At 41.5% G+C, this 127,230-nt stretch overlaps 6 protein-coding genes across 12 annotated transcripts; 2 read left to right on the forward strand and 4 right to left on the reverse strand.

Moving 5' to 3' along the window:
• Positions 1-27,388: 27,388 nt before the first annotated feature.
• Positions 27,389-36,125, reverse strand: LOC115050310 (progesterone receptor-like). Its single transcript, XM_029513151.1, has 9 exons — positions 34,999-36,125; positions 33,907-34,043; positions 33,555-33,671; positions 33,071-33,193; positions 32,733-32,939; positions 32,195-32,339; positions 31,073-31,203; positions 30,779-30,930; positions 27,389-28,564 (listed from the first exon to the last, which is right to left on the reverse strand). Exons 1-9 carry the CDS (start codon positions 35,754-35,756, stop codon positions 28,400-28,402), a joined length of 1,935 nt encoding a protein of 644 aa, XP_029369011.1. The 5' UTR covers positions 35,757-36,125; the 3' UTR covers positions 27,389-28,399.
• A 1,146-nt stretch (positions 36,126-37,271) lies between these two features.
• Positions 37,272-46,243, reverse strand: LOC115050311 (moesin-like). 2 transcript variants are annotated; one of them, XM_029513152.1, is made up of 14 exons: positions 46,160-46,243; positions 45,328-45,411; positions 45,153-45,248; positions 44,848-44,970; positions 42,540-42,691; positions 42,354-42,437; positions 42,108-42,254; positions 41,462-41,558; positions 40,636-40,799; positions 40,361-40,491; positions 40,012-40,172; positions 39,546-39,638; positions 38,419-38,652; positions 37,272-37,436 (listed from the first exon to the last, which is right to left on the reverse strand). In XM_029513152.1, the coding sequence occupies exons 1-14, from the start codon at positions 46,241-46,243 to the stop codon at positions 37,272-37,274; spliced, it is 1,815 nt and encodes a 604-aa protein (XP_029369012.1). The 2 variants fall into 2 exon arrangements, with proteins under 2 accessions (XP_029369012.1, XP_029369013.1); XM_029513153.1 differs by lacking the exons at positions 42,540-42,691; positions 44,848-44,970; positions 45,153-45,248; positions 46,160-46,243 and having other exon boundaries at positions 45,328-45,386.
• A 1,714-nt stretch (positions 46,244-47,957) lies between these two features.
• Positions 47,958-54,173, forward strand: zc4h2 (zinc finger, C4H2 domain containing). The gene is made up of 5 exons (XM_029513049.1): positions 47,958-48,095; positions 48,825-48,996; positions 49,525-49,697; positions 53,013-53,175; positions 53,502-54,173. Exons 1-5 carry the CDS (start codon positions 48,043-48,045, stop codon positions 53,613-53,615), a joined length of 675 nt encoding a protein of 224 aa, XP_029368909.1. The 5' UTR covers positions 47,958-48,042; the 3' UTR covers positions 53,616-54,173.
• Positions 52,711-56,261, reverse strand: LOC115050235 (uncharacterized). The gene is made up of 4 exons (XM_029513051.1): positions 56,181-56,261; positions 54,946-55,471; positions 54,696-54,862; positions 52,711-54,609 (listed from the first exon to the last, which is right to left on the reverse strand). The coding sequence occupies exons 2-4, from the start codon at positions 55,189-55,191 to the stop codon at positions 54,393-54,395; spliced, it is 630 nt and encodes a 209-aa protein (XP_029368911.1). The 5' UTR covers positions 55,192-55,471; positions 56,181-56,261; the 3' UTR covers positions 52,711-54,392.
• Positions 56,262-57,270: 1,009 nt separating this feature from the next.
• asb12a (ankyrin repeat and SOCS box-containing 12a) lies at positions 57,271-58,939 on the forward strand. Its single transcript, XM_029513012.1, has 3 exons — positions 57,271-57,555; positions 58,172-58,700; positions 58,794-58,939. The coding sequence occupies exons 1-3, from the start codon at positions 57,271-57,273 to the stop codon at positions 58,937-58,939; spliced, it is 960 nt and encodes a 319-aa protein (XP_029368872.1).
• Positions 58,940-64,128: 5,189 nt separating this feature from the next.
• Positions 64,129-100,480, reverse strand: arhgef9a (Cdc42 guanine nucleotide exchange factor (GEF) 9a). 6 transcript variants are annotated; one of them, XM_029512111.1, is made up of 15 exons: positions 100,206-100,480; positions 97,337-99,016; positions 95,803-96,141; positions 94,829-94,955; positions 94,634-94,743; positions 76,963-77,142; positions 76,180-76,269; positions 74,921-75,121; positions 71,705-71,884; positions 71,073-71,305; positions 69,963-70,092; positions 68,743-68,874; positions 66,975-67,218; positions 66,518-66,586; positions 64,129-64,576 (listed from the first exon to the last, which is right to left on the reverse strand). In XM_029512111.1, exons 2-15 carry the CDS (start codon positions 98,942-98,944, stop codon positions 64,401-64,403), a joined length of 3,819 nt encoding a protein of 1,272 aa, XP_029367971.1. In that variant the 5' UTR covers positions 98,945-99,016; positions 100,206-100,480; the 3' UTR covers positions 64,129-64,400. The 6 variants fall into 6 exon arrangements, with proteins under 6 accessions (XP_029367971.1, XP_029367972.1, XP_029367974.1 ...); XM_029512112.1 differs by lacking the exon at positions 76,180-76,269; XM_029512113.1 differs by lacking the exon at positions 76,180-76,269 and having other exon boundaries at positions 64,441-64,576; positions 66,495-66,586.
• Between the last annotated feature and the right edge of the window lie 26,750 nt (positions 100,481-127,230).

Raw genomic sequence — 127,230 nt, forward strand, 5'->3', positions numbered from 1 at the left:
ACGCGAACAGAGACGGAGTGGGCGGGCGATGAGACTGATGGCAGGAGAGAGGAAAAAGTCAGGGCAGTGAGAGACACAATGTGCCTGTGGCTTCACCGGCTATCCCTCACCCCCGCTGTTTCTCTCCGAGCCCCAGGGCAGGTTCGTTCATCTGGTTTCCTGGCTCGGTCCCGAGACGCCCCCATAGATCCATGTTACTGTGGGTTTATTAAAACCTTCCCCCCACTGAGCTACTGTGTGTGACTGCATCCTTTTTCTGTGTATATCTTGGTCTTAGTCTATTTGTGTGTGTGTGTGTGTGTGTGTGTGTGTGTGTGTGTGTGTGCGTGTGTGTGCGTCTTGCCACAGGCTTCTTCTGTTGTTCTACAGCCGTCATCATTATAAAAATAAGCAGATATTACTTCTGGAACATGTGCAACATTTTTACACTTCATTTTATCTTTTGGAAAATGCATCTGGTAGATCCTTATTACATTAAATATTATCTTCACATTCAATTGTTCAGTTTATTCAGCAGTTAAGAAATTTCCATTTTTAAGACTAGACCTTTTTAGAAGAATCTTCAGCTGCTTAGATGGTGATAAAGGGTTGTCTGTCTTCATTGCATACATTTTAACGGCCATTTGCATATGGGTGTTCAAGCATTTGCAAGCTTGTTTCATTCCCATATTTAGACTCTGATATACTTTTTTAAACAGCAGTGGAGAGAAACTCCCCCATGAGTTCTCACTTGATGTCAGCATGTGTAATTGCTCACGTTGTTTTTTTTTTTTTTTTTTGAATTTCATATAACATGTTGGCTCACATGTCTTTATAGATGAAACAAGTCACCTGGGAAAGCAACAGCTGCCAGCAGTTTGAGGTGGCTTGGGAACAATTTAACTTACACTCATTTCTATCCATGATCATGAATACCAATTAGGACGAAAAACTGTGATGAGGCTCCACCTCCTCAGCTCAGAGAAGTGGATGTTATCATTGGGCAACCTCCACTTTTCTTGATGTGAAATTACGCTGAACTTTATCTTTAAGGTGGCAAAAATGTGGCTGAAGCTGCATACACATTCATTGCATGTGGCCTCCACAGTAATTATGATTAAACTGCTGGAAACTAAATGAGCATGGCGTCTCCTAAGGTGAGAAAGCAAAGCTGAATACTTGTTTTTCTATAAATGTGGAATTCATTTCAGATTGCACTTGAGAATTTATCACCAACTGGTTGTGCTTTTGGATAGTTTACTTAATGCTGCCTCAGAGCCAAGTGGTTTTCAGGTCTAACATGGTCCCGGGGCCAAAGAGATGTAGTAAAGAAGCTATGAATGGAGGATAATTTTGTCATCAGGAGATGTGAAACGATAGATGACCGAAGGAAGGAAGGAATTTAATAAGCCCGGTACGATTCCTTTAACAGTAAAAGTTGGCACCGGATCTTCATTTCTCGTCACGTTATTTCACACTCTGCTCCTACACAAAATCTGCTGCATGTGCAGACATCACCCTTATTCTGTTGAAGCAAGCAAATTCAAACCCCTCAACTGTGACCATGCATTCAGAGGGAGAGGTCGTCAATGTGGCTCTTAAGCAACTTTGGTGTGTGCCATCTCCTAATGTTTTTTCATATGGATCGTACCGGAGACTCGTAACTCACACCAGAATCAATACGACATGCTATAGGACATGTTCTTTCTCATGTAATGTACATATACATATTTAATGAGTTAATGCATCACTCGCCGGCCATAAATAATGCAAGGCCACTAATGCCTTTCATCAAATGCTGCTCATCAAATATCAAGCAGATTTTTGGTCAGTCTTCGAGCTACAGGGGAAACCTGAGATGGCACAAAGCAACGGAAACTTGGAGAAGAAAAACCATGAAAGGAGAGTTCATTAGTCAAACAGTAACATATGGATCGCTCATGAAAGGGCTAATTAATGTGATTCAAATTCCAATCAATGTCTGGAGCTATATCTAAACAATGTTCCTCTTTAATCCCTCAGCAGGGCAGGAAATGGAAATTCCACCAAAACATCTTGGTTCCCTTCAGTTACGGTATGCTTCATTTTTATGTTTCATTACACACAACCTCTCCCTGTCTCTCTCTCTCTCTCTCACACACACACACACACACACACACACACACACACACAGGCTCAGCCGTCAGCCACATATTGATAGCATTGTTATGACCAGAACATGCCTGATCAGGCCTGGGCTATGGCAGGGATCCAGGTCTGACTGAGACTCATCAATCACACAGTGAGTGAGAGAACCTAAGAGAGTCTCTCACGCACACACACACACACACACACACACACACAGACAAACCGCTCAGGCGGCGGGCTGCTGGGTCACAGGTGTGGAGACCAAGAAAGAAAGTGGGAATTATTCCCTTTCTTTCTTTCCCTCCTCCCAGTTAAAGGGAAACAGCTCTCCTTCTCTTTCTCTCCTTTACTCCATCCCTCCCACATCTTTGAAAACATCCCATTTCCATCCACATTTCCTTCACCCAATTTAAAACCCACACTTCATTCGCCCCCCCAGCATCACCACCCCTCTCCTCCCCCATCTCCCACTCTCAATTAGGCCATGCCTCGAATCTCAGGCACTATCTCTGCTGGCCATTTATATAACATGACTCCAAAACGCATTTGCACAATTTTCCAATTACAGTATTATGCCTTGAAGCTTTGGTTCCCTCTGTCTCTCTCATTTCCCCCCTTTCACTCAAACTGCTCTTGATGTTTAACACTACAAAAGAGTCACCCCCTGCAAATACAGACAGCTATTTCTACTTTAGGGTAATGGCCTTTTTTCCTTTATACATTGCTGATATTTAAGAAACTTTTATTTTCAACCTGCTTTTAAGCTACATCAAAGATTTTTGTGCTGGTCTTGGCTGACAGACAGATTGGTGAAGGACAAGAGTGCACGTCTGGCAAACCCAAGAAGTAAATTGAAGTCATAACGTGTAAAAAGTCCAAATGCACTGTCTGACTCACTGGAATAGCAGTCTGGAAATATTACATGGCATAACTGACTAAAATTACCTGAACTTTTTAAATGATACCTGGCTATGTTAAAGCAAAGTAAGAAAAGAAAATTAAAAGATGCTGAAGAGGGTTGAAAATATTCACTTTAAAATGTGACACAAAAACCTGAAAAATTTCTGAATAGGGAATACAAAAATAATGCACACATTAAGACAATGCAACAGAATTTAAAATAGAAATTCTATTAAATGGAAACACATTTTGAGCCAAGAAACTGACCAAAGCCTGAGATCTTCGAGGGCCCTCTTACAGGTACCCAAAACTCAACTAGTCACTAAAGGGGGCCGGGTCTTTGCTGCCCCACAGCTCTTCAGCAGTGGAACGCCCTTCCAGGGATCTCAGGGCTCAGAGGCAAACTCAGTGTCTTCTTTTAAATCTCTTCTTAAAACTCTCTTTTATCGCCTGGCCTTCTTAAACTGATTCTATCTTATTATTGTTGTGACTCTTTTTTTAATTATTATTCTGTATTTCTGTATTTTAATGTTATTTCACTGTTATGTATTTTATTTGCACTAATCATTTTATTGTTAAGCACCTTGTAACCTTGTTTTGAAAGGTGCTCTACAAATAAAATAAAATGATGATGATGATTATTATTATTATTCTACATATCTGACAGGTATACATAACTGACACATGGCCAGGGAATTTAGCAAGGTCATACTCAAATAAAACCAGTTGCAATGTTCAGATTTACTTGGAAAATACCACCATTTCTGCTACTGGTGTCATCAGCAGCTCCTGTATATAGAACACTTTGTAGCAGTTGTTGCAGTGTTCTGATGACAGATGACAGAGATGACAAAAGAAGTGAAAATCACATGAGCAATCTTATTTGCACAGCTACAGTAACATTATTCAAGTGAAGACTAGATTTTCACAGCAGTCCGCATCTTGTAGCCAAAATCATTAGCTGGATCTTAATGGTCTTTGGTATCCGTAAGCAAAAACTGTCTGTTATGATTACAAAGAGCTGCACTTCCGGCCTCTCCGGGTTGGCCACTGAAAGCTGACTGGCCTATTGTATCAGTTCCTGGAAACCCAAGCTAATACGAGCGTAGCTGGCCACCCATCTGCAAACTAACTGACCTAAATACTGAGCAACATCTGTGGGGGCAGAGTTGCTGGATGCTGACAGATACAGTGAGTGTGTACATGCCGATGTGAGTCTGTTTGGCTACAACAGTGTCAGAATAATAACATCCCCCCAATGCAGCAGGGAAGGATCTCTCAATGTCACTCGCCTAGAAGAGATCAAAACAGACCTTTTCTGTTGGAGCTTCTCTGCTTAACAGACAAATTCACAGCAAACACCCCGCTGAGAAATTAAAACTAAGAAGAGCAGTCAGGAAGCATCATGAGCGGGTGCAGACATGCCTTTGTGTTCCCCACAATGCTGAGGCTGCACAGCAGATGACAGGATGCATTAGAGAATCCCTCGGTGACAGGCGACTGACCTAAACATGTGACCTGAGTGCTGCCCTAGTTTTCAGGGTGCCACATGAGATCAGAAACAATTCACTGGGCTTTGTTTTATTAGCGGCTCCAGATCAGCATGTCTTGCTGTTTAGGGAATGAACTATTACAGACATCCTATTTTCTTTTCTTTATTTATTTTTATTTTTTGCAGCAGTAACAACAGATTTCGGGCAACGTTGTTACCAGGGAAACTTGTTTTCCCACACGCAAGCTGACATCAGTGAGACATCAGTGGAACGCAGGGGGCAACTGAATATTCATGAAGGGCAGGGACCCATTTCAGACCAATGAACACTCCCTCCCTCTGCCTCACACACACACAAGCGCGAACACACTCACACACACACAGTCCAGTCACAAAATCATGCACACAAGAAGTGCAAGGACTTGTTCCATACCAGCAGCCACATACTCATCTCACGCCTCACTGCACTCATTCATATCAAAAGCGCATGCTCATTACATACAACAGCAGAACACACACACACACACACACACTCAGGGCTCAGAGAACTCATCTAACTTGACTTCTCTCATAGAGACATAGTAAACATTTGAACAATATCTCTTAGCAGCGTCTGCTTATGAATCCATTAGCTCAATAAGTGCATTTCTTGTTTCATTATAAAACGAAAACTTAAAAATGGCCTAAGGCAAAATCTGCCTTATGCAAAAGAAGATATGAGAAGAGACAGCTCTGCTTTAAGCAGATGGTTCCTAGCTGCATCTAACAGCTGGATTCATGTTTCTTGTTCATGCAGACATTGTTTGACATCCTGATTATTAAACAGGCCCATTTCAGTGCCGTCCTCCTCTGTCTTATTCTGATATTGGTATGCAGAGGCAGCCTCAAGATGAGGAGGAGTGGACGGTGCGATGAGAGGATAGACTTGGATGTGATGAGAGGCTGAGGGCAGTCAGTCAGTCTGGACGTTTGGCACAGAGACAGGAGATTCCATTTCCATGCCAATCTGCCTTGTCTCTTTCTGAATCAGACTTGACCTTCACAGGCTGATGACTCCAGAGGCCTGGGACCAAGAGACGCTTTCTGCCTCAAACCAGATACACACAAACTCACGCACACCAAGATATGTTACATTGGGAAGTATGCACGATGGGAAAAACATTCCCCCTCTGTGAGCTTGCATCTAAATTTGCACTCACGCACATGCAGTCTTAAGTATGCTCGTGCACAAAAGCTTAACCATTGGAAAAAAAAGAGCCCCTCCATTGATTTACTGTAAGGGAGTGATACAACGGATTGAAATGAGACCAGATCGTCTTCAGAGAGCCAACCCTCAGCGCAGATGGCTCTGTTTTTCATCTTCCTCTCATGAGATCTCATTTTGTGTGCTCTGTTCAACAATTTCTCTTTTTTCCACCATTTGAGTGTGTTTCCATAAAGCAACAGCAGAATCCAGTTGAAGAAAACAAATAATAAACAACAACAAATGGCTCTCCAGAGGTTCTTATGCTTCACACAGGTCTTACACCTCCCCCATCTTCTCTGTCAACAACTTCAACCACCCTCGGTCCAGGTATCCGGGCCCCATGCTGGCTGCCCCTACCCCCTCCCACCCCTGTGTTTAAAGCCAGACGAAAATAGACCTTTACAAGTCGTCTAGCGAAAGTGACTCCAGGCTCTCCTGTTAATTGACCACCTTTAATGAGTGTCAAAGTGAGGCAGTCATTAGGCCGGGGGTTGCTACGGGTCACCGCTGGGGTGAGACAGAAGGGGAAAAAAAGAGGGAGAAAAAGTAGTAAAATAGTAGGCAGTAAAATAGCTCAGATTCTTCGACTTGTCATGGGCTCTGGCGTGTTTTTGCTGTGTTTGTGTTTGTGTGTGAACAGTGTGATGAACAGTGTGCGTGGATTTGTTAATGTGCACAGCCTAAGGGCAGCACCTGTCCTGCTAAGAATCCATCACATAGAGCAGAAAGCAGCGGCCATATGGGTGGAAATTTTTGTATATATAATATTCTACATCCAGATCAGCTGTCCCTCATATCTCTACCAGGCTCATTCACTTTTCTGTCTTAGCAGCAGCTGGCCTCTTTTCCACAAACAAATCTAATAAGCAAGCCAAGGAAAATAGAAAAATGTTACTCAGTTTTTGCACAAGGCTGCTGGGCAGTCTGTCATCTCCCATCTCTCCTTATGATTTAGAAAGCCAGGGCGGTAAATGAGCACTATCATGTAGTCTGTCATAGCTGATAGGGAGGAGATCTCTGCTTTCATGTGTTTAAGATGATCATAAATACCTTTTTAAGGTGAGCATTTACTATTGATGACCTCATTTTAGAAGCATATTGCAAACAAACAAAATGTCCTTGTCCTTTATTTTGTGTGCTGCACAAACGCTCCTCAAGGGTACATGCTGACACACTCCTGTATGTGCGGGCACGTGCACACACACACACACCTAAAGCCCCTGTGTTATTGGATCAGAATGGAGTCCCACCACACATTTCCTCGGAGTATTGATTTAATCAACTGCGTATCATGTTGAGACCCGTATCATCTCATGCAACACACACCACCGGCAGCAAAAAGAAGCGATCCATCACCATTTAGCTGGACAGGCCCTTGTAGTCTAAACACAGAACCATTACGCATGGTTTAACATGGACACTTTGACCTCTGGGAGGTGACAAGGTCAATGACATCATTAGACAGAAGTCAGTCTGTGTGCCGGAGCAAGACTAATTGCTATCAGACCTCAATCACAGCTAATAAATGCTTAGATTTGTTTCGATATTCGTATTATCCACTCCTAATATCATGACAGACATGTTGTCGTTTCCACGCCAACACAGAGAGAAGCTAGTTTGCACCTCATTTTGGTTTGTTGCTACGGTAGCTCAGTAGATCCCTTTATCTGAAGACTCTGTTATTCTATTCAAAGGTAGCTAAGCTTACAAAATAGCTACAGGGTGATTTCCCACACACACCGATTCCCAGACTTGAAAATCACTTTCAAAGCAGGCTCTCCTCTTAAGATACTCTGAAGCCCCGGAGAGGAGCTTGAAAAAGTGACGCACAGGAACCTGAATTCTGAGTTCAACAGAAATATTGAGACTTTATTATCCATCTTGTAACCTGCAGTCTGTAGTTTATGTCTGCAGTGCAGGGCCTGGTGCTCGTCCTGCAGGCGCCACACACAGCCTCGCCCATTGGGCCTTTGTCAGCGACCTCACTGGACCATGAATGCATCAGACCACGCTGGAATGCCGGCAAATGGACGGTATCGACTAATCTAGGTGCTGAATGCATGCAAAGACACACACACACACACACACACACCTACACAAACACACACAAGCATAAGTAACTTGATCCAATGACACAGGAGCTGCCTCAGTGTGCGGCTAACTGCCTTATCTCCCTCTGGCCTCGCTCCGCTTTCCTCTCAACATTCTTTCAGGTATTTGGCCGAGACCTTTTCTCTTTGTCTGCCCTTTTCAAAGACCTGCTTTATGCTGGGAGCCCTCCAGCCGTCGTGCTGCAATCTACTCACTGCCTCTCTCCCTCTTGCTTTCTTTTCCTCTATCTCTTTCTTTCTGCTCACACTCCGCACTTTCTCTCTCTAACCCTCCCTCCTCACCTCCTCACCGTCTCTCACATTCTTCTGTCTTCCACTCTAATTTCCCTCCCACTATCCCCACTCGCAGATATAATGCCACCTGTGCTGCCTTCTAGAGAAGTCGGGTGAGGGTGTGTCAGGTGGGGTGGATTTGCAGTTCCCAGCCTATGACGCTCGGACTGAAGTGGACTGGGGTTAGACTAATGGGACCTGTGATCTGGTCTTTGTAATGCAGCAGAGGACAGCCTCCCTTGAGGAGACAGGTGAAGTGTTTCTGAATATATAAGGGGGAGGAATGCAATCAGTGTGCATCTGTGAAGGGCCATCCAGCATCTTCAAAAAGCACCTGACTAATCTGTCATGGGATAACTGACTGGTGATCACACTTCAGAAAGCAATTGCACCCTGCTACCTACACAGATGCTTCATCCCGAGATGCTCTATGGACTTTTTTTCCCTCATATATGAATACAAACAACACGATACCTGTGCAGCTTTTGGAAAGCTTTAGGACTAATCAGCTCTGACAAGTGGAACAAAACAATTTAATACAGGGCTGATTTCACATCTGAGCGGCTCGTCATTTACATAAGCTTTTCACAGTCTGCTCACTGAGCTGCGACAGGCATGTGGTGCACCCAGAGAGACCAGAAGGCTGCTCCAAATATTCCTTCTTTATTTGACCTCACCAAGGAGAAGGCTATACATGTGCCTCCGCATGCAACGCCTCATTAAGATACACATGTGCAGACCTTAGCCCAGTAGTCGCCTTGTTTCCATCACGCAGACACTAATACATGCACACATACACACACCCGTGCACACACACACTTTTAGTGTCCCATGGTTAGCAGAGAGTGGAAGCAGTGGCGCATCTCTGTGCTGACTTAATGTCTCTTAACAGTTTTGCTCCAGGACCTGGGCTTTGCCGGAGCTGAGCTAAAGCCAAAACTGGGCTTGATCATCTGTGACGGCAAGAAAAACCTGAGGCAAAGTGTGTGTGTGTGTGTGTGTGTGAGAGAGAGAGAGAGGGAGATGTGTCCCCTCCCTATCTCTCGCTACCCTGTCCTCTCATTTTCTCTGTTTCACTCTCCATGTTGCTGCATGTGTGTGCATGAAGTGTGTGCAGATGCGCACAAGACACTTTGCTGGTGGGAGCTACAGGGGACAGAAACACTAGGCTGAATTACCCTGGACAAAGCCACTGACAGAGGCAATAAAGTGACAATAGAATATTTACAGCCCAGAGAGCTGATTCACTCTACTGCCTAATATGCAGCACATCAATATGGAGAACGCTTGTAGCACACTGCAGTGCATTGCGATGAAATTAGCCTGGCGTACAATCTTGCAGACATACACACACACACACACACACACACACATAGAAACAACCACAAACTGGTGCTGACTTGAAAGCAAACGGGGAAGAATTGGGAGCAGAGCGGGCTGGGGGAAATAACTGCTGCTCTGCTTGAAAAGTTCCCTCTCAGCACTGAGGAGAATAGATTGCTGTGTCTCCTCGCAGAGCTCTACCTCTCAGGTGGCCTACAGGACATTAAGTCACCTTGTCATTTAATATCAGACGTAGTTGAACGGCACTACCTTACGAATGTTTATGCTCCTGGGGATTGTTGGCATAATTACCCGTGCATATGCGTGTGTGTGTGCATGCTCATGTACGTTTGGAAATGATTTGAAGTTGTACCCCAAAGGCCCCTGGGTTACCCCATTGCACCAGAGCTCCTCAGAAAAATCTGCATCAGATCACACAAACATGTCATTCAGTTTGCTAACTTTCCTCCCCAACCACTAACCGCTGGTCCGTTCCCCATATTCACAGCCAGTTAGATCATGCTCACATGCACGACAGACCTCTCTCGTCCTGTCTCAGTTTCACAGTCCAGAGCTGTCGAAATGGCCAACATATGTTTGGAAAATGAATGTGCTATGCTGAGGTCAAGCAGTAACGCAGTGCACAGCTCTGGGCTCATTTAGTTAAGTATGGACCACTGCGTATACTTAGCTTGATTATGAAACTCTCCACTGTTGCACTATGCTGCTTTTTGAATCTTTTATATCATTCATAATTCACCAGCTCAGGAAAATTAAGAGCACTTACAATGGTTGTAATTTGAGAGAATAAACAAGTCGGCAGAGTGCTGCATGTTGACAGTGATGTATTTACATAGCGCTGATTAGAAATGTACAAATTGTTATGTAAGATGCATTAGAGAGAAGTAGAGACTGATATATTGCAGGCTGGCAGTGAACACTAAAGTGTTGAAAGACACTGAGCTCTAATCCTGGAATGTAGCCTCTATGAAATTTCCCCCAATGTTTGACATTGAACATTATATTAAAAGATCTAGGGAGAGGATCGGCAGTCTTTATGTCGTGGTGCATGTGCATGTTCGAAACCTTGACTTCCTGTTGTGATTTTTCAGTTCAACATGGGGTTAATGGTTATTGCAGCAAAAATCACCCATTAAAATCGAGCACAATTCTGAACAAACTGCAAAGCAATTGGGAAAAAAATGGTCAGATTTCCTCAGAGTATTTTAAAATCACAAGAGAAGTCACCCAGAAAGCAATGTTGTCACAAAAAGTAGACTAATTACCAAATAGCTGTAGTACCTAAAGCCAGCCAGATCTCAACCATACATCAGCAGTAAAACACATGAGTCATTTGGAAAAATGATGAAAGCTATACGATGTGAGGGGGGGGCGGGGTTATATCAGGAAGCAATGGAGGGGGGTTATTTTCGATTTATCTTGAAGGGAAATTACAAAAGCTCTTGGACCTGTCAGACAAACAGAAATCAGTGATGTATGATAATGTATGCTGTATATTTAAAGTTAAAGCTTAATATTCAATGTTTTGTGCGTTGATACATATCCCTCCATGAAGCCACATATGGAGCATCATTAATGTGTGCATTTATCTGTAAAGAAACTGGGTTAAATTAGGCAAGCCCATCTCGTCTTCAGTTACAGTGACAGATGTTTGGGGTATGTGTGTGGCAAACCATGCAATGCACTTTTCAGACATCCTCCTTGACAGCAGTGGTTGAAAAATAGATAGAACATCTTAGTAAGACAAATTAAGACTGGTTGTGTCATGTTAATAATTCGCAACAAATGGTGCTTGGCGAAATTATTCATCTTGGATAAGAAATAAAATTAAAGATTTAATCATCCTGATATATCATAACTTTCTGGAACTGCCTGCGAGTTTATCATTTAGATTCATGACATATTGAGGTAAGTTTGTTCCCACGAACGGCGCAGCAAGCAAAAGTAAAAGTTGTCGGGTTTATAGCAACAACTGACGCAAACCGGTGAGTAATACCAGATCCACTGTGAGATGCTAAACTTTCTCCTCAAAGCCGACTGGGAGCAGGAGCAGAGCTGCAGAGACGTGGATATTGACCAACAACAGACAACACATGAAAGGGTCCAGCCTGTCTGCTGTCCTTCATTAGGACTTGTCCGGGATGCAGCTGGATGTACTTACCTTTAATAGTGCTGATAATTAGCCCTGCCATTCGACGTTCTCCTGACATAAACACACTGCCACTCACACATGTATGCACAACCCGGACACACACACACACACCACAGAGTTTATAACTTGGAAAGGAATCATTATTAGGGATAATTTGAAAGCAATTTTGAGGCTCACCTATTACCTCTGTTTTGGTTCCTCCTGGTCATTAGCAGAGCTGTCAGGAAGATTGAATATTACACATTTAGAGGGGGGTCTCTGACTCCAGGTGTCAGGAGAGGTTAGGTAGAGCAAATGCAATGACAGACCATCATGCATAGAACCATGGCCTATCCCCTGACCTGCCCCTACATTTGTGTTTCTTGTTGAAAAATTTGTTTAGTTAATCATTTTGCCAGTTTGTTTATTTATCACCATTTGGGGGACATTGTGGAGAGGTCTGATATCCATCTGAGATAATGCCGAGCTTTGATTGGTTAAGCCACTTGTGCCAGAGGTGTACTGGAGGAAGTTAAGCACGTCTCAACATTTTTTTTTTCTTTACTGCGAAAGATTAATCACTGTTTCAGGAAATGCGCTGGTGATGCTGTGGAATATCAATAAAGGGTCCAATTATGAATTTGAGGTGCGGCCATTGTCTGTGGAAGCCTTCCTCTTTGCTGGATTAATTATGAGGCTGCCTTTTACCTGCTGATTTTATTAAACCTTTTCATGTCTCGGATTCCATCTATTCTTTGGCCATTAATATGCAGATCAAAAAAGACAGATTTTCCCTGGCAAACAGCGAGGTCATGCTTCAAATTAGCATATTACTAATCTACATAAAATTGCTCCAAAGACACAATCTTGTTAGAGTTGCAGCTCTGGGTGCAGTTTCACGTCGACTCGACCGTGACAAGGTTGAGTGGGCTTGTTATTCTAAATGTAACACTATTAACTTTACACTGGTACATTCCATGGTATATGCTTGCATAAATGGCACTGCGCTCATGGTCTGCGATTTACAACCCATGTATTGGATATCAGTCCATTTTAAACTTCACTCACTCAACTGTTTCAGCTTAGGGTAAAGAGGGAAACTGAAAGACATAGACATAGTCAAAGTCTGTGCCAGAGTCCGAGGGCTTATTGCGAGACAGTAGTAGAACAGGCAAGCCTAGACCTATGAATAATCTGCCTGAGTGTTGTTGATATTTACAAGCTGAATGCAAATGTCATCGTCTCAATAGATCGTCTCTTTCCCCTTGTGCCTGGTTCTTGGGTCTGTTTTGTATTCTCCCAGCACTTTAAGGTAAAGCCAGAGAAAATTAAATCATGAAATCATTACTGAGAAAGGTCAGAACATAAATATTTCATAATCTGATATTTTCTGTGTAAGACAGAGTATATGCATGGTGACGTTAAGGCCGTGAGAATCCAGAAATACCACACTACTGTGTCTTTATCCTAGCTAAGCAAGTTCATACTGTGACGGCAAGAAAATCACTGGCAAACATTTTTGCTGAATGTCCACACTTGGGCCAGAGTCTGGACTATGACAAATGAGAAACAAGAGCTGTTGAAATTCTTTTTACTCTTCGCTCCAGCTGTCTTGCATAAGTTAATTCTTTTCACCACTTGAGGCGGATCAATAAGGTTCCATACCTGCTGGTCCGACTAATAAAACGGTTGGGTAACCCAAGTCTCCACAGCGTGTCCTGGGGTGCTGAGGCCCACAAGTCTGTGTGCTCTGGCTCCCCACACCCTTCCCTTTCTTAATGATCAGGATTAGAGAGGCTGGGGCCTCTACTGTAGGAGGAAGCAGCTGCTTCCATGCTCATTATAACCTCACAACTCCATAGAGTGGCAACAGCTGGAACACACGTTTCAGAGGGAGAGAGCTGGGATACTAAGAAGATCTCATATGGCAATATGCATTCCACAATGAGCAGTGAGCTGCAGCGCTGTGGCATCGCATGACAAGCAGATGACAAGGAAAACAGAAGTGAACTGACTGATGCATTAACCAAATCATCTGTAATTTGATGTTATCAGCCGGTGTCTTCTGATCGGAAGTGGTCCTCATCTTTCCATTACTTTCATGTCACCACATGATTGCCAAAATTTCTGCGTAGATGAAGAGATGGATTAGTGGCAAAATAACAATAGAGTGTCATCTAATAGAGCATTTTAATCAAGGCCAGTAGTATAGTTAAATGGCAACTGTTATCTCTGCTTGCCTATATCTGCTGCTCATGATAATAACAAGATGAGCTGGCTAATGAAAGGGAAGGTGGTGTACACTGATAAGACTGCCAAGCCACAGTCCAGACTCAAATATTACTTTAATGACTTGATCATCCTCTGCATTTCTAATGGGACAGTGCTTGGCTGCACAGGGTTGATAAAATGGCTACAGAGTGCAAAAGTGACAGGCCATTTGCTAAACATAAAATCTCATGGCTATACCTGCAGTGAAACACAGACATAGTAGAAATACAGCTACAGTGGCAGAGTCTGAATGAGCGTCAGTGTGACAGGGTTAGACAGTTAACAATAATGTTTAGGGTCTGAATGGCTGCAGCGTCATCTCTCAATATGTCCTAAAAACCTTTAGAAATTCAGTTTGCTCTTATTTCAGTTCTGTGAGAGCATCTTTGTCTTCCACACCTCCCTCCCCCCGCTGTGAAAATGTGAAATATCCCTGCTGGCGTCCAAGGCCAAGGCTAAGGCTGAGGTGAGACGGACTATGGAAATTACCCAACGCTTTGCCTTCTATAATTTTCCACTAATTGTCTGAAGGCTCTGCATTCAGGTGTGGAATAATACTGACTGGGTGGCGTATTGAAATTCCACTTCTCTGCTCCCTCAGGTCACATTCACAATATCCAGCTCCAAAGAGCTGTGAATCCAGGGTTTAGCCTTCTGCATGAGGTAATGAAGAGCCATGTGCATTCGGAAGAGTTCCTTCTCCACCACAATGAGGCAGTGGCACCTTTGGGCTTATTATCGCAGCACTGCTGTGACAGGTACAGACGCCTCACACCCAGACACCCTGAACTTTCATTACAGAGCTACTCTGGCGGAGGTGCTGGAACCATAACAAGGACTTTTATGTTCCTACGTTCATTCTATCATTCCTGTGATAGAGCCCCAATAATAGAATGAGACAGGAAGAGAAGAGAAGAGAAAAGAAGAGTAAATAATGAAACAGGAACAATAAGAGATGATAATGGCAAATAAGCAAGACAATGAGAAAAGGCAGAAAAAAGAAAGGACTTTGCATGATAAAGTGGAGCATAACAAAAGCTCCACAGCAGGCCTAAAGCGACTCCTTAGCAAACCTCCTCTCTATTATAACCCTGCTATTGAATGTATGGACACCATGTGGGTATGAATACATGCCATACCGCTAACTCCCCCATGACGACTAATGAAGTTGACACAGGCCTTTCAACTATTCATGACTTGAGGCCTGAATTATTTGTTAGGTTGATGTAAGCAGACAAACTATGTTTCCAGCGATCAAGCCTTAAAAAAAAAAAAAAAAACTGTCCTCCTCTGTGGGAATCTTCTGACTAGGCATGCCTTTGATTTCAGAAGCACTGTCTCTGTTTCCTACATCAGCCTCTCACAGTTTACAGCAGCTCCTTGGGGTGGATGCTTTGTGCAGCTGTGGGCATGTGAGAGAGAGCGATGGAGAGACAGAAGAAAAGAGAGGGAAGAGCCTGAGCTAAACCTCATTATGCGTCTTGCTTACAGGCGTTGTGTGGATATTCTATTAGCCATATCTAAAGTGTAATTGTACCATTGGGGGGGACAGTGTTGTCGGGGTGCCAAGCTTTCTCTCAGCGACTAGCGAAGTGTGGTAATCTCACACACCATCTCATTACAGTTTAAACCCCCAGCAGCTGCTCGCATTAGACTTTTATTACACGCTGCCGCTCACAGCTGTGCTGGCATAGCCCAGGACAGGATGGTGAGAGACGGGAACAAAGACAGACAGACACAGGGATTCCAGCACAACATTTGGCTCCCATCAAAAAGTGGAAATATCGAAGCAGAGGGCTGTAATGACCCTAACAGCCTCTCAGTGTGATAACTTCGTGGCCCCCTCTACGCCGGACCCTAAACCGAGGCCAAGGACAGTTGCACAGATGGACCAAGTCAAACTCAGTCAGATTGGGATTCTATCAAATCTGCCAGAGCAGTGGTCATGCAAACGCTTCATGCAGGGCCAGCTTTCATAAGCATTTGTCTCATTCTGAGAGCAGGGGGTGGTGGTCCTCTGTTATCTCAACGATCACATCTGTTTTACACAGCTGTAAATGAGTGTGCAGGCCTGTGTGTGTGTGTGTGTGTGTGCAGTGCATGCGTTTGTCTGTAAGCATCTGTTGAGGCAACAATAAACACAAGGACATATATAACCATGCAACAAAAACGACATATAATTTAACAATATACTATAATTTGTCTGGATGTTGGGTCATGGCCCAGAGCTTCAGGCCTTAGTCTGACACAGCCACCAAAGAGAATCTTTAAAATGTTATGGTTTGCGTATTGAATTTCACAAGGTACCTGTTGACAACATGAAGGTTGTGATTTAAAACCAAAACACTGGTGGTGAAGCAATTTAAGTTGATATGACGTGTAATGAGGAATGGAAAGGAGCTCCTTCATTAGAACAAAGTGTTAGCGGTTAGATGTAACTTTCTTTAAGTCTTCTGTCTTTAATTAACTGTAAACCCACACCAAGATTTGACAAACCACAGATTTGCACAAACAATATTGACAACATTAACTCATTGTCCTGCAGCCCTGCTTGTAGGGATTATGTTATGAGTTTTGAATTGTTTATAAGTAAAATGCAAAAAAAAAAAAAAAAAAGGAACAAATTAGTTTAAAACTGAATTACCACATAATCCTGAATGAAATGGAAAGAAATGAGATGATGATTGATATGTAAATTAGAATAGACCAAGAATATCAAACTTTAATTAAACAAAACTTTTTTTAAATATTATATGTGAGGAGAGGAAAGAAAGTTTGAGCTCGAAGAAGCTGTTTTAGAGAGAGCCAAAGAGAGAGAGAGAATGAGACGAGAGAGTTCATTTTTTTGTATGCCCAGAAAGACGCGGTGCTTTCAGGCTGGTGTATATAGACTGAGCCAGTTTACTTAAGAAAATGATTCTCTTGATAAGAAAGGATTTAGACTAGACAGCTGGCCAGGTGACAAGGAGAATGATATACACCCCCGGCTGTGTATATTTTGTGTTGTCTGAATATACCATACAGGAGGAATAATATAATATTCACAGTATAATGCAATGCAATCCAGTGCAGCAGCACAAACGCATATATACACTGACAACATTCAGATGATTGTAGAGCATATATATTTAAATCACCTGCATTTTGTTCCGCACAATAAACACAGAACATTACAAGCTTCACACTAATTTTAGCAGTGGTTAAACCAAAAGCTGAATTTTCCAGCTGTTCGTGTTATTGTGTGCATCACCTGATTTCCTCTGTGCATAGATATCCTGTGCTCGCTGCTTGTGCGCACATTCTGTGTCTCACCTTGACTTCAGTGTAAATGCGCCGTATAGTTGCAGAGGACACTGGGATACAGAGCCCAGCTGGGGAGGGAGATGAAGCACAGCTGGTGATAATTAAACCCAGCACTGTCTCTATGAAGGGGACGGGCGGCCGTGCTGGCCTCATGTCCCCTAGACAGAGCAGCTTGGACTGGGTCTGACTACACCACAGTCTCCCTTCACTGTGTTCCCAGATCAGAGGAAAAAGGCACAAACCCGACTGCGACTCAGCAGTGGAAATATGTCTGGATGAAAACCCAAAGACACAGCTTGACACCGTTGGTATTTCCCTGTACTTTGTGATGCCACTCATTTGCAGTAGTAGACAATGCGATGAGCGAAGACATCTGAAAAGATAATTGGCCAGACCACTGATGATTCGGAGGTTAAATGTTGTAGACCTGGCCAACTTTATCAGCTCTAAATTTTCCTTGGCTCTGGTATGAAACGTGGAAGCTGGCCATATCACAGCCGGGCCTGCCCACATCAAGCTGGGGCTGGAGTTTGTCTAATATGAGGAATGCTTTTTTTCTGTTTCTCTTCCACAAGGCTGATTAATTTACAATGGCACCTCACTCTGTCTCCGCTGCGCTGGTTCTGTATCATTGGAAATGAAAAGGTTTACTTTGGATGTTGTGTTAGAAAGTGAAACCATCGCCAGATCACCCAAATATCTTTCTGAAAAGCTACACAGCTTGCCAACTCAAACAGCTTTACATTGAATGGATTGACCTGTCCTACATTTTAAAAGCCTGTGCTTGGTGCGATGATAAAACTGCACTTTCCAAGAACCGTCAAACTCCTTGCTTTTGCCAAAACTGCAGAGGTGAATGACCTTGTGCACAAAAATTGCTGTGTGATTAATCAGGAAAAGCCTGAGAGGAACGCACTGCTGGCTGTTCCTGCACTTATAGCCACTGTTTTCACTCCCACTGTTTGTTTGAATAAGTTTGACTGCCGAACGGAACCATTGGATTACGAAGGCATTGAGCTGACTCATTAATGATGCTCTTAATAGCATCCTCCATCATGGTGGAATCACTGTTGTTGCACAAGCAGTCAATATGGCAGCCATTTCACTGCCTTTATTAAGTTACACTTTACTGGTCTGTAAAATTTGACTGCAGACATTTGATTCGCCACTTCATGATAGCTGTGTTTGAAATATGGGCAACATGGAGCATGGAGGGGTGTCTATCTTGCTCGACAACATGAGCCTTTCTTGCACTATCCAAGTTGAAAATAATATCTCTCTGGTCTCTCTTTGCGTGCTCTTTACTTGAATTAGTGCAGCCTTCACCTGCGTATCTTTGTCTCCAGCACCATAAAACAAAAACACAAAAAAAGAAACAGGCCAGTGGGAGATCATTAGCTGCAGTTAGCTCAGTTATTTTTCTGATCGGAGCCTCGATGCTTAGCTTCAGAATGTGTAATATGTCTTCATTACAGAAATCATTATCATGTATCTTGAGTAATGGAGAACCCAACTGCACCAATTCTGAGTAAAACAGCTACAGGATTTTTGATTAAATCCTGAGGTACAGCCTTTAGATTAAATGAGCTTCATTGGCAGCGATATTAGCATTTATTGCCTGAGCTTTCAGAAGAAATGGTATTTTAACAAAGCCAAGCTCCTTTTTTCCGGAGTGAGCATTTCCATGACAAGTATGGATCTCGCAGGAAAATGCGTCAGTGACTCTGCTGTAAACAGCTCAGTACAGGCAGACACGTGTGCACACCGTGATCAGTCAGGCGTGTGTTGCAAAATAGACTCTGGATGCATTATCAAACGGATTAGGAGCAAAACTGACAAAGCCTGTAAGCAGAGCAGCTCACAAACGAGTCATCTGTTTGTTCATTTGGCCTTTAAATTTACTCCAGTCTCTGCAGGCAACAGAGAATGAGAATGACACTCATTTCATATCAGGTAACGATAGAGATTAGCAAACATCCTCTCCCGCTTCAGTTGCAATCACAGTACACAGATAACAGGCACTCTCTGCCTCAGTTGTGTACATGCACAGTGCAAAGCAAACAATTTCAGCACAATCTAATGTCTATGAAAGGATCATTAAACTGAGGCCTTATAAATGCTGCTAAGCATAATGGATGGGTGATTGCCTCCCTGGTCCTCTTCCTGCCTCAATGGAGACAAGTTGTTTCTGCGATCCTTCATGCGTTGTGACGTCTCCTCAGGGTTCATGTGGGTAGGGAACTCACTCCACCCCTCGAATCCATCAGGCTTTTAGAGGGAGGAGGGGGCTCGCCACAGCTTGTTAGAGTAACACGTATGACCATGTAGGAGCCCTAATGAGCAGAGAGCTAGCTGGGAGAACTGTGTCTGGACGACAGAGAACATAAATCTCCTGTCCTGCTCTGTGCCCTAGGGACTGCAAGAACTCCAAAACTGTGCAGGTCTGTGTGAATCTACAGAATGTACGTGTATTTGTGCGTACGTAGGGATGTGCGTACATGCAAACACACACATAATGCAGATGACTATAGCAGTATCCTCCTGGGAGCCTCATCTACCATTGCTGAAAGAAGCAGGTTGTTTGAATTACGATCTAACAATACTGTTTCACTCCCACTCTATAAATGAATGCAATTCTGGCATATCTATCATTAACACAGGAGTCGCAGTCAGCTTACTTCTTTTTACTTGGAATGGGATTTGAAAATCAATCCAGCCATACTCTGCTTTGCAAACACCACCCTGCAGGTCATGATAATTTCTCTGTGTTTTCTGATTCCCTGTACATAAACTGCAGTCTGTGGCATTGATCGGATTTAATGTGTCTCACTCACTTCCGCTCTCAGAGAGCCCTGTCTGTCTCCTGTGCTTATCTTCTGCTGTACAACGGTGATATTGAGTAACACTCGTAGTCATCTTTCGGAGACATGCCTTCCTTCACCTTGCAAGGTGAATGACTGCGGTGTAAGTTGTGTAATGAAGATATGAAATTCCATTAAAGTATTGATTTGAGGGTGAGGTTTACCTCTTCTTCTGTGGCATACGAGCTTGTGGGTGCCTTTAAATAAAATTGTGTGTTCATGTCTCGGTGGTGTCTGCGTTACAGTGAGAGAGAGTATGGAGACAACGTGCTTGCATATGTGCCACAGCAGGAATGTGTACCACAGTGTGTGTGTGAGAGAGAGAGACAGTGTATGTGTGAATTATATAGCCCTGGGGAGCTGCTATGGTCATATTTTAATAACTCTCAGTGTGTTGGATTATGTACTGTGGACTTGTAATATCACACCATAAGGGCAAAGCCCTAACAGACTCTCCCTTAGCTGGCCCTTAACAGAAAAAAATACATATCAGGGGACTTGCCAAAACATTGTTTTCGGTTTTGCAGCACTTGTGAAAATGTGAGCTCCCACATGATTCCAGTTCAAAGGTATGCCTACGTCTTTTTGTCTGCCTCAGCACACGGTGCTCTCTCTCCTGGCTACAATGAACAGAGCTCCAGGTTTAATAGGCCTTAAGTAGCACACCCCTTTACTGCCTTTGAAGAGCAAACACTCTTCTCTCGTGCACATGAACACACACACACGCACATACATATATACACACATACACGCATTGCTGTGTGAGCAATAAAAAACAGTGGTACGGTGGCTACTTCTCTCACTGACACATCAAAAGGGGTGCTGAAGGGAGTAATGTGTGGAATGATGTGTGTAGACCAAGGCCGGGATGCCATTCATGGTTGTAACGTTGTGGTTTTAACTGCCGGAGGAGGCTTTGAGGCTGGTAAGTTCCATGCAGTGATTTTAACACATGGCCCGCTGCAAGTGTTGTTTGTGTATTTTAAAAAATAGGAATTTGCTTTAGTGACTTTGTTTTTACCTGGGCAAAGTGCAGTGAACATAATTATATGACAGCGGTCAGGTGCTAAAAGAGTGGCAGCAATATCGCTCCTCATCATTAAAGCCTCATAGCTCACTCTATAAAGCAATAAAGACCGAATGCCGCAGTGACACACATCCATGTCATGCTTTGAGAGAAAGAAAGTGAAACTGTGGGTGCACACACAGCATGGGTCCATCTGTGTGGGTGTGTCCTTGCATGTAAGCACATATGCATGTTCACATGTCTGACTGTGAGCTATTGTATAACTCAGACAACTGGAGGAGAAGGGGAAAGTTACAATTAGTCCAATGCCGAAAGCATAGCCCCATGCCATAAGGCATGTTTACACTTTAGTCACGCAGTAATTACATATGTCGTCTTTTGTTTTCTATTTCTCATAAAATGGGAAACATAATGAGGGAAAAGGCTAATTAGAAGGGAAAAAAGATACTACATGGTGCTCTTTTTGTCTTCAAGCTCATTTAGGCCTCAGAGAACATCTATGGGATTTGAAATGGAAGGAGAGGAGCGGAAGAGAGGACTGTAAACAGGGGCGCTGCTTCTCCAGATGGAAAACTTCTGCTAAGCTGTAATGAGAATTCCTAATGACGCAAATGAGCTTGATGGAGCGAGACATGGCAGCGCCTTCATTCAGGAATATAAAACAACAACAGCAAAAAAGGCTATTATAACTTTTTTTTCTCCATTTTTTTCTTATTCTCTAGCATATCAATCTTCAACTGTAAGTGGGAGAGAAATGTCTTCATTAATCTTTGAGGGAATATGTTTCATTGCTTTTCCAGTTCCCTTTCTTTTCTTTTTTTTTTTTTCTTTTTTTTCTACAGCCGTGCCCAATCGGGACAGTCCTTGAAAAGGCAAGTACAAATGATAAAAAAACAAAGAATAGGATTGGCTGCTGCTAATGGGTCTGTTTTCAACAGCTGCATTAATAATCCTGTTTGATTTCCTTCTCCTAAGTGAAGCTGTCAGTCCATGTGTCCAGTGTGCTATGTTTAGGATGTCTAAAAGAGTTGTGTTTTCTGGCACTGACTGATAATAAATGCTAAAGGGGGTGACCCTTCATAACCCCCCCACCCCCCACCCTGTGTTGCTCCACAGCCATTCTCAAAACAGACCGAGAAATTCTCCTGAGCTGAGGGTCAAGAATCCATCAGCAGGGTTTTTACAATAACATGCATCTCCATACTGGCTTTGTGAGAACCAGGCCTGAGGGAAAAGAGGAAACCTGCCTTTAGTTGGGACTGACCTCCTCTTGAAACATCATAGTGGAAAAGTATCATTTTCAATTGGATCTATGTTGTGTTAAATAAGGTTAAAATACTTGTACCTCTCTGGGGCTGGTTCTTTACATATGCAAATGTGAGATTATGGAATTGTCTGCTTTCATTTCCATAATGTGAATCACGAATGTGCCTTAGATTTGCTTGGTCGATTTGCGGCTATGCTCAGAAACCAAATCTGTATTTTACACAGGAAAAAGGAACAAAGATTTGAGTTCTGTAAGGAACCCCAGATAACACACCACCAGATGCAATGGTCTGCACACATGTATGCACAGAGACAAGCACTTTTCATAGAGCAGAGTCCTATCATTGTGGATTACTTTACCATGACTGTTTTGATGAAAATGTATTGCCTTGTCCTTGCAAATGTGGCACAGCATTTGATATGATTGTACGGACTCGGTAATACTCTCCACCGTGAATGCAACGGACTAAAGACGCTATTCGACTGATGAAACAATAGAAGAGGAGGTGGAGGGGGGACATTCTTTTGCAGAGTCTGCATTATTGGATTTGGATCGTAACATGGTAGTATCAGGTTAGGGTGAGTGGTTTCTGTGAATATCACGTTGGAATCACAATAGACAAGGGCCGATTGTTATTGCACCGCACTTCCATTAATTATTCAATCATTTGACCCGTGACATGATTTCCTGTAAAACAATTTGATCCTCTGAGGGCTCATAGAGATATTTGAAATCTAGGAGTGTGTGTGGTGGCTGTATGTGTGTACATGGGTCTGTCTTGACCTTCCCCAGGATGACACAGAATTGATGCCTGAGGCTACAAGTACAATATTTAGAGGGGAGGAGAGGTGAGGAAAGGAGGGGAAAGGGAGAGACAAGATATCAGAAAGTGTGAATACCACAGCTGAACTGTGCTGCAGTGTCTCCCAAACCAAACCTGTGCGTGCCCCAAGGGTGCTCCAAGAAGCATACTACAGAAGTGGAAGGCCTTACACAAAACTATGCACTTAAAACCAAGCAGCACTTTGAGAGCACACACAGAACATCAGATCAATGTATGTAGAGTACATTAAATAATAAGTGAGTGGAAACTAAACCCCGGTAATATTATAATATATTGTTTTAGGGATCACTACTGACAGGAAACGTTGCCATTCCAGCTCCGGCCTCTAAGACAAAGACTCACATACCCGTAGGACGCAGACAAATGGAGAGGGACACAAATGCATGCACAGACACACTAGATAATACCACACTGTTGTGCGCAGCCGCACAAAATAACACTGCGCTGATGTGCTTGCACAAAAAAAAAAAAAAAAAAAAGGGGGGGGGGGGGGGGGGGGGGGGGACAAAAAGCAAGGGTGCCATCTATCAGACTGCAGAGTGGAGCCTCAGAAGAAGAAATCTGTCCTGTGATGGCTGTAAATGAGGACTGTGGTGGCACTGTCACATTGTGTTTGGCTGAGACACAATAAGGGGCTTCAAGTGGTGGTGGGCATGGACACTGTGTACAGATATAATGAACTTGGGAGATAGCTGTGGCATGGGCAGACGCTGTGATTCTGCCACAGCTAGTGGTGCACCTACTGCTGGAAAAAGAAAAGAAAAAATAAGGGGGCGGGGGAGAAGAAGGTGGGAGAGAAGAGGAAGTAAATTGAGTGCAGAGAAGAAGAGATTGAGGAAGAAGCAAAGACAATGATCAAGACGGAAAAAACATACAGAGAATGAAAGACAGAGAGGCAGGAGGAAGGCATAAGCAGCCCTGCAGAAACACACGAAGCTAATCGCCATTGGATTGGTGGGCCAACCCTGGTGTTACACCAGAAGAATATTTACTCTAATTAGAGCCAGCTAATGTGTCTCCAGGTATAAAGGCGACTGGCCCTTTCCTGAGAATAATTAGAAACACAGAGCATGTATTGTCCAGGAAAGCAGTGCAGCGCTGCCTTTGTACACCATTAACAGTTCACTGACAACAAAGCATTAGAGCTAATAGAATGTAATGTGGTCTCCTCATCCATCCGTTTGTTGAAATGGTCATTAGGGCAACGCAGAATAATTCCTTCCTTCTGCCCTTCAACCCAAAAACTCAATGGCTCCTCCCAACTCCCAAGTGGTCCTCTGCAATCTTTTTCTGAAGTCCTGCCTCCATTTTCCTCTCATTCTCCCCTGACAGAAAATTTTCTCTCGTCTCTGTCCTCCACATTGAGATGATAAACATGTTTTCATGGCGCGTTACAATCACCAGTCTTCATAAAACACGCGAAATCCTCTGTAAAAGAATTAATTCTGCTTTGGAGAGACAGAGCCAAATGTATAGATTTACAATTCCACACTCAAGTTCCCCACCATGTTTTAATGCATCATAAACACTTGGTGTTTTTTGGTCTCTGTTCCAATAAAAACAGAGCGCGGGGGTGTAATATCTGGAGCTGGGGGAAATTAAAGCTGAAGTTCCTCTCCTCCTCAGTGCACTCTCAGCGCGCACACACACACACACAAACACACACACACGTACATTTGGAAATACAGATACACACATGGCTAATCAGCAGCCCAGTGAGAAATCTAAGACCACATCTACACCCAGTGGAAGGAACCTGATACAACCACATCCCCCCCGCCCACCCTACCCCCAATCCCACATTCCCTCTTTTTCTCTTAATCATCAACATACACACACACACAACCTGCTGCTAAATTAGGCAGTTAGTTCTGTGTGATTAGCTAAAGTTAATGAAGACTGAAAGTGATCTCAAACAAGGTAACTGTAGAGGGGAAATCTTGACATGAAAACATGAAGACTACATTAGAAAACCAGCGGACATTCCTTTTTTCTTCTTTCCATTTCTGCTTCTGCTGCTATTTCCAAAAGTCCTTCCAGTGTGCGGTGACAAACATAACCCGTCTGACTGGTGGAAAAATAAATCATACTTTCAAGTGAAGACAAATGCCTTATCCGTTGGGAGTAGCCTCCGGCTATAGTCATAATGGCCTCCCCCTCTCTCTCTCTTTTCCTCTTGCCTCTCTTTCTTTTCTCCAGGCAGGGAGTTTCCCTGGACTAGCTTTAAATGTCCAACCCAAACGAGCCTTACACAGCACAAAGTGCAGATCATGAGCAAAGTGGTTATTCCTGTTTAAGGGATTTATTTTATGAAAAACTCACAGATGGTGAAAAGCACTTTAAACCCTGGGCCGAAACTGCTGCTCAGCTGCAATTGAGCAGACGGGACAAAAACAAATTCGTCACATCTTTGACTCTCAAAACATAGTCATGATCAACACATGGCATAAGATCATTGTTCATGTCTGATCTTGTGTCAAAGCCATAAAATCATGGATTTCCTCACGCTGCAATCCCTGTGCTGTGTGCTGTGCCCAGCTTGAGCTTGGCTTGGCTTGACTTGGTGCGGGCCAGGCCAGCTGCAGAAGTCTGTCTCCTCTCCTCTCTCCCCTCCTCTGCTCTCAGTGCTATCAGGTTGCCACTCCTCCTCCTCCAGCCCATTACACAGGCCTCTTTATGCTGCGTTAAAAGCTGCTCATGTTCAAACACTCTTGGGAAAAGCTCCTTAAAACACGTCAGGATGAGAGGCCCTGTCTGGTAAAATATTAATAGGAAGTTAATTGGTTGTTAATGGACTGGTGCTTGAGTGGGAATCGCCCTCCATTAGATAGGCCACCGAAACAACCCATTCTGAGGTGTCATCTTACCACCTTCACAATCTAATTGTTTTCCGGTCACCGTAGCTGTGAGCTATGGTAACCTATTGTTAAAGTCATTATTGTTGGGTCTCATGTAAGGTCCTGCTAGGCAGGGCCGTACCCTGCGCCAGCCGCGAGTCTGGCACTGTGGGTGTTCGGTTACTTCAGTGTCAAGGTTTAAGTATCTCCACTTCTCTTTTAGTTGTGCATTGTTTTCTTTTGTGTCACAACTAAAGTGAACAGTCGAGCTGAAATTCTTCCCTCTCTCTAATCTTTCCTTCATTTACACATAAGGAAATAGTTTTAACTTTTGTTGTTTGAGGCCAGTGTGTTTGTGCTTTCTGCGGTTGCTATTACCCAATAGGAAAATTCCCTCTTCTGGTAGAGTAGGCATGTAATATTGATGCAGAGCAGACTCAGAGAAACACAGAAATCAAATGGAATCTAAACTAAGTTCAAATGTCGACATCAACACATACATTTTTGATCATTGCAAACCTACAAGACGCCATTCCTTTTAGGGAAAGCCACAGGGGCATGTGTAACAGAGAATATATTTAGAAATAAGTGATATTTCAGCATGTCTTTCAATCCCAACTTCGTTCAGCTTCAATTCATTCATGAGAGGGATAAATACTTGTTGAAAGAGGTTTGTTCAGGAAATAGGACTTGAAATGGCAGCGGATGTTATCCAGGCAGACTTTTTACAGTTGGGCTTTTTAAACAGAGTACGTACCTAAAATACACCAGCACTCAAACATATCATAGCTGCAGACTTAAAAACAATTCCAAGAATTGCAAATGGCATTTTTTGTCTTTTTTTATATAGAAAATAACATTTAAAGAAAAATTACTGTTGAATTAAGAAAAAACTTCTTATTTTGTCACAATTTGGTCCTGGTCTATCCTTTTTGTCATCTGTTACTGTTTAATGCTGTGAGCTTCCGTCTCGTGACTCTGACTATTTAACGGTAAGCTCACTCAAACACTGAGTGAATCCGTGTCCAATTACATTATGATGCAAATATCAATGGATCCAACAGATGTACTGCTGCTGAGCTTCACTGAACAAATGTTGCTCCAACTGACGCCACTAGATGGTGGTAGAACAACAGGCAGCCATTTCAGATCAGAACGTGTTTTCTTTCTTTCAGGATAAACACATGAAAGAAATCACGCCGGCCTTCTCCGATTGATTCAGTGACATGTCCTGACTGTGTGGGACGGTCGAGTTTTGACATAATGCAGACTGACACAAATCTTTCCGATGGAGTAAAGACGAGAAGATGACTATGTCAATGTCTGTGTGCACTCAACCTATCATGTCAACAGTGGCTCATTATCAGCCAGTGGATGCAGACTCATGCTTCAGTTTTATTCCATATTTAGCTGGATATGAGCAAATTCTTGACAACTGTCAAAAGCTACAAATACATAACAATACACAACAGAGCATATGCAAAGAACACTTTAAGAAACTTTAGAAAAGTTACAACAGTATGAAATGTCCAGCCTGATATAGCAAACTTATATAACATTATTAGTCCATTGGTTTGAGTACTTCATGTATTTCATTCAATTATTTCTAATCATTGTTTTTGGTGTGACCTTTTGACATCAAAATGTTCATAAATATATTTACATTTAAAATTGACGGTCACTTTGCAGCTAAGTGCAACAAAGTGCATTCATTTTAGTGAAGTCTAAAACTGTTAGTAGACTATTATTTCCACGGATGAAAACTGTTTTCAGCAATCATTCCATCTGCCTTAAGGCGAGACAGCTCTGCTTCTTAGCATGCATGCCACAACCATTTATTAACTGTCACTCATTGACTTTGTTCATCCCAGGTGCACACAACAACATTCATTGTGGGGGGAAAAAAAAAAAAAAAATTCCAGTCCAAATGTCAAGCGATTACACTCACAGTCAGGCTATGGTGATGTGAACTCAGCAAATATATTTTTCTTGCTACTGTCATACCTCTCAAAATGAAATATTACCTCTTGTCACAATCTGAACAAAGGGTTGAGGAAGTCTACATGCTGGGCTCATTGGCAGCTCATGGGTTTGTGTTTAGGAATGCATGCTAAAAAGTGTTTTAATCAGCTCCAGAAACATTTGGTGTGCATGATACAGAGAACAGGCAGGAAGAAGGACAGAGATGATGCAAGAAGATTACACTAGACTGGAAGAATGTGCTGCATTTGCTTTTGTTAATATCCACTCACCGTCCCCCACTCTCACACTGCAGGTACAGAAGGGGTTATACATCTTTCACCTCATAAAATCATAGACCCTCTCCAGCCACTTCATCTTTACCAGAAATAGATGAAGGACTGGGTGCCAGAGCCCAAGTGACTCTCTAGACTGGTTTGTGGAAAAGGAGGGGCTTGACCATGCCGGAGAGGATCTTGGGCACATGAACACTCACAATCTCTGAGATCATCTCTGGGAAGTTGACACATGTCTGCAGGGACTGAGCTTCGATGAACAGATCATAGGTGAACTGGTGTAACTTCCTCACAATCTGAGACGAAGAGACAGCGAGGTAGACAGAGGAAAATAAATTCAGAGATTATTGTTAACTAAGGTGTTGCACTTAAATGTGTACAAAGGACAAAGCCTGCAGGGAATAACAAATGACACTGAAGCCTGTCTTTTGACACCACCATTGAGAAGTGGTTTGAAAAGATGACATACATTGAGAACGTCTAAGCTCCGCAGGCAGTGTCTGAACTGCAAATACTTCATCAAGTCAGGTCTTCTGCCTAAACGGCCCTGCAAGATGACAATCCCTGGCTGCCCTCCAGCTTGTGGGGCATTAAAAGATCTGAGATGTGAGTGTGACAGAGACAAAGCTAAGCCTTTAAGAACAAATCTACACTGAACGACATTGGGCTGAAAGTGCTGCACTTCAGCTGTGTGGCGCAAAACAGTCAGGAGTTTTTCCTTTGACAACTAAACGTTCCCAGCAGTTACTATTATAAGTTAAAAGGAAGGTAAAAGAGCATCAATACCCTCTAGTGGCTGCAGATGAACCAACTAGCTTTACTCATTTTCAAACCCCCCACCTCTTAAAAAAAAAAAGACAAAAAGCTTACCATATAATGCTACTTTTTACAGTCACAAATGTTTAGATGTTTACTATAAGCCTCTACAGCTTTGAGAGACAGTCAGAAATATCCAAAATCTCAGACAGCCATACATTTAATACGCTGTTTAAATTAAAGATCTCGAATCACACTTTATTGTCTTGGTGACTTTCTTGAGCTTGGCTGCACAGGTGCAAATATGCCTGAAGCAGGAGGAAAATAAGTGGATGGATGACAGAAAATATGTGCTGTAAGCCTTCAATGTGGCAACCTAAAGCCATACTTGACACTCTTCAGTATAGGTAGTTTAGGTATACTCTGACCTTCGAGTTATTGGAAATCCAGGTGTTGCTGTTTTATTGCATTTTCTGGAGATGGTTTTTATATCTGCAGTTGTTTTGATTTTGCGATATATTCCTATTATACTATATTTTAATATATCTATGTATTACGTTCATATACATTTCTTACAACCTATACTTACAAATACCATCGTATAATTATAACACCATACAAGACCCATTCAAGAAAGGAAGGACGATGCTCCAGTAGATATTAATTGTGCATAAATGCAGTTCACCTTGTGGCTATAAAACAGCACATGGTAGATGCTGTTACTCGGGCTTTACATTAGGCTTCTACAGGGACAACCCAGTGCTGCGGTGTAGTGAAAAAGAAGTTGTGTGTAATGTATAATTTATGTCTTTAACACACACTTCTTGAGTGCAAATATTAAATGACAACTTTGTATTACTTCAATTTAAAGTCTGGTGAGGGCTCCATCCTCCACCACTCAAAGTAACAAAGAAGACAGTTATGAAGGACACAGAAAACACAATGACTGAGCAGGTTAAGTGTGGTTAGCAATTTACAGACTTTGTGGGTTTGGATGTTAAGTATTAAACCCAAAACACAGCAGTATGTGTAGTCACAGGCATGAAAGGAGTTGCCTGCAGCAGGAACAAGTACTAACTCCTCAGAAGCTGCTATTTTTCTTGGTATGTAGGTGTTTTCGTCTGCCGATCGTCCTGCTCCATGTCGTATTTATTTCGTTGTTTAATTTATGCTTTTATTTTTTGCTGATACTGTAGGTGGTGCAGTTTGGACTGGAGGCACAGGCTGCAGCCACTGGTTTTATTATGCTTTGCATTTATACTCAATGTGGATTTTAGTCATTTTCCAAATAGAGAATTCCAGTTAGTTTGGAAGGAGCAATGCTACCATCAGAGGGTGACTATCATTCTGCCTAGTAATAAGCAGCCAGCTTTGGGATTTTGAAAAAGGGGTCATAAGACCCAATGGTGTGTGTAAAGAACTAAAAGTTTAAACTACTAGTGAATTATTTTGTCTGGATTCATTTCCAGCTTACATAGGTGTGTCTAAAACAGGCCACAAATAGAGTCTTGCTTAAATTTGAAATGTTAAAAGCATAACCTCAGCTTAAGTGACCAAGCCATGAAATTATCAAAGAAAACTGTTACAGGTTAAAAACCTGTTAAAAAGCCAACACTGCACCGTTGTAAGCCAGATATAGCGTTTATGTACTTTGATCTACACTATTCCTCGCTCAAGTGGTTCTCTGGCATTAACTAAAATGGGATCTCTTCTCTGGTTCAGAGTCAGATGTGAAATGGAGTTGTGTGTATTACCGACTGGAGGTAGTCCAGCAGCTGTGTGAGCTGAAACAGTCTCTGTGTACGGGTGGTCTCTCCACTGTGGCTGGCCAAACGGTCCAGCTCCTTGATGTAGGAGGTCCGCAGTTCATCAAAACAGCGTTGGCTCTTCAGTCCTTCCATTGGCACTGTGACCACAAAGTCAGAACACAACAGTAACTCTCACAGACTTTATCCATCCCAACAGTTCCCTGAAGTATGGCTGCAATCTATTATAGTCATATTTCACTTGGGAGCAATTTTTTTAAGCATTGTCTGAAGCTGACTCACCAATGCTGAAGAGGACCAGGGCCTTCATGCAGAGGAATTCCTCTTGGGTGACATTCAGCATGCAGAACCTTTGGGAGAGCAGCTTCATCCTCACACAGTGTTCATACATACTAGACACCTGCATCCGCTGGCTGAACGGAGGAGATGGTGACACAAGGTGAGAGAAAAGGTGAAGTGAGAAGCAAGGGAGTGTCAGTCTGAGAGAAATATTGAAAGGAGAAAGACAATTAATGGTGGCAGAAACAAGAGTGGATGAAAAAGAGGAGAATGCAGCAGAGGTGAGGAAAAATTAGCGAGATGGATAATAGAAAGAGAATGAGAGAGAAGCTGAGAAAAATGAGGGTCAGCAACAAGGGCAGGCGTATCCATTACCATGCAGGTCAGAAGTGCCACACTAGAGTGACAGAGGGCTAATGCAGACAGAATAAGTGTTTTGCTAATGCTGCAGAAAATATGAGGCAAGCAACGAGGCCCAGTGTCTGACTTTATCATTCTGAGCAACGCAGACTGCGACATTCGAGGACAATTTACTGATAAGAGCCTATGGGATTTTTATTTACATATACGCTTTGATGCACTGAGATTTCTTTTATGAACTTTGTGCTAAGTTATTAAAAGTACAAATAAAAAGAAAAAAGACAAGAGTGGAAATGTCAGAAAAATTAGAAGATGAAGGAAAGTTGGAGGGCGAATTCAAACTTGTCAAAGTAAAAGAAAGAAAAAGAACACAACTCAATGCTGTAGAGGGACTGATGACTGGTTAGGTAAAGATAAAACGGAATAAATCATCTGAGGTGATCCCTCTGCGGCCACATGCCTCAAATTGAAAGAACAGAACAGGCTTGTTCACTGTCTCGCGTTAAAAAACAATTCATTCTTAGTGTGATTTTTCAGTTTTCCATTCTCTGAAGCTCGTATCCCACTGTGTCTTGCTTTCCAAGCATGATGACATGTGAAATCCCATATCATAACAAACCCAGTGTCACAATAAACATGACAGCTCTTTGGGTCCAGACGAACTTGTTGTTCTTGTTAAAGAAATCTTGGCAGGTCTGAGAAAACTTTTATTAACTTTGCTTAAAGCAGTGTTGGATCTTTGATTGCGTAGGATAAACAACTTACTCATTGAAGACCAGGTCTGGAGCAAAGTAGAGCATGGAGCTGTTAGTCAGTTTGTAGGACCTCCATCCCAGAGCCAACACCATCACCCCCATCCATGACAACTGGATCACTGACATCTGATCATCCACATGCAGATCACGAAAACCTGTTAAGAGCATTAATTTTTTACCTGCTGCTTCCTCACATGAAAGCGATAAAAAAAAAAAAAAAATCATGATAGAAAATCACACAGTGTGATTTCAATAAATGAATTGACTTTTAACTACAGAAATTACACTGCATGAATTCATTGCTTGCCATATCAAGACTGTAACACTGTTAGAATATGAGCACATCACCCTCTAGTGGCTGACATTTAAACAGGCTTTGCTGCTTCAACATGCTGTTACTGGCCAATGCTGGCCAAAAATTGTGCCAAAGGCCTCTTATCAAGTTTCCAGTAATTTACTGCAGTTGTACTGCTCTCATCTTGGCAAGAACAGCCACATATAACATGAAGTGGTTTACAGTATGTTGGCTCGGCCCCAAACTTCTTTACCTGGTATTGCCTTGGCCCAACGGACCACAGTTACCAGCTGTCTTTCACCGAGCTCATTGAGGCTGGTGAGCAAGGATCCAGGGCTGTCTGGCTGGGCCGGGTCGTGTCCGGCGTTGACCATGGCTGGCTCAATGGCCTGCAAGGTGCTGAGGAGGGATTGGCAGGAACGAGTTGTGGGTATGCCCAGAGCCAGGCCTGGGGATGTGGCTGAGGATTGACCAACACAATCATGCACAAACCAGTCAGTCAAAAAGAAAATCAAGTCATTTTTTTATGATTAAAATTAGATGAGTATTGAATGAGTATGGAAGTTGAGTTTGTGTTTCAGTCCTCTCCACCTAGAGACCGAGCAGCAGCATTCCCAGGCTCCAACATCACATCCCTCTTTCCTGTTCCCCAGGCAGCTGAAGCCAGGTCTTCCTCCCTGTTCCTCATCTGTCCAGCTCCCTTCATCTTACGGCCTAGAAGCCACCAGACACAACAAAGAAGAAGGAATACAAGAAGCTGCAATTTCATGTTGTTTATTTTGATAATTGCACAATAGATAGTTCATGGAAAAGTTAAGTAAATACAGCAACAATTAGAGGGATTTGCTTAATGATTGTTGCTTGTTCTAACCACGTGGAAACCGTTTTTATCATTGGCTGCTTGACAAAAAAGAAATACTTTTTGGTCTTTGCAAAACGGATTTGTTAGACTATATCTAAACCAGAACATCTGATTAGTAAGTTCTATCTGACCTTCCTGACACCGATTTCCAAGTGCACACCCCTCATACTTTCCTCTCTGACTCTCACTTTCTGTTCCCCTGTAATCCCTCACCTTTAAGGCTCATTCCAGACATGAAGCACCTCTTTAGACGGCATGAGGCACAGTTTTTCCGCCTCAGTTTGTCAATGGTGCAATCGTTCCTGCTGGCGCACAGGTGGTTCTGCTTACCTAGAGGCACACAAAAGTCCTGGCGGATCAGGGCGAGTGAATTCAACAATGCAGCAGCTTCCATTCATAGCAACGATATGTGGGTGTTTACTGATAACAAATAATTTGCCCCTACAATGTCAGGTCACTGTGCCCTGCCTGCAAGAGCAGAGTGAGTGGGTAAGAAATTAAATCAGCGGATGCGTAATTGTGAAAGTGCACCACTGTCGTGTGTGTGTGTGTGAGTCACACCCACCTGCAGCAGCCCTCTTGAAGAAGACTTTGCAGCTGCCACAGGTGACTGCTCCATAGTGACAACCTGAGGCATCATCACCACACACCTGACACACTCTCCTTTCTGAGAGGTACACACTTGGAAATAGACCATCATGCCTGGACAATATACACACACGCAAGAAAAGTAAGTACAGTCACCAGTGAGGCATTTTGAAAGCATTTTATCACTTCCACCGAACAACACGCCTGTCAAAAATGAGGACGGACAGTCAAACAGTTACTAACACCTGAAGGCTGCCTGTCCTGTGACGATGGGCACTATGTCCCTGCATCCAGTTACATCAGATCTTATAACTGCTAATTTGTCAAACAAAGCTAGTTAAAATATAAGTATAATTAAAGAATTCCAGATTTAGTCTTTCCTAGGTATCAATATGTGGAAATAAACATAAATGTCTTCTACTCCAAGTACATTATCAGCAACAGGTGCTGTATCTCGTGTTTATAGTGGCACTGATATTTTAACTAATGTTTTGCATCGGCAGTCATAGCACAAATAAGGAAAGTTCTGCAAAGTTGGGGGCTGGATGACCTCTGATTCAGACCAGGGGGAGCACATGGGACTGTTAGGGCACAAATGATTTATGTTGATACAAGGCAGGAACAGAGAATGGATACATGCAGGTCACAGCAAGGGACAAGATAGGATTTTTCTTACATAGTTATCATGCTTACCGCTTCATTTTATTTAATAAGTGTTAACAATGTTGTCAACAATGCAACACCTCTTTAGAAGCATGTTTAAAGCTTGGTTGTGGATATAATCGTGGACACCAGGCATGATGCTCAGGCTTCAGCTGTCGTTTTGTATCTTATATGATGAAGATTAAACTGAAAAGTGCAAAATAATCTAGGAATGATTTTTATCGCAGCTGGTAAGACAAACAGCCCCGGTGAAAAATAAATGTTTTTTTTTTTTTTTGTTTTTTTTTAATCTTTTTTATCTTTTATCTTTTTGATGGTGTACCGGCTCAAACTTGCTACTAACCTGATGCCAGTAAAACAAAAAACAAAAAACAAACAGAATCATTGATTTCATTAAATTGATTACCTGAAACTGCGTTTTGCGCAATCCACCCAGACTGAGGGTTCAGTCTTGATAGTGCCCTGACCTTGAGTAAATGCACTTTCCCCTTGGCCGTAGTCTTGTGTCATCGCTGCTCGGATGCCAGCTTCACCCCGCTGCTCACCTCTGTTGTACAACACACAGTGACATTCTTGCCACTGCGGGGTTTGCCCACAGTTGTAATATCTACACACTAAATTGTGCCCGCTGGGTCCACCTCTCTCTGGCTCCGGCCGGCCGCCGTAGGTGCGCTCGTCACCGCACCAAGCAGCCTGGTTCGGCTCTCTGTACAGGTTCGGCCCGGCGGAGAAAGCGGGGTACGGCTTCAAATGTGAGAGCTCATCTACCTGAGAGGACGCGGGAGGCTCCGCCGGCGAGTTGATGAACAAGTTCGATTCTTGGCACACATATCTGGATATGGCTGGGCCGCGCGTCGCGGTGTGCGCGCCGTTCGTGTCGCCCGCTCGGAGCAGATCCATGCAGCTCACCTGCTGCAGGCCGTGGCACACTTCTCCAAAGTCCTCATCTCTCCGGCTGCCCTCGGAGCTCATGCCGGCAGCAGCCCCTGTCGCCGGAAATCCTCGGGAACTGCTCCCCGCGGCAGCAGCAGGGTCGGCGAGGCAAACGTTGGCGCTCTGGAGCGGAGAAGACACCAAGTCCAGACCCAAAGACACTGACACTGCCTTACAGAGTTCAGCGGTGGTCGGACAAGCGTGCGCGTCCAAACAATCCCTCTCATTCATCGTTAAAGACTTTGGACGTTTTTTCTTTATTAAAAAAAAAAACGTATGGTGCAGCTCTGGTGAAAACGTTGCGGTCTGCTGCCGTAGCAGGAGTTGGAGCGACTGACTGGCTGCACATACAAAACAACACACTCCAGGCGAGAAATACGCCTACAAATGGGGCTCATATGTCTCCAGCAGGACAAACTCACATCAGTCACACGGACGTAAGCGGCTGCTGGGTAGGGACGTCCCGTCGGGCTGCTCCCAAAGTGAGGGGAGTGAGCGAACTCCCCCCCCCCCCTAACTATTCCAAAGTTACAAAGTTAGTTTACTGAGTGGGAATCCGTACCTGAGACAGTTCAGGCCAAACACGAACCACGACTGACCCTGAACGCAACATATCCAAACAGCCAACTGTTTTTTTCACTGCAAACTTTAAAGACAGGTCTCGCGAGACTGGCGTCTCTTAGGATTAAAGTTACATTTACAATGTTTGGCCACAATTATGCGTGACGGCTACCACCTCTTCTCGGACCACGGCCACGTCCATTTATTACATCCTATTATTTTACTTTGCTCCACAACTCAATATTGTCATTCAGGGCAGAAAAATGGCTCTATATTAATTACAGGGATTGTTTAGAGAGCACCTGATTGTAGGTCATGCGTTTATTCTTCGAAAGAACTGAACGAATGAGCAGTCAGCAGCCTAACGAGCGCGAGCGTAGACGAGCCTGCGAAGAAGAAATGGCGCAGACATCTAGAGGAACAAATCCAATGTCTTCTAATCCTAGGTGTGTTTCTGTGCATCTTGTGGTTGAATGACACTTGAGAAAGTGGCAAGTCTTGTGTTGCTGGGATGTGTCTGCAGCTGAAGCAGTGAAATGGGGGACTGTTGAATGTGTCTGCAACATCACTGTCAGGGCTTTTATTTTCAGTTACTTACAGTTGATAGACAAACTTCTATTTGTATGCGATAACTGTCTTCTATTAATTACACCTTTTTATTTACTCATTGGGCATACCAAAGGTGTTGCTCACTCATAAACATAAGACCCAAGCATTCACACCCAACCCATAGGCATTGTGTTTCTGTTTATTTTTGTCTTGTAATTATTGAGAATTTAACATTTATTTGGAGTAGTAACAAATGCCCTAAGTGCCATTGCTTTCATGAATCAGTATTAACAAGGCTTTCATCAGATGTTGAAATTTAAAATGTGTGTAAAGAACAGAACTTCATAAACAAGCCCCTACACTTTACTCTCATATAGTTGCAGCACTGAGCTTAACTAATAATATGTTGGATTTTTTTTTTGTTTGTTTTTGTTTTTGTTTTATTGTTCATTTAAATTCAGGATGCCTGTCCAAGGAGAGCTGGTATTTTATCTTATCAGAGCACAGTATTGAATTATTATCTTTCATATTCACCTTTGGGTTAATTTACTATCTTTTCATCGACACCACTAAAATCTCAAAAGGTGTCCAATTTATCATCAATCCTTTTCTTGCTTTCTGTCTGAGCAGACCGTCTCACATGGACTCAAATTCATCAATGCGTTGCTTTGTGTTGCCCTGACGAATCTGACGTAGGGTCTTGTATTTGTCCCGCCCTGCCTTCACATTTTCAGCATGAATCAGGTCATTGGGAGTCTTTTTGCTCTCATCTACCGCTCCAGCCAGCTCAGAGCTCAGAAACTGCAAAAAAGAACAGAAACACACAGTTTCTGAGAATCTTTACAAGACGATTCAGGAGCTGCACCCCTCACTTCTTTCCTCATCCCATCTCATCATCTATATGCAATCTGCAATTTGCATCAAACCAGGAGACTGATAATGCACCTGCACAAATGTTTAATTATTCAATGCACTGAGTTCTTTGTAATTTATTTAGCAATTTTACTAATAGCAGCCAAGTTTGCCAACATAACAGCAGACTCAAAACCTCCAAATGACTGTGTCAACAGGCGAAACAGTTAATGTATCAAAACACTTAAAAACCTTCAACGACACAACAGCAGTAATAATGTTGTTTTCAACCCACATGTTGTCAAAAGAGTGACAAGTGAGTGGCAGCTACTACAGCTGACTGTCACTCAGCAGTCCTCTCCACTCCTTATTAAACCTATGTCTTCTCAAGAAAACAGGGATACGGTCAGAAGTAATAATCAAAACACATATTGTCAGCCAGACTATGGCCTCTGTGAGGGTGAAGTTAGTTAGTTAGAGTGGCGCTTTGAGTGATATCGTAATGATCGTATGCCCATTTGCTTCATACATACACAGTTGAGACATTTAGTTTAAAATTGCTAATGCCAAATGATCCAGGTGGTCGAGGTGATGGATCTTCCAAATGCTATGGCTGAAAATGCAAACACATTTTAGTTTAAGTGAGATGATGGGTGTTTATTTTCATTGAATTTCATCTCAGTGGGGCCATTAGAGTAAGAGTAAGACACTCAGTATTCAGAGTGACTGTTTCTAATTTAAAGAATACATTATTCACTCAACCTTTGAATTTAAATCAGGCTTTTGGGGATTTGTTTGTCAGCACTCTTAAAAGCTTAAGGAGTCCTCCAGGATTGCAAATCTCCAGCAGAATATAACCTCTTACCTAAAGGGAGTACAAAAGAACTAAATTAATACAATGAGACATTTCTCTACATTCACTTATTCTCACCTTGAGGTTTTTCTGCAGCCTCTGGTTCTTCTGGGCTTCTGTAACCCTTTCTTCCTCACTGCGATCTCGGACCATACCTGGAGAAGTCAGCTCAGCGCTTGCCTCTGCGTTGCTCTCATCTGTTTCATCGTGCTCATGCATGTGGGAGTGGACTGTATCTTGAATGTGGACACCAATGAGTTTAGTCTTCAGCTCATCTTTGGTTCGCTCTAAATCAGCTTCCACCATCATCGCCTGTCAACACACAGCACTTGTAATGAAGCACTGTGCTTGCAAATAAGCTACCAAATTCATTAATTAATTAATGTGATCATTCGTTTCTGGGGGTCACGGGGGGGTGCTGTTGCATATCCGACCTAACATTAGGTGAGTGCGGGGTCACCCCGGACAGGTCGCCAGTCCATCACAGGGCCAACACACAGAGACAGACAGAGACCAACAACCACTCACACTAGTTTAAGGCAATTTTGAGTCACCAATTAAAACATGTGCCCTGTCCTTGATGTCTTTGGGCAGCTGGAAGAAACCCACGAAAGCACAGGGAGAACATACAAACTCTGCATAGAAAGGCCCCAGGCCTAGGAACAAAACACGCGATCTTCTTGTTAGGCAACAGCACTAACCACCGTGTTGCCAATCTACCAAATTTAATTCTGAGATTAAAATGCATAATATGAAACTTGGGAAACTTTTCTGACAAAATGCTTTCTATACCTGAGATACATTTTGCAACTTTTTGAGACCAAAATCTAACTGAATCTTTTCACTTGCCACAATTTTAGCTTTTTATTGTTGTCATTTGTAAATCAAGAGACTTGATTTGAAAAATGCTGCCCTCCCAAACTATCCTGCACACGTGATCTGTTCCAACAATAAAAAAATCTAACGGAAAGTAACTTGTTCCGACACTGTACATGATTAATTGGTCATAAAACAATAAACCCCAAAATGAAAAGCGCATCCCTCTCTAAAACAGAATCAAACTTTAAATGAAATGGTTCCACATCCTTTCCAGATCCTTGCTTCTATTTTACCTGGCTCTAACACTTAACAGAGTCAGACATTCCTTTTGGCTCGTGTTTGACTCATATTGTACTTTTCTCATGGTGTCTTTTATTAATTCTCACCCTTTTCTGCCATCTCTTTGCCTCCTCATCCTTTTTCTTCTTGGCATCTTCTAGCTGGGAGATCTTAGAAGTAAGCTCTGCCAGCTCAGTGGCCTGTACACATAAGCACACAAATTGGAAAGAAAGTTAACAGTGCTCCTGATATAAGGTCACTGTGCTCTGTCTGGGTGTGCAGCTTGACAAAAATATGTCTGTGTTTGTGAGTGTGCATGTATATGATGATACGCAGCATCATGACTGAGGTTCATCACTTCAAGTTGAAAATCGATATCAATTTCTCTGATAAAGAAAAATTACACGAACAAGGAGAATTATTTAAAGTATGTTGTAATGGCAACACTAATTAGCTTTGGACTTTTGAGACATTGAGGTCTTAATCACAGAAATAATATATGCAAACTAATGTCAGGCAAAATGTTGGCACCAGAGCAACATAATGAAATAAAAATGTGTTGTGCATAATTACTAAGGTTTCCTGGTTCTTGATCTGGGTTTCAGAGTGGGAGAGCAGGGCAGCTTTAGCTTCCACTGCAGCTCTGCGATCCTTCTCTAGGCGCTCTGCCTCGTCTTGTGCTATTGTCCTCTCCTTTTCCAGCTCAAGAGCTCTCCGAGTCTGCTCCTCCAGCTCTAGAATACACGTGAACATGGTGTACAGAAACATCCAACATACATGTATAGGCAAGCCCATAAAGCATACGTTTTCAAACATACAAAATGTTACAATATTAATATTACAAAGTCATTCTTTTAACATTAAACAGGGAAAAAAAAAAGTTCAAGAAAATCAAAAATTTGTATTCAGAAGGTTGTCAGACCATCTTGAGCTCTCTTAGTCTGCTCTTCAATCTGTCTCAATCTCTGCATCAGCTCCATGGTCTCACGGGCAATCTTCTCTGTTTCCTTCTCAGCGTTTTCTCGCTTTTTTTTCTCACTCTCAAGCAGAGCCCTGACAGGAGAATTGTGCATAAATACACATTACACAAAAAACACAAAAAACACTTTATCTTCTGATTGTTCATTTTCAAAGCAGAGAGAACACACTGTAAAATTATCTATACAGTGAAGAAGCCTGCATTACGTCCTTCCTTACCTTTCCATCTGCCTCTTGTTCTTCTCCTCTCTGGCCTGGGCCTTCATCTGCTGCACTTCAATGGTGTCAGGTTTACGTCTGCGCATGTACAGGTCATGATTCCCCATACACAACGCCAGGATACGTTTGTTGATGCGAAGACGTGGTACATAGAAAACAAAGTCCTGCAACACAAAAATCTCTGAGGGATCAACTTATGACTTATAATAACCCTCCCATTAGTTTTACATTTAAGTTTGGGCTTAAATAGAATAACGGGACAGTTCAGTTTTGTGGTAAATTTGATTTTTTCCCCCCTAAACCTTTGGATGCATTCCTTAAGTCTGAGCATGTACTCAGACGGCAGAGGCTGAACTCATGTTTTGTGAATGAAATCACATACCAGCTGCTCTCATTACACTGCTTGTTGTGATTTATGCACTTAAAAAATTGGCAATCTTTCCACTAACAAGGTTGTAGGTTTCACTCATACCTCCTGTTTTTTTTTTTCCCAAAAATGGTTAATACTATGGTGATTAGTACTAAGCAGTATGCCTAAGAACTGGGGAAGGAGTTGCTATTTAATTCCAACAACAAACAAACATGTGTTGAGCTAAACTAAACTAATCCCCCAATTCAACATACCACAAATTGAACAGAGGGGCAGTTTGTCAGACTTTTGCTATGAAGGAAGATTGACCAATTTCCCTACAACCTAAACTTTTTTGTCATATGGTCTGGCATCAGAAGGGATATGCTCTGTATTTCATACAATGATATGCTTCATAGATATTATAGCTGCTGCAGATCACAAATAAGGATCACTAATAACTATGTTATGGAATACCGGAGCCTTCTTGTCGATTGGCTTGATGAGGAACTTCTTGTCATTGAAGGAAATGTTTCTGATCTCACTCCAAGGGAAGCCAATCTTTGGGGTCATCCTGTAAAATATCCATATGGTTTACTGTTATAGTTGCTTTCAGTTTAGCTAACAGATGTCACCATGTACTTGACACACAATTCAAATGGGGTGATGGCGAGAAGGTGGTCCTCTGAGTTCAATGCTAAACACAATTAGGCATCACCATTTTTATTGGGATTCATCGTTGGGGAATCATAAATACATGTCAGGTTTTTGAAAACTATGACTTACTGGTGACATTACAGGAAAGGTCAAGGGAACACCATAAGGTGGACAGACTTAATTTGTGGACCATGTACAGTGTTCTGCTTTTCTTTGCAATCCCCTGAATAATTGTTTCAATTCACTCAAGAGCAAAAATGTCAACCTCTGTATTATGTTAGATAAAAAGTCACTGACGTCACAGAAATGTATCCTCTGGAGGTGTTGTTTGGATCAAAGTGGTGGACCAACCAACCAACAAACAAACAAACTGTTAAGCAGGACTAAAACACAAACACACAACAGTGAGTATGCACTAATTCAAATTAAGTATGTTAGTGATAGATATTTGTAAATTGTGACCTACTTGTCTTTTTTGTCATAGATATTGAGACCCAGGGCGTCCACACCCAACCACAGCTCTGATCCTTTCTTGTTTTTAATGCTGAAGTAGTTGACTCCATACATCTCTAAGTCCTGGGCTATCTTCAAGTACTCCACCATGGCATCTTCTCTGTGGGGCGAACGACTCAATGAACACTTTGTTGCAAGATATATATATATATATATATATATGTATGTATATAATTGTTTTCCAGCAAGGTTTCAGTACCTCAGCATTCCCTTGTGCTCTTGATGCCATACCTGGATTCTTTCCTCCCACTGATTCTTATTCAGCTTGTGCTGCTCCAGAACCCTCGATTTATTATTGGAGAGGACGTATCAGTTAGATTTCAGTCAACAGAGACTGGAATTAAGGTGACCTTTGGTTAACAATAATGTGCACAGGACTCACTACCTCTGAGGCAGCATCTTCTCTCGTGTCAGGTATCCCGGTACATGGTAGTCTTTCCTATAGTCCCCATGTTTTACCTGAACCGCATACGAGGCCAAGAGCACCGCAGTCTCAGGTGGACAGTATATGTCATCATTTAGGATGCTCTCCTTTACCTAAAACATAGAAAAAAGTGTATAACACACACAGTAATTCATTCATTCATTCATTCATTCATCTTCAACCGCTTATCCGTTTCCAGTTTGCAGGGTGCTGGAGCCAATCCCAGCTCACTCTGGGTGAGGGTGGGGTCACCCTGGACAGGTCAGCGGTCCATCACGGCCAACACACAGAGACAGACAGAGACCAACAACCACTCACACTCACACTCAGACCTACAGACAGTTTAGAGTCACCAGTTAACCCAAACATGATGTCTTTGGATGGTGGGTGGAAACCTACGCAGGCACTGGGAGAACATTCAAACTCTGCACAGAAAGGCCCCAGGCCAGGGAAACGAACCCACAACCTTCTTGTTGTGAGGCAACAGCGCTAACCGCTATGCCGCCGCACTGCCTAATACACAGTAATAGACAGACTCATCAGAGAGACAATGAATGTTCTGTCAGTTGTAAAATGCCACTAAGTACATTTGTTCAAGTAGTGTAGTGTTCAACTCTGAGGTAGCAGTATTTTACTTGAGTATTTCTGTTTTATGCTACTATGTCCACTACACATTTCAGAGAGCAAAAATGTACTTTCTCGTTAACATGATATTCACTTCACTATATTTATTTGAGAGTTTATGTCATGAATTAGTTTTAAGATGATGAGTTTAAACTGAAAATATAACAACCATTAAAAGCAGATTACGTTGTTGGTAAAGATTAAATTAGTGGTTTCAAACCATTATGGCTTCTGATGTTTTGTCTTGCGTAGTCAGTGTCAGATTTCAGAGCTGCTGTGCAAAACGTTTGCAAATGTTTTAGGCCACCACTAGCTTTGCTGTTTTAGCAAAGTTTTAATGACTATCCATATTTCTTTGGTCTCTTTATTAAGATACAAACAGAAGTTGGACAAAATAAAAACAAATAAACACAGTTTTCAGATTCAGATGGCTTCTACACGCAAAATTAAGTATTTAGTGTGAACTCCCTTGGCGCTGATCACATGTTGAACTCTTGTGGAGAGACTTGCCTGGAGAAATCTTCCAGTTTATTATACCAGGCCTCTTCCCTGAATTTTAGATCTTTTATTTCTGTCTCCATCAGGGCGATCCCATATTTCTTCTTTAATACTCAGGTTTGGACTCTCTGGAGGCCGGTGAATGACCGTCAGTGGCTTATCAGCTGTTTTTCTCTCCAAATATAATTTCACTGCATTATCAGTGTTCTTGGAATCATTATCATACTGAAAAACAGAACCATTTCCAATCATGCGCTTTCCATTTGAAATAGCATTATAATTTGAAACCTGTCTGCACTTCACCTGTAGCCATTAAAAGCCAGGCCCTTCTTCTGGTCTCTTAAAGGAGAAACTCTGCGAAATTTCTCATAAGTTTTCTTTCTCCTTGACCTCTCCTGATTCTTCAAATTTCTTTTGAAGAATTTTGAATATCCTGTTTATGGGCTGATTTTCCTTTGAAAATGGCCTTGGGATGCACATTTTTGTTTTTAAGTCTGTAAAATTCTTTTCATTTTTTATGAAATTTCTAGTTTTGTACCTATTAGCATGCCTCCAAATGTGGCTAACCCTAACCCTGCACAAACTTGGTGTAACAGAGCTGTTGGTCACATATACCATACCTGCACTTTTACTATTATATTTTTTGTTGTTGCGCACACATTTCATGCCAGACATTTATTATTTATTATTGCTACATTGTATTATTTATTCAATTTTTCTGTGCGCGTAATCCCTTATGGAAAACTTGCAAGGGTTAACCAGACCAACTGACTCACCAGGGAACTCTCATTGGTTGTTGAGATAGGTTTAAACATTGTTTTTTACATTGAGATTAATTATTTATCATTGCAACCTAAACGTTCTGCACTTGCATTACAAAACATTATTTACAGTGTGATATCCACATTGGTCAACCTGCCCAGAAAACTTGTGTTCTGCCCATATCAGTAACTCTAGGAATTTGGATTTTTTGCATGGCATCAAAATAAGAAAAGTGGTTCAATTTAATTCTGAAAATTAATTAAACTCATTTCAGAGGTCCGTTATTACAAGCCTATTACCAGGGAAGAATATTTACAGCATGATTCCTCTGAAGAACATCAGTATCTTATTATTACTATTTTATATATGAGCACTCATGTCTAACCTGCAGAAAGAAGAGGCGCTGTGTTGCTTCTTGGATCAGCTCATCAGCAACATCCTCAGGGTAAAACTTGGCCCTGAACTTAATCAACAATGGGTTGTCCCTTCGCACGTCCTGGGCCGTCACCTGGGATTAGCATCCAAAAGTATTGGGATGCCAGAAAGAAGACATACAGGTAATTAGCCTCCTTGGGGTGATATGGTGACATTGCCAGAACAAGGTTGATGATTACATTTTCATTTATTTATAAGGTATGTGAAGTTATGCCATCGTGGCATTTTAGCTAACTAAAAAAATGTCCTTCTCACCCTCTTGTTCAGCTTGAGCCAAGTAGAGAAGCCTTTGCTGTCTTGATACTGGAGACCAAAGAACCAGGTTTCCCTCAGTCCAATTGTCTTCACTATCTAAAGAAATCAATAAGCACATGATAATTTTCTTCCTGCCAAAGTCAAAGCTTGTTTGACTGTTATGCAGGTTGTCTACCTGGTCAAAAAGCTGTTTGCCAGTAGTGCTGGGCAGGATGGCAAACTCCAGCTCAGCATCCATAGTTGTAACACGAACATTTATCTGTCAAAGAAAACACACAAACTGAGATACATGAGGAATATATCCCTGTATATCTGTACTCCTGGAGAAACATCAGGGAGAGCAACAAGTGAGTGGAAAAGGGGGCTACCAATTCTCTAATAACTTTGTTCTTGGAAACAATGCAAAATTTCTTGGCTTTTTGACAGCAAAATGACCAAAAAGAGGGTTCCTTACATTCTTCTGTTCAACCAGGAGCATCCAATCGCAAGAGGTTGGTGGGGACTACAATCAAAAAATGAAGCCCACAGTATATTTTAGATTTAACGGAGAACATGGGGTTCATTCGGTGATGCATAAGTATTATTGTCAAGGTGGAATCAATGACAACCATACAGATACAGAGATATGCAATTTTTGGAATCAACTGACTTGTAAACACAGATGACTAATTGTTTTGCTTCACCCCTCATGTTTTAAGAAACTTAACAAGCAAGGCAGCTTTCCCTTAGTACCCAGTGAATATTTATGAAAACAAGAAGCGAAAACTTAACTTTTTGTTTTGTGTATGTAGCTAATGTGACAACACTACAATAAATTCAGAACTATAAACATCACAAATCAGTACCATATGGCAACCGCGCAAGGTCGTCATATGTTTTTCTCAAAAACATGTTTTTGGACTAATGCCTTGGCCTAAATTCCTAGCTAAACCACTGCAATTTAAACATTGCAACCAAACATGAAAGACAGTGAAAATGAAACTATACCATTTAAGATAGTTACTTACGGTTGACATTTGTATTTTTTTAATCTCTAGTCGAAACAAGTCTTCTGAGAGGTACTTGTAGAAGCCTTTTCTCTGCGGAGTCATATGAAACTGCTTGCAATACCTACAAGGATTAAACTGAATGAGAATGGACCATTGTGTTTTTCCCAAGTACTTCTCTCTGAGTTAATCCAATGGCAACCCCGAGGCCCACACACTTTAGACAAACAGCCTTCTTCTTCTGTGGCCACTTTTCTTATTTTGTCTGATTTTGATATTACACCATTCAGGGAGGACCTAAACACAATCTTTGTCGCCCAGCTGGAGTGAGAAAGAGGCAGAAACCAACAGTTACCAAAAGCAACCGATTTTCCAGTTGCAGTAAAGGTGCCAACACAGTCTGCTAATATAATAATCCTTCCAGTTAATGTTTTAATCATACAGTGATTTTGTGCTTGGTTATGGGTCCATCAATAACTGTTTGAAACAAGAGAGTGTTTCAGGCAGCTAACAAGGCTTTAACCAGCATTTTAGAAATACTTTGGGTCATGTGCTTGCTTTTGTTATCATATGTTAGCCTACTCAGTCTGGGGGGAAACTTGCTCCATTGTGTCTCTTGATTTTTCAGTTTTTCAGGCACCTTTGCTGTTAAAACATCTGAATCCAGTATCAATGTGTTTCGGTCTCAGTGTTTGTGTGTATCCATCAGTCTCAGTGTAGGTGTGTACCCATCAGTCTCAGTTCAGGTGTGTATCCATCAGTCACAGTGTAGGTGTGTACCCATCAGTCACAGTGTTTGTGTGTATCCATCAGTCTCAGTGTTTGTGTGTATCCATCAGTCTCAGTGTAGGTGTGTATCCATCAGTCTCAGTGTAGGTGTGTACCCATCAGTCACAGTGTTTGTGTGTATCCATCAGTCTCAGTGTAGGTGTGTACCCATCAGTCACAGTGTTTGTGTGTATCCATCAGTCTCAGTGTAGGTGTGTACCCATCAGTCTCAGTTCAGGTGTGTATCCATCAGTCACAGTGTAGGTGTGTATCCATCAGTCACAGTTTGGTGTGTATCCGTCAGTCACAGTGTAGGTGTGTATCCATCAGTCTCAGTGTTTGTGTGTATCCATCAGTCTCAGTGTAGGTGTGTACCCATCAGTCACAGTGTTTGTGTGTATCCATCAGTCTCAGTGTAGGTGTGTACCCATCAGTCACAGTGTTTGTGTGTATCCATCAGTCTCAGTGTAGGTGTGTACCCATCAGTCTCAGTTCAGGTGTGTATCCATCAGTCACAGTGTAGGTGTGTATCCATCAGTCACAGTTTGGTGTGTATCCGTCAGTCACAGTGTTTGTGTGTATCCGTCAGTCTCAGTGTTTGTGTGTATCCGTCAGTCTCAGTGTCTGTGTGTACCCATCAGTCTCAGTGTCTGTGTGTACCCATCAGTCTCAGTGTCTGTGTGTACCCATCAGTCTCAGTGTTTGTGTGTATCCATCAGTCTTAGTGTTTGTGTGTATCCATCAGTCTCAGTGTTTGTGTGTATCCATCAGTCTCAGCGTAGGTGTGTATCCATCAGTCACAGTTTGGTGTGTATCCGTCAGTCTCAGTGTTTGTGTGTACCCATCAGTCTTAGTGTTTGTGTGTATCCATCAGTCTCAGTGTTTGTGTGTATCCATCAGTCTCAGTGTCTGTGTGTATCCATCAGTCTTAGTGTTTGTGTGTACCCATCAGTCTCAGTATCAGCTGTGTGGTAGAGCGCGTGCCGCGGCTCATTTAACGTAACTACTGTTTCTCATTGAGGGCGCGTGCTCGCGGGCGCGCTCACCGGGGCCATTGTGTTTTATCAACAAGGGGGACCGCCGTGGCCTCACGGGAAAAACTGCCAGCCAGCTGAGCGACCAGGGACCGCGGAACCATGGCGGACGAGCAGGAAATCATGTGCAAATTAGAAAACATCTTGGAGATTCGGTAAGAGCGAGACAGTCTGTTTCCAGATGTTTGGCGCGGACTGTGTACACTGTGTTAGCTAACGTTAGCCGGCCAGGAGCAAGCCCCAGGTCGCGCTTTTGTTACTGAGCTAGCTAACATTAGCAGGTCCGTCCTGAACCTTTTCACTGGGGCTTTGCTGCTCTTGTTTACGCTAAGGTCATCTCCAAACAGGCTCTCTAGGCACGTGGCTAGGGTCAAATAAGAGCTAAATACACGCAGACTGGTATTCAGGGATATGGTTGGGTCTTACACGCATTACCAATCCAGATGTGTGTCAACTAAATGCCAGATGCGCACTGCTAATAATCGTTGTGGGCAAGCTAGCCACATAGCTAGAAGCCCAGCGATCTGTCAGTAACACTGGGGTTTGTTTGCAATTTGCAAATATAGAGACCATTTAATAGAGCGATTGTGCACAATCGCTCTATTAAATGGCATTGATGCAGAACATCTATTGTGGTAATACTTTGTTCAAAATCAAAGCAGTGCACATCGGATGGGAAGAATGTGAAAGGTGAGATGTTTTGATGAAGAAAAATCTCTTGTATATATGTGTGTATATATGTATATATATATATATATATGTGTGTGTGTGTGTGTGTGTGTGTATATATGTATGTATGTATGTATATATGTATGTATATATATGCATTCACGTCTGTGAGCAAGATCAACTGTCAGTTGCTGTCTCTGTGCCACCGATTGCAGGAACAAGACTATACAGATGCAAAAAATAAAGTCACGTCTGAAGATCGAGTTTGAGGCTCTGGAGTCTGAGGAGAAACATCTGAAAGAGTACAAACAAGAGATGGATCTCCTCCTGCAAGAGAAAATGGCACATGTGGAGGAACTACGGCTCATCCATGCTGATATCAATGTGGTGAGTGAATGGAGTGTTGCTCACACATAGAAAATAAGCCTCTGAAATCTCAGTCCAGCTTTAAGATGATTACAATTTATCAACATCATTCATCCTAGCATCATTTGACCAACAACAAATACAATATATTGTGGATTAAACTTCAGTGTTTGTGTTATTAATTGTGTAAAAGATGCATGTATATGTAACCATGGGTAGTTTATCCTTATATCTCTGTAAGTATTCATGCATTCATTCATCTTCAACCACTCATCAGTTTCCGGGTCACAGGGGGTGCTGGAGACAGTCCCAGCTCACACCCTGGACAGGTCATCAGTCCATCACAGGGCCAACACACAGAGACAGACAGAGACCAACAACCACTCACAGTCAGACCTACAGACAGTTTAGAGTCACCAGTCAACCTGAACATGATGTCTGGATGCTGGGAGGAAACCCGTAACCTTCTTATTGTGGGGCATCAGCGCTAACCACTATGCTGCTGTGCTGCCCCCTGCATAAGTATTTCTCATAATCTTTTCTTTTCAGATGGAAAGCACCATTAAACAGTCAGAGAATGACCTGAATAAGCTGTTAGAAACAACTCGCCGCCTGCATGATGAGTACAAACCTCTGAAGGAGCATGTTGATGCCCTCAGGATGACGTTAGGCCTACACAGACTCCCCAACCTCAATGAAGAAGAAGAGAAGCTCTCCCTGGAGTAAGTACACACACAAGTCATCAAGGCACACTGCAGTTCTTTTGAACAGATGTTGCTTGATGCAGTTGACAGAGATGTTTTGTCATGTTTGAGTGTTTTAAAAGTCATGTACAATTTTTCAAAGCGACTGACTGACACATACTGTAGATTAAATATCTGACATATTTTTTGGTTTACTGATAGTCAAAAGTCCAAGTACAAGTCAAGTACAGCAAATGTACAAAAAAAACAAACATACATCTTCAGATTTGCAGATTTTTGGATATAAAAGTGGAAGAAGACAAGCAGTTAGTTCACTCTAGAAATTGTCATTTGTCACAGTCAGGGAACATTTGAGATGCAGCTCTCTCAGATAATGTGCATCATTATATTATTGTTGAAGTGTTTTGACCTAGTTGTAGAAACAACTATGTGCTCGATGAAATTATACACTATGCAAAGTCCAAAGTAAATCAAGCTCACCAGGACATATGTAGTGTACTTATAGATGCAGATGAATATAGCATAGCATATTGCATGTACAAAGAAAAAAACTAAGAACCTTTCTTACACCTGTTTTTTGTTTGTTTGCTTTGTTTTCTTTGTATTTTTTTAATAAAAAAAAAGAGTGTTGTGAGGTAGTCACCCTTGCTAAAACTATGACTTTTCTTGATGGGGGTGTGGGGGGGTGCTAATTAGGCAACAGTCGTCAACATTTCACTTGCTAAATTTTTTTTCTGCTGTTTTTAAAAGTGTGACATTGTGCCATGGATTCAGGAAAGGTGCTTTCAAAACTGCAGAATGACATAAAACTTGTTCCTGAAGTTAACCAAGAACTAATCTCCACTACAGGTTCAAATCTGCTTTGTATTCAAGCAATCTAGTTTCTCTAAAGTTTACTTTTAAGCTACAGCCACATAAGAAATTACTTAAAGCCAAGTTTGTGAGAACATTTAAATTGTGCATAAGCACAAAAAGTGGAAGGTGATGTTTATATAATTGAAAAATGACAAATCTTCCAAAGAACAATTGAAATGATCTGTTTAAAAATGTCATCAATTCGCAGCCCCCGATAATTTCAAATATGGACATGGCTTGTTACAAAAATTAAGATGATTTCTGTCTTTTCTAGAAAAAGAAATGCAGTCCAGACCATATTACTGCAGCATTGCGCAATAGTAAAAGATTGATCAAAACATGAATATATATAGCTACTGTTAATAGTTTCCCGACAATGGTCTTGGGAGGTGAGGGACAGTAAATATTACAACAGTGAGGTATACTGTTGGCTACTTATGATGGGATGGTCATGGGATTCTGGAAAAATTGCCTTGTAGGGGTCTCTATGTTCAGGTCCGACTGCTCAGGCATTAAGGGTGAGTGGTAGTAGTTCCTTGTTGCGTTTGTTCTTGTCATTGTCAGGTAAGCAGGTGACAGAATAATTCAGTATGGTTATGAAGCATCGTTTGAGAGGGAGACACGTTTACTCTACGGCCACCTTTTTCTGATTTTATTTAATCCCTGATCTGAAGGAGATGTTGGGCCATAGTCCAAGTGGCATCCTTGGAATATCGCATGCAAGTGAGAAATTATTTTTTAAATAACGTTTGATATTTGGACCACCATACAAAATAACCCTAGAAAAATGAGAGTTGTCCTGCCTGCCTGTCTTTTCTTAAATTGAGGTTTTAAATTGAATTCAAATTCTCCAGTTTAAGAAAACTGATAAAGATGCCCTCAGGTGGAAGTCATACTCTCAAACATCAATGGTGACTGTTTTCACAATTTAAAATGGAACACATCTTAGTTGTTTGTGGTAGAATGTTACAGGGAGGTAAATCCAAGGTTTTTCCATTTCCTTCTCACCCATTTTGTTGTATAGAAAAGTGATATATAGTGTAGAAAAGAGCTTCAGTGAATAGCTCTATCAAGATCTAAATAGATAACTGTTTGCCATTGGCTTGGTGCCTTTATGACAAGTGAGGAGGCTATTTATGGGGAGGTGTTGAATAGGGCCAAGACACATGATCCTGTTCAAATATATGTAGTTAGTACAGAAGAAAGAAGAGCTGCATTATCTGACAGGTATACAGTAAGGGTGCCAATTAATTTGACCATGTATATTGTATATCTTGTGTTTCATATGCAAAAGCTCCTCTACCAAATATCCATATCATTCAGAAAGGGCAGCCTGTGACTGCATTCTCTGCAACTTGGCTGTTGAGAGACAATCCCATTTATTTATTTATTTATTTTATGTCAGGAAACAGGCTGCAGCAGTGGTAGATTGAGAATGTAACAGAAGATTGTATACACAGTTTTGGCCCTGGTTTCAGAATTATTATACCCTTCTTCCTTGTGATGTGTGAGGAAGAGTGCTGAACCACTGCTTCTCTACACACTGACATTAGCTGACTGTTGGCAGACTTATCTGGCTTTGTGCGTTGTGGAAACTTGGATGAGTTCATTTCTGTCCAGGTGGTAGTTTTCTCCCCTTTCCTATATGATGGCATGCTCCTCGATGTTCCCTGAGTTTATGAGATCATCAGAACATTGAGGCTTGTCAGTGTTGTTCTTCCGTGTGTTTTTTTTTGCGTAGAAGATAGAACTAATCTCAGGGCGAGATATACGATGCCCTATGGGGAAATGTTATAACTATCACACACATCTTGCTGCTAGCAAAGTAATTCTAGAGTCATTTTATGTAATAGTAATAGTGAGTCTTGCAATTGTATTACAAGGTGTGATGGAACAACTTTGGAGTAAATTAAGTCACACCTCACAGGCCCGTGGAGTGTCAGGTACATTTTAAGCTACTCAGCAGCAGTGATACATCAGCACAAAACAGAGCCCTTTACACCTCAGTATTTGCAAAAAAAAAAAATTGAAATCGAAACTTATATGATAACAAGTATAACATATCATTGATACAACAAACGCTGATTAACCATGATTTATTGTAATGAAAGAGTTAATGCAGTGCTTGTAGAAAGACTTGAAGGGATTAGGAAATACAGCCCATTAAAATTGTCTCTTGCATGAACCTCTTTTGAGAGGAACCACAGTGTAATGAAATGTGATATCACGTTTTTTTGTTTTTTTTTTCATTTTGAAAATGGGCCAGTCAGACAAAGTCCAAGGCCAAGTTTCTTTCCCAGCCCACTCCTACCCTCACACTCTCTCATGCATTATAAACAAACACATGCCTGTACTTTTGCTCAGTTATGGATAAATGCACTCCAGCTCTCCTAATGCATAGTACAGAGGATCATAAGCTGTAAACAGGAATCATATCTAGTCAGGTTTGTCTTTTTTTTTTTTTTTTGCTTTCAACAGCTACTTTGAGAAGCAGAAGGCAGAGTGGCAGAAGGAGCCCCATGAGCCCGCCATCCCAGAATCCCTAGCTGCCGCTGCAGCAGCAGCACAGCAGCTCCAGGTATCCAGGAAGCAAGATGCCCGCCAGACAGCTACCTTCAGACAGCAACCCCCACCTATGAAGGTAATGCCTCATCTCAAAATGGATTTAGATGGTTGATTTTTTTAGTTTTAAGAATCATGTCAATGGTCATAGTAATAGAGCTAATTTGGAGATGCTTAAGCCGCTGTTGTTTCTTTCATAATAAGAACAGTGAGGTTTCAACATGAGCTTGACTTTGAACTGTGCTATACATGGAGAAAGTGATTAGAAAAAAAAAACTCCCTTAACTTAAATGAAGAAAGGCTATGCATTGCCATATATCAAAACACTAAGTTGCTGCTTAGCACTACAAGAAACAAAATTAAGGTGCTAAGTGACAGTTCTAAAATTCCCCCCTCTCTCTCCAGGCTTGCCTGTCCTGCCACCAGCAGATTCATCGTAATGCTCCCATCTGCCCATTGTGCAAAGCCAAGAGCCGTTCTCGCAACCCAAAAAAGCCAAAGAGGAAGCCTGATGAGTAGATTCTACTCATGCTGTGTCAGGAGGTTTTAAAGGGAACTGGTCCACTGACTGAAGCTCAACCATGTATATAAGAATATATGGTTGAAATGACAGATTTGTGCTTCATTCAGTACCCACTTTAATAGTAACTTCTTCATAATCTGTCAATAATTGATCAAGGACCTAATGTCATTCTGTTGTTTTTCTTAGTGGTTTGGATGTGTTTATATGTAACTGTAAGACTTCCATGGTAGGTTTACTAGCCCCTAAACATTGTAACTTCAATAATGCAAAAAGAAACTTGATAAACTGTCCAAATAACTTTGTCCATGTCGCCGTTGTTTGTGTATTTCTGAATTTTTTTTTTATGCATGCATGCTTCCATGACTGTCTGTGTATTATTTGTGCCAATATAAAATTGAATAGATTGAATTGCAAAGTTAAATAAAACACAATGTTGTTTTAATGTTTACAGTGTTCAAGTGACCACAAACTGGACAAAAAGGCCAGACTCACTTGTCTTGAATAGTGTTGTGTTTAACTTTAATACGGTGATAAGAAAATAAATGGCTGTTTTGTACTAACCTTGTGACCACATTCTTTCTGTGTTCAGAGTCAAGGCTACACACTTGTTTTAGTGATGTGAATGTGAACATCTGTAACCAAGGAGGGTAACACCATCAACATATGGATCAATGCAAACGAATGGGTTTGGTTGTTTGAGAAAATAAGAGGAAGTGCTGTGGCACAACATTTTCTCTTTTGGTGTATTAATACTGTGCCCATCATGTCTGCAGCTATCTATCTGGAAAAGTACAGTGAGATCTTTCTAAATCAGTTCCTGTAGCGTTTTTGTCAGGGTGACCCCTTATTTCATCTGTTGCCAGGCCAACTCCACGTTCTTTAGTGGTTGCTACGGCAACTCCAGGTTGCTGTGACCTGCCTGTCTTCATCAAGTTGTTCCTCCCAAATCCAGTGTGGGGGATTGCAGGACTTGGGGAAAATGTTGCATTTCTACAGTGAAATAAAAGAAGATGAGTTGTTTTAGGGCTGAAAAATAGGCCGTGTCTCAAATATTACTGTCACAGGTTTGACTGTACCTGCAGTCACTTAGTCTGCGGCTCCAGTGTGTGTTTTGTCTGGCCATCAGTAAAGGGAGCTGCAGTTGTGTCTTCTTCCTCCAGATAAAACTTCTCAAGGCCAGAAAAGCCTGTTGCTGCTCACACATGCTGCAGACAGCGGGATCATGGAGCTCCACCTCCGCAGCCTGCCACACAAGAGAAACACGCTGAGTGCACAAATGGCGTTTCTCCACAGTAGTAACCGTGAGACGGAAGACGCTGCCCTGACCCGTCGCATGTGCTCCTGGACGGTCTTCAGCCTGAGGACCGACAGGAGCTGCGGGGGGACGGGCCGCGGTTCGGGGCCATGACTGTGGGAAGCCGGAGGGAGGGGGGGCTCTCTGCGGTCTCGCCCCTCCCCCGTGTCTGCTCCGCGTCCTGCCCTCCTCTGCCGGGACTGCTGGTGCTGCTGCCTGCTCTGGATGGCACGAATCATCGTCCTGCAGTAACGTCTCAGGGCCGCCTCCTCCTCCATTTTACATCACGAGCCGCGTTTCATCAAGTGAATGCTAACAATAAACACAATGGACGTTACACCTACCCTTCGTTCAGCGGTGGGACAATGAACCGAGTGTCTTAAACCTCCCTGCTCATTTGGCCCAAACTAACTTCTCAGAGGGAAAAATAAAGACGCCTCTCTCCGCCGCCATGCCTTCTTCTACTGTTCACCGCTGCTGCACTTCCCGCCACCGGCGACCCGTTCCCGCTCCCTGCTGGCCGACATTAGCACGTGACAACCAGCAGGAGCCGTTCAGCTGCAGTGAGGAAATAACGTTTATTTACCCGGGGCCTTACTGGGACAGTTACAGATTTCATGTTTGTTCAATCATTAACTGTAATAGTTGAAAGTAGTCACATTTTGGATACAAAATCAAATATTTGAGAGCCCTAAACTGTTTATTCACATAACGACGATGTTATTGACATTTAATGCTCTTTTGTCTGAAGTTTGCCAGTTATAATAAAGAAAGAGAATGCATGAGATTATGATTATTGAAAATAGGCAGTTTTAATTGATGACATTTATTCTGTCATCTTAAAAATGTAATAATAATTTCCAATGTTAAGCTTCAAGAAAATAATTTATAATATACATTTAATATATCATATATATAATAATTTGTGCTTGCAGAGCTAACAGTGGCATTTTCAAAGACACCATTGATGGATGCTGGATGTCTTTAGGTCTCAGTGTCCTGAAATAATTGATATTAGTTCATTTTCACACTGCCATGTCTGACTGGGGATGGTTCCAGTAACACTTATGCTTTTCATCCTGTGTCCAGACAAACTATGCACTGGCAATAAAGCCTATTTTCCCGGACGAACTACAGTTGCTGATTTTTTGTCACTGTTCGTAGGTAACAGGAAGCTTGTGTGAAAACTGAGCCTGAGCAAATAAAGATATAAAGTATGAAGTACATAAATGTTTGTCATGTATTTGTACAATGCATGGAATCCAACCTCTTGTGCCATCTGTTGAAAGAATGCGGAGAGTCACAACCTTCGTCCCGTGCACGGGCCAGCATGAAGACTTGGCTGGGTTTGGCAGAGGAACAGCTGCCTGGCTGCTCCTCCGGAGCTGACACGACTAAAACAGGAGGCGGGGTGAAAACAACACACATGCATCAGAAAAACAGCCTCTTTCATAGATTATTTGGTGTTGCCATCCCATTGGGGGACATAGAAATGCAGCTGTGGGGTGTTGGAACTGCTGGTGAACGCTTCCTCCAGTCAGTGCACATGGACACATGGACATAGATGTTTCCATTTCATCTTTGTTTTTTACCCAGGACAGACAGAAAGGTGAAGCCGCACTCACCAATCACTGACTGCATGTCACCTTTCTAATTATAAACCAGAGCCTTCACTCTCCAAGAATGGAAGTGTAGCCAGGCCCATCTGTGGACTAAAATTAGCCCCCCAGCCCCCCAGTAAGGAGCTCTGCCCCCTCTGTCGAAACGCGCGCGCACACACACACACACACACACACACACACACATACACACACACACACAACGTACTGAACTTTTCACAACTCAGTGTCTGTACAAGCATCACAAATCACTTACTACTTGGAGGACTTTCTTTCTTCCTCTCACGTGACTTAAAGATGGAAATTTGAAAGAATTTAACTTCTGTGTATTTTTGGAAATAACACCCAGCAAGGTGAGGTAAGTGTCTTGTCTACAAGTGCCAATTTGCTGATGTTCACACAAACATTGTAAATTTTTGCCTCCTGAAAAAAGCCAGTGGGCGATTAGTGTGAGTACACTTATTTTGTGTATTAGGTGTTGTTAAATGCAGTTTTGATGCCAAAGACATTAAGTCTGTAGAGTCTGTAAACAAACTGCATTGGTTTTGGACTGGACATGACGGGAAACTGTCTGGGGCTTTGATGATAAAAGTTATTTTGTTGAAGTTTAGGCCAGGTGCAACAAAAATAACTCAAAATGACAGGAGTATTTGAGCCGGGTATGCCTGCATGCATCATCTTCTCTTTCTGTCACTGCAGATGGAAGGGCTTTGACTTCCACTAGCCTGGAGTTACATTATGGTTCTGGGCCAAGCAGTCAACATGAGTTTGATGGACATTTCTAAGATCTTCTCCTTGCTGCAGCCGAAGGAAGAGGATGAGGACAATGAGCAGTGTCAGGCCTTGAACAATGCTGTAAGCAGTGACGATGTCAGTCTGCTTTTTGAACTTCTTTCTCAGGAGAATTACAGGAGGTCTATCAACGCTCGGAGCGGGTGGGGGGTGCCGGTAACACCCTTGCGCACTGCTGCTGCTCTGGGTCACCTCAGGTGCCTGGAGCTGCTGTTGGAGCACGGTGCAGAGGTAAGATGCAAAAAGAGCATTTTGTTCTGCAGCCACAAAAAAAGATGACGGGATGGATTTTTGAGAGTGTGGGCAGGGGGGAACTACAGCAGTGCCTACTGATGGGTAGAATGGATACCAAAATCTGATTTATTAACTAAAATTATCTACAGCACTCAGCCTTTAGACATTTAATAAGTCAAAAAGGTTCCTGGAGTGTTCCTGAAGGTCTTTTTATGTTAAAAGGGAGTGGTGAGATTTTCAGTAAACTGATTTTTTTTGTTTAACGGGCCAATGTGTAGGATTTAGGATATCCTGCCTGAAAGTTTGTATATTTCAATTGATATAAACACCTGAAACTGAGCACTACATAGGAAGGCAGGCCTCCTGTAAGGAGCCCATTGTTTTGCACTGCCATTTTTCTACAGGATCCTAGAACTGACAAACCAAACACTCGTTCTAGAGGGAGCCTTTAGTTTTTTCACTGTACTACCTGGCCAGCAGGACGTGACAGTTTAACAAAGTGGCTGGGTGTCCATCCATGTGGCACCAGTTATTAGTCCTTGGATGATCAAACTACTAAGTCTGTGTTTGCTATAGTGCTAAATCGTGTCTGTGTTCCCGTGTTTGAATTCAGATTGACAGCCTGGACGTGAAGGCCCAGACGCCTCTGTTCACAGCTGTCAGCGGGAAACATCTGGACTGTGTTGTTGCTCTGCTCAAGGCTGGGGCTGATCCCAATGGCAGCCAGTACAACAACTGCTCCCCTGTGCTGACTGCCGCCCGCGAGGGTGATGTAGATGTGCTCCTAGAGCTGCTACGGTTTGGGGCAGAGGTGGACGTCAGACCTAAAGTACCAGAATGGGCGTCCAACGCCACAGCCTGTAGAGGGCCCCTTTATATCTCAGCTGTGTATGGACACCTGGACTGCTTTAAGCTGCTCCTTCTGCATGGGGCCAACCCCAACTACAACTGCACGGATGAAAAGATGCTGGCCAGGATAAAGCAGCCAAAGACGGTTCTGGAGGTGTGTCTCCGTTATGGCTGTGGGGTGGAGTACATCCAGCTTCTCATAGACTTTGGGGCAGACGTGTATCTGCCAACACTGATCATTGACAAGACAACAAAGCAGAATGAGGCTTTACTTCTACTGCTGAAAGAGAGAGGTGAGACAACGATCATTGTCCATTCACCTACAGCTGTCTATGAAATGTCTCAAAATGCACATGTTGAGCTGCTTTTTCCTGTTTCTGCTCCAGTCTGTCCAAAAACACTGATGTCTCAGACTCGGCTGGCAATTCGGAAACACATCTCCTGCACTAATAAAGAGCCTGCCGTTGACAGTCTGGACATTCCTCTGATCCTGAGAAACTACCTGAAGCATGACACCTCTGAACTCATATGATGCCCACACTGGAGCCAAGAGATACGGCCGCTTTACACTACTGACTGGATACTTGATTTCTGGCTTTGCCATCTTTTCCTCACAAGTAGGACAAGATAACAGACACTTTCAGGCAACATCAGAGCCATTTATTTGGAATATTTTTCTCTGGTTCCCCTAGAGGTCACTGCACTGTCCCAGAACTATAGCGCCTTTTCATGACTTATTTATAAAGATGTAAGCGTGTACCTTCCTGTAGTTGTATTTATTGAATAGCTGTAGTTTCAGCTCTCAAAGCTGATAGAAGTGTCTTTTACAACCACAAACAGCAGATCATCTGTTGCACAAAATCTGCCGTGTCCTTGGGAGGTGTAACACCATGGCTGACCACTAGAGACCACAGTAACACCACATACAGCTCCTGTCCACATTTGATGTATCTGTCAACGTCTCTGCATAAACTCTAGCACTGTTCTTTTTACACGTTTCTTTACACAGTCACAAAAAGTCTAACTTCAGCTGCTTGTAGATCCAGACACAACTGGTGAGAACACACTCACTCACATACAGTGTCAGCATCACACCAGAATGTTTTAGATCTTTCCTGCAAAACAGACTTGCATCTCTGGACTTCAAAACCTTAGGAAGCGGAGCAATCAGCCAGCTCCTCAGCATGGCCAACTGGGAGAATATATTTGCATAAGTCTCATTACTTATTGATTACAGTGCAGTTATTTGGAGGGTACAATTTGTGGTTAGAAGTTTGTTGAATGTTTTTCTTTTGTAGCTTGCGAAACACAAGTTTGCTGATGTTCTTATTTAATCTTGTGGTTTTAATTTTAAGTGAGGCATTTCTTTTTTTATTGTATCCAGGAGTTAATGTGTCAACTGCTTGGAATTGAGGGAGGGGGGAGGCTGACAAACAGGAAATTATGTCACACGACAGGAACCCCAGCACAATGCCCTCACTCACACTTTGACGCTTTGACACGCAGTTCTGTAGAGGTTTTATTTTCAACAAAAGTACAGCTATATCAGATATGGATTGATTTTTACAGCGAAGTACAACATATTCCCAGTGCTTCTGATTACATCAAAACATATAATGTACATACAGTTGACATCTCCACTCTCCCATTCACAGTTTCTGGATTGAATAGGCATTATTTTCAAGGTTTTTCATCTCTACAACAAATAATCAAACTCAAAGGGCTGCAAGAAAGAAAATGACAAATGTTTGCATATGGTAACATAGGATTTGGATACTGTGAGTTAATTCACCTGTGATAGGCAAAAAATCCAGAGCTCAAACTAGATGATAATATACAATGAAGAGATTTCAAAAATGGGATGTCTTCTCATTACCTTGTTGTCACTGAATACCACATGAACATATGGCTGATTGAAGACTCTGTTGTACCCTGACTATTCTGAAACAACGCAGGACTGCATACCCAACCGCAAGGAGTTCCTACTGAAGACATCGCTATGCTAAAAGTGAGTGAATGCAGTTACTGGCATGAACACTTTGGACTAAAAAAAATGGTAGCAATTAGAGCAAATTCTGGCCAGTATGCTAACTTGGTTGCTTTATGATCAAAAGGAGAGATTTTAATAATAAAAATAAAAATAATAATAATAATAATAATAATAAAAAAAAAAGAAGTCAACTGCCCAGAAGGCTGTCATCTCAGCTCGCAGTATAAGGTCAGACTGGTATTTATTTAAGAAAAATGAAACCAATATATACATGCTTTTAACAATGTGGCCCAAATGGTACTGTTTAATACTGCATTTAATAAATATAAGTGAGGAATTAATTTGTAGTGTAAAGTCTTTGTATTCAAAGAGTCATTTGTCATCGGAAACAAGAGCATGATATGAATTGCAATGCAGTACTGTGTGTGTGTGTGTGTGTCTGTGTGTCTCCAGGATTATGTTTATTTTTAGCTCATCCCAAGAGATTTCGCGTTTATTCAGCTCTTCTGCTTCACTACAAATCTATACACTAACACCCATGATCGGTGCTAACTCCTATTTGGTTCACTGTTGTCATAGAAAAATTATACCCGTTTTGCCTCAGCTGTTAATGGCGTTCCACAAAAAAAAAAAAAAAAAAAGTAATTAAATTAATAAATAAAAAAAAATATCACCAAGCAGTTTGGACCACTACAGTGAATGTTGGAGTTTAAAGGAAAAAAAAAAGCAATAATAAATCTTTAAAAATTACAGTTACAGTTTATAGAACCCATTGTATCTGGGCATTGAGGGCATCGGTGCCTTTCATTTCACCTATCAACAGTTCAGCGTGGGGAGAAGATCGTCCCTCTCGACTACAATAAATAAAAACAGTGGCTACAACCTGTAATGTGAAGTGAGCAGGAGACAGGTGGACAGAGAAAAGAACTCCCTTTAGTGAGATGGTATGGGTTCACAAAGAGTGGTTCTGCGTTGTAGGAAAAAATATTAAAAATCCCATTGGAAGTTAAATGAAACTAAACAATCTGTTAAGAATTGTCTTAAGTCTCATGCAAAATATTGGATGCCACAAGCATGCATTTACCTGGTACTGAGGTCTACCGCACGCTAGAACTGGAACAACATTCGTCTCCAACGCAAAATACCAATATCCAAATATATGATCTGTTCTTTTTACAGTATTTACAGTGTGTAGCTGATAAAGGTAAAATAGATGATTCTTCTTTTGAGTTGTAACCCACTGTTAATAATATACTTTGAAATGTGAAACCTAACTTGACTAATGAAAATCTGTTTCCTATGATATATTCAAATTAATCCATCTCTCAGCATGTTAAATAGATAAAGGAATTCTATGTAGTTACTAAACATCTGAAATAAGAATTAATTCATTTTGTGCAATAAAATTACTGCTATTTAAGTGTGATATAATAAGGTGATTTAAAGTATTTCAGTCAGACAGCACAGTATCTAATCATATGGAAAAGGCCTAACCTCCAAGTTTCTGTCCAAGTCTCATGCACGGGGGGAATGAGGAATTCCCAGTGTGTATGAGAGAGAAAGAGAGAGAGAGAGATGCAAGTCCCACACTGAAGGGAAAATACATGACTAATTCAAATCTGCCTGTGAAACTGAATAGATAATCACTAGTGGAATGCTGGAAGGCACTGTTAGATAGCATCTCTCCTCTCCGCAGCAGAACGGGCCAGCAAGTGCGCATGATTGTGTGTGTGTTTGCTCGTCCCTACGTGTTTGTATGTGTGTGTGTGTGTGTGTGTCTGTATTAGCCTACATGATTGTGTCTGAATGTTGGTCCTGGTGGTGGTGTGGCGTTGGGCGGTTGGGCTGGAGGGCTGGGATTGCGCGGGACCTGAGGTTATCATGGCCGGGGAACCATATCTTTTTGCTGTGCCAGACAAGGGAATTATCTTCCAAAACAATCTCACTGGGAGCCATCTCTACAGACACCGGCAGCCAACTCACCCATTTTCAGCCTTCTTTACTGAAACAAAACATAAATTACACAACAGACAAAGCAAGTCTAAGGTCTTTTTTTTCCAGTAGGTTATAAGGCCTGTAAGAAGGCAAACAAATGACATATAAGGATATATAACTCTTTCATATCACGTTGCAGTGAATAGTGAAGTATATAGTGATATATCACATTGCACAAGTTGTCATACTGTATATGCACTGTCCATCAGGTGATATAATTCAACACAAAATGCACTTCTGTATCTGAGGTCAAAATATGATCACAGACCGTGGACAGATGCTTCACTTACATTCCAACTGTAGAAAAGAATACACCTTCATGATGTGTGTAAATCATCGGGCGCTCCTCAGATGATCTTCTCTTTCCTAGTGCCTCAGTTAAAGGACTCTATGGCGGGATCGCTCTTGTAGCAGCTTTGGGGACTTTTGGTGACGAAATAAATCAACCTCAGGCCACAGGTCGCAGTTCTTTGCAAATCAGCCGACAGTGCCACAGCTAACTGCCACAACACACATCAGCTCTTTAAAACAATGTGACGGGGAAGGGGCGCCAAGATATGTGAAGCTTTGGCCTTTGAAGACACATGGATTGCCTGCATGCTACAAATTAAATTCACCTTTTTCAGTGCTAACTCACAACCGGTATGGTAATAATTCCTGCCATTTTTCTGACCGTTTCCCCTTGTGCTGGTTAGGATACGCTCTAGTTTCTCCTACTTAAATGAGAGAAAAAGTACTCTTCAGACTGAATGTGCACTGTGCTTTTTACAGTGAGAGCAATAAAAAATAATGAAGTCAAACCGATGGAAATCTTTTTTTTCATTGCTGATATGAAAAAGATATTATTTCAGACCTTGGCCAATGCATCAACTTCACTTTCAGCTCTCAGTGGATTTCCGGAGGTAGGCTGTGCTCTTTCCAAACACCCAGTGAGCTGCCAGCACAGTGCTACAGGGGTGGTCTCTGGGGAGTGAGGGGGAGGGACTCTGACACGAGGAAGGTGAACCGTAGCCTGCATATCTCCTGCTCCCAGCTGTTTCATCTGAGTGGCAAGCTCTCCGTCAAACACAACCCGCAGCCCCTCGCAGTGATCCGATAAGAATACCCTGTCAAAAGTGGTTGGTGAAAGGACGCAAATACGCTATTGATGTTCCGACTATTGATTTCCTGACCCATCGTATCATAGCCAATGGCAGGTTTCCACAAGAATGAAGCTCTTCCTCTGAGAGCTACTGACTCACAGAGCCTGAGCAGGTGGACATCGAGATAGAGAAGACAAAAGAGTGATGCAAAGAGGGAGCGAAACGCTACGTCAGAGAAAGGGCTACCATATGCAGACAGCTACAGAATGGAGGATGGAGTTTTGAGAGTGAGGGAAGCTCCAGATGTAGACATCAGCCTGACCAGTCTGTGATCGGCAGTGGATGGATCTAACTCAGATGCGACACTGGCGGTCGAGCTTCACAGATCCTTTCATTCCACAGGTAGTAGCTGAAACCTCCGTCACTACGCAATCTCACATTCAGAAGAACGCAACAAGCAATCTCAAAATAGCAGCACAGCAAGATCTCAGCGTTTGGACAAAATTATACTCTTAAGAGTGACCTGGCCTGGCCTGGTGTTTTTTCCAGATGATGGAATAAAAATGAAATCATGAAACAATCTCAATAACTCCAGAACATTCAGATGGTGTGAATATGCAGAATCCGAGGGAAGGAGTTCATGACAGTCGACTCAGCTGGAGAAGCATGATAACTAAGAACGTTACTAACATATATGAATTGTAAAGTTTTATTTTTTTCCTTTTTTTTTTTCTTTTTTTTTATTTAATCCAAGTCTTCAGTCCTCTTGCTGCTTCAAATCACACTCTAAATTAACATTGGTCCTTAACTTCAGAGTCTCTTGTGTATGTGTGTTTTTTGTATTTTTCTTCATCATGGGATATGATCATCCAGTGTTTAGTGCTTCTAAGAAAAATAGCTGGTCCTTCAGAAGAGTCTGTGAATCTCTATTTCTTAAATGGAGCTAATCTACTAAAATTTTGCCAGAAAGGAGCCTGGCCTCTTTTGGATTGACTGAATTCAAAAACCTCTCCTTGTGCCATGTCCTCCGTTACCTCATACTGCCCCGCACTGAGGGGGTCCTGGGGGGGTGGGTATGAGGGAGGCGTGCACCTGTTTACACCTAGGGATGCAGGTGCAAAAAGAGCGAGAAGGAGGTGTGAGGGGAAGAGGGAGGAGGGTGGGAGAGAAGGGTGGGGGCAAGGAGGCAGTGCAGGGCACAAAGCAAAGGAGATAGCAAAGAGGAAACAATGTCAGTATTGTATCTGGAGCAGAAGCAACAACACAACATCAAGTCATGCTTCCACAAAAAACAGGCACAAAGACGGACAAAATGAGATTTCCGTATTAACATTCCTGCATATTAAACCTGACATATGACACATTATGACTATATGATGACAGCTGAATTGGAAGAAAAGTGGAATTCAGCTCCAGCAATGACACAAGGGAGACTAAAGATGCTATTCAATCAAACTCTGTGGTAGGCAAACAAGAGAACTAACATCACATCTGATACAATCATGACACCAAGCATTTGTACAAGGGACACTGTTCTTCCATGTTTGTTAACAGTACTTTTGTTTGAATAGCACCCTTGACACTTGAGAACATAAGAGTGGCGAAAATAGAGCCAACAGAAAGCTGTTAATATGCATTTAAACTACAGTCTACAATGTCATTTAGCTACAGTCTACAAGCATCACAACTAGTGTAGCTAGTGTAATTAAAATTAGATACAATCAATATTTGGAGATGAAATATTCAAAAGTTGCCATGGCATCTCAGAGAAACATGAAAAGATGAGAAACAGTGTCTTTTGTTCGGGTTATTTTTTGTCCAACACTGTTTTAGCAGATAGAAGGGTTCAAGGTATGTAGACCCTGTTGATCTTGGATGGTCAAGATAATGCTTGTGAACAGATTGGACAGTGACTGCATGCTCCAATCCCAACGTTAATCACAACACCTCCCAATGCTGCTTAGCAGTTGCCATGGCATCTTATTGTGCTAGCTCTAAGGAGAACTCTAATGCATATACCTTTATCATTTTCAAACCATGTCCATACAACATGGCCCTCTTTCTCAAGATGAAATCTATAAATGAATCTGAAATTCAAAAGAGTACTTCACCTTGTGCCAGCCATGTACACATACAGCACTTAGAAACACACAACATTTACTTCTGACAGACATCTACAGGGATCCTGACGTCAGAGAGAACATTCCAGCAGGGGTCATTGGTTAATTAATACCTCAATGGATGGTCATGCTTATTGTGAAACTTGCAATAGCAAGAACATCAGTAATGGTAAATGTACAAACATCTAGCCTCACGCTATAATGACTAAATCTTAAAGGAGGATACCAGAAAGTTTGAGCTTGCAGGTGCTCTGTCTCTGAGACTTCCTCAGCGTCTTTGAATAACTTGTTTGACATGTTTTTCTGTTACTGAGATAGCTGATAACTGCTGGGACCAATGCTGTAACCATAATATATATAGTATGGAGTAAAAAACAAAATGGTAAATAAACTATACCGGGATATTTAGGTATTGGATGTCAATGAAAATGAAGAGCACCAACAACCATCCTAACTCAAGAAAAGAAAAAGATGCAAACAGTTGTCTGAGGTATTAAATCACTTTTAAGGCAAGCATGGCACAAGACCTGCACGTCATGGACACTGGTATCGCCCTTTAAACTCAATAGTTCATGCAAACAGCCCTCTGTCTTTTCATTGATGCTTAACATCTGCTTTGAAACCATATCAAGTCATCCTCATATGTGGGCTGACAGACATTTAACTCAAAACAAAAAATATTGGAAGTGATATAGTTTAATGAGACAACATGAATTCACTTGACTTTTCTATCTTACTTAGTACACAGCTAGTCTAGATCCATTCATAAACAAAGTATGCGCGTTTAACAAAGTGTAAAAAGTAAAAATAAACAAAAAGAGCAGGTTAAGGATAGAGTAAACAGCGATGAGAAGACAGAGCACAGCAGTGAGTTAAAAAAAAAAAAAAAAAGGAAATCACCTGATATCTTCTTGTTGCCTCACCTTTCTGTTTGGTCACCTTTCTGACTGTCATGGCTGCCTGCCGCTTCTGGTACTCAGAGATCTCAAAACCTGAACAATAAAATTATGCTATCTTAGAATTTATGTTTTAGAGACAATTTTAATAAAACAGACATGTTAAATTGCAAGAGTTTGCCTTTTACTTTGGCTTAAGAAAAGCTGAAGCACTGGCAAACAAAACAAACAAAGAAAGAAACAAAAAAAACAACAACAACACATTTTGGCTCCAACATATTCCATCTTGACCGAGACTCGGTCAATCAGAGCTAAGGCTTGAATGTCACACTCACTTTAGGTACATTACAGAGGTGCTAAAAAAAAGTCCCCATGTATTGTACTTCTGGAAAAACAACATGTAAGTGAAGCTCCAGTGCTCACTGTGAATGAAAAGCATCTGCGTGCTTTCTAAACAGGAAGGCAAAGAGAAGGTGTGACTAACCGATTTTCTCATCCTCCTGCACCATCTTCCTCTCCTCGTGGAAGGCCCTGAGCCAGCGGATCTTCTCCTCAGGCTTCTTGGCCAGGAAGATGTGGATCTCCTCGCTATCTTTGTTGCACAATTTGAAGGCGTTCTTCACACTCACATTGAAGTCATCATCACGCCCATCTATGGCATCCCGGACCTCGTAGCGATCCATGTCAATACGGCCCTTGTAGTACAGGATGTCCCGGCGTATCAGATCCTGGGTAAGAGGAGAGGAAGATGTCCATTAATGTGTGTGTGTGTGTGTATGTGTGTGGGTGCTGAACCTTAGAGGTGTCAACAAGCAGCCTTTCCTTGGTGTCCTGAGAGCCAGTCTTACGCAACCTCTTCCATCTGCTGCCCAAACACACAAACACCTTCTACACACATTGCCGACTGCCAAATTTCACAGTAAACCTGATCCTCACCAGATATCACAAAAAAGCAAGGAATACTATAAATACACAATATTTTTTCGAAGTTCATTACGCTCTGTCTATGTTTACAAACTTTCCTCATATGGTTGATTGTAGAACCACATTAGCATCTTGAAGTCATGGCCATTAATTATAAGTTTTTTTCAGCTACACCAGGACAGGTGCTGCAACTAATGATTATTTTCATCAACAATCTATCTGCCATGCGAAGTGGAAAAAAAGCAGTAAATTGTCACACTGAAGAAGAAATGGTATACAGAACGTTTGGCACTTTTGTATGAAAAAGCCAGTCATCAAAATGGTTGCAAAGTAATTGTTTTATTGTATGTTTCTGTCCTACACAAGAGTATTAAGGACTCCTATGAAGAACTCAACAAATCTTGTTATTACTTGTAGGAAGAAGACTGACAGTATAAAAATAAACCACAGTCATGACCATCGCCTCAGGGCCAAATAACATTCAGTCTCCCTGTAAACTTAAGAAAGGAAAAAAATATATTTTATAACAAGCATGCAGAGACAAATCTGCATTTGTGTGCTGATAAGTAGGGGATTAGAGGTAAAGATGGAGGTCTACAGCAACACACAGCTAACACACCTTGAGGGCTGCATTTAAAAATGGACGCTTTGGAGTGGGGAGTATAAAACTAAGGCCAGAATGTATAACGTAGTGTGTCTTTGAGCTTTGGACCTTTTTTTTTTTTTTTCTAAGATCAGAACAACTAAGGCACAGCAGACATGCTGGAGTTCATCTCTGGTGCCAGAGATGTTCAAATGTGATATAGAAGGGGAGGATGAGGACAGAGGTAGAAATGGAGACACAAAAAGATATATTAAGGCTTCTCATATTCACATTATGTGTGTGAAATGGCGAAATGATCGTGTTTGTGTGTCTGTGTGATGATGCAGTTACTCAGTCTCTTTGTGTTTTTGTGTGCAAGTGTCTGTCTGCATCTGTGTCTTTGTTTTTGTGTGCATGTATTGCTGAGTTTAGCCAAGCGTGAACATCTATCTGACAGCAGAACACAGCCCTGGTACATTAGAGCCCAAACTACCACAGCTTTTGTGAAAGGTGCTGAGGAGCACATCTTCACTGAGTGTTGGTGTGTTTCATACACCATTATGTAATCTACTTGCAGCTCTTGAGTAAGGCTAAAGAAGTCAAATTGCCTTCAAGCATCTTCGTCACCAGCCATGTGATACAAAACTTTCTAGAAAACAGGGTGAGGGTAAGTTTTAGCTCATTAACATGTCTCTGCCAACAATGTTTTTAAATAAGGAGAGAGTTAGGGAGAGACATCACCTACCTTCTTACAGAGAACCAGCTGGTGATCAAAGAGGAAGAAGACTCGCTGCTGGCTGCGCCCATACGGCTGATAGATCCATGACAACTCCCCAGTGTAGATGAGTTCTGAGCTCCTGTCCAAGATATCATCCCCCTGGACGAACACACAAACATCCACATATATGTAAATCTTTCTGTTTCTGTGTTGTCTTCTGTGACTCTGAATGAGCTCTATGAATCCATATGAAGTCATAGTGACATTACGAATGAGGGCTCAGTTTGGGCTTCGGTTTTTTTCCTTTTTTTTTTTTTTTATTTATAGAAAACCGACTTTATGGATGATTATTAAGTCATGGGTGTGTATGGGGCAAGGGAAGTCTAACAGGACTGTGAAGTTGCATTATAGGAGATGTATGCTGCTGCATTTTGGAGCTTGACCCATACCCAAGATGAGAACTTTTCCCCAGTTTGCATTTCCTATTGTTTATTCAACTAAACTGAATGCAGTACACTACAAATGCTTGGCTGCCTGACTGAATATGGAAAAAAATTTAGTATGAAACGATGAACAATGGTTGCCATCTTAACTATGTAAAGGAAGGGGAGGGACTAGTATTTGTAACTTGAAAATGGCAGCCTTGGAAGGAGGACACGTTGTCTGCACTGATGGCCTAATTTCCATGTCACATGAAAGTACAACGTTCATTTTTCAAGTCAGCAAAGCAGACATAAATCGACAGACAGGAAATGGCAGTTCAACTGGAGACAAGAGCACCCTGATGAATCTCATGCACTATACCATTCAGTAAAGTTGAAAATGCAATTTATACTAAACAATCAGTCATCCAACACAGGGTAATTTCTTGCTCTGAAAAATATCTTCTTCAGTTTGTTAAAATAGAAATGATTTTCAGAATTTTAAGCATATCAAGTCTAACAAAAAAACTCCCCAACAACAACAGCAAGAACAGCAAAAAAATGGCATGAGATGTTTTCCCAAACCCAAACCCTAAGCCTTAGTTTTTCGATAGCCCCACTGAAGAAAAAAGCTATCCCTCCTATCAATGTTTAAGTCTGACAGCCTGGCAATCAAAAAACAAACTGTGTAAGTTTGGACAAAATTTTTTTCCACACTCAGACACAATCTGTAACTAGAAATGAGAAGGGCCAGGTCAGAATGAGCTACTAAAACAACACAAGTGGACATCCAATGCTTTATAATGCGTTATCACCGTCACCTACCTCCCAGTCTAGAACAGAGGCTTGCCACTGGGCGATCTTGTCAATGTTCTCCAGCCTCCTCTTCCTTTCGTTGATCTGCTGAGTGACGTTCCGCATTACTGCCAGGGCTGCCGCCACGTATCGATAGTCACTACGGATACAAAGCATAGCCGCTTCATTAATACTGTGACTCTGCAGTCCCAGCACAGAGTGGCCTTTTAAAGACAGGGGTTATAAACTGAACTAACAGCATTAAGTCTGCTTGAGTACAGTCAAAGTAACACCTCCACTGTTTAATTCCAATCAGCCATTTTCTCTGACTGCGTCTTTGCTAACTGAGCTGGATTTATCCCTCTGGCTTTGATGTGCTATGGTTCCAATTCTCACTTTGGAAGATAATATGTGTATGTGACAATGTTGTGTGTTTGACAGAGAGCAGGCCTATATCTGGCAGATTCTCCACAGCTCCTAACAGTCAAACACTGTGATCTGGCAGGCCTTGCTGGCAGAGCTGGCACCTATTCCTCTCTGGCTGAGAATGTGTGGCTTGTGAATGACCTGGAGCTGGCTGAGACACGCTGAATCACTTACACCACGTTTCTGTGGGTTTGCACGCATGAGTTTGCACATCTGGATGCTCACATACGCATCTGTTCCCGATAGATCATCTGCAAATGTTTATATTGTGTATTGTGCTTCTGAACTGTGCATACAGCTTGAGGAATGTCAATGCTTGCATATGTGCCAGGAAAATCCAAAATTCATATTTAATCAGCAATCTATTTGTGTGTAAAGTTCTCCAAAACAATCTCATGGCCATATAGTGAATGAAAATGATCTGACTACCTATGAAACTGCACTGTTGCATAGATTCCTGACATTAAATGTTATCTCCTAAAAGATTCACAGAGAAATTGGCAAAAACAGAGCAAAACAACATTTGTTTCAGCTCATGCATGGACAACAACTCAGTGGAATAACCTAGCACCTGCAACAGCTGCGTCACAACACAATACATCTGGAGCACAATGACGCACCAGTAATAGTTTCTTTTTTGAGACAAATGAATTGCCATCAAAAAGCAACACACTGAGCAGATTCAATGTGATCTTGTCCAATGGCATTTAGTACCTGTGTTCCTGTGCAGTGTATTTCAGAAGCTCAGCCAACTGGAGTGGATATTTGCAGATTTTCTGGACGGGGGTTAGCAGAAAGCCATCTATGGCGATGTCAATCATTTGCTGGAGGAGGCGACAGGCCTCGAAGAAGTGCTGGTATCTGCCATCCCTCATTAGCTTGCTCAGCTCCATACAGGCATCCAAGTGGTTGTTACAGTATTCTGAATAGATCCAAAAACCATCTTGCTGTAGAGTAAAGAAGTGGAGAGGCACATGATCAAAGAGGAAAATAAGGGATAAGTCCTCCTTTCAATAAAACATGCTAGGGAGAAGCCGGTATGTAGAGAGGAACAGCTCTGGCTGCTGAATTTTTTATTGGAGCTGTTTTCTCAAGATCATGGCTTAATTATCTCGTTATCTTGAGATAAACTATTTGCTGGTGACTTAATTATCTTCACAACTTAACTGTTATCTCAAGATGACGAGATAATTAAGTTCAGATCTTGAGATAACAGGCTAACAAAATTATTAGCAACAAAGGCTGATCTCCACTGGACAGTGTGTAAAAGTCTTTTCATTTTTAATTTTCTTTAACTTTTCCATCAGTGAATGAAAATCCTTCGAGATAATACTGTCTGAACTCACATGTTCTAAAAAACATGGTCCAATTTCAGAGAGGTGTGGTTCCTCTGTGTTGTACTGTTTCTCCAAGTCTCTGACGAAGCCCATTTGAAAGCGGTAGATGTCCTCGATATTGCCAAAGATGACTTTGAGCTGATCATCATTGAACATATCCACACGCTTCCTGCACTGGCGCAGATAGCCCTGCAAAAAATATATGTTACAAAAGTGTAAGGTTTTCAAAAAGTGCCAGGTTCCTGTTTGTGATTTGGCTTCAAGGCTTCTAGAAAATGCTAAGATTTAGCTTGTGTCACCTCATTACTCATGTTCCTAGTTTTGTAAATTATTTAAAATAAACATGTTAGGCATTCTCTAAATATAATTCATTTAAATTAAACCAAACTATGAGGCTCTAGAAGCTTTTTTAGAGTCAAAGAACGAATGTGTGTAGGTCGAGTTGCGGTCCCAATTTGTCAGTCCAATTCTTGTGGTTAATTAAATGCCCCGAAGCTTTGACACACCCTGAGGCTTTGGAAAAGATCTGCTGTAAGTGGTAGTTTTTGCTATTTCACACTCCACCACCCAGAATTCTCTTTGTTGTCTGTGTGAAAAACACAGGCTAAGCCTTTTTCTTTTCTTGGATTAAAGCTAAATCCAAATAATCAAAATTAAAGCAGTGATGGGAATGTACGGTGAAATATTGAGGAAGAAAATGAAACTACAAATTTTTGTGTGGGTTTATGTTGTACATTGACTGTTTTTGGATTCTAACACAAATTTCTCCTTGGATTAATTTTTTAAGAATATCTTATTCAAGACTATATATTTTTTCAGTAAGTGTGACCAGTAGGGGTGGAAATCTTTTACTATCTCACTATTCGATTCGATCCTGATTTTTGGGGCTATGATTCGATTCTGCTTTGCAAGACAGAATGACAAATGGAGACATTAAAATGTAATTTATTAAGTTTTAAACATTTATCCATGCTCAATTGGAATTGTTGCATAAAAGCCATATCACATATTGCTTAAGTAAAAAAGTGTCTCTTTATAAAAAAAGTAGTGCAGTTAAATATGGGTTCCTCATTTTGCAAACCTTGCACACTGTGACGCTCATGTCAAGCTCGGTCTTCCTGGGCATTTGGTAAATATGGCCCTATAAAATCTGCGATCACGGAATCATGGAATTAGACATTAAAAATGGAATTCATTATAAACATGGAATAACAGAACTGACCGACATTTTAAGTAAATGTTTTTTGTTTCATTTTTCTGGATTAAAAAGGAACTTATATTTTGGGAAAAGGGGGGCCACTAATAATGCACGCCCCCCCAACCCATGACTGAATAAATGAATTAATAAATGAATGTGACTTCAGTTCCATTCCCGGTGGGGGCCCCTGAACATGTCTAGGTTAATTGGTTAATTGGTTACAGCAAGGAACAGCGACCAGGAGGAGGACTAGACCAGACCAGAAATCGGACCCCTGCAGAGAGTAGAGACTAGACCGGACTAGATGAGACGAGAGACTGGACCCCTCCACAGAGACCGGAACAAAAAGGAACGTATCTGTCAGGAAAATTCTCAGAGGGGGTCACTAATAATGCACGCCCTCCACCAGTGAAGCGGCTGTCTGAGTGCTAAGTCCCTCACTGAGCTCAACACAAACAGGTTGACCATCATGTTCTTCAATGGAGATGTCAGTAATCAGTGGAAAACCAAAGAGCATGGGGACAGAAGAAATGATAAAGTTTACAGTGGATTTGATATTTCCACCGAAGTTGTGGGACGCATGTTTCATTGTTTTATTGTTATGTTTTTGCTTAAATGTGTGGAAGCATTAAAGTTTTCAGTTAAAACTAAAGAAATTGTTTATATTTCATTACTTAAAACTCTGTCTCTGGGTTCAATTTCTTTAAAATGATAAAAACCGAATTTTCAAAAATTAAAAAACGAAAAAGCAAAACAAAACAAAACAAATAAAAAACCAAAATGAGTCCAAAACTTTGCCTTCAACAAGGTTGGGTTCAGTTGAATCTCTCCTTCCTCAGTTATTGCAGTTTCCTCCTTGTTTTGGTGTTTACCACGCATGCATATGAACCGGCTCCATGGTGACGGCAGGACAACCCACATACAAAATTGAGGCAGATAGCTTGCAAATTAGTTTTATTTATTTATTTTTTTTAATCGATTTTGGGACATTTTAAATCGATTCAGAATCTTAGTGAATGAGAATCGTGATTCTTATATGAATCCTGCATATAAGTGACAGTGACAAGTATAAATCATCCCTTCATTCTGCTCCAACACACTACTGTGCATACAATGAAGCTCACTGACACGAAGTGCAGATGTGACAAGGTGAAATTAACCCAATATTTGAACCATTCTTAAATATTACAATTCACTCAGAATGCAAAGTGATGGTGCATTCGGGCTTTGTGCATGATTAAAGAAATACTTTTAGGTGAGATGATTCTGCGATGGCAAGGTATTTTGTTCTGTATTCTGGTAGAATTGCTCTACACCTAATGACCATATGATGGTTGCAACAGCAACCAACAGAATTATTACATCGCCCTTAGGCAACTTGTATCTTTTGGATACTTTAAGTAGGATAACCAATTGGTGTTCTGAAGACTAATGGACTTAACAATATGTTGTGTTTTAAATTCTAGTAGTGGAACGAGCAGGTAGGTAAGTTAAATTATGATGATAACCATAGTCTCCTTCCTATCACAGTTAAAACTTCCTCTTGACTTCTTGATTTAATGCCATATCTGTGAATTATATACATACACTAAAGTCTTTGTGGATATAATCTAAATGGTAAAATTACTTAATGCTGTAAAAAGGAGCTTTTGTCTAATCTCATTAGGTGTGAATTTTAGCTTGTCACTTCGGCATAAGATAATGATAAAATTAATTTGGACCAGATAATTCCAAGTGTGGCTGTTGCCACTTTTGTGTACAAATGACATATTGTGTTATAATATTTATGAAAAAAACACTATTATTTTTGGACTGTTTTTGAATTAATAGAAAAAAATATGTCTGAAAAATAAGTGTGAATGTGGGAGTGTTAAGAATTCAAAGTAGACCCTTGCGTAACATTGAAGTGCCAATTCTCTCTCATGCTTCAGTTCCTTATTATTTACCTTTCCTATTACACCTTGGCATCAAACCATGGTATGGAACAACAGAATGTATCTATGTGGGTGTATGACAGTGTTTTCTACCTCACAGATGTCCTTGAGGTGCTTAATGTAGTGTCTCTCTGTGCTCATGATCTCATTGATGACATTAGCTCTCATCTGGTCTCGGTTTTGGAGGGGTGACCCCAGACATAGGCAGTCATTGGTTGGATCCAGGTGTCCGTTCTGCACCTCACTGGTCCCCTCGGCAGGCTCTGCTCCCCCGTCTTCCTGGTTCACCCACAGCTGGGGACAAATACATTCACATATAGACACACACACACTTGAATATCAAATGCACAGTTAAGTCTAAGTATGTCAATGTAATGAAAAAAGGATTAGTAAAAAAATACATTTAGGAATTCACATCACAAAATATTTCCCATAAAACTGGTACCAATCACTCTTCATGAGCATGAATTAAGATATCTCACACACACACACACACACACAGCTTCATTTAGAGCGTGTCTGGTAGTTTGGACAATGAGTGAGATTATTGGTCCATTGTGTCAGAAAGGTGCAGCACAAACTGCCAAACACTCCAGAGTTTAAAATAAGCCTCTTTCTGAAACTGGTGCCCAGAGGATATTTAATGCCCAACTCTGGCCCTGTGTGTGACTCAAAACACATACACGTGCGCGCGCACACACACACACACACACACACACACACACACACGATATCTCAGGATTTCTTCACGCAGGCATACACTCACCAACACTCACACACGAATCCACATAGATATAGTATATTCCACTCTCGCTCATAGAAAGGGTCAAGTGAGCGTGGTTTCAGATGCCCAGCAGCCAACACCTGATGACACACAGTTTGCCAAGAAAACATCAAAGAACCGACGGGTAGAATGCCAAACACAAGATGAGAAATGTAGCGCCACAGACAAGCAAAGTGACGGGTGGTAGAGCACTGACTGCAGACGAGAACTAGGAGCGCAGCATTAAGACTGAGAAATAGTCAGAGTCAATAGTAAATAAGAGTACTGAAAAATTATCAAGATTTGAAATGGAAATAACGATGAATGCTAACAGGAATGATTCCAAAATCCATCTCATTTTGTGTGAATGCACTGCTAGAATTTGAGTAAAGGCCATGAAGAAGAGACTTATTATTGTCTTTACTTTTGACTCATCAGTTCTGCCTCTCTATTGACCCCGTTGAGGATGGTGTGAGAACGTCATGGGAACGTTAATGTTGGGTGATGTCGAGGGTACGTTGCGTGGACAGACTGGAGCGGGCGGGTGGGCGGGCAGGCTGGATGGGTAGATGAAGCTGGGAAAACGCACCTTTGACGTGGTGTTTTGGAACCGTGGAGTTGCTATGGGGTTGATATAGAAAACCTGTTTTGTTTGGGGCTGAGGAGGGTGGGGTTCCACCTTGGAGAGAAAGAATGACAGAACAAAAAGATACTTTTTGGTTGACAGTCAGTCAGCCTGTCTGCCCTGCCCTCTCAGGAGTGAATATGGAAGGGTGGACAGGTGAGAAATGGCCATGAGAGGTGTTTCAGGGGGGAAAGGGAGGTGGGGTGGGGTTATCTGCTGTGCTGTGGAAGCCTCCACCTACAACAAGGATGCTAATTCTTCCTTTGATAAGTGACAGAGGTGTGGAATACAACCTAGCAGCTGGATCAGTCATCTGTTTAATGCAGCGTTGGGTTTAGTTGAGCTCAGAGATGGATGATATTATATTATCAAAATATAAAGAGAACATGTAAATTTAAGCTGATTTCAAGGAGTTGAAGGTGTTGCCAAAGTAAAAAAGGGGCTCATCAGCATCTTTGCTTAATTGTCCCTGAACACCACATAAAGACTCTTAGCATGCTGTTCTCTGATCTTGTGAATGTTATGTGATATTAAAATAAAGTATTATTTAACTCTGTGTATCTTTGTGTGTAGCAGCAGTATCATAGTGTGCATTTGTGCATGTGACAAAAGAACTGTGCACGTGTACCTCCCAGTATGTTTATTCATCAGCTTTTCTGCATATGTTGATGTGCCTCCATTTCTGAATGTGTGTGGGTGTGTGTTGTGTCTATGGTCGCTGGCCAGCCATGGCTGCAGCTAACTCACCCGTACAAAGCTGGCAGGGAACCATCCTTCCTCCTCATCAATCTGGCCCCACCACCAGTCCTTGTTGGAGGCGTCCAGCACCTTGATGACGTCACCGGCCTTAAACGCCAACTCCCGGTCCGCCATGGTCACATGGTCCCATACCGCCTCAGCATTGACGATTGAACCTCCACTTATCAACTGGAGGAATTAGAGGGAGAGAGATAGGCAATAGCTTATGTTTTATTCTCATCAAATGATGCCACTGTTGTGAAAACACCAATAAAACAGTGTTAAAATTACAGTAGACACTGACCAACAACTGTGAACCCACGTGATCCACAACAGCATACAAAATAAATTTTAAAGTGATTGTAATACAGAAATCAGCCTCATTTGGGCCTCAAATTGTGTAAATTCTTGTTGTTAAACCCACTCTGATTACTAATGGATGCAAATAGACACCCTCAAAGCCAGGGCCCACTGGCAGCTTAAAGACTACAAATAGAGCACCACAATAGCTAACACAGACCACAGTATACAACACAACAAACACAACAACACAAAAAAGGCAGATCCATTACTGGAGAAACAACACAGCATTCAGAAGCACAGCACCAATCTCCACACAGGGATGGTAATTGGCCCATTATGACATTAGAATAATTACATGTGTTAATGTAATATAAATGCTGAGGAGAAAACAAATGCGAAGGGATAATCTCCCTTCCTTCACGCTGTCACCAGGGTTTGTTATTTTATCTGCAGCACAGTCTTTGAAAAAACATCGAAGGATGACTCATCATGTGTTTTCCGTTGATTTTAACACCATGAATGAATAATATAGACCTTATTCGACACTGAAAATAAATGTTTAACTTATCCAACAGTGTGCTTGTACAGGAAGGGGGAGTTACCTCACGTGCATGCACTGGATGCAATCTGTAAAGGCATGAAAGTCTGTCAGATGATCAGTATGCTTTACATGATTTTGGAGGCTAAAGTTTGTTCTCATTAAGGGATGAGAGACATCAGACAATGTTCCCGAGGAGGTCCTAAGTCTGACATTATCCATCTACCAAACAGCCCCACTATCCATCACACTGAAGACTTCAGTGTCTTGAGGCATTCGCATCCAGATACACATATACTCACACATGCAGCGTCACTTTTGTATGCATGAAACCTTTGTATGCATCTGTGACACAGCTTCAATTGTTTGTTCCAATTGTTCTCTCCAACGTAGTGTTCATCAGCATTCTCCAGTCCAGAGCTAACCATGCATATAGTCCCTAGGGCTGTGGGCAGAGCAGCTAGCACTAACCAAGCCTGACAAGAACTGCTTAGGAACTAGGTAAGGAGATATCAAAAGCCTGGAGACATGTTTGTCACATGGATGGACATTAAATTAATTATTCACTCGTATCAAAGCATTTGCATATTAATATTTAGCTACTATAATCTTTTTTAAAGGAGGAGTAGGTGTTTTTCCCTCAGTCATTTAAGATTGCTTTGCCTGTTATGAAACCAAATCCCCAGATGAGAAAACCTTTTGATATGCACATCACCACTCATCACGATAGCACAAGAAAGCTATTCTACCTTCCTGCTGATGCAGTGTATTTGGAAGAACGTTCATGAGAGACAGCAACTTGTGTGTGTATGTGTGTTTGCTTGTATTATCCAACCACCCCATGAGGATCTAAGCTCTCAGACTCAGCAGCTATGTTGGCCCTTCCACCTGTAGACAAGTATACCTCCCTGATGGTTTAGTAAGACTGCTACAGGGAATGTAAGCCAATCAGGCCAGAGGAGTGAACATAAGGGGGGACGTCCATGCCTGGAAGGGAAAGAACAACTGTAGTCATGGCGACAGATGAGGATGCTTCACTGGTATTGACAAATTGATGGGTTGAGGCAAGGACGCTTCAGGAGACACCAGAATCTTTCCAAATTTAGGTGTGAGTGTTCTCTATTAACATGAAAGCCCAATAACATCACATATTCACGAACATTAACATTTCCGTGTGGAAGTAAAATATAATAATGTAGGTTTCTGCATGCAGATTTAGATCAAAGATGTCTTTGAGTGGGATGATTCAATCAGGTATCACAGAGAGATGGGAGCTGGGGTAACAATAGCTCCAGTCTGTATCTCAAAGCTCTCCACTACAGGAAGAGAGGAGGATTACCGCAAAAACATGTGTCACGCTGCCATGGAAACAGAACCTCATGAATAGTGCTCAAAAAGATAAAAAAAAAATAAAAAATCATTGATTGAGGATAAGGAATTTGATCTTTTATGACATAAATGGATAGTTTTAAGAAACATGGAAACATGGTGGCATAACAAGCTGAAACCAAATCAGTTCTGTTTAACTGTCACCCCTGACATCAGGACCTTTGTCTGAAACACCACCCATAGAACAGATGAGCCTGGGTACTAAGGCCACCCCCCCAACACCACTCCATTTTCAGCCCAATTCACTCCAAGCACAATCTCTCCAGTCCCCATCAATCTGCTGTAATATAGGCAACAGACAGAAAAGGATAGGGAGAGAAATAAGAGAGAGGGAGAGACGCAGAGATCCATTCACAGCCAATGTTCCTCTTTGCTCACTTCACTTCTTCCCCTCATCCTTCCATCTCCCTAATGAGATTAGCACTGCCCTCTCCAATACATTGCACCCCTTTTCCCTCTACATGTCTGAATAAATTAAAACATTACATAATCAATCTTCTCAATTCCTGCCTTAGCACCGGCTCATACCTAGCTTGGTCAAATGGCACACAGTAAACACATAGACACACTTGCCACAATATTCATTATTACCTGTGTGTCTAAAAGCTGTAATGACCTATGTCAACATGATGGTTACAATGCAGTTACAACACCAAAGATCAGCAGGTGAAGCTGTGCGAAGCTTTGCGATGTCTTCATCGCAAAAACCTGTATTTGGGTCAATGCAAATGCAGAGGAATCCTTCCCTATATATGCACATATATATATGACAAAGCTTCGTGTTCATGGCTTCATGGAGTTTCATGTTCAACCAAAGACATGAAGACTAACAAGGAAATACATGAGACTAAAAAAACAAAACAACAACACAAAAAGATTCATTGGCTTATATCATCTTTGCAGCACGAAACATCAGCATTCACTGCACCGGCAGCTCCACTGCATTCCAACATCCTCCTCTATCTCTAGCCAAGCACAGCTGCACCAAAGCACCTACAGCATTCCTGAACACACACACACGCCTTTAACCATCCTTACCATGTTTGTGACATGTAACTGTTCAGAGACTGTCTGCATGGAGAAGTCCGGTTCATACAATCATGATAATTAAATCCTTTTTGGATGCAGTAGAGGTGATGGTCCTCCACAAGAGCTGAGCCTGAGATGTCGATTAAACAAGGTGCTGTATTCCAGAAAGAGGCTTCTCTTTCCGACCCGCACTGAGTGAGTCTCACGGTCCGTCCTCCCTGTGTCTGCCAACCCTGTTATGTAATACACTTATACCCTGAGACTGGGAGCCAATCAAAGATGCTCTGCTTAAAATCAGTGAGAAATACACACACATCCTCACACACACCATCCACACATTGACACTTCTGACTGCACAGCATTTACCAGAGCTCTATTAGACGGCACCTGCCCTGGAGGGCATACAAATGTGTGAACACCTGGGATCTGTGCAGGACTGAGATTCCAAGAGGAACCACAAATAACGCCCACTCAAGATTCTTTCTTTGGTCTCTCTTAGTTTCTTTCTCTCCTCCTCTCTCACACACAAACACACACACAAAATGTTCACGTTTACATGTGAACACACATCTGTAAGTAGCACTGTGCTTCACTGCCAGACAAGCGAGCCATAAGCACTACAGTATTTAACATTGTGATGTGATGTTTACAGTCTTGTGGGGGTCCCCATGAGGGAATCTGTTTATGCACTTCCACAGTGATGAAAACACCAGCCCACATGCCACAGCATGTGATGGAGATGTCTATGCCCCTAGTAAATGGCCACCTAACATTTTTTCGATAGTTACAGTACAATATTTACCACTTATCAAGATGCACGCAAAAAACACATAGCACTTAGCCAGAGTGTGAGAGAGCACATACAGTAGCTTTAAAAAACCTAGCCAGTCTGCCATCACTATTAATAGGACCATCAGGGACAGCTCTGGGACAGGCTTTTAGAATATCTATTTCTGACATCCATTCAACATTCATGACACCTGCCTCCAATCCTTTCTTAGATTATGAAACCATATGTAGAAGCAAAGGAAATCAGCGTTTTTGTCTCAGTCTTTTCACATGGAGGACATTTTATCTTCAAGAAATATGCACATACACTGATATATTTTCACTATTTTGTGAGCAGGCGCAAAAATGTGTGGGCTTCAAAGACAAGTACTATGTTGAAATGTTGTAAATGGGGGAAATGTGAATGTTGTGAGCTGTGAAATGGGAGCTGAGTTTAGCTTCTTCTAAAATGGGGGAAACCTGGATTGATGGAGGCCCTCCTTTATTAGGCCTCGCCCTGTCTTCTATTGGTTACTGGTCAGATGAGATTACAATGATCCTCCGGAGTCTATGATCAGCAGCACAAATGTCTCCCTTGCACCGCTATGCGCTACAGATATCACATTAAATTCAGTGGCGAGATCACTGCTCAGCTATTAGCTGCCATATTGTAAATGTGGTTACACAATGGAAAAACAACTCCTGACGCAGCAGCAGGCTGTGGCTAAAACGGACACCCAGATTCATTTATTTGCCTAAAATCTAATTCTCTGAGGATAAAAGTAATCCATGCGCATAATCCACAAAATACAACATGGAGGAGAAGAGGAAGATCGACGTGGTGGGTGGGTGGGGGGTGGGGGTGATATTTATATGCGGGGATATGAATTTCCAGTCAGCACAGAAAAAGGTAAGAGCATGACAGATCTGTATCCGCACATCTACGACCACCACCAGACAACACTAGCTATCACAAATGGTGAGGACACAAGACATAACGAAGGATTGGAGGGTGTACGGGGTGGTGGTAGTGGTGGTGGTGGTGGTGGGGGGGGGGGTAACAGAAATACATTATGTTGTACCAACGTCATTCATTTCAACGCGTAGCCGTGATGGAGCACCGGGTGTCCCCGCTCTCGACCAACGCGCACTGCCTTTCTCTCCCCTCCTGAGTGAAAGTGTGGTGCGCTGCGAACCGGGCCCCAAGCGCAGATCCATTAACGAGTACCGAGGATGAACATCAACAGCACGTTTACAAGCACCAGAACCGCGATCACCGTAAACACCGCGCAAGTCTGGACATCCAAGGCCATGGCGCAGTGCTGCGGGCCGATGCTGCGATGAGATGCGCTCTCAGTGACGTGCGGGTAAATTCAGCTCCCCCCGTCTAGACATGTAGCCTCAAAGCGACCAAGAAATCCACCATTACAGTTAGGCAAGAAATGGGAGGAAAAAAGAAGACAAAAACAAGGACGGCGATGCCCCTACGCCTCTTCACACTACGCGATGTAATTCATAAAGGCACGGGAAGAGATGCATCATCCTCACCATCATCATCGTCATCAGTCTGCACCGCGATTTCTCCCCGCTAGTCAACACCTGCCGGTGTTTCGCCTCTTCCCCCTAAACCGACCGACTCCCGGACCAATAGAGTCTGACAGCAAAACAAGAGGGAGGCTGTGCGCAGGCTGTCCGCAGCTGCCGAGCTGCCTTCCGGTGAGCTCGGACCAAGGCGATCGGCTGTGCGGCGGAGAGGCGGTCCTGTGCTAATACTGATCAGCGCTCCGCTGCAAGACTGCCGGCATCAGCCATCACCTAGTCAGGGGAGGGGCACGGCCAGCCCCCTAGCTGACTACATCGACCACAGAGGCCAGAATCATAACCTCATTCATCTCCCAGCCCCCGTCTAAAAATATCACAGTGCCGTGGTGATTTATTATTTATCATTAACAGGCCGTGATGAAGGAGAATAAATGTCGGCGTAATGGATGCACTTTCCTCACAGTGATCACCACCTTATAATTTTATTGGCATATTGTCAGCCTTTTCTGCCGGGCATCGGTCAGATACAGTAGGATGCCCAGTTGATACCAGCAGGCTGAAATCGTCAGTGCTAGAAGGAGTCGCTTAAAGGTGCCTTCCCTGGCAGGTCGAAAGTACCTCCATGTGAAAATCCAAACAGTTTCCTTCAACCAGATCGAATCTATGTTTCAGTGATTTGGCTCTAAATTATTCAAACATACAGACAGTTGTACTCTGGTGTCCTGAAAGACAAATGTTTTCTACTCTCACCTCCAGAAAATCTGATTTATAGAAAAAGTCTGGAGAACAGTGTCTAGATGATTTTTATTTTCTGTCAAAATACACACTTGGTTACACTTTAAGGCTTAAAATGTTGGCAATAAATTAATAAAATAAGGGTCACATTGTACTAATCTGTGAATAGTCAATTGTGCTCAAATTACATTGTAGCAGGCTTGTAAAAGAGAGGCAAAGGTCAAGAAGCTGTGTCCACGCTCTCTTCCTGGTACAGAGTAAGTTCCAAATGTTCTTACATTTCCCATAATTCCACTTAAACCATCATTTTGTTAGATGTTCTCTAATTGGTGAACAACATTGTCTTTCAAACTCGAGTTTGTAATGTAGCCTCTTCGTTCAAAACCCTTTCCCATCATGACATCATCGGGGAACTCTCTAGGAGCTGACACTGATGTGTTAGAAATGTCACCCCTGCTGTAGTTTCATAATTACACACCATGTATGTGGTAATCAGGATTTAAATGCATTTAAGTGCTTGTTGAGAAAGGTTAATAGTCCTTATGACTGTGTATGATGAAGCAATGACACAGGTAAGTATTAACCACCAGTGTTGCACATGGGATTTCCACTAGTCTGTGAGGCTGTCCCAACCTCATTATCAGAGCCACTGATATTTCGCGGTACCACCTCACACTCATTTCCAAGCCCCCCAAAATGATTTCAGGTCACGCCTCAGCGCCCCATGCACAATGACACGAGCATCACACACATTCAAACAGCAACATTATTTTCACCTTTCGTTAATTTTTCGAAAATGAGCTGTGTGGCGGTATTACACCCTTGAATTAATCCTGTGTCACCATATATTTATGTAACAGCAGCAACTGAAGTTGCAGGTTGTAGAGAGTATTTTTTTCATTCAAAGGGGACAGATTCTGCAGTCACTTTGATATAATGATAATTACAACAGAGTTTAATGGCAACCCAGCTTTAGGAATGGCAGTATATCACTCCTGCAGCTGGAAGTCCACATGCTGACAATGTCTCAAACTGTCACACCAAATAACAGTAACAATAAACAAGTTGATAGGTCAGTCATATCTTTATGCTCACAAAACGTTTTTTCCCGCCATGAAACAGCTGTTGAAATCCACTGTGACCTCTGTGAATCCATACAGACGACAGCTGATGCACCATCCAAAAATAAAGGATGCGAGTTCAGAGCTAGGATTTTGGTGCAGTATTCCTTCAAGGCTCCGTGCTCTGAGTGAGTTGTAAGTGACAGGACAAGATGGCTCAGCTTCTCATCTGATGCACGTGTTTGCCATTGGCGTGCACATCATTATTTTGGCCTTCATGTGCACAGTGATGCTTAAGGTGAACACTGTTTTACACATGAGCACATTCACCCAGGCCTGCAGTGCTTGTCCTGGCAACCGTGCCTCCTGCTGTTGGCAGATTATGAAAGGAGCACAACACGATCATAAATGAATACATACAGGAGAATTAGCTCAGTTTGGTCCCACACTCCCAAACCAGCCATCACGTAGTCAACCATCAAACAGCACACATAGACACACACCCTCTCTAATCTACACGGTCTTCATATTAAGATGAGAGCTTTGGAATGGATCAAAAGACCTCAGAATATGTTTAAAAGAATAACACCAAAGGAATGCACTATATCAGTATTTTTTAAAGCCATAAATAATTTCCAGGGCACTTCTGCACATACACGCTGATAAAAGCAATGGCTCCTGAAAGCCAGGCTTTCAGTAAGTTGCAGAGAGCAATCCAAGGCATCGCAGTTGAGATATGACAACCGTCCTCAAACAAGATCTTTTCTGCTCTTTGCTTGTGTGTGTGCATGTGTGTATGTGAAATGCAGAGTGAGCAGATTACATAAGCCTGCCCTACCTCTGTGGGCTCCCTCTCCAATCTCCCTGACATTTAGACAACAAAGGTCACATCTGAAAGTCTAAATCTGCGCAGACACCAATGTTAATATGCTCATACATATACAGAGGAGAGCCAGGGTCTTAAAAAATGGGAGAATATCTCCCACCAGCGGAGGATCGCATGTTAAATAAGACATGAAAACCAAGCACTGATGCAGCTAATTAAGATGATTTGCATTATATTCTGGTCATTATTGTGAGGGGGGTCATAACACTATAAGTGAAATATGATACAATTTCTCTAATAACAGATTTGAAAAATATCAGGGGAAAAAAAAGGGAACACCACATAGTTTCATCAAGTTTGAACTAGCAGCACCAACACAAAAGCATCTAACAATTAATTATTAATGCAAAGTTAATTTATTGGTATCCCATGTCCTTCATCAGTTTTATAATGTTTGGTAAAGTATTTAAGACAAATACAACAAAAATATTTAAGTTCAAGTTTCTGATGTATAGTGTTTATAGCAGGAACACTGTATTAGCAATGTCTTGAATTATACTGTGCAAATACTGAAGTTTATGCATTAATAAAGAACATTAGTTAATAATATGTTTGGGTTTTTGTGCCATCATTTGCAAAAAGCAATCAATCAGAAGATTTTTCTGACATTTGATGAACCAAATGAGAGATGTATTAGGGGAGACTGTGTATGGTTTTAACACTTTTTGATTCAGCACCTGTAACTCAGAATTTATGAGATGCAACGCTCAAACCTTTATACAAAATATACACATATGTTTACTACAGATGGCATCTACACAAAACCCTGCAAGAATATCACAGACCTCATGTGTTAATGCCAAATACATGGTGCTCCTTTGTTACAACTTACCCCACGGTGTTGTAACACATGCTGGGGTGAGTTGTAATACTTGGACAGAAGAAGCAAAAACAGAGACCACACCATGGAACATGCTTCAAAACAAAAAAAGAACAATCCAGAACAATGTTTGTCTCTCTCTCTATGACTGACCATAACTAAAACGCACTCCCTGTTTAGCTGAGAAGGGTTTATGTGCGTGTGTGTGTGTGTGTGTGTAAATGAATCTATGAGGACAACAATAAGCTGAGAAGCTACAGTTTAATCTACTGTAAATCATATTATTTTATCTGCAATAGTGTAAGTACTAAGCAAAATTTAACTTTGGTCCATAAAAATACTTTGTTAGCTCAAAATCAGTTGGGGATGAAGTTGGTAAATATTGACGTGATCATATGACTCCTATCACTTCCCTGATTTGTAAAATTGGTGGTGTTACAATTCTCCCCATGTTAAAACCATACCCGGTCTCTCCTACATAATAAGCAGAATATTGCTAATGAATTGGTGATAATTATTAGTTGTGCTTTTAGTTCTACCCACCAATCCATCAATCTTTCAATTTTTTGCCATTTATCAAGCCGAGGGTCCAAATTAAACAGAGGAGGCTAAACAATGCAGATCACTCAATTCTGTCGTTGGTTTTAAATTTTCTACACAATAGGATGTGTCCATTGTATTGTGAAGGGGAGGTGTCTTGATAAATGAAAAAATAGTGGAGCCAATTCAGCTGGATACTTTCACTATTTGTTGAGGTGTTAGTAATGAAGAAGAGCTCACCAGTAAAACTCCACATATTAGAAATCACATTCACTCTGTAATTTGTCTGAGTATGAAATCACGGTCAAAAGGAGATAAAGCAAATGGTGAACTTGGTGATGGTGGTGGTGTACTCTCCTTATCTTTGAAGTTGTAATAATGTCTATTGCTGCAGCCACTGCAGAAAATTAAGAGCCAATTGTAAGATCTCGCCCTTCACCCTCTCTTGTGAAAATGACCCTGACACCCTTCCATGAGAGCAGCTCTTCACTCTATAGTTGATTGGGACATTTCTTCCCCGGGAAAAAAACTACTCCAGAACACATCACATACCACAGCCCAAATAAAGCAAACAGAGAAGAAAGGCAGAGGCTGACTTAATGTCATCAAACTGGACACTCTCCAGACCTCGCGTGGGCTTCAATAACCAGCCAATGAATATGAAGGCCATATGTGGGTCCAAAACTCATCCTCAACACCTTCCTCTTTCAAGCAACGCCTTCAAAAATCTAAGTGTAATTGCATTTTAATTCTTAAATCTTAATTTATGCATCACAGCAATATATACTCTTAAAAATTAGTAATGCTGTGGTAGCCTGTAGGGAGCCACACTGACAACCAGAGAAATGTTTGCACCTTTCACCTCCAGATGAAAGATAGTAAAAATATTCAAGAGCCTCCATGGTTTTTAAACATTTTCTTAACTCCAGCACCAACTGGAGTCAAATTCATGAATCATCGCTTTGCAAATTTTACTGTACTGCCAGATACACACTCCACACATAACCACACTGTGTAGAAGTACAATGTAATGAACTGCTTGAACTCAGCATCCATTTTGAAAAGACACTGATCATACTCATACTTTATATTCACTTACTGGTCTGAGCTCAGCTCCTTGGGTCTAGCGGAGACTCAACTGAAAATCTCTCCTTGAGTAAAACTACAGAATTCACTGCTAGCAGTTGAATCTGTTTGTGGTCAGTAGGTATTTGGCTAATGGAGGGCAAAGCCCACCACACCCATTTCCTTTCTAGTCTGCTGCAATTCTTTTGTTCCCCTCCCATCCCCACAACAACCACACTGACTTCCTGCGTCCTCCCAGGCTTTTCAGCCACAAAGCGTCCTAAAAATACACCTCTGGACTTTTCCTGAACATAGTTTTGTCACCATTGTTCAGACATCAGCTGTTCATTCGTTCAGCCTGATTTGGCTATTCTAGTAAAGGGGAGTCAGTGGGTCAGAGCATAGAGAACTTTAAGAAATCGAGTAGATGAAATGCAGGCAAAAGGCTGTGCTAAGTATGCTGGAGAGATTAGGGTTAAAGACATCACAAGTGATGTCCCAGAATTCCTAGAGCAAACAGCCTCAGGAGAAATATTGGTACTGATTCATGACATTGCCATGGGACCAGTAAATATGAATTTATTATTTCATGATAAATCAGCACAAGGTCTGCGTGTTCTGGAGACTGTGTTCTTTATGAAGCCTCCAGTGAGCCTGCATAACATTGCGCAGTTGTAGCAGTGAACCTGAAGACAGAACAACTCTGTCTAAACACTCTCAGAATATAAGGTATATGAAGTCTCCTGTGGAATAAAAAGGCTTTTGAAGAAAGCTTTGCTGAGGAGATGCATAAAATATGAAGCTAATTTAATATACATCTCACCTTTTTTCCCCACAGTTGTTTGATGGAAACTTTGCCATTATTTTGCTACTTTAATAACTTTATTTTATTTGCCATGGCAAAGGAGGTTAACTTTGGCCTCAGCTAAAAGCATACAATACACAATTGGGTACATCAGTGGACTTGTTTTCAGGGGGCATTGTTTGGCTGTCAACCCTGTTGTTTTGTTTTTTGTTCCCTTACATATTCATCAAGGGAACAAACACCCAGATTAATCTGACAACCCAACCTGGAGATTACATTAAAACATTTCATAACTGAAATCACAAAACTTACAAACTCTTCAGCGAAGGTCATGAGTTTGGCATTTCTGTAAAATTTCCCCATAGAGGGGAAACAGTTCTTCTGATAAAAGACAATGTAACAAGTTCCCCAAAAACAGCAACCTTTCAATGAAGCGCAACAAAGAGAAAACATTGAGGAAGACAGGCTGTTATTTATTTATGTTCTGTTCAGCATCAGTGCTAGTGTGCACTGGACAACCGCCGATTGGTCATTTGAGAGCCCAGCTGCAGGGGAAAGGATAAAATCAAATGACCTATGCTGGGATTTGGTTGTTTGCCTCAGCCAGTGCTCATTCACTGTACTTGGTTTTGAGTGTACTGAGTGCGCTCGCTTGTGTCACCATTCATCAAAGCACTGTCGACCACCTGCGGCCAAAAACACTGGGAGGCAAGAGCTGAAGCGCCTTCCTATCCTTCCCGGGATCTCTTGCTGTTATAGTACCATGCACTGTTTGTTGAATATTTGCTCTATGCCTCTTTAGGCAGGATATACATATATTTAGATTTTTACACTCACATTTTTTGTGAGAGACATTATCTAAAAAAATTCAACTGGCAATGATGAGCCCACTCACCCACTCTAATCAACTGTTATGCCGAGTGTAGGCCACAGATGCGTAACTCACTGTAAATGTACAGCTCCACCTGTCCTCTGAGCTAAAATAACTTTACATTCTCACTGCTTCTACACCACAAGAGTTCAAACGCAGAGCAGTGGATTGAAATGCAAAACTCTGCAGTGAAACAATATTTGGGTGCAGGCTAGTTTGACACTCAGCATCTCTCTTCTTGTTGATAGGTGAATTTCTCCCATCAAAGATCTACTGGACTGTAATTGATATACGGCCCAAGCCTGTCACCTGAAACGTGACTGTACGCAGGCATGGATACACATAGAAAGTTTCATACTTTTAATTCTCAACGCAGACAAACACTTGCACATGAAACAGGCCACAGGAAGCAGGTGTTTTCACATGCCTGGAGGAAGGAACGGATTGGAGGACGGAGTGAATGGACTGGAGGTTGAGGGGCAGTGAAAAAAAAAAAAAAACAGCGGGGGAGAGAAAACTTGATCTGAAGAGAACAGAGATGGAAGCGATGGAGGGAGGAATGATGAGCTTTGGGGTCAGGAAGAAAGGGAGGTTGATGGAGAAGGGGAATGGGGAAGAAGTACAGGGTGCAGGGGGGTTGCATAATACTTGTATTTGATGGAGGGTTTTCTCTGACGCTGCATGTGGTGTAGCGAGGAGCCAGAGAGGTCAGAGGCAGAAAGTTAAGTTAAATAATGTACACAAGAAGTGGCAGCTGCCAGAAAAATCCAGCCCATCTTTCACAGAGGCCTGCAGGATACATTCTAACTAGCAGAGCACTGTACAGGCAGTTGGCTTCTGTCTCATTTTTTTTAGTGCAGGAGCAAAGTGACCAGGGCCAGAGCTATGGAGTTTATTCATAGTACAAATGCTGAATTAACATACTCCATATTTAGCAATTTTCCTTGGATAAAAGCTTCAACAGCTTTATTTTAAAAAGTCTTGACAGTAAACACTTGCAGGTTTTTAATATTGTGGCTTTTAAATAATTTGGCTCAATTTTAAAGACAAACAAATGATACAACACCCACATGATCCCCAAGACAACAGTCTGTAGCAATCAGCCTGTATGTTGACACCACAGAAAGATGACAACTCCTAATCAGGTCTGAATAATGTACAAGCATCATGGATGTGTGTTTAACCAATCTTCCTTTGTTTTTTGCCCTAATTGTCACCATTAGCTAAATTTGGAGAACTTTCTGATAATATGAACTCTGACCATGGATGTTTACTGGATAGCAATGACCAAATTATGCTTTGTATTTTATGAACTGGCAGTGCTTAGGTTATCAAATTAGCCTACTTAAAATGCAATGGCAAACTGCCAGTTAGGATAGTAGATATCCTGTGTGGAAGGCTTTGGCCCTGGGCTGGTACAAGAGAAAGCTGATGCAGTGCTTTGTAGTCAGTAAATGTAAATTTGGAAAATCAGTCAATTTGAACTTTCACAGATAAAGTTTATTTGTGATTACAGTACCCAAATCCTAAAAGTGTCCCAATACTTTGCAAAGACATAAATTACAAACATTCCAGCAAAGCATGAATCTGGGAAGATGTGAAGTAACTTTCCATGTACTAGTGAAAATAGAAACACACACCCTCATTCCCACTATGAGTTGCACCTTAGATGGATAATGAGCAATCAGACTGTGATAACCCTAAAGTACAATTGTTGGTGTAAAAGTAAATGTATTTACAAAAATTGAGAATGGCTATTGTGAAACTTATGAAGGGGATACATAAAAATGTAACAATCTGGTCGTGAGAGAAAAATGCTAAACATTTGAGCCTTTGGGGTTCAAGGATACTCACAAGGATTCATCACATTATCTACCACTAGGTAAAATTCAGTGTTTATCCCTGATACAAATCTGTCAAAAAGTTATGAAAATAAACAGTGTATTACGCAAACTGTGGAAGCTGATGACTGTGGGTAAAATCACCTAAGCAGCCTCGGAGAAAGAAAAAAAAAAAATAAATCAAAAATGATACAACTAATGCTGGATAACAAGCGCTTGAGTGCCTTAGGCCTTAAATAGTCTCTCAACAGCAATCACAACACGTTGTGACATTACTGCAACCATACACCGATATTGCCACAGTGGAGGCAGCATAAAATAGCTTCAGCGATGATGGAAGTATAGAAACACTGTCCCTGATGAGGTATAACATTGAATGCACTCCACACAAAGCACACAAAACAAATCTGTACATGCACAGACATGCATGATCTGACAAATTATAGTGTATAGTGCTGAGATACTGTAAAACAGGATACACCAGTGAGCCACAGAATGAACTCACAGCACTGATCCTGTAGTCCCCGGGAACACGCAGCCAACTGAAATAAAAGTAGAAATGGCTTTTGTAGGGAGCAAAGGAAACCCTCTCACCAGTTATGTAAGGGACAGGGCCTCTGTCTCTCTCGCTCCCTAACACACACAGAAACACTCATCACATAAGCATAGAGTTGAATGTCTTGCATGCACCAGCAGAAACATTACACAACGCACACCTGACAGACAGAAACTCATTCTTTGGAAAAAGCAACCTAAGGAAACTCTGACACAACCACCTGCTCAGCTCCAGTCAGAGGCGCTGCTATTTATCAGATGCCACCACAGCCTACTGAGCAGCATTAGCTGGTGGCTGCAGCAAGTCACAGCAGATACGCGTGCCTGTACCTTGGCAGGGGAATGAACACTGATGATGGATTCTAGGTCACCTGTGCCTCAGAGTGCAAACTGTACATATATGCGGTTATTTTAAGGAAGACTGATTCTCCTGGTTTGTCGCACAGATAAAGCCAGGTTGAAACAAATGCTACACATTCACAGTGTATTTGACAGAGAAATTGGTACTATTCATTCCTCACTAAAGAATGAAGTCGTTAATGCAATGACTCATACACCCTGACAGATGAATACATCAGAAGAGCGTATTAAGTGTATGTATGTGTGTCAGAGTTTTATAAAGAGGGTGTATCATGGGAGTTGGGGCCTAGGATGGAGATACAAACAGAACCTACATGGTTAAATTAACACATAAGCACTGCTGCTGCATATAAGAGAGTATGCAGAAAAAGTTTCTCTCCTCAACATTGGCCTTCTTCATCGCCACCCAACTAGCCACTGCCTGCTGACTCATGCGTTCCTGATAAATAGATTGCATAATATGATTAGGACCAGACAGATACAGGTTGGCCAAAACTTAATCATATAACATTTCTGTTGAAACTCAATCTCCCTTCCTGACAAGTTGGCCCCAAAGCTTCAGGTACAGTGTTAGTAACACACAGAAAACAGGACATCTCATCTGCATAGGACTGAACAAAGACCGCTTGCTTGGTGTTTGTTGGAAGAGAAGAGAAAAGAAAAGAAGAGAGGGCAGTGACTGGGGGAGAAATCCATTTAAATGAGAGGAAGAAGAGAGGCGTCAGCATTAGCAGTTAATCCACTGCAGTGAGAATGCTTTCTCTCTGCCTGTGGCCTCAGGGCTCTCGTAGTCATCAACAGAAAGACTGTAACATACACTGTACTCCATCACAAACAACAGATCAGACCCTGACACGGGTACCACACCAAAAAAAGCAATGCATGACTTATCGGAAATAAGACAGCAACACACAGACTTCACGTTGAGGCCTCATCCATCCATGTGACTGCACCACAGCTGCATTACCATGTTACACCACATTGTGCATGTACAATATGTATATACTTACATGTGCTACCTCTATGCTGGAGACAAATCACAAGTCCAACCATTTAAGGCTGCCAAACATTGAACTTCACTCACCATGCAAACAAACACTTGCAAGACATTTCCAGTGCTATGTGTCCATGTTTCCAGCCCTGAGGGGTGGGGGGGTGTGGGGGGAGGGTGTGCATGACACAAAAGTGCAAATACAAAGAGAGCATCTCTCTTCCCCTCTCTTTCACTCCCACCCCTTTCTCTCTCTCTCACCCACATGCTTTCTCCATTTAGCTCACACTTAAAAAGGCTGCCTAAAGATAGAAGCAAGAAGATGAGCAGGAGCCAGCAAGTGTCATGGCAACAACGTGCAGTGGCTTACAAACAATATTAGACCAGCAAAAAAAGGTTAAAATCAAAGTCTAAATATGGCAGCATCACCTCTTTAAAGGCAACGTTTCCTAAATTTGAACGTGCCAGGACTCAAAGTTAATAATTCAGGAGTTGCACCAACAGCATCTGTCATGGAAATGGGCTCCTTATTGTACTTCAAATGTTGTGGGAAATCCTTACTAACTGATTGTTAATTCTGTATTTTCATATCTTAACAATGCCCATATAACTGACACTAAATGACACTGATTGCCTAATTGCACCTAAATATTTGAGTGTGGAAAATACCAATACCAGTACCAGATTTTAATGAATTTGTTAATCATTCTAAATGAAACGTGACATGAAACATCACCAGGATGTTGGTTACTGAATCAAAGTAAAAAAAATGGCATGGATGATAAATCTTAAAGTATGCGGTGCTCAGTAGAAATTCAATTTAGAATGATCAAATAATAATGTAAAAAGTGCTGAGCCCTATCCGTTGCAGTTCTGCAGGAAGAGATGCTGGACACAGCCCCTGAAATGTTCACTACCTCATCAGGATGTTTTAGAAAAACTCTGCATCTCCTTCCACTAGAATCCCCCTCAGGCCACTTAAACATCAAAGCGCTGCTTTCTGAAATGCCTGGTTCCACTTCCTCAGTAGTATTACTCCGTCATACTCAGGAGCTCAATTGACACAGCGGACAACGACACATTGTCTTTTTACAATTTTTACAGATTCCAGTAAGCCAGGTATGTACAGTATAAACTATTTATTATCCCCCCCATTTCTGCAGTTTGTCTGTGCAACGTGTGACAGAGTCATAAAAGCATCTGAAATGTTAGGTGTCCAATTCAGGGTGAGTAATGGTACAACAGTAGTGGATGCCATTAATCCACATAGCCACCATCTTTATAGATCAGTTCCTGGTCTGTCTGAAGAAACACTGACATCATCCTCATATTACCATCAGTGCGAGGTTACCATCCCATTAACTCGCATGTACTAATATTTCCCTGTGGTAAAGAAACCAAGTGAGAAAGTAGCGTGTACACTATGTGTCTTAGTATATATTTAGACACTTAATATCATGGCAGTGATGTTCCACTATTATATACCACTGAAGGTGTTGAAAGCCTGACAGAAAGATTCAAACCAGGGACAAAGCCAATCTTTTAAGGTATGTGTGTTTATGGGGTGAGTGTGCAACTCACTATGTTGACCTGCAGTGGTTCAGAACCGGGTCTCAACAGCCTCCTCCTCCTGCAGCTGCCAGAGTCTCCTGACCGCAGGCGCACCGATGATGATGGCTGACCTAAGTCCACTGGACAGACAGTTGTTCATTTCAACGACAACAAGCCAATTACTAATCTGAATATTGATGGAAAGTAAAGATTTAACAATGGTACCTGACTGAGGCAGGAGTAGAGCCAAGGCAGTGAGAGTACTGGGGGGAAGCGGCAGGGAGCGGCACCGGTGGAGAGATGCCCTGAGTGGGGGCTCTAACGGTGACACGCCGGGGGGGCGGGACAAAGCCTGGAGGGTAGTAGTAGTTAGGGCATCGCCTATATTCTTCAGTTAGTTTGATGCACTCACACACACAGCTAAATGCAACCACTCCTCTGCCCTTCACATAATAATAATAAAATCTTCTTACTGCCTTGTCCCCTTTTTTTTGCAGTGAATTAAAGTATTTCACATCCAGCCAATCTATTCTGGTGCATTGGTTGCTGTGCATGCCCTGCAGCAAACCATGAGAGACTATACATCATGCCAACCAAGCGGTCTCTCAGGTTAAAATGAACTGACTTTGAGTTAGGGGCAATGAGAGGTAGAGCTTATGGGAGCGATGAGGCAGAAAATTGGCCACAGAGAAAGCCTGAGAGTGAGGGTGAGAGAAAGAGAGGCCAAAAAGAAAGAAGGAGAAAGAACGAAAAGGTGAGGGAGAGGAAAAGAAAAAAAAAAAAGAGGGAGAGAGGCAGAGGTGAGCTGAGGGAGAAACAGCAACTAGAAATACAGGCCTCTATAAATGGGGCAGAGCGTGCATGCATTATTGCAGCTAACAGTGAGTGGTGTATAAATACTGGGTGAGTACTGGCCTGCCTTTCAAAGTCCCTTGTGTGTGTTTGATTCATTACAGGCTTGGGTTATATTTATGAGTGAGTTAGCGTAGACTGCTTCATTTTTTTCAACATCAGGTTTTGAAATATCAATATATCAAGTGCATATATATTCACATTTAGGTGGTATAAATCTATATTTAGATTTTTGTAGGACCACTTATTTGTATTTTTTTATAGCAGTGTTCTATGCATGTTGTTTTAAATGTTTACTTTTCATGAACATATGCATGAGTGCCTGTGTTTGTTATCTGGCGCCTTACTCGGTGGTGCAGCTCCGTGGACTGCGTCTCCCTAGTAACACTGGTCTCTATGACAGAGAACGGCCTGGAGTGAGCGGCCACCCGTCTCTGCCCTGGAGATAGTTGAATGGTGGGAGCTGGCCTGCGCCTCCGCCGACACAGTGAGCCAACCTCGCTATAATGGTTGTAGAAATCTCTGTCTGGGTTTGGCCTCCACAGGTCCAGGACAGCTGAGGCCGGGCGAGGACGAAGGCGCAGGGACTTGTGATGTACAGAGGTCTTCTCTGTGCTAGAGAGGGGCATGGCTGAGCCCAGCTGTCTTACACTGCAGCCTGTCTGGTTGGCAATCTGCTCACACAGCTGTGATTGGCACAGATACTCAGTGGTTTGGCCCAGACAAAGGTGCAACAATTCATTTCTTGTGTAGGGAATTGGGAGAAATATCTCCAAAGATTAAAAAAACTTATCTCATACTTTATTCCAAAAGATTTTAATAACTGTGAGCTCACGTTCTACATGGCTAAGCCTCAATAGCTAGTTGCATGTGCCAACGCTGCACCTTACTGGCAGCTAAACTTGAGATAACACAAAAATAAATAAATAAAAATACGACAGACGGGTGGATTTAATTTGTACACAGTTGGTGATAATGGAAGTGGGATTTTCCTGGTGCCATCACTCCTCTTAAATGATTGTAGAACTGCACATTAGCACCCTTCCCAAAACACATATTCACACAGCCCTTGTCCTTGCATAATAAACCCCTATGAAAGTGTGCTGAGTATTGAGATGTCATATCTAATTTTGTCAGAGGGAGGTAGGGCTAACTTGTCCTGACTCGTTGGTATGACTGGAAGGAAGATGACTAATGCCTCCACTGGAGTGAGGAGGGAAGGATGCCGTCATGTAGCGTAGACGTCACAGAGCTCAAGGGCTACTGCAATTACACACAGCTGGCTCTGTGGGAAATTGGGTTTCCTTGCATGCTACACAAGGCTGGCTGTGCAGGAAAGGACAAACACCTCTATGATGAAGTTGGCCACCATTGTAATTACTATTTCCTCTTCTCTCCAACAGATGGGGCAAAAGGACAAGTGTAGAGTAAGTGCCCACTTCATGTCCTTACAGGCGGGTGCCTTGAATGTTTTTGTTTCTCCCTGGGACTTAATGAACCACACCTAGGACTTATATCATAAGGAAATGAGTAATAGCTCTAGCCCTATTTGGATTCTAGTGTGCTGTTGGTGTTTTTAAGAGGCAAAAGAATGACCATGGTTAAGACAGTTACATAAATGATATTTTGAGCATTTATGCAGTAATTACATGATGCATGCCTCTGGCGATGTTAATGATGTGGAAAAAGCCTGCAATGGAATGTGGTTATGGCATAAATGTGAGACACGTTACACACGAAAATGCCATTCTCTTTCCAGAAATACAACGGTGGTTTAACAACACTAATGACAAAAAACACAAATTACAGACTTCTCTGCCAAATACATTTAACAAAATTCAGCAGCTAGAAATAAATCCAGCTCCTTTTCTTTTTACATACCTTAAATATTTCCTCTGTGGAATCTGTTGCTGGAACACTATTGGTTGTGCTCTCTTTATCACTTTGTTGTGATTGGACATTCACTTCCTGTATCTGGTGGGAGGCAGGTGGAGCATCCCTGGAATCCTGCTCATTTCCTGTCTGTCCTTCAACCTTTTCCTCTTGAGAGAGACTGTGTAATGGATCCCTTTTAACCTGTGCTACTGTTTTAGTCTGTGTTTTTGTACCTGACTGAGGGACATGGTTCTCTAAAATTGCTGTGGGGCTGTGGTTTGTGTCTCTGTCTATATGTCTGTCTGTAACCTCAGAAGACTGGAGGCCATTGACAGCTTGAGATCCTGGACTTGCCCTAAAGGCTTTCAGAGCTACCTTCGGGGACTGTCCACCTGTCACGGGCTCTGGAGCATCGCTGTTAAAGTTACTGGAGTTTAATGATTTGGCATTCACTGGTGATGATGGGGACGGCTGGGATACTGGAAGTCCTTCACTGTGAAGTGTAAGGGACACACTGTGAATGTTGTCCATTGTGCGCTGTAGAGCTCGTGCAGAGCTCATCTGGGTTCTCTCACCCTCAGGAGGAGAGAAGGAGCGTGATGTTGTCCTCCATTTTCTGGCTGTCTCTGCTACACTGTTGAAAAACTTGAAAAGACCCCCAAATTGTCCCTTGGTGTCTGGTTGTTTGATGGGTGGAGGTTGAATGTCTCGGACACTCTCAAAGTCCACAGAACCGTAATCTGAGTCGATTGTTTTGTCCATAGAGTGAAGCTCAGAATCAAAGCTCCTCTCTGAGTAAACAGGATTGGCCTTCCCCAAAAGAGAAATCCTCCTCAGGTAACTCCACACATCCCTCTGCCTCCTCCGTCTTCTGGGGTGGGTGCTCGGGCTACTTTTAATGCTGGGCTCTTCGTAGCTGGCAGCATTTTTGTTGCAGTTAGTTGAATTGTTATGGCCTCTTTTAGTATAGGAAACTCTTTCAGATGGTTTACAACCATTCTGAGTCACAGTCTCTCCTGCTACAGTGGGCTGATGGCCATCTATTGGAGCTGAGAGGTCAATATCTTCGAATGAGCAGTCAAATTCTGCTGTATAGCCAGCATATGAGTGCCTTTTGCCTCGATGTCGAAGTGTGCCCCTGCTGGACTGCTGGGGAGTGCCAATGTCGTGGCAGAAAGACTCGTCATCCACAAATGTGCTGCTGGACTTAGCAGTGGACAACTTCCCTGACCTCGCCCTAAACACAGATGGGGATTTAAGCTTCTTGAAAGAGCGAACTTTGTCAGCAAATGAGAGTTTAGGGATTGAAGCCTCCCCAGGGAGGATCATGGAGTGGGGTCTCCGCTCCAGCTCTGACACAGCTCTCTTTCGGTTCAAGATCTTCCAGATACCCCCTGTGGCACGGGGCCTCCGGTTGACCTCCTGTCTGTCCTTGACAGGGGACTGAGAAGAGGCAGCCTGGGTCCCTTCCTGGCCCTCCACAGGCCCCGGCCCAGTCTCCTGAATATAAACAGTGCTGGTCTCATTCTTCACATCCAAAGAAACATTAAACACTCGGTTGACAAACCCATTAGGGTTGTTGCTCTCAGGGGCAGAACTGTCTGTCTGTTCCATCCTCTCTCATTCTACGGTGTCAGCTATCAGCACCAATGGACATCATGTCTTGGCCCTCTCTTTCTTAAACACCTGGAGGAACAAAATCACATTGTTATTCAGCAATTTGACATTAAGATGACTGCCGTGTCATTTTCTATCATGCTTATTCTGTCTGAACTTGCCTGTAGATGTCTGCCATCAATGCAAAACACACAATGTCAAATATTTGTGGATGGTCTGCCACATATGATCTACCAGAGACATCAAATTTCCAAGAGTAACAACAATGTAGTGTTACTAAAAAGCAGTGATAGCATTAGAGGGCTCATTTTGTCATTTTCAGACAGGCCTTTTGTACCATGAGTTAACAACCACCCTCATCCCATATTTGGTCCATATTATACAAAGTAATTATTGAGACACAGTCCCCATCCACAATTTAAACCAGGAGGCTGTGTTGTCATGGAAACACTCACTAAGGAGATGCCTGGTTATTTCAGGCCTGCTGCGACTGCAACATCATCACAGCTCAGATAAGCTCTGTCTGAAGAAGAAGATGCTGGGTAAGTGCTCTACTAGCTACCAGCTCCATGTTAATTACCGCACAGCCCATTTCCTAATCCCTTTAATGTATGGAAGCATCTTGTGTAATTGGGGCCCGCAGCCTACACATCTTTGTTGGTACATGAGATCATCACTCTGGATGTGTTTCAATTAAGATGGCCTCTTCCTTGATGTCCCAATTTAAGAGCTGTGCTCTGAAACCGATAAGCTGTTTAAGAGTACTTTAAAAGATAGCACTCAGACAACGCAGATCGTATGTATTAAAGGACAGACACACATATTTCATTAGCTCCACTTAAGTATGTAAACATAAAATGTGGCGATGCGACTGTTGGCGACCCCGCTTGTTGCTGTGTGTAATAAATCCTGCTGGGTTAAAATGCACATAGCAAACACATATAAACAAGCAGTTTGTTCAGTTTGAGTCTTGAAAGCTGGCTGAGTCCACGTCCAGCTGCTGACAGATGCCCGGGCTGCGGGCTTCGCGCTGGGCGGCTCAGGCCATTTGTTGAGTAAATGGCGTCAATAAAAACGTCGCGGCAGGTTGAAGAAAGTCGTCTGTGAAAGTGTGCAGTTGAAAGGCGGGCTAACCGTCTGCTTGAAATTCAATCACTTATCGGAAAACATTGTTTACCAAGTTACCAAGTCGCGCCGCGCAGTTGGGCTCCAGTGTCAGTCGCGTCTCCGCTTCGGTTAAAGCTGATAACTTACTTACCCCCCTTTCCTCCGCAAATACTGCCCCGGCTCAGCGGGGCATCGTCTCTGCCGTCCCCGAAGTCCACAAAAACTCCACCTCCGCCGCTTAAACTCGGGCCGAACTTGTCCGGACACTTCTCGGGCTCAGCTGGTGTCCATGAGGCTGAAGTTAGGCGGCCGACAGCGGCTGCTCCGCGGACATGCGTTCGGTTTGTGGCTCCGGATCGGCCGGCTCTGCTCCGACTGACTCAAAGTGGCGGAGTTAGCGGCGGACCGGTGAACTCTTGCCCTGTAAGCTGCTGCAGACGCCGACACTGATTTGTGATAAAGCTCTCACGCAGACAGAGCAACACACACCCACACAGTCACACAATACACAGACATTAACACACACACACACGCTACACTACCACTGCAAAGTGTCTTTTTACTTCTTTTATTATTATTATTATTATTACAGGCAAGTTTGGCTTTATGTATGTTAATTATAAGAATTATATTATAACTTTGGGATGCTCCCTGTCCTTTAAATCTTATTTGTAAACTTCTTCAAAAAATTTAATTCCAACTATTTCCCATTGCCATTATACCACAGTTTTTTAATGCAGCCAATAGTGAGGAATGTTTTTCTCTTCGTGCTGGATAGATTTATGAAATAGCACTTATAATTTCTAAAGGAACATCAGAGAAAACAAGTGATTGACTGAACTCTGGTCCCAGTAGCTGATCCTCCTTTGGGATTTGCGTTGAATGTGAAAATCCTTCTATTGAAATGACACAATGGGGAGAGGGAGCTCAGTTGGAAGAGGAGGAGGGGGGACTGAAGGAATTCACAAAAACTAAACAGCTCCAGAGCGCCATAGCCATGGAAGAGGAGATGGTGGAAGAAGGGGCCTAAATTTAAACATTTCCTCTCTGTCCTGTTTGGGGCCCATTGTCATCTCATGGCGTTCTCCCTTCTGCACAGGAAGGAGTGGATCTGACATCAACGCTCTCAGGCTGACAATGCCAGGAAGTCTGTCTGACTGTATGTAAATATCTCTATGTGTCCATGCTTCCCTTGCTTGCCAGTTGAGCCGCTCTCCTCTCCCCAGCCCTCTCAGTGGAGCAGCTTTAAGTACTTGAGATTGTAATAGTAGTAGTAGCAACATGGTGATTTACATGCTACACTTCCCCCATAACTCATGCTCAAGTGGCACTGTGAATTCCAGCAGGCTCATCTTCAAATGACCTCCTCTATGATGGAGCGCCTTTACTAGATGGCTTCATACACACACCTAATGGGCTCCTCTTTGATTTATGTATATTCTCTTAACTATATTTGTCTCCTTTCTGACTTTTGTATTTCGCTGTTTCTCCTCTGTTCTCTCAGTCTTCCTCATAGTTTCACGTTGACTATCTTTCACTTCCATTCCCTCATTTCTTTCCTCCCTCCCCTTACTCCCTCACTTCCTCACAACCACAAGCAGCCTTCCTGCCATCCTCTACCCGTCACAAAAGACATCCTGGCTCAAACAGACCAAATGTTTCAGCATGGATCAGGTTTATTCACACATTAAGCAAAGCTCTTATCTTTTAAAAAATGAATTCATCCAAACAGCATTTTGTATGAGTGACAGAGAGGCCTGAGTGAAAAAGGAGAAAGGGAGTGATGAATGGAGGGAGACAGATCAAAGATTTATAGACTTTCAACCAGCTGGGCCTGTGTCTGAAATGATCATTTTCTGCTGGTGTTTGTTGAGCCATGCACATTACAGCAAGTTTACTCTGTTGCTCCATTTAACTGTGTGTGTTGAATGCTCTGAACAGAGCTCTTTGAAATGATGTCACTGGCTTCTCGTTTTCAGAACAATCAACCTCTTCCTCCTCTTCCTATGACACGGTCCCCACTGGTGGGTTCGATGGAGATTACTGGAGACAAACACTCACCAAGTTTAGGCCCAGCTGTAATTATTTCACCAGTCTTTGTCAAAGCTGCTGAGTGAAAACAGGCTGCTCTGAAAGAGCTGGCCAGACAGGGAGGGAGGGGGAGGAGGAGGGGGTGTAGATATGTTGTGATATCAAATGAAAGGCTTACTAAAGCCTGGGAACTGGATTCAGGAGGTGTAACTCATGTGAGAACAGCTGGGAGTTGAGTCACATTTTGTTTTCAGAGCAGGTGTTTGAGGCTAAAACACTGTGTGGCTCCATTTAAGCGGCAACGTGTCCATGTCCATAGAGGGAGATGCTGATGTTGCCATGAGCAAATACACACTGATGCATTCAAGTGCTCGTGTACACTGCTACAAACACACACATAAACACACAGAAATTAACATATATGCCCACTTTTGGCATACAATTCTAACAGATAGTAGTTTCCCATTTTAGTGGAGCAGAGTTTGAATTACACTGACCTGACATTCCTGGCATTCCCTCAGCGCTGACCTGCATACTTCCCTGGCCTGGCTGCACATGGCCACGATCCTAAAACACACACACACACAAGCTCATCCTGCAGGCACTTTGATCTTAACTGCAATCAGTATGGGATAATCAATCAGTTTAGGCTGTGTCACAAACCCATGTGCAAAAACCCACATGGACACACGTACCAGTTCACATGACACACACACACACACACACACACCCATGGACAGCAGGAATGTGGACATGTGCAAACGTCTGGAAGTTGCTGGTGATGATAAAGTCTTCACTACTGCAGCAACAAAAGACATGTAGCAGCCTGAGAGCCAAGAGGGGTGAAAGATAGAACAAGAAAGACGAGGACGGAGGGAGTGTGTGTGTGTGTGTGCTGTGAGTTTTCAGCTGGGGACTTTCAGCCATTATCAGGATGAATCTGAAAACAGGAAGGCGGGTTCCAATAAACAAGACGGGCGGAAGACAACCACAGTTCTACTTCCTGTTTTAAAGCAAGGGAGGAAACAGCAGATTTTTTAGGAATTCAAATCTCAGGAAAGGCCATCTTTACTATACCTAAAATCCCTGAGTTTATGGGTTCACCACCACCCAGTTTTTTTTTTTTTTCTTAAAACTTTTTTTAATGGCTGGTTATAAAAGAGCTGGTCTTTTTTGTTTGTTTTTAGCAGTCCTTGGAGCAAACGTTGTGATCAGACAGATGTTTATCCCAGTTCTGTATCTGTGTGATTGTTTATCTGGCTCTGAATCTTGCTATACAGGCCTCAGGCTGAGCTGGACTTGGCTGTATTTGTGGGTCAGCAGCAGTGAGAGGAAAGCAGTCTGGCACACAGAACAACTTTTCCGTTCATCGTGGTTGCTTCCAGCTTCTTCAGAGAGCAAAGTTTCTCATTGGGAAAACCCAGGGGAAGGGGAGATGAAGGGTGGGATTGTAGTCAGCAGAGGAGGGCTATTTAACTCAGAGGAACAAATAAGAACAAACTCCATGAGTTCTCTCCACACAATGCAGCAGTATTGATAGTAAAAGGTCCAGATCAAAGGCGCGACAGTACACAATTAGTAGTGTGATTGATAGTAAAGTGGTGTTTCCCTTCTCTTTGATTATGTACTGGGAAGGTTCTTTTAGAGCTGTCTATTTTATCTCCTTGATGAATGTTGACCTCTGACCACGTCATTGTCTCTGGTCAGTGTCCTCTGTACTGGCTAAGCTGTGACAACTCAGGTTTACAATGGAGATGGAGCAATAGCAACATTAATCGGCCTATCAGTTATGATATAAGCCCACCCACCATCCCCTTCTCTAGCTATCTCTCTGTCCTCTCACACAGTACGGCTACTTTTACCATGTCCTAGTTTAGAGGCTGTGGGATATGCATGACGAGTGTGTAGCTTCCCCTTCCTTTTCTGCACATCCTCTGTCTTATATCACCAAAAGAGGGAGCAGAAGAGGGAGTCAGGCTGCTATTTTTAAGTTTGCATTGTGCTCTAATAGATTGAACAAATAGTATAAAGAAATTATTCATTCACTCCCAACTAGTTAAAAAAATCTTCCTCTCTACTGATGTCTAAACCTGTCTACCAATTTTATGTTTCAAGAAAATATTTTCATTTATTTATTAACATAACACAATCAGTAGTTGCTTTTATTTAATTTTACCAGTAGCTTTAACAATAACGGATTGTAAAAAATAGATGATACATTGCATGTATGACTACATTTAATGGAAGAATGACATACAAATTGTTATTTATGCTAGAAATGTTTTTGAGGTTAACCGAGAGCAGTATAGGTGTAATGTATAGGTTCTTTATCCGTACGGTAAAACCAAACCTATCATGTGTTATGTGTGTAATATGCATGAAGCTCACAAATGCATATGTATGAAAAGAGGACAGGAACAAGTTAGTGCATTTATTTATGCTATTTACAATTTCCCACTAACTGAGAGACCCCCCCTTTAACACACACACATGCTGCTACCTAGATCTTTCTATTAGAAATATGTAACTGCAGAGATTAGTTAACTGTCAAATTATTTTCTCAACGACATGTAAATTCCTGTTTTTGTTAAATTTGTGTCATGTCTTTAACAGCACAATACACAGTCATTTCCTGAGACGAGGCTGCCTCTCATTAAAACTGTGCTGACTGCCTGTGCTCGCGAAAAGTCCAACCTTACTTTGCACTGGAGAACCTCTGCCACATGATGGCACTCTGACTCTTTCTGGGGCTGCAGCTGCATCTTGCAGCCTGAACAAGACGACTCTTTACTATTTAAAATAATATAGCATACATGTGAGAACATTGTCTATTTCACGAGTAATACCACACAGGCAAAGATTTCATGGTGAATAAGCTTGGCTGGGAGAAACCGCTGGAACTGATCTAATGTGATGAACTGAAATTGACCAAGTTTATTATGAAGATTTTAATTAACTACTATTGTTCTGTGGTTTGGTTCAATCTCTCTGTGAATAATTTGATACCGGCTATTAGATAGGCTCCAATTAGAAACTGCTACCAAACGTGATAAAGGGTGTGATTGTGCCCTGCACCTGAATTTAGGTGCAGTATTAATGACAGAGGTACCCTAAGGCTCAAGGCTCATCTCATTGCAATGAAGGTGCAGTTACACCTTTCACAGTAACAGCACACCGTATGTGCTACCAGGACTCTTCCACCCATGGGGATTCAGCCCTTACCGTGTGTCAATCGCCTGAATCTGTGACCATAGATACATTTTTTGAGGAAATGTGCCTTGGGCTGAAATGTAATTTGGTGTGAGGTAAAGAATTAGACATCGGAGATGTGGGCAGCATTAAAGGTAGATGTGATTAAAGCTACAGGCATCGATTGGATCTCCGTTGCAAGGTACCAAGCCGCGGGATGTTCTGCAGAACAGCAGAATCACTCCATTCAATTTCATCATTTCTCCGCTGTGACACTGTGAGATGATTTCATTTGTGTTACATTTGCAAAGAGGCTTGTAATACGATCGCACACTTTTGCTGATCAATTCCTTACTGTTTGAGGATGCCTAATTGATACACGTTAGGTAATGGCATGGTTTAAAGTAAAAGCCACAAGTCAAGTGAAACTCATTTATAATTCAGCAAAGCACACTGTGCTTGCTTAGAGGCTTTAAAGCAAGAGGCTTTTTAATTAGTATATGGGAAACATACGTCTGTCTCAGCTCTCAATTTCGTCATTCAAGATGAAGTAAAATTGTGTGTTTGTGTGTCTTTATGTGTCTTGTATATGTTTCTGAATTTTTACCTACAGTAAGTGCACATTTATTTATGCATGCTTATGGAGATTATAGAGTGTGTGAGCAAAAGAAGAAATGTGGTTATTAGGGGGAAAACTGTTGAAGAGGTTAGAGCCCAGCACTCTGAGCTGAAGCCACTTTTGCTTTCATGTTAGCAGCTTTCCAAGTCCAAAATGGCCAATTACCATCATTTCTCTGCTGGTGGTGGTAATGTTAGCGAGACAGTCAGAGAGCGGCAGAGAGAAAGAGAGCAAGAGAGAGAGCGAGAGAGATAGAGTGAGCGACTCGGAGCGGACCAAGAGCATATGAGGCAGAGGAAGCTGAGATAGCCCAGAAAATAAAACCATATTTCTACAGCATGGAAATCAGACAACATCTACCATGACAGAAGGTGAATCCATCATCTGCAAAGGAAATAGATTCAATTAGATGGGTCCCTCTGGTGTGTGAATATACAGAGATTGTTTTTATGGTAATGATTGTAATTGCAATGTCTCTGAGTCCTTTCACATTGATTATGCAGTGCAAATAAGCAGAGAAACACATTGTGACAATATATACAATACAATGTATACATAACTCGTGTGTGTGTGTGTGTGTGTGTGTGTGTGTGTGTGTGTGTGTATATAGAAAAAAAAGAAGAAAAGGAAAGAAAAACAAAATAGAGAAGAAAAGAAATAAGAGAGCTCAAGAAAAATTGTGTTGTATCTCTGTATATTTTAGTCTGTAAGCATGCATGTGTTATTATTGAGAGTGAGGCAAAGACCGTTTTCCCCAGAGACTTCTCCACTGATCTGTTTCTCAGCGTCTCAGTCTGATCTTTGCCAAGAGGTAAACGCTGTTAGAGCTAGAAAGCCTGCATGCACATTATTTCTTATGGGAAATATAGGCTATTCGCTAAGAAACAGCATGATGTTTTTATCACACTTTCTCCCAGTCTAGAAAAGTAATCAATTTCAGCCAATCAAAGTCACGGACCATTAATACTGGCAGTGCAAATATTATGGGATTATTTTCAACTGTCTCCATTTTTATAATCCCTAAAAGAATATGTCGCTTTCTTGGGTAAACCCAGTGCAAAATTGTAATTTCACAGAGACAACAAACTCCTCAACCACAGACAAGGTCCAAGTGAAGTGACATCTCTCACTTCGGTTAGATGAAGAATTGAGTCATGTCTCTTCATAAGGATTGATAAAGCAGTGCACAGTATTATATGTGGGTGGCTTTGGTTGCTACTGAAAAGGAATATAGAGTCTGTTTTCTGACCTTTCATTTGACTGGCTAGACCTTAGCAGCAGATTGACATCAATATCAGACTGTCTCGTCTGACAGGAAAAAAAAAAAAAAAGAGAAACACACCATTTTGGTGACAGAGAATAATCTGGGAGTTAAAGCAAAGAGTGGCAGAGGGGTATAAAAACACCTGTACAGGAGATTGATGATACTGAACCAGAGGGAAAAGGTTTCGTGCACCTGAATGATAATAACAGAGGAAAAAGTGAAAACTCAAACCAGATGAAAAATGTTGAGAGAAGCTGATTGTCTTGTGTGATCCAACTCTGGGCTGAGACCCTGTTAATTCTCATTTTAGGCCCTTGTTTTCATTTAATTAATTCTAATGCGGCTTTGCCCAGCCTGTGATGATAACAATGAGGGTTGCATGTCTCACTGCCTCCATCTGTCCTATTAGAACATGTCTGGGAACATAATATCACCAGAACGGTTAATCTGCCTTATTTACTTTTCCCAATATGGCTGCTTTGTCACACACATCGTTTGTCCTCCAGGATAAATATTTCCCCAGTGCCCGTGCACACTAAATGTTGATTTATCCTCAGCCTGTTAAACTGGCCAATCTGCATATGGCGTGTTTTGTCAGGATGCACCCACTGTGACAATATATACTATAATTATCATTTAAGTGTCACAGCAGAGCTGGAGTCCATTCATAGGTCTGTAGAGACCTGTGTGTATCTGCCTGTGAACTGGCCTGTCATCTCGTCCTATGTATTGAGGCTGTTTCGCTTGACAAGGGCCTGATTTAATAGAACAATTTAATGTTGTCTGATTTCATTGTAGTGAACAAGATCTCGACTCATTTTACTCTCCTCAAAGAGGACAGAACAAGGGGGGAGTCAGAGCAAGAGAGTGGGTGAGAGAGAGAGAGAATAAGAAAAAGATGAAGATCTGATTCGTCGTCTAACTATTTATGTTGCTGAAACAAAGAGAATTTGGAGCAGGCCATTTAACTTAATGCTCTCTCTTCTTTGCTAATGGTCTGAAGATAATTAGTATTACTAATCAAAACACTTGTGTCTCCTCTCCCCTGGTGTATCATCTTCCCCCAAGGCCATTGTAAACTGTCTATTGCTACGAAGGGCACTCAATTGTTCCTTTTATGTTTCCATTGGATATACATGAGCACAATCTAATGTATTTCCCATCTGCACTGTTTATTGTCTCTGCCTTAATGCCATTCATTGCACTTCGTATTTTTTGTTCAAGTCACAAAACATGACAAAAGAGAGAGAGTGAGAGAGGAAAAGTTATATCACTGCCGTATTCTCCTGCCTTGGATTCAAATCTATCAACCACTCTTAACTGGATAGATGCAAATTGGATACAGCCAAGTGTCTAGCATTAGCAGGAGAACAAACATTCGAAAGGATTTGTTGTCACTGGCTCAATAATTCAGCTCAGTGCTGAAACAATTAGTCAAGTAATTAGTTAATTATCTGATTAACAGAGAATTAATCCATTATTTTGTTAATTACTCATCATTTAAACAATAACAGGTAAAATTACCAAAGGTCCGTTTGCTTGTATGTCATTTTAAATAGGGGCTGTCATGTCAGTCGTCTTCGTCATCATCATCATCATCGCTCAAATGCTTCAGACGCCTGAGACCTTTATCAGTAGCATTTTAGATACACTTTTATTTTTAAATCAGCATCAGCAATGGGGACTCCCAAGGTCTGTTTTTTATTATTATTTCTTTTCAGTTAAGTGAAGAGTGGCAAAGTAGCAAGAGTAGCAGAGTATTGATGACACATTTGCTTGATAAATGGCTTAAAAGATTAATAGACTATCAAAATTGCTTGCCAACAGATTTACTGTATCTGTAAAGCTCTATGTAAATAAGTGGATTTTTAACTGTTGGACAAAGTGTCTCCTTTTCCGTCCTTTCAGTCTACAAGCACAATGCATAATACAAAAAAAAAGAAAAATATACACTGACACGTTTATGGTCATGTTCAACCATCTCTTCATGCACATACATATACAAGTACATATATACATATATATGTAGATGCAAATATAAATTCCAATCTGAAAGTCTAATGAATTTCACTGGCAGTAAATCCAGAGGTTGTTGAGATATTTCCATTTGAGCCAAAGTGGCAGATCAGTCGACTGCATTGCTATTCTGACATCCATGCATCCTGTCATGGCTGAAATTAACCCTGGCAACATCAATTTGCCTCCCGTTTTCTCTGTGCAGATGCTTTTATAACAAAAGAAGTTGACTCTTTTTCTTTAATGTAAAATAAAACTGAACTAAACCAGGGTGTTCAACACGGGAAAGAAAGAGACTGTGACAACAGATAAAAAGCAACACAATTATAGTATAGAAGTATGGAAGCCGACAACATTCAAACAGGCAAATTACAAACTCAAACGTGATTAATTATAAAGGGTTTACCAAGTAAATGGAGAGGATGGGAAACAAAGAGCCAGCAATATACTGTATTGTTGGTTTCTGTAAAGTCTGAATTGCGTGTTTCTCCCTCACTGACACCCTACCCAGTTTACTGGATATTGGCACAGAAAAGAGGGGTTGTTTGTTGATCTCAACAAATTAAATTCTATTATGGATTATATATTAATTAGTTTGTCTCACCTGAGTACACCAAGTGGAATACAATGATGAACAAAAAAACCCCAACAAAAACAGTTTTACTTACCTGTGATAAAAATGTGTCAGATTACTAATTTGTAAATATGAACCTTATGGAAATAGCAGAAATTAACTTTCTTTTAATGAAGCTATAGATGCAGAGCTCTACCTATTAATGGGAATTATAGTTTAAATGAACTACACTAAATTGAATTTAAGCACTTGAAAATAAAAAGAAGCATGTTTCCCTGGAGGTCCTAGAGGATCTGCTGCACATCCACAATAATGCTTTTTCAAAGGATCTTTGGATGGGGCCCAGCACACGCATGGTGGGCCCGTGTAGCAGCCTCCACTGTACAGTCTTAACCCCACCTCAAACCCTAACCCTAACCCTCAATGTCGGTTTAATCATCTATTTTGTTATCCAATTGTAAATAAAATCAAGCGTCAAGGGGTAAATTCTTACTGTTTTGCCAAGGTAAAGTGAATATTTATCCCCCACCCCCCCGACATCGGACAGCCAGGGCGAACTCTGTGATTGCGGGACCAGCTGAAGTTTTTTCAGAACAAAAATGATTATCATTGTCCATTGACTTTGCTTTTGTTGTGGTTAGATGGCAATTTCTTTCAGCTTTGTAAGCACAAGCTTTTTACTCTCCAGATTCAACAGGTAAGTCAATGCTTTCAGTCTGTAAAGCATTGACAGCCACTGTACAACAATATGTTAATGCACAGCATTACAAATGCTTTTAGATATACATATATTTCACTTGGGAGAGTCCTTAAAGCAGATTTGTCCACTTAAGGCGAAGGTTTAACTGTTGCTAATACATTATAGATTCTGTGGGATAAGCACAGTTAGTCATCAACCTAAAAATCTCCAGATCTATTTCATATGTTCCATATCACTGTGGGCTAACGTTCCTGGGTGTAATGTGAAAGGTATGACTTGCAGTGAGAAAAGTCACTGAGCATTTTCATCCAAATAGCAGCTTGCGGTTTTTAGTCTCTCTTAGCTTATTGTTCTGGTTTTGTGGACACACATTAACCATTTTCCACCTCAAAGACATTTGAGGTAACAGGTATCAACTTCCATCAAACTGGTTCTGATAATACTGCTGATATTTAACAATATCACAATGCAGATCATAAAAAAAAAAGAAAGAGAAATTGTTAGTCTAAATGACAGAGCACTGTGGTCAATTGTGGTCATGCCAGTGACTGTAGGAGTAGGTAGAGATCATTTTTAGCAGCAACAGCATGTCAGTGTTGTGTTCGCGCCAAATGTGGGCATTGACATGGCGCCAAAGAATTAATTTACCTTGCTTAAAAATATATTATTATTCATGAGTCACCTTTTGCAGCAAAATCACTGATCATCTGAAAAGCTGTTGAGGGCTAAGCCAGGATCAAAACAGAACAAGACAGTAAGAGTGGCTGTGACTAACAATCCCTGGAGAGAAAACAACCTTGATGGGTTTCAGACACTGCTGGTATCTGACAGGCTTGTTTGGCCTCTCCCTAGTGCCCTTATTCATAAGACATCTTCAAAAACCCTACATCAAACCAGCCTGGTGCTCCATGTGCTTGATGATAGAAAATTATATCTAAATAAAATATGAAAAGTGAATGTACTTGAAAGTTTTTCTACGCTGAAATGTGAACAGTGTGTGACAACTGAAGAGCAGACCATTTGTGTATTTAGATTTAAAAAAATGGTTTGCTAATTTGAAGTCTCATGCATATTCAGATATGAAGGTGCAGCAGGTTCACTCTTGAAGCTGTTTCAGAGAGTTCCAGCTCTACTCATCTGTCACGTACTTTGTCCTATGCAAAAGATCAACTAGGAGAGGGTATGTTTTGCAAAAGACTCCTTTCAACATGTACCTTTGGCAAGCGATGGGCATGTTGGAACTTGTGCGTAATTGGAAAAAAATGGTCTTAAAGTGTGAAAAATATCATTATTCCTCATTTAGCTAGTCCTCAGTATTCTTTGGCGTGAGTTCTACCAGAGAGGAGAGAGTGGTCCTGCAGCTGCCGTGATTATGTGCAATATACGCTTGCGCTGTGTGTGTGTGTGCATAATTCAGCTACATGTGTGTTTGCGTGCTTACATTTGTATGTGCATGCATCGGTGTGTGTCCCTCTGAGATAGGATTAAGTGTAGATAGAGTTTTTAGAGTTGAACTGATCTCTCAGAAAGTCGGGGGTATCTGGGCTCTCTGTGCAGAGCCCCGTTTCTCCTCTTTCGCCTTTTCCTCCTACTCCTCTCAGCACCTTCCCTAAATACTGTGGGGGCTTGGGATGAAACCTGGATACAATACTCTAGTCTCAGGGTTGTGGTTCCCATTTAAAATCACCCTGGATAGTCTTTTTCGACTAGTGGTGAAAGAGCAGGAAAATCTTAATGTAGAGAGGGTTTTTGCATGCCTCTTTTCCTCATCTCTGTGTGTGTCAGGCTTTAAAATGTGCAAAAAACAGACATCAAAAAAAACGAAAAACAAACCAGCTGAGTATAAAATAGATGAGCGAGGAGGGTGTCGAAAACGTCCCTGTCATATTCAAGGCTGGGGGGGGGGGGGGGGGGGTAAAAAAAAATAAAACAAAACAAACAAGCACACACACACACACACACACAAAAAACAACCCAAAACTGAACACCAGTGATGTTTATATGTTCCATCACCCAATGTTCATGGGAGAGAAGGAGCAGTTTTTTTCCTGTGCGCACAGAGCAAAATTGCAGAGACAAGCAGACATTACCTTGCAAAGTCAAGACCCAACATTTGCGATGTGTATTGACATATTGATTTTCCTTGGCAGCTATTGGCAGAAGGAGTAAGGAGAATGGGGCCGTGTGCGCGGGTCCACGGAAGCTTGGTGAGATCCAGGCAGCATTATGCACACCAAGAGAATGGGGCTTAGCATATATTGAGTGTTTATGCTGCAGAATAGAAAGTGTGGAGCACCTTTGCTTAAACTCACTGACTGTTAAATTGGGCTTAACTAAAAATCCCTCTTATAAAAACAGAAACTGATCCAGGGCTTTATTTCTTTATTTAATTATTTCGCATGAAATCTGTTTTCATGTGGGGGTTTTTCTTTTTTTGCGAAAAATGACTTTTTGTTGCATTGATGGGTCTTTCTGCTTTACATGAAAATATGCGAGTAAATTGGTATGCAAAAAAGATCAAGACTGAAGGGGAGTATGACCAAAAGATGAAGGATAATGTGTTGAAAGAGGTGATCTCGAGGAGAGTGAAGGATATCCATTGTTTGTCTTCTTAAGGGCAGGGCACACATGGGGGACAGAGCTGGAGTGTATGTGGATTAGAGTGAGGCTCTTTGCTGAATATATAACCAAGTCAAGGTCTCCTCCTCTCCTCTCCTGTACAATAGCCATCACAGGAATTGTGAGACCGTGAAATATTAGCACATTTAAGGTATTCCTACTGGACACCTCTTTGATGTGAACGGATAACAAAAATAACATATGACAAGTAATTTTCTTCCAGAGTTTGCTCACGTTTCTTGTCCAATGTAAAATGGGTCAGAAGCAGAAACCATGATTTGCAATGCATTTTTCATAGCTTGGTCATGAGCCGAGATGGGTAAAAGTAGAGTATGTCAGGGCAGTTTCTGACACAGTATATAAAATGTTCCACACACAGGTAGGTAGGAGATGGATTATAAAACGGTGCAAATACAAATTGAAAAAACAAACCTAAATAGAGTATTTCTATTTGAAAGACAGTTAGAAATGTTTCACTAAACTAGATCTGATCTGAATGAAATATCAAACGGATTTAATGATCAAGCACCAAAAAATTGTAAATTCACATGCAATCATTCACATTGCCACAATAATTGCTCCCTCAGCTGATGAGGTCAGATTATGCCCCTGCTCTGTAGCATGTCTTCATTTCATGTGAATTTTTTTTTTTTTTTTTAAACAATTTATACAGCTGTTTTGCAGCAGTATGTGTACAGTCCCTTTAATGCCCAAAGTGTCTCTGTGCCATGCATTTAAATCTGCCTGGTGCTTTTATTCGCCCACAGTTAAGAGCTTAACATAGTAAATCATTGCTTTGGATGTTTGGAGCATAGAAATGGCATAAGCAATAAGGAACATGACCAATCATGTCAACTTCTGATTTCTTTTTTTAGTCCAGCTAAGGGCTACAATCAATGCATAATGCTGCACGGCCAACAAAAGTCAAACAGCATATTTCCACAATAAAATAAACATGTTTTCCCCCCCACTGCAAAACATATTGTTTTATGCACCTCAAATATATTTAATGCAACAGTTTGACATTTTTGTAAATATGATTTTGTATGCTTTGGCCAAAAGTTAGATGAGAAGATGAATTCAGCTTTTAAGTCCTTCTGCTGAATACGAACCACCGTTAAGTTCAGTTCTATGAGATTTAGTTAAGCAATGTTCCCTGTGGACAAAGCAATGGCACCTATTTTATCCTGTTGCTGCTGGCTGCAGTTTCAAATTCATCATTAAAGCATCAGCTTACATCTTTTGGAGCTTGTCAAGTAAATAAGTTTATTTTCTAAAATGTCAAACTATTACTTTGAAGCTGGATTCAAAGTTCAGCATTATGTTTACACATAATACCCCCAGTGGGGAAAAATAGATGCTACCGACAGTACTGTGGTTTCAGCTGAACCCTGTACTCTGCCCATGTCCCTGTCACAGAAGACATGTACTTAAGCAGTGATGTGTCAGGTGAAGCATTTACAGATACTGGTTCCTCTCATCGCAGTACCTTCCATATCCCTGTGTGGAAACACACAGTGAGACAAGCTGAGAAACTCACACTGACGCTTGCAATTGTAACACATTGCCGTTGTGTTTGAGCTGATGCTGGAGGGCTGACGGTAAGACACAGCTTACCCCCAACTGAGCAGGCATGACTTAGCCTGAGTTTTACAACCAGCATTATTGATTTACTCATTATCTTCTTCACAGGCGATCCCCCTGCAGGGGATCAAAGGCCACCAGTCCATTCTTTTCTGTTTTATCCAGAACAGATGCAGTTTTAAGAGTCAATTCAAGAAATCACCAAAAACATATTCTATACCCATTAATATGCTGATTTTTTTTTTTATTTAACCACATCAGAACCAATTTCCCATGAATAAATATTCACAGAAAAAAACAAAAAAACAAAAAAACACTGGGCTTGAGCAGCCATTTCAAATATTGTTATCTTGGTACATGTAAAAGCAACACCAAAATGGTCTTATCCATTAAATCATTCTATTCAAAGTTTCTTGCCTTGGAAACATCAGTTGAGGAAACAATCACACTACAATAGACAATGAACATTGAGGACATTGCACTACAATGTCCACAAGTTTTCAACTACATAAAAGATCCATTGCGTGTTTGCATTCATTGTGTAGTTTACTACCCTCTTGTGGTGGCAGCAGTTTATTGTCCCTGAGAGCTAGCTTAACTTCCAGATGTTTCAGCTACCATTAGTGTTATTTTTGTGGATGTGATTGTGTCCCTGAGACCGGAGCTTGACGCGCAGAGACAGCGGATCTGTGACTGGTGATCTGATTCAGTCTAAGTGTTCTGAGTCTGGGTCCCTGAGTCAGTTTCTGCTGTTCATTTATGATACTGCAGCATTGTGTGTGTGTATGTGTGTGTGTGTACACAACTGTGTGGTAACAAAACTCACATTAAGCTCAAAGAGGCAGCAGTGGCAACCAAAGAGCACATTTCACTGATTAGTTATCTCTGTGTAAGACCTGCAATAAGTTTAATATAATAATAATGAGCGTAATATAACAGCAGGAGAGAAGTTCCAGGAATCCAGAAACGCTCTGTATGTATGTGTCAGGAGAGAGTTGGTGCTGGAAACAAGAACAGATTTAGCTTGTTAACAACGTATGTGCACTGTAGGCTGTTTATCACTCAATAATGCTGCCACTTCTCAGTCTGAAGTTCCCTCCTCTCCCCTGAGCGTCAGCTACAGTCCAGACGATGAGCCAAAAAAAGAAAACCCTGGTTGGAAAGTACAGGACACCACTTTGCCACTGTAATTGTCAGATACTGGCAAAGACAGTCAAAATATTTTTCCTATTTTGAAATTTTATTGTCAGTTCAAAAGAATTATACTAAAACCTCCTCAAACAGGAAACAGGGAGCAGCAACATGCCAGAGTGGGACTTTCTGCACAGGAAAGACAGGCAGCACAAAACCATGAAGAAGACCAGTCCCAGAATTTAGGCGAGCGCTGATGTCATGAAAACGGGTGTGAAATGATCCAAAAAGCAAATACTGTAAATGGAATGCATGGTGAGATTATTGTGTATTTTGCGCTACTTTATTCCTATATTTTCTGCTCAGTTAATTTTTGGTCTTAGAAACAAGAAATGAGAAAAAAATATATCCCTAAAAGTTGCATTGACAGCAATCTTTTCTTTTATGTATGTATTTATTTATAGGTCTCTATTGAGTATGATCAAGGTCAGAGCACAGAATAGTATCGACATGGGCCTTATGGTAAGACTGTTTTGCATTTAGCTCTATTGTGTCTTTAGATTTAAAAGTGTGGTAGAGTGGATTTTGCAGGGGTCATTATTTTTATTATAGGACTGTAGAGCTAATTCAAATAAAATGAAAAATGCTAAATCAAGAATGACAAAATGCAATTCCACAATCACAGAGAAGCAGAAAATTGCAGGGGCTGGTACATTTTTTTGATAAAAAGAAAAGTGGATTTTTAGCAGCATAAGAAACGTGGCACAACAGAGCTGCTCCTGCCTACAACTGACATCCTTCAAATGTAAAAGAACAGGTTTGATTTCTACAATTCAAATCATACTTTTTATAGATTTTTTTCATTCAAAATCACCTAATATTGCAATGCCGCAACTGCCAACATAGTCACCAGGAGACCTTTGAACCAGAAGCTGATTAAACTCAACATCACACCATCATCACAATCCTAATCATAACATGATGATCTCTGTTTGTCTCATTTGCCCTGTTCTGATGTTGTTTACCCACATTATCACAGTGCGCTTTGCTTTATAGGGATACTGATGCATACATCCACAGCGTAAGTTTGAGAATCACTGCGATATTCCTTTGTTTATGCTGGTGGTATTAACAGTCAGCACAAATCACATCAGGAAGGAACTGTGTCATTGTGCAATAATTGGAATTATGCAAATAGTCACAAGGCAGCACTTTGTAATAACCACACTTATTCATAAACTTCTTTTTTTATTATTAGTTCACGCTGAGGCATGGACTTGCTTTTTATCATTTATGTGGTATTCATTATTTTCTGTCACCACCTTATGTAGCTTTTATTGTGTTGACTTGTAAACAGGAGGACATGAAAAAAACAAAAAAACAAAAAAAAACAAAATGAGTGCATCCTATTGAACAGTGAGCAGGGAAACAAAGTTAACAGTCAAAGAAGCTTTTCATGCATAAGTGTTGATTTCTCTGGGGAGGATCAGCAGGCACTTTTTCTTTCCCTCCCAATTCGATCCACTCCTGCACTGCAGTAAAGTTAGGCTTGAAGAGATGGAAGAGAAATCCATACGTGTCTCTGTCTGGCCATTGATATTCTCCCTACTCCCTTCTTTCCCTTCACACCTCCATCATCCCATCTCTCCTTCTCACTTGTTCTTGCTTTTTCAGTGGGTCCGTGGTGGCCAATCCATCCTCACACCCTCCGCTGGCCAGGTCAGGACATCCATGGATTCAAACTTTCTCTCCTTCCCAAGCTGCCTGAGTAACAGTCTCACCAACCCACCCACTCCTCCACTTTGCCTTTCCTCTCATTTAACCTCACTTCAATCCTACAATCCTCTCCTTCTCTATTTTCACCTTCTCAACTCTGTTTCTGCCGTGAGAGAGTTGCTCTGCCTTTCTATTCTTCAAATTCATGAAGGATACTCACCTGCAGACAGAGGATTGCATAATAATTCTCCTGCGCACTTCCATCTGTGACCTCAACTTAGTCTGAAGACTCAAAAGAGCTTTAGGTTTGATATTTTTGTGTAACATTTGAAGTGTTTTTCTTTATAAATATAGAGACAAGAAACACAGACTGTTGCCCCAGTACATTACTGAGTATGCCTGTCACTGAGTGACTGACTGACGGGCTGGCTGCTCTAGAATTACATGGAAGGAGAGGAGCACTTCCACTACACTGATCTGCACCTTCATTATGGCAAATAACTAAACGCAGGACACATAGAGCAAAGACAGAAGCAGCTGAGTGCAGAACAGCAATAAAAGAGCTGTTAAGGAACAAGGCGTCTGCTTTTAATTTGAAATGCTTACAGGAAGCTTTAGGTTTGTATTGCCACAGAATGTGGTCAGTCTAGCACAGCTAACAGGGAGAGTAAATATTAAGAATTGACACTAAAGTACTGTTGTGAAAAGCTCTACGTATCAACGTAGCAATTATGGATGAAACCTCAGCAAGGTTTCCTTTCTTTAATTAAGGCTATATGTCATTAATCCAGCTTCACAGCCTAGATTTGACCCAGTATTATTTTGGAAATGAACAGTATGAGCAATTGCAGTTTTAAATTCTGAAATCACTAATCCAATCTTTTTACAAAAACACTAAAACAAAGCATATGAAAATTCAGTTAATGATTTTCTTTGTGGCAGCACATAGTGGCTAGCGCTGTTGCCCCACAGAAAGAAGGTTGCGGGTTTGGTTCCGGCCTGGGTCCTTTCTGAATGGAGTTTAAATGTTCTCCCTGTGCCTGTGTGGGTTTCCTCCCTGCCACGAGTGGTTGTTGGTCTTGATATTTTTGATAACTATTACCCCCCCCACACACACACATATACATGTTGTATATAGATATTCAAAGTAAGTTTACTGTAATGTAATTGATGCTTAAGTGCATATTTTTCTTTGCATCACATGCCGAATACTTTGTTCATTATGGTAAACCTTTGTATACATAATTATAATTTTTTACTATAATATGAATCCACCTTTGACTCTAAAACCTTTTTATGTTGGTTGGTGTATAAGGTGTGAAACTTAAGTGTCATGAGGAGAAAGGATCCAGGCCCTGGAGTAAACTTACTCTTGGAAACTGTGTCGTTTCAAGAGAAAAATAAAATCTAAAGAGTCAATCTGCAGCATTAAAAAAAAAAAAAAAAAAAAAACTAAGGAGGATTTCCTGGGACAGTGGGGATTGGCAATTGATTGTTGGGTAGGCATGTTTACAGCTCATTTATGTTTTCTGTCCGGCTCAATTTAGCGAAATTGAGCGAGAACGCCTCTAATTTATTGGACAGGTACGCAGCTAGTCTTTAACAAAAGAGAGAGAAGAGAATGTGACTCCCTGCAGCTCCAACATTTGTAAAAGGTTTAATTTTCTAGGGTTTTTTTTTTCCCCATGTGCATTGGTAAGCCATTAGTTACATTAGTAAATGTATTTTTGACCAATCAAAAGGAAGGATGGATAGATGGATAGATAGATATGGCGGCAGAGTCAGCAGTGCAAAAGCTAAACACAAACAGGGACAGAACAACACTTTGGGGAGGATGTGTACAGATACTGCACATATACTACACTGGTCTAGCTGATAGATTCTAATAAACTCAATTTATTATGGAAGATTTGAAACAGCATGTCTTTGAGGTTGGAGCGGGGAGGCCTGGGTTGGATGTTGTTAAAAGCACTAGAAAAATCAAAACAACACGCTGACAGAGCTATCTGCAGTTTTTTAAGTAGGCGCATACTTTTGACGCATAAAAAGAATGGCATCCTCAACACTAAATTTGGCCTGGTAAGCAAATTGCAGTGGGTCCACATATTTGCCTGCCAAATTTCTGAAATGCTACAAAACAATCCTCTCAAAAGTTTTCATTATGTGTGAAGTGAGGGAAAGTTTGGAGAGGATTGTTTTTTGTTTCAGAGAGTTGGATGTCAGACGTAAACAAATAACACTCTTCTATGACAGCATCTGCTGTTTGGCTCTCCAATCATTGTTTTTTTTTTTTTTTTTTCCCCTACTGTAGCCATCCTTTTGGTCGCGCTACACCTAACCTCATTCTGTCACAGTAACACCCCGGTGAGAGCAGTGGAAGGTGATAAAAATCAAAATTAATGTTCAATTTGATGTATACATAAACCCACACCTGGACTAGCTGGTGGTGCTACTGTAACTGGAAGGCTGCTAGTGTGTGGATGGCTGAGCTACTTTGCTTTAATGCTGCTGCTGGCCTGACATGAAAAGGAAATTGGACTGCTGCATGCTGACACACACAGTCTTGGGCCATTTCCAGTGAAAGAATTAGAATTAGACAGAAAAAAGCACATGAAAAGTACAATTATAAGACTCAGGCCTAATATGGACAGCACATTCTTTTTTCTTTTTTTCTTTCTTTTTTTTTTTTTGTTTATTGGCCTTTGAAAGCATAAAGATTCAAAGATACTGCAGTGGCCTTCTAGTGGCTCTCCCTTGATGCACAGTGAGACCCTGACACATGGTCCAGAATGCAGCAGTGTGTCTGGTTTTCGATCAGCCTAAAAGGGCACATGTCAATCTGCTGCTCATTGACCTCCACTAGCTATGTATACCCTCAAATCAAATTCAAGTCACCATTGCTTGCTTTCAGCATGACCTCTGTGTCTGCCCCATCCAGCAACCTCTGGGGCAGAAAATGATGCCAACATGGAAGAAGCAAAAGTTGCAATTCCTTGAAAGGCCTATTGAGGCAGAAATTTAAGATAATGTACTTGTGAATTTTACGAAAGCTTCCAGCTCTACATAATTGAAGGCGCGCTGCTTTGATTGACAGATGGATGAGTGTATGCTTGCCACAAAATTGGCGTGGGCAGAATGTTGGATCCAAGAGTTTGCCGCAGTGGGTTATTGCCAAGACGGTGATGGTAGAGCAGCTCAGTTTAGCTTCAAAATTGCAATGGCTGACGTCTCAGAGGCCATCTTTATACACAGTCTGCAGTCCACACTCCTCTACTTTGACTCAGTATACAGGCACAACGCTTCCACAAAAGGCAATCCCCATCAGGACTGATCTCAACAGTGGTTCCAACATGATGGAACAAAGTAATAAAGAGATTGCCCCTCTCTGGCTTCATGAATCTCCTCAAGACTTTTTCAAGAGCACCTCCTCTCCTCTGACACCCCAACATTCTTAACTTGCGCTTAGTGTGTACTTCTCACCCAATCTGCTTGCACTTTGTTTTATTGAATAGATTTTGCACTTTGTGAATACACCAAGGTCTCCTACAGTACTGCACTGAAGTTGGGGTTATCCCTCTCTGGATAAAAGCATCTACCTAATGAATAAATGTTTGATGTAAATTAGGAAGCAAAAATTTCCATTTAGCTTTTTCTTATATGTAATTAGTCATTGTGACAGGTGATAAAATTAAAATGTTGACCCTTTGGAGAGAAGGGGTCAAATAATCACCCATAGGTTGGATGTTAAAATTCTGCACAGCGTTAGTCAGCCTTTTTTAATTTTAAAAGCACCAGGAAAACTTCACCCCACCCCTCAGAAAAAGGGGTGCATCTCTTAATTACTGACACAGAGCCAATTTGCGTGGAGCATGTCCCTCAGCAGATAGTGATAATCATTATAATTGCTTGAAGTGTTTGTTTCATGCAGCAAAAGCAGTAATGTTCACTCAGATCTTCTATAATAAAGGCTTTAGCTGAACACTTGGCTTCGTCCAAGCTGTTATACAGTGACTGGACGTGAATAATCATTAGTGAAATTGAAATGCAGGGATAAATACGTGGCTGTGTCTGTCCTTTCCTCTGTACTGCCTGTTGTGTTTTTTTTTCTTCTCCGTCAGTCCCTGGGTACAGAGCCAGAGGCTGATCAAAGACTGACTCTGATTCGCTCTGAATGATCAAGGAGAAAAGACAGGGAGCTCTGTGATTACTGAACATTGACGTTGTATCAATTTCAATCATTCTGTAATGCGCAGCTGTCACACACAAGGTGTATTATGCACTCTGTCTGATCATCCGGGATCCAGACGTACAGGTTTTATTGATCATGAGAGATTTTCTTGCATTTTTCATGAGGGAGATGAAATTTTGTGATCAAAAGTACCACTGGCTCCACTGATTCTGTTGAAAGGTCAGGGTTAAAAAAAAATGAGATCAGCATGCTATCTCCTCTGCAACAACTACAGCTAGTCAAGTCGAGTTAGATGGAAAGACTGATGCCATTTCCTTAATCTTAATATAAGACCTTAATCGGCAGCGAGCTATCTTAGTTTAACATACAGGCTTGAAGTAGATTAAAGAACTAGTTCGGCTATGCCTAAAAGTAAAAATTATATCCACCATCACCCTTGGAACTGGTAAATAAATGTGTTCAATCTGTACTAAAATCAAATAATGTGTTATGCAAAAAACGTTACATTACATTGCGTGCACGCTTTTAGTGTTCAACGAGCAATACTGTTCCCTGCCACACTCACACTACTAATGCAGTTTATTTCTAGGCAAACCAACTTTACCACTATCAGCCCAAATTTTGCACAGAAATGATCTCAGTCAATGCTATCTCACCTAGAAGCACATACGACATGACTAAACATGTGCAGTTGTTTAGCTGTGGAATAAAATATGAAAGAGGAACAACAAAGGTAGCTGAAGCGTGGAAATTCAGAATTGTGCAGCACAATAGCCACAAGCGAAGGCAACAGGGTCAGTAGCATTTGTAAATTGTAATGTTGTTTTCCCCACTTGCAGTCTAACCAACCCAATCAGGGAGCGTCCATGGGTGTCTATATTATGGTTTCCAAAACCCTCCATTTTAGACAACAAAACCCCATAGCTCTCAAATTAAAACTGAGCTCCAAAGCTTTTCTAAATGTCTCTCTTTTAGGAAAAGTGTAAACACCAGGCACAAATTTAAAATTAAATATTTGTTTTAAAACTAAAACTTACCTGCTGGATGTAGCATTATATTTCCCACAGTGGTATCAATTTCTTTATGTGGTTCAATGTGTAGCCCAAAATGATATATTATGCAAAAAACATAATTTTTTTTAGCTAACTGCAGAATAGAATACCTCTTTTGGAACATGCAACCAGCTGCATAATCCATCGAACATCTGAGATATAAGAACATCCTTTTAGTCAACCAGAGCGATACAACAAAGCACAAGAATATTTCATTTACCTCCAGTGAAATACGCTCAGTTGTAACAGCAAGGCGATTGCATGGCATAAAGATCACAGCACTGCCACATCAGAGATGTGGGCTGTTTTATTTCATCAAAGAAAGTGGTTCTCCTGAGGAGACTGAGATGTTTTGTTTTGGTTGTGGTCTTGCAGTTTACTCTGTTCCACAGGTTTGATGAATAAAACATTGAGACCCGTCAGAAGAGGCACCTTGGCTAGAGGGTCAGCTGTCCGACTGCAGCTGGAGAATAGAGGAGCCCCCCATCAGGAGAAGTTCGCCAAATCGCAGCTATTTGATAGAAAAAGCTGCGGGGGTGAGCTAGCTGGAGATTGGGTGCAGCTTTAAAGCCCCATGATGCAGATCCAGAGGTTGGCTGCTACAGGGTAATACCCTGTAGGATTACATAAATATGGGAGCTAAACATGTAATCATTCACAGAGGCCAAGCACCAGCTCCATCTGGATAACCTTCAGTCTCAACAAATTGTCTTACTCGGAAAGAAGTTTCTTGGAAATTTTCATTGGAGAAGCTGAGGAACATCACAAAACATTAGATTTAATCTCAACATACACGAATAAGGGTGGATTATCAAAAGAAGTCATTGATTGTGTGGCTTTCCAATGCTTTCCACGGGTTCGGCACACAGATCCAGATGAACCAAAAATGCAGTGCAAAACACTGTCTGCTTTACTTTACCTACCATAACAATCTCAATCACTGAACCTGAGAACCAACGGTTTATTTACAGCCTACATTTTAGGCATGAAGTAAACTGAATGGATTCAAGATACAATCCTGTAACTTTCGCTGTCACTTAATTGCAACACTACGCCTTTGATTAAGTCTGTCGTCTTCACTCTCTCCCTATCCCTCTGGGAAATGAAGAAGGAGGGGGGCATAAAGACGTGAGTGACGGCTCGTAGTTTATCAACAGCTGCCCAAAGCCCTTCTTTACTATAGCAGATGTTCTCTCGAGGATTAAATCTGCCAAAATAACATACTAACTAAATAAATGTAATGTAAGATCCTGTCTGCACTTTGTCATTGTAATTCTCCCTGTAAAAACATAATTATCTAATAATTCTTTTTTTTTTTTCCCTGGCTATAGAAAGTTGTTGCTGGCCAAGAAGGGAATGGCATACAATGGATATAAGTGCTTTTCAGTAGAGTCACAGTCTCTCCCTCTCCCTCTGTGTGTCAAAGATTCAGGAATCTATTACATCTAAATTAATACAGAATTTCTGTTATGTAAACAACACATTATGGTTTCAGGATTAACCTCTTACAACATACCAATAGTGGAGCAGTCAAACGCCTTATCCAGGTTTGTGAACACATTCTGCAGAGTGCACAGTGCTTCAGCTTCTTGAAGTAAGCACAATTACCAATTTCTGCAGCTAAGCAATGGCGGAAAGGACGATGTGCGTAACATAAAGAGTGAAAAAGTGGAACTACTGGATACATTTCAAAGCCCTGCATTCATAGTGTGTCAGAGTGTTATACTGTGTAATTATTAGACCATTATTACTATTATATTATATATATATATATATACATATATATATTATATTGTATGAGTTTTGATCAGATATTACCTTCCACTGCAGTTATCACGTGAACCATCTAGCCTGGCTCTTTTTCTCAGTGACTCAGTGTTGTCTCCAATCTGCCCTGAAAGACAAAGCACCACCATCACTTACATGCCTTACATCTACTTACAGTGACAGGTAAAAATAAACCCTGAAATGAAGAGATGATTGATCATATGAGTGCAGGCAGGAGGAATAACCAGTCATAGACCTAACATCTGCCATATTTCACATTTTATCATTGCTCTTCCACAGAAAACCAGAATTTTCAGCTCTGAATCTGTACTACAATAATTTATGATCTCCACTTAACCTGTAAAAGAGACCTCTGGAGCATTTTTACATTTAGAGAATGAAGTCATGGGAGGCTTGATAAATAGTGAAATAGCTAAGACTCTTTAATATTATATAAATTTATTATCAACTTGTTGCTGAGAACAAGCCCTGGATTGTGCATTTCCAATAATGCAACCAAGGTCTTTTCATTATAAACTTGTCTGCGTGCCCAACATCATCAGGGTTATTTTGTCAGGACTTGACAAAGCTCCACCAGAGTCACAGGAGACCTCATTTAACAGTTCTTAGAGGCTGATTAGAGATCCCCATCACTAATAAGCTGACCTTTGTGAGTGAAGTCAATGGAGTTTGCCTTTTAGAGCTGTAGTTGCAGGTGGTGGAGTCTCCCTACTATATTTTTTTATACTGCTTGTTTGTTTGTTTATTAAGATCCCCATTAGCTTTTGTGGAGCAGCAGCTATTCTTCCAACACAATTTCTACATAGCAATACAAACATCCATGTCATTGTAACACAATACAACAATACACACTCCCGCACTGGTTCATGTTTACATCTATTCCATCAATTCATCAATCTATACATGCATGGGTACATACGTATGCACTAAGGACAACAAGAACAACATATTACTCCTCCTTTTATATCTATCAACTTTAATAAATGTCATTACAACAAAGATATTGATTCACTTTCAGAACTTCTAATTGGATTTTCTTGTTAGGTAGTACTTTTTTTTGGTAATGTTCTTCTGTTGAGTGATATCATTTGGGAAGGAGTTCCATTCTTTCACTGATCTATACATTCCCGTCCGCTACCCCAATGTTTTAAATTCAGGTAAGTTAAACAACCTCAACCAGCTGGTCTTGTTGCACAACTACGAATTCTAGCAGTAAAAGACATTTGTTGTGACAGATACAAAAATGACTTTATGTCTGTCAATCCACTCCACCACTGTCTTTATCTCTTCATTCAAATTTTTATTTCAGGTTTACATTGTTGATTCTGATAAATAAATAGTGGAGGCATCCGCATACATTGCGATTTGAGCTGTTCTTAGTCATTTTTCCAACAGCAAATCATAATCTAAAATACCAAAAGCTGCTGAAAAATCTAAAAACACTGTTCCTCTTCTTTTCCTTTGTTCTATTACCTTATAACTGCCATCTATCATTTTAGTAAGGGCAGTGGAAGTCGGGTATTTTTCCTGATATGCATGCTGAAAACATGTTATTGTTTGAAAAATAAGACTGAGTCTGTTCGTACACATATTTGTCCATTATTTTACTTCAAATTGGTAATAAATTTAGGGGCCTACTATTTAATTCCGGAAGCTGCAACTGTTTATTATTAATTTATTTTTGGTATTGGTATAATTTTAGATATTTTCCAAGCTTTTGGACATTTATACTTTAATTGATAATGTGTGTGACCATAGGCGCAGTAAATGAAGCTGGGCTTAAGCAGTTTTCCATCAAACTCATCAACTCCTGGTGGTTTGTTCTTATAGGTCATTAACATTGATTCAACTTTTGCAACGCCAACACTTTTAAATTCAAAGTTGCACTCTTTAGCCTCCATGATCTGGTCAATTTATATTGCTCAAAGGCATTATTCTTGTGTTGAACTATACTTTTTAACAAATCAATCTTTGTTATGAAATAATTTATTTAAGTGATTTGCCATGTCCTCAGGTCTAGTTGGAAAATCCTCTCCAGTATCTAAACAAAATGAGGTGGGCCCAGAGTTTCCCTTCAGTGGAAATTTAATTTGTTCCATAACTGTTTACTGTCATGTTTTGCTTCTTGCAGAAAATTTTCATAATATATTTTCTTTTTCATCTTGTTCAACTTGTAAACTAAATTTGTTAATTTACAGAGTACCTGCCTAATATCAGTCTAATTTCAAATATGAAGTTCCAGTGATTCATTTGGCTTGATCTCTTTCTTTCATATATTCTTTGTACGAACATTCCTCACAGTAAATTTCTTTATTGAAGCATGATAATCAACAATCTTTGTTGAAATCTCACTTGAAAGCACAAAATGACCTTTCAGGATCAATTTGTAACTTAGAATTATATCATTCATGACCTTTTTCTGATTACTTTCGAACCTTGCTTAGGTACCTTAGTTTTTCTGACTATTGCTATTAAATTATGGTTGCTACAACCTTGAGGCACAGATACAGTATGGCCTTAGAACAAACTTCTGGGTTGTTTGAATATATATGATCAATACAGGTCACGACTCGTTTACTGCTGCTCTTTAAACATATTCAAGTGGGTTTGTTTATGACTTGTGATAATCCACAAGATGCACACACATTCATGAATTTCATTCTCATCGGACAGCAACAGCAGTTCCAATTAGTGCTCATATAAA

Source organism: Echeneis naucrates, chromosome 10 (assembly GCF_900963305.1).
Source record: "Echeneis naucrates chromosome 10, fEcheNa1.1, whole genome shotgun sequence".
NCBI lineage: Eukaryota > Metazoa > Chordata > Actinopteri > Carangiformes > Echeneidae > Echeneis > Echeneis naucrates.

What these genes read in the sequence shown, in the direction of transcription:
- LOC115050310 (XM_029513151.1), bottom strand. Translation starts at nt 35,756, where the DNA reads ATGAATGAGAGGGATTGTTTGGACGCGCACGCTTGTCCGACCACCGCT. An exon ending in CCAGACCTGGTCTTCAATGA is followed by an intron (nt 31,204 to 32,194) that starts GTAAGTTGTTTA and finishes TCCTCCGTTCAG; the next exon opens with CCAGCGGATGCAGGTGTCTA. An exon ending in TGCTGGACTACCTCCAGTCG is followed by an intron (nt 28,565 to 30,778) that starts GTAATACACACA and finishes TCTTCGTCTCAG; the next exon opens with ATTGTGAGGAAGTTACACCA.
- LOC115050311 (XM_029513152.1), bottom strand. Translation starts at nt 46,243, where the DNA reads ATGACTCCGCAGAGAAAAGGCTTCTACAAGTACCTCTCAGAAGACTTG. An exon ending in TCAAGAACCAGGAAACCTTA is followed by an intron (nt 39,639 to 40,011) that starts GTAATTATGCAC and finishes TTATGTGTACAG; the next exon opens with GCCACTGAGCTGGCAGAGCT. An exon ending in CAAAGAGATGGCAGAAAAGG is followed by an intron (nt 38,653 to 39,545) that starts GTGAGAATTAAT and finishes GTGTGTTGACAG; the next exon opens with GCGATGATGGTGGAAGCTGA.
- zc4h2 (XM_029513049.1), top strand. Translation starts at nt 48,043, where the DNA reads ATGGCGGACGAGCAGGAAATCATGTGCAAATTAGAAAACATCTTGGAG. An exon ending in GAAAACATCTTGGAGATTCG is followed by an intron (nt 48,096 to 48,824) that starts GTAAGAGCGAGA and finishes CACCGATTGCAG; the next exon opens with GAACAAGACTATACAGATGC. An exon ending in AGCAACCCCCACCTATGAAG is followed by an intron (nt 53,176 to 53,501) that starts GTAATGCCTCAT and finishes CTCTCTCTCCAG; the next exon opens with GCTTGCCTGTCCTGCCACCA.
- LOC115050235 (XM_029513051.1), bottom strand. Translation starts at nt 55,191, where the DNA reads ATGGAGGAGGAGGCGGCCCTGAGACGTTACTGCAGGACGATGATTCGT. An exon ending in TCCAGGAGCACATGCGACGG is followed by an intron (nt 54,863 to 54,945) that starts GTCAGGGCAGCG and finishes CTTGTGTGGCAG; the next exon opens with GCTGCGGAGGTGGAGCTCCA. An exon ending in CGCAGACTAAGTGACTGCAG is followed by an intron (nt 54,610 to 54,695) that starts GTACAGTCAAAC and finishes ATTTCACTGTAG; the next exon opens with AAATGCAACATTTTCCCCAA.
- asb12a (XM_029513012.1), top strand. Translation starts at nt 57,271, where the DNA reads ATGGTTCTGGGCCAAGCAGTCAACATGAGTTTGATGGACATTTCTAAG. An exon ending in TGTTGGAGCACGGTGCAGAG is followed by an intron (nt 57,556 to 58,171) that starts GTAAGATGCAAA and finishes GTTTGAATTCAG; the next exon opens with ATTGACAGCCTGGACGTGAA. An exon ending in TCTACTGCTGAAAGAGAGAG is followed by an intron (nt 58,701 to 58,793) that starts GTGAGACAACGA and finishes TTTCTGCTCCAG; the next exon opens with TCTGTCCAAAAACACTGATG.
- arhgef9a (XM_029512111.1), bottom strand. Translation starts at nt 98,944, where the DNA reads ATGGAACAGACAGACAGTTCTGCCCCTGAGAGCAACAACCCTAATGGG. An exon ending in TCCAAAACACCACGTCAAAG is followed by an intron (nt 75,122 to 76,179) that starts GTGCGTTTTCCC and finishes ATTTGTCCCCAG; the next exon opens with CTGTGGGTGAACCAGGAAGA. An exon ending in AAAGGTGACCAAACAGAAAG is followed by an intron (nt 64,577 to 66,517) that starts GTGAGGCAACAA and finishes CTGCATCCCTAG; the next exon opens with GTGTAAACAGGTGCACGCCT.